The sequence below is a fragment of the Argopecten irradians genome, chromosome 15 (assembly GCF_041381155.1).
Source record: "Argopecten irradians isolate NY chromosome 15, Ai_NY, whole genome shotgun sequence".
Classification (NCBI taxonomy): Eukaryota; Metazoa; Mollusca; class Bivalvia; order Pectinida; family Pectinidae; genus Argopecten; species Argopecten irradians.
This window is the reverse complement of record NC_091148.1, coordinates 13,269,931-13,391,826: the sequence shown is the minus strand read 5'-3', so window position 1 is coordinate 13,391,826 and position 121,896 is coordinate 13,269,931. Positions and strand designations below refer to the sequence as shown.

Sequence of the window (121,896 nt, the reverse complement as noted above, 5' to 3'; positions counted from 1 at the left end):
TTTCATAGATTTCACAGGTGATACAAAAATTTCAAAATAAATCGCTGAATTTTTTTATGATACAGTTTCAACCATAACATAGAACTCCAGATGTCTGATTGTGAAACTTAATTTCACCTAAAAAAAGGTAGGAATAAAAACACAAAATTAAGTTGATTCACAATACAGATTTAAATTCTAGTTGAGAAGGTGAAAACTTTAACATTAGAAACAACAAATATATTATCTTTATAAAATCTTGTTTAACCATTGCAATGAATATGGCACAAAAAGAACAAACTACAAAATTGTTTCCATAACAACGGTTGTCAATATTTAACTTTAACATGTAACAATGAACACACACAATTTTAACCATTTAACAGAAATACCTTGGAGACTAGTCTGCCTTTCTACTCTGTTCTATACGCTTGGCTCAGCTATCTATTATCTGGATATAAGTCGCGTATTTAAGATTTTTTTATAAAATGCAATATGATGCCCCTACCTCTACATATCAATGCCTGATGTGACAAAACGGGGCGTAATGGGAAGCGAAAAAAATTAGAAACATTAGGATAGTTTGTAGATTCCAAAACGATGTGGGTTAAGTACTACAGTACTAAGATCTACCCTGCTGATGTAGATCGTAACAGCGTCGAATACCTTTGCAGATTCATGCATAAAATAACAAGCCATACCATAACGTTAATCTGTCACCATACTGATTTCTAGTAAAAACGAAATATCTTGAAACATATATCAACGAATTTCGCTAAAAATATATATTGCAAAATTGAAAAATATTCTATTTTATTTTTAGAATTTCCCAAATATTTTATTCGAATAACCGGAGGTCATGTAAAAGTCTATTCAAATACACAAAGTTGAAAAACAAAGATAAAGAAGGAAAAAATCGGGACCGCAGAATTTTATGCAAATAACCGAAATATTCAAATAACTGTTATTCGATTATGTGGAGTCCTCTGTACATGTATTAACCGTCGATTAATTCCACCTTCTAATGATTGTTACATCACAAAAATCACGTCAAAAAATGTCGCAACCATCAGGACTAATCAACAGTAAATGATACTCTCATCAAGCCGTTTTGGTGTCTCAAAACAAACCTATTGTTTCTTCCTGCTAATTAAATTTTTCTTGTCTTTATATTCCTTCAGTCCTTATACCGGTACATATGAAAATTTATAGAGATTTCATTATACTTGGTTATTAGTATGTGTTTTATGCCTTATAGATATCTATGGTATTTCATTAAAGGGTTATCAGGTTTTGGCTACGCAGGAAGTTAAGGTAAATCACCAAATTATAGCTAGAACCCACCAATAACCCTACATAGACCTTACAAACAAGGCCAGGTTAAGGTGAATCACCAAATTATAGCTAGAACCCACCAATAACCCTACATAGACCTTACAAACAAGGCCAGGTTAGTGGGAATCACAAATAACACCTAGAACCCACCAATAACCCTACATAGACCTTACAAACAAGGCCAGGTGTGGGGAGAATATCAGATACCTTAACCACACAGCCAAGATACACCTTCTGTTTGGTAAATGGCAACTTGTAGAAAGTCAGATACCTTAACCATGCAGCCAAGATGCCCCTTCTGTTTGGTAAATGGCAACTTGTAGAAAGTCAGATACCTTAACCATACAGCCATGATACCCCTTCTCTTTGGTAAAGAGCAGATTGTAGACAGTCAGACACCTTAACCACTGAGCTAAGATGCCCTTCTGTTTGGTAAAGAGCAAATTGGTAGAAAATCCGACACCTTAACCACGCAGCCAAGATGCCCCTTCTGTTTGGTAAAGAGCAAATTGGTAGAAAGTCAGACACCTTAACCACACAGCCGAGATGACCCTTCTGTTTGGTAAAGGCCAACTTGTAGAAATTCAGATACCTTAACCACTAAGCCAAGATGTCTCTTGGTAAGCTTACTCAGCAAATATAGAGATATATGTGTCATTTAGTCGTCGGTGGTGGGATTCCATGAGTTGATGATGTCGTCAGTAGTTAGTGAGAAAGGCCGGATCTACAGAGGCAAGTTTGGCCGACAGGAAAGCGTGGATACAAAACAACAGTGTTTGTAGATTGGTACATTCCACCTCCTGCAAAGGGAAATAAAATAGCATCAACTTCAAAAATAACAAGCTTACAGTAAATGTTGCAAGCAACACACATCCCCTGCCGTCAATTATATTTCTAATCTATCAAGTTATTATTGCTTAGTTATGCTATCATTGTATGATGTTTGAGCAAATTCTGTTGATGTCTTCTCAAATTACCGTCTAGGAACATAAAATTTGTGAAACAATTTAATTTTAGTAACAGTGGCCTTTGTAGTTGACTTTTCAACCCCAAATTCAATCCCAAGCTGTGTCGCCTCCTATGATACCATTGTGTGAAGTTTGGTCAAAATCTATCAATTCATTCTCAAGTTATCATCTGGAAACCAAATCCGGACAGACGGGCAGATGGACAGACAGACAGACAAACAGACAGACAGGACAAACACTAAAAGTCCCCTCCGGTTTCACTGCCAGGGGACTAATAACAGATTTGATGTAACAAACCATATATTATTATTCCATAGTATTTTTACAACGAACAAGAACTCTGCTTTGGATGCCATCATAACCTTAAAAGATAAGCTCACAAAAAAACTGCAAAATCTAAGTGATATACCTACAAGGGAACAAAAATAGATCTTTACACAACTTAAACAAGCTGATGATAATTACACTTACCCGTACTTCAACACCAGAATTCTCTGTACTAAAATGTAACTTGAGTTTGGTTTTACCATCGTCAGACGATCCCTTTAATCTAGAAAACTTGTAGACCCACTTGTAACTCTGGAACAGAAAACATTTTGTTGATGAAGACAAAGTTGCCTTGGAGATCTTTTCTGATGCAGCTAATATCTCTTCCCTTTATCTCAATAGTAAGGGACCAAGGATGTTGGGCCAAACCAAAACCCACAAAGAAATCAAATTGCAAAATGTTAAGTGAATTTTATCAGAAATAGCACACGACAGCTGGAACCATTTCTTCAAATTTGATGAAACAAGCTCCAGGATCATGAAAACAATCTTAAACTTAAGTTTGGACTTAGCCAATTAAATATGACAAAACTTTTTGTTACGTTGTTTTTGATTGGCTAAGTCTAAACTTAAGACTATTTCATGATACTAAGGCCTGACGACTGATGACAAAGGATTGGCAGGAAAGAATGCTAACAGAGAGACAGCTGGTGTGACCGGGGTTTTCCGCAATTTTCTGAAGAACCTTAACATTAAATAATCAAGATCAACCTTCAGTGTGTTGTCAAAAATTTTAATATGGAAGTTACACAGGTTAATACATGTAGTACAAAATACTCGCAAATAATATTGTCAACTTCCATCACCAACTTTTTCATAACTAACAAAAGCTATTGACCTCAGTCTCTAGACTCGGTCAATACTGTTAGCCAACTTTTATTCGCGTGTGATTTACTAGACTAAAAATCGCGAAAGTTAATCTCCACGAATTATTATTGATACATCTGTATGGCTGTACAGTTCAAAAACACTTTGTTAGCATTAAGATGATCATATTTGTTTAGAAGTAAACTATCTATGTTTTAAACTAAATAAACAATTCACAGTTCAGTTCAACGAATCCCAGAACGCTACCATCCCATGAGACTGTGTTTATATCGGCCACCATGACACGCCAGGCGGAAATCATTATCGGCGTATTCGATTCGTTTCAGTGAGAGGACAACAGGGGTCACTTCAGTTCCGGAGTTTTTCGATCTCAAGTCTCAGAGTTTTGAGTTATGGTATCCTTTTTAGCTACATGTAATAGATGTTGTTTTGTTTTGTTTTAACTACACTAATACCGACATGTTTACCCAAAGATAACTCAAGGCATACTGATCGTCGCAATACTGGCAGATTCCATTGTTTATTTGTTTGTGATCGTGAGTTCTATTTTGTTGTACTGTATGTGTCTGTATATGGATTAACACGTAGGCCTATTACGAATGGTTCATTCCAGTCTAGCCAACCGTCTAAGTGAACATAATTCTACCTTCGCCAACTTTCCTGATTTCACACCTTGGTCAGACTTGGTCATACCTGAGTGACCGTCAGGTAAATAATTAAATTCCTGCTTAAAAGTAGTCACTTACCAATATATATTGATTTATATAGTTATATAGATTTGAATCTTTGATATAAGATAGAACACCTTTCCTCTTTCATGAGATACATGTACCTTATTACCTTATACAAACGCAGGCAAATGGCTAGTCTGTTTCACAAATCAAAGTGCCAAGGCCACTCACAGATGCTGTGAATGAAGGACTCAAACAAAGGAATAAAGAAATTGGTTTTTCATTTAAATATTGAATTTAGTATATTAATTGTGCCGTGTTCAATTTTGGAGTTAAACATATATATGGTATACCGTATTTATTTCATGATATTTAAAGTTGTTTCAAGAACAATAAGTTGAATAACTCATTTTCCTAAAATAACTAAAATAGATTTTATATTTAAATTATTTCTGAAATAACGATTTCAACACCAAGAAAACTTCATGTACTGCATCGGACTTTAAAAGCAAGTCTTCGTATGCAGTTAGTGGTTGGCGACATATAAGCGTGAAGAACATATTATCGTGACTTTTGCTTTGTCGACTTTTGACTAATGATAAATCATGGCCAGATGCTTTAGCCAAATAAAAGGTACATTATTTGGTTACTTATAAAACTCAAATTTCTTTTGAATTCATAAGAACGCTAACATCAAGAAAATTTCATACAATGCATCTGACTTTAGCAAGTCTTCGTAAGGCTACCGTAGATTACATGGCAATATAAGTTAGTTTGTCACTTTAAGTTGATCTTACATATATACATGTATATAAAAGGTCAACAGTTATATAAAGTTCACATAATGACAGATATTATTTTGATTTTGGTAAGATTTTTCTGTTTAATATCCTATTACCGGCCAGGGTAATCTAAAGTAAATTACTCTAAAGCTGGAGTACCCAGAGAAACACCACAGACCACAGACCAGCAATATTGGTACCTGGCAACTGCTGCACATGGGATTCAAACTCAAGACCCAAAGGTGGAGGGCTTGTGGTATCATGTCGGGACATATTAACCACTCGGCCCCATAATATTATCTCGAATCAAACAACACTTTAATCAAGAAATTTCATTTCATAAGATTCTAACCTATGAATTTTGTAAATATAAACAGTGTAAGATTTTTAATGAATACCTTTGTTTCACTGTCATATAAAGAAAAGCCTGCTTCAAGGTCAAGGGTCAGTCCTGACAAGCGACCTCGCCATGTACACCCAAAAGTTCGATTCTGAAAATACAAAACATAAATTACCAACAAAACAAAGTTCTCTGGATCCTCAATGATTTATAAACTCAAAAGTTTGACTCTAAAAATATCAAATGACCGTATATTTAATGGGGGACCATTATAGAAGTCAATCAAATGCCTGAAAAGTCCTATCACTGCACTCAATATATGATTATCTATGGGGTGATTACTGAGAAATAAGAGTAAAATCTATCTGCAAGAAAAACTATAAAGTAAGGTATCAATTTGGGTACAATGTCAATTCAGGGTACGCTAACATTAATATACAAACTGATAGAGGACATTTAATTTTCCTAATCAATACAGTGAAAAAAGCCTGACTCAGTGACCTCTGTATGAAGACCACCTCTGTATGAAGACCACCTCTGTATAAAGATCATCTGCTTATTAAGACCACCTTCTTATGTTCCCAAATGACTATTTATACCACAATTTGACCTTTGTATAAAGACCACTTTTCCCTTGGGAGGTATTTATTCTGTATTTGCAGAGTTATTTGCCCTTGTGGGTAGGTTTGATTGTGACATCATGTGTTTGCCAGAGTAACGTCATTGCTTTTAATGAAATGAATTTCGCTCACAAAATAACGAAGTCACAAGGGATGCCTACCCAAAGGGAGGTAACTGTGCAATATGCAAAGATAGCATAAACCAGTTTGACTGTAACAAAAGATGTTGAAGCTGCTTACCTGGAGTTTAACAATACTGTAGTGGTTATACCTGTATCAAGATTACCTTGAGTTTAACTATACTGTAGTGGTTACACCTGTACTAAGCTAACCTTGAGTTTAACGATACTGTACACCTGTACCAAGCTTACCTTGAGTTTAAGGATACTGTAGTGGTTACACCTGTATCAAGCTTACCTTGAGTTTAACGATACTGTAGTGGTTACATCTATACCAAGCTTACCTTGAGTTTAACGATACTGTAGTGGTTTCACCTGTATCAAGATTACCTTGAGTTTAACAATACTGTAGTGGTTACACTTGTACCAAGCTTACCTTGAGTTTAACAATACTGTAGTGGTTACACCTGCACAAAACTTACCTTGAGTTTAACAATACTGTAGTGGTTACACTTGTACCAAGATTACCTTGAGTTTAACGATACTGTAGTGGTTACACCTGTACCAAGCTTACCTTGAGTTTAACAATACTGTAGTGGTTACACCTGTACCAAGCTTACCTTGAGTTTAACAATACTGTAGTGGTTACATTTGTACCAAGCTTGCTTTGAGTTTAACAATACTATAGTGGTTACACTTGTACCAAGATTACCTTGAGTTTAACGATACTGTAGTGGTTTCAACTGTATCAAGATTACCTTGAGTTTAATGATACTGTAGTGGTTTCACCTGTACCAAGCTTACCTTGAGTTTAACAATACTGTAGTGGTTACACTTGTACCAAACTTACCTTGAGTTTAACAATACTGTAGTGGTTACACCTGTACCAAACTTACCTTGAGTTTAATGATACTGTAGTGGTTACACCTGTACCAAACTTACCTTGAGTTTAACGATACTGTAGTGGTTACACCTGTACCATGCCTTCTCTAGGTGTAATAAGTCGCTGCGACTGTCTGTACTCAGGTAAAACTTCTCACCTGTACCTGTCTGTATGGTACAAGAGTGCTGACGGTCATCTAGCAACTCAGAGTCCTGAAACAGGTGAAAGGAGCCTTAAATAGACTTAGTGTATTCTTTATTTGCATATTACAGAGTTATCTGCCCTTGTGGGAAGGTATTGATAATGACATCATGTGTTTGTAAGCAAAATATCATACAATACAGAGATAACAACAACACTAGTCATTCTCAAAATATGGGAAAAAACTGTTATATGCAATTCCATCTTTGCATATTACAGAGTTAGCTCCCTTGCGGGTAAGTATTGATTGTTACATCATTATGTTGTGAGCGCAATTCACGTTGTTTTTTCCCGAAAAGTATGACGTTACGCTCTCAAACACATGATGTCACAATCAATACCTACCCGCAAGTGCAGATAACTCTGTGATATGCAAATTCGGAATATGCAACGAAGGATTATCATCGAAGGTATTTGTGTAGGAAATCATATGTAATGTCTTTTATTTACTATAACATATTGAAAGAATATCTGTGGTTTCGACCCATCCATTTTTCAGAAATACAAAATCACATAACATTTCTAAAACAGAGTAAAATTTTATTAAAGAAGGATATGTGATGTGTAACATTTGTTTTACAGCTTATACTTACCTTTAATACTTTAAACATACATTCGTAGAGTTTGAATACTGTGTCGCATCTCACCCAGTCTCGTGTCTGCATCTGAAAAAAGGATAATCACCGATCAAATTTTGATATTGGAAAAAATATTCGCTTGATGACAGTAAAACAGTCTTAACTTACACCATTTAATTGCATCTTTGATTTCTAAAGAAAATGTTTAACCACATTGGAACATCAACATGCCAAAGATTAATAAATACATATTCAACTTGAAAATAAATAAGACAGATGGATACAGTAATTAATTATACACCAATTCATTTTTCTGCACGATCAACATCAATATAGGTCATTTTGGTTTAAATTTATTTTACTATAAATTGCAAAATCAAATAGCTGCGAAAAAGTTTCAGACAAACATACAGCAAATCCTTATGACTCTAAATTGCAAAAGTAAATTGCTATGATGTTAATATCATATTCCTCTTAATATCATATTTTGGTCTATCAAATGGAGCATTCCACTATAGTAGGCATGAACACGTGAAATAAAGCTAACACGAAAATCAGTCTGTTTACTATATATGGCTTTGCATCAGACTTCTAGACTGGGAATTTACCGTAAACCTGCCAAATATCACCTATTTATTTCCAACACCTCCTTGAGGTCATATTTATGATACTTCTAAAAACCAAAATACTATTTTGTTTATTGTTACTTAAAACTTTTAAATTTAGAGTCCCAATTGTCAACAATGAACGTTCACTCTCTAGGATGAATTGCATACTATAAATGAAAATGTCAATTTTGACTGTTTGAACAAACTTCCTCCCCTAAAAATTTTTCGCATAGTCCATTACTATTTCAGTTGATTAATCTAATAAATCACGCCAGATTTTGTTTGATTCCAATATTTCAGCACAATTAATGCCTCAATTTCCTTTTTACTAACATTGTGGTGCTGTGTTAACATTTAAATAACAGCAACTAGAGTTATTTTTTCGTAACAGAGTTATCGCCCCTTACATTACTCATTTTATATTTGCCTTTGCACCATGAAAATTTACTCACAGGTGGCATATCAAACAGACAGACATCCGCACCCTTGAGGGCGATGAACTTTGGTTTCCACGCCTGCCAGTGTCTCGCGGGAGATACTCTCTCCTGGGTCCAGCTCATGTACAGGATCTACAACATGTAGGAATCAAAGGTCAAAAGGTAGGTCACTTGACAACTTTCTGTCACAAAACCAAAAATTACATAGGTAATTTTGTTTGTCAAAATAAAAAGTATTGATTGCTTATGTTACAAACAATATATATACTCGACAGGAAATCAAGATTCTTTGATCTATTCATTGTACATATCTGTTTATAAAAGATTGAAAAGATGTTTCATTCATCTTGTAATCAATTGTTTTTATTTCTCTTTATAAAGTCACATACTTGTTCTTCTGGTATCAGCAATCTGTTACTCATCTTAATCTGAAAAATAATTACATTGTATTACTTAAACGATATTCTAATTACTACATTGTATTACTTAAACAATATTCTAATTATTACATTGTATTACTTAAACAATATTCTAATTATTACATTGTATTACTTAACAATATTCTTATTATTATATTGTATTACTTAAACAATATTCTAATTATTACATTGTATTACTTAAACAATATTCTAATTATTACATTGTATTACTTAAACAATATTCTAATTATTACATTGTATTACTTAAACAATATTCTAATTATTACATTGTATTACTTAAACAATATTCTAATTATTACATTGTATTACTTAAAACAATATTCTAATTATTACATTGTATTACTTAAACAATATTCTAATTATTACATTGTACTACTGTAACAATATTTCATTAATTACATTGTAGTACTGGAACAATATTTCAAAAATTACATTGTACTACTGTAACATTTTTTTATAATTACATTGTATTATTGTAACAATATTTCAATAATTACATTGTATTTTTGTAACAATATTTCAATAATTACATTGTACTACTGTAACAATATTTCAATAATTACATTGTATTATTGTAACAATATTTTGATAATTACATTGTACTACTGTAACAATATTTTAAAATCTTCCAAATCAACATTGATTGGCTCCATTGATACTCATTAATTGCTGGATTTAAAACCTTTAGATTGTGCGTAATACTCCAAACTTGTCATTACATATTAAATTGATAAAAGGAAAAATAGTCAAACCATCTGCATGTTATCACAAAATTCCTTGTATTGGATGATAGGAATGTTCTTATAAGCAAAACATAGTGCAATTTAAAGTGAACAGTCGGGCAAGGATGGCTAAAGTCGGTAAAAATGGTGTGAATGTATCCAGTATAATTTCTTATGAAATGGACAAATAAAATCTCTCGTCAAAATCTGTCTGCGTACGAAGAAATTAATTTAAAGTATGGAAATTCTAAAATGTCCTCCCAGCTCACTATGTCCGTGGTTACATTTCCACGCAGCCTCGCTTTCAATGCTTTCAACTTTTCTTTACTTTAATGGTCAGAACTGGGAAACTAAGGAGAACTTGACCGTCGTATTAATATGTGAGAACTTTTGGAAGGCCAATGAACGCATTTAGACTGGTTTTCTTTGCCCGACTATTCACTTTAATGAAAGTGACATCAGGAGAAATACTCATCATTTGTGTTAAGAGAGATGAAATGTTATTGGTGATTGCCCTGATCCAATTAGCCAATGAGAGGTGAGATAGAGAAAACTTACTCTTTGTGTTAAGAGAGATGAAATATTATTGGTGATTGCCCTGATCCAATCAGCCAATGAGAGGTGAGATACTCAGATAGAGAAAACTTACTATTTGTGTTAAGAGAGATGAAATATTATTGGTGATTGCCCTGATCCAATCAGCCAATGAGAGGTGAGATACTCAGATAGAGAAAACTTACTCTTTGTGTTAAGAGGGATGAAATATTATTGGTGATTGCCCTGACCCAATCAGCCAATGAGAGGTGAGATACTCAGATAGAGAAAACTTACCATTTGTGTTAAGAGAGATGAAATATTATTGGTGATTGCCCTGATCCAATCAGCCAATGAGTGGCTATCGTCACAGTGAATTACTCCCGTTGTTGCCCCATCAACACTGACGATCTCAAATGCGTTCGCCCGGAGTTTGTCGGTACCAGGACAGTAACGAGTGAGATAGGCGAATAGGAGAGGTATAGAGACATACACAGACCACTGACGCTCGAGACGCGGAAACTGGGACGGGTCCTCCTCCTGTAACAAGTCAATTGGATCAGAACACTTGGATATTCACTATTCTGTCTTTGCATATTACAGAGTTATCTGCTCTTGCGGGTAGGTATCAATCGTGACATCATGTGTTTGCGAGCGTAACATCATACTTTTCGGAAAAAATTACGTGAATTGCGCTCACAAAATAATGATGTATCAATCGATACCTACCTGAAAGGGAGCTAACTCTGCAATATGCAAAGACGGAATACAGAGTAATATGTAATCAGTCCACTGACAATATTTTAACCAGATAATGTATCATTAACTTTGCTCATATTTAAGTTTGAATGGTAAAATGATCAAAAAATCAAAAACTAGAATGATAAGGAAATCAACAGTTATTGTAAAGTTGTAAAATTTCGCTGTTGTAAAATTTCACAATTTACTGTTTTGCAATTATTGATTTAAAATATATGTGTGTGTAATGTCTTACAATTTCAATAGTTGTAAACAAGTTGTAAATAGGAAAATGGTATTTTATAAAAATTGGTGAAAGAACAATGTTATTTTTCTTCATGACCTTTTGAAATGTCCATACTCATTAAGTTTTTTACACATTTCCATGAATTTACAGAAAAATTTAATGTTAATACTAACTTTGTAACTTACCAGGGAATTATAAATTCATGTAGAGAGTACTTATCTCACCAACAGTTTGATAATTTCAATCTGTCATATCCATTTATATCCAATAATTTAGAAATTTTTATTAAACATAAAAAGGATAAAAAGAATTCTACCGCATACTTTGCATACTGTAAATTATAGAAATTACATGTAGTGCAATATCAAAGACAAGTTACAATTGTAATATACACTGAAAACTTAAATTTGAATTTGGACATCGGAGTTGTGTGGATATGTACTTACCATTGGAGAATTGTTATTATTGCCCCCAGACTGATCTGCAAGTCAATTAATAAATTCATCATTCAGGTATGACATTAGCAACATACATGTAATGATATTAAGTTTTGATCCTTCATATTAATGAGAATCACTTTGTAATATCATAAACATGGTCAAAGAATACCCTGCTTAAGACTATTATATCTATAATACATTATTATAAATGAATTTGTCCCCCTTATTACCAATACTGTATGTATAGAGTCAAAGGAAGTGTTACTCTAATTGGTATTTAAATGAATTTGTCCCCTTATTAACATACTGTATGTATAGAGTCAAAGGAAGTGTTACTCTTTTGTATCTGGTAAAAACATTGACAAATTTTGTTGAGGGATCCCCACCTAGCATGCAAACCCTGATAGACAGAGAGAGCATCAAAAAGTTTCTTCTTTATTATTAAAGATGCTCCACCGCTGACAAATGGTATTTTTTCACTATCAAAAACAGGAGGAGACGATTTAGTATTTTTCTTCGGTTACAAAAGTAACTTACTTTACACCATTACCACCATTGAAAAGTTTAAGCTTCTAATATAATTTTACTTCAAGTTAAAAATATGAAAAATAATTAATTGCATCCCAAAAAAATTCCGTGGCACTATATCCTATATGGAATGAAGTACTGATTGCGCATGCACCGAAGGCTAAATAAATTATTTTTTATATTTTTTGTTTTAATTAGGCATATATATACACAATTAAACACCAATTATTGTCCAAATGAAGACTATCATTTATGCTCTGTCAGAGATGGAGCATCTTTAAGTCAATCATTAACTTTGCCAAATGACCAAGGTAAGTAAAAGCCAGACGAACTTTTTCTGATACGGCAGCTTCAAGATCCCAAAACGAAGTGGGTAAAGTACAATTAACTGACAATTAGTTCCATCATCCGATGATTTTGACGTCATCTTTTGATGTGAATTTTGTGACGTCACAATCACAGGAAGGTAGGACTTATATTATTGACTGTTCATTGTACTTAACCCATGTCGTTTTGGGATCTTGAAACCTTTGTATTACAAGAAATGTATAAAATTCACATAGATATTATATACCTTTGTTGAGAAATATGGCTGCAGGTTTGAAGTGTTTGACCACCAGAGTGACCTCTGACCCAGCTGATTTTAATAAACTGACCACCTCATCATGGGTAGCTCTGTCACATGGCTCTCCATTTACCTGTTTTACAAATAAAGGATTTTTTTTAAGTACAATAAATTCACCAGGAGTTTCGAGATACAGGTTAAGGATATTTCACTGTTGATAATACCACCTTCAAGTGATTGTAATGTTTAAAATTTTGCCAATCACCGGAAGGTGGGACTCATTAATGATAAATCATACTTTATCCAGGTCGTTAGGTATCTCGAAACCCTTGCATTTCTCCTTTGCGAAATTTAATTTCAGCTGGATTACCTCATTCTAGTGTAGGAAATTGGTTGTAAAATCATAATTGATAATCGGTTAAGGACAACCTACAAATTATCAATTTTATAATTGGATACTATTTCCAGATATTTATATATTTAATTAAATTTATATATTTAATTAAACTTTCAATTTCTCTGAAAAAAAATAGAAAGATAAAGCAACAGTATGAATTTAAGCAATTTTGTTTCTTTGATTCAAATATGAATCATTGTGTATCTAACATGTCTAAGGCATTATGAAATGTGGTTTTGCACATGAATTTTACATAAAAAAGGTTCAGAACAGTCTAAAATGAGCACAAGTTATCTCCCATTTTAACAATCGATTATTACCTTTCATAATCGCTAGTCTTCATAATCGATTGATCATTGATAAAAATCGAAAATCGGTCCAACACTACCTCCTTCATGCCCAAATTAGTAAAATTTCAATAATGAAAAGTTTAACATTCTCCATGAAAAAAGTCTTCATTTGCAGATTTTTTTTTTTTTCAAAATTAAAAGTAATATTGGCAGACAAAAGACATTAGTGAATGGTGGAAGTTGCACTATGGTATATACATGTATATGATTGATTATTTACTTACAATTAAATCTGCCTTAGCAACCAGAGACCACCTCTGTATAAAGATCATCTCTGTATATAGAGACCACCTCTGTATAAAGACCACCTGCTGATAAGACCACCTCTGTATAAAGACCACCTGCTTGATAAGACCACTTTCTTAAGGTTCCAAATAACCAATTTTAACACAATTCGATCTCTGTAGAAGACTACTTGACCATAAAGACTATATTTTTCATCTGTCCCTCGGGATCAATCTAGCTATGATAATTGATTTACTACCATTTATGGGTAGCTTCCCCTAAAAAAATTAATTCCCCTGAAAATTAAAAAAAATTCCCCTCTTTGAAGCTAAAAAATGCTGTTTTTGTAACACAATTCCCCTGTGACTTATGTTTGCAAATTTTTTTGTATTTATCATACAGCTACTGCATATTTTACGAGAAACTCAACATTTTAATTTCATTGAGTTCAAAATCATTCTTTACTGAATCTAAAAATGAAATTAATTGTTTTACAGTACTTTTTCATCAAAATGAATATAATTTTGGACCGAAATAAGGAAAGTTAAATTCCTCATTATTTCTTCAAACTTTTTCCCCTACTTTGAAAAAGAGTAGTTTCCTCCAAAAACCTAGATTGATCCCTGACATTAATATGTTAAGATTTTTTTTTCTGTCTAGACTCGCTACCTGTAGAATCGCATCTCCTACAAACAGTCCCCCTGTAAGGGCTGCAGCCTGACCGGGTACCAACTTGGACACCAACACAGGAAGACGATTCTCCGCTCCACCCTTCAAACTGATGCCAAGGCCGGACTTCTCATTCTTCTGGATTACAACCTCCCTCACCTAGAAATAAAATAAATTACTGTATTTGACCCGATAAGTGCTTCTGTCCCTATAAACGCCCCTTCAACCACTGCACCAGATGGCAAAACAGCGAAATTACATTAGATAGCATACATTTTTGAAATTGCAATAGTACCGCCTCTCCTGTAAGATAATGAAACCCCTGATTTATGTTTATAATTTTACCTTACTGATTAATTCATTAGCATTTTCTTCCTGATAAACTGGAACAAGCTCTTCCTTCAGCAATGTCAGAGTGTCACTAGACAGTTGTAGTTTTATTGGCTGTGGACGTGTTTTGCCATCATTCAATGTCACCATGCCACTTTTAACCTTAAAAAAAGAAATGTAAACGTTTATAAAATGAATAACACTGTCTGACGATTGGATTGCAAATGCAAGCTAGCCACAAAATACATGCATCATTGCAAAAAATAGCACTACAGCAGCGTGTTCATTAGAAGCCGGCAGCCGACAAATTTAACCGTCTACTTTGATATCGCCGCCGGCTATTTTCATTTCAGAGATATTGATAAATCATCATATCTAAACAAACTATGTTCATTGTTTACTCATGCTACAATTCGTTTTAAAAATCAATCAATAAAAATTACTTCAATATGTGCCGGCTATGGCTCTCCAATAGAGATTTTATATCTTTTTGGTTTGATTCAATTGGTTAAACTTTAATTAGACTTAAAAGGTACGCACGTGACCCTGACTGTAATGTTACTTTTAAAACCATACAGAACTGTATTAACAATTTTAACATTTTTGCATAATTTATATTTTGAAAATAAAATGTAATATTATTATTGTAGTGGGATTGGACTGGAGCGATCATCACGTTGACATGTAGCTCATGATCAATCAATGAAGCATCTGGCTAGTGATCAGAGGTCTCAGGTTGGAATCCAGATCTATATATGTAGTCGCTAAATTTTCTCCTCTCCAGTTTTTCATTTGCTAATTAACTATAATGAATAAATAATAACCTGGCCAAAATGTTTTGTTTTCATCTTAATGTTATATCAATTGATTGTACAGCGTCTTCATTCATCAAATATTTCCCAGAAGGATTTGTAGGTAGGGAATCCTAATCACTCGCCCTCTTGACTACATTTTATCTGTCTTATATAGATCTTTTATCCTATGTATAAATGTCATATTTTTTTACCCTAGTGACAATCGTTATGCGTCCTAAATACAAAATATTTAGATATTATTAAATATTTTATATTAAAATTTATATCATATATCTAACTCTAACCATGCATGTTTGTGTTTGTGTTTTGTTTTCGCTTTATATTTGTTATCCAATTTCTTGTGTTTCTTTATTCTTTTTTTGTCAAATTATTACATACAACAAAAGCTTTCAGTATTATTTGACAGTTTAAGAGTTCCTTTTTAACCCCCCTTTAGATGTTTATGATAAAACAAATTTTTGGTGAGGATCGAAACAAATGAATTCTCCTCTTCATTCGTTCTCCAATGTACTCAATAAACAAAAACACTCATATTTATCATTGTATTAATTAAGCAGGATTAATTTTAAAGCCCTAGTTTTGTACAGAATTTTTTGCCTTTGGTTCGCCAATTGACCCAGTGGTGTAGTGGTTAGGACGATAGACTTCAGAGCCAATGGTAAGTGTCAAAAAAGTAGGTTCAAATCTCGCCGAGAGTAAGGTTAATAAAAAGATTACATCCGCTTGTTCTAACCTTCATATCACCTAACTAAGCAATATGTATGAGTGTTGTATGGAGGCGACATAGGAAAGTAGGTACATATGTAACAGGAGAGGAGAAAATGTAAGGGCCAGACCGGGATTCGAACCCGGGACCCTCCGAACACCAGCCGAGTGCTCTACCGACTGAGCTACCTGGTCACCGATGATCGACCCAGTCCAATCCCGCTACACATATATACAAACAGTTTTTAAATATTTTTTCTGTATTTTTGAAATTTTTTTGTTCTCATTTTAACCTACAAAATGCCATGTCCCAATTTTTATTGGTATTCCTTAAAAACAATCCTTTTCAGCCACTTGACTAAAGCAAGAACAAATTATTTTTGGAGGGGGGTACCGGTTCAAAAATAACTCTTTCCTAAAATAAAGATTCTTGTATCACTAGGATAGTCATGCACCAACAGTTAAACAATATTCACATATATACTATATTTTATTGGTAAACGTGACATAAGATAATTATCAACAAAAAATAAAGGATTCTATTTCTATAGAATTTTAACAAAATGAACGATCTAACCACATACAGTGCCTCGTTACTATTGATGATATATATAAGATAGGTCACGTCTATTTACACACAGCCCTGCAGGTAGGGCGTTAGAATTGTACCTGCTGCCCCTATTGCATGATCGTAAAAGGCGACTAAATTTAGGATCTTATCTTTTCTCTTCTTCCTAACTGACTTTATCTTTCCTAATGCCTCCCTTGGTACCGCCTCACTTTTGGCCTTGAGTTGAGCGTTCGCCCCTGTGAGGAAGGCTCTGGGTTCTGTCCCCTGGCCGAGACACACCAAAGTCTATAAAAGTGGTAGTTTCTGCTCCTGCTTAGCGTTCAGCATACAGGGAGTGGGACGACTGGTTCGCCCGTTGTCAGTATAATGTGACCGGGTGGGGTGTGTTGCTTGGTGTCTTCGGCGGCATGCTTCAGTGATATAGCACTATAAAAAGGGCAACAGTTCCACTATACAAGAAGACACAACACTAACATACCGCAGTCTCCCAAAACACGCACCTCGCACAACATACACGCAACACACCGCATACATGGGAGGCCGTCCTTAAATGACTATAGCTGTTAATAGGACGTTAATAAATCAAACAAACTATTTACACACATTATGTAAAATATATATCATCAATAGTAACGAGGCCCTGTGATCTAACGTTACATCACTGACAGTCTGATGCAGTTTCATCAACTTGTATGGTACAACCTGCAGCTAAATATTGTCAAATTTTGTTAATAAACGTGAAATCATGGGAGACAAATGCTTGCCCATAAAAAGATATTTTTTACCTCTTCCATGTTAGCTGTCTTACTAATGGTAGTGTCGCATGGCGTTTTTAAAACTAATTAGAAAAGTTGAGGTGGTGAGATTTCGGATTTTGACGTCCATTGATTAGAACTCTTCAAATGTGGAAGTACGAAAGTACAGAAGCCGGAAGGTGGCGCATTCGATTTTTTTCTCGTGAAATCTCGCGTTAACTTTGTTTACATAGCAACGACACAGCAACAGTGTCCGGTGTGTATCTGTTGTTGGGGATAACAAGTTGGATAGAAGAAGGATATCACTTTAGGTTGTTAGGAGGACAGAATTCGCCATGGAAGGGCTACCGTTCCTCCCAGGAAACTCATTCGTAGATCCAACAGTAAGTACCACTGTTTATTTTCCTCGACATTTAATGACAGCAGACGATTTGAATGTCTATGCGGATCTTCCTGAAATAGGCCTACATTCTGCCAATGTTTTGGAGATGGCCATGTATTGGGCCTATGGCGGGTTGCTTCTGTTGACAATGTTTGAAATACATAAGTACACAATTTAATGAATAATAGGACCAATATGCATGCATGTCTTAATTCTGTTGGGAAGCTTTGAAGGTTATTATTCCACCTGCCTAATTGATAAGAAGTGTGTTTTGGTTACCATTGCTAGTGCTAAATGGTACTTTCGTACACTCTACAGCATGTTTTGAATGTATCATGTATTTTGGGAACATAACCTTTACTTCATTCTTTTCAGAATAAGGCGATATACAGGGTTGAATATGAACAGGATCACAATCTCATAGTAATGAACACTTTATAAGTCGCCATCACATTATAGTTTCCCATGATAAATTTATTCTACTTTTGGTATGTCAGAATAAGGCGATATACAGGGTATTATCAATTATAGTGAATGCATGTGCATTGAATTTCTACTTTGTACAATGCATTTTGTTATTTTGAATGAATCTTTTTGGCAAGGCTTGTTATACCGAATTTTATCGATTGCTCCATTGCAAACAAAACCATTATTTAACAACAATTTATGTTTGTGTCGATAAAAAGAAGATTGTTGCTCATCAATCTGAACCAAATTGAAATATAAATCACTTGTGTTTGTTACAGTAATGTGCTTTAAAACTTATTCATCCCTCTCCTCATTGCTGTCTTATGCTAAACCATTCCAATTTATGGTTACATAGTTCAACGTTATGGATATCTGATAATCTTGTTAGATATATACATGTTGCAGATACCCACTATTAGCATATGAATGGAACTTCAATACTAATAACCAAGATGTCATTGGGATCTTTATAATGTAGGCTTTTTATTATCAAGATACATCTAATCAAAGGACTGAATAGACTTGAATGATCAGCAAAAACATATACAGGAATGGCTATCTAGAACCTTACACATTATAATCATTTTCAATTTCATTTTCAGAAAGCAAAATACCATAGAAGTCATTCTCTCAACTACAAGAATGGCTATGCCACACAGACCCTCCCAACCACTGGCATTGGCGGTGTACCAATTGTTTACAATCAACTTTCAGAACAGGAGCTAGATGAGCTTGCAAATTACAACCCTACATTGACATATGGTCAGGCAAAACAAGCTCCACCAGAAGACTTTGTCCCTGGTCATGTCGCCTGGGATAAAAAGGTACAGATGCTGGGATAGTCAATTGATTCGAATGGGAATTCTTCACAACCTACAGAATTCAGCAGTTGAAATATCACATTTTCCCACCAAGTAAATTTTCTCTACTGCATAGAATAGACAAAAATAAACCACCAAATAGATATCACCTGCTGTAATATTGTTAATGTTATTAAGCATTTCATAAATACTATACAATAAATATATATATACATATATAGAAAAAACAAAACTAAAACAAATCTGCCAATAAACATCTCCTGAAGATCAGCGGCAGCTGGGAAAACGTTAGAAATCGATGGCAAATTTGTTTTAGTTTTGTTTTTTCTATTTAAATTCCATCACAAGGATATTCAACATTTATTTATATATATATATATATATATAAATACAATTCACATTTTGATTGATGTAATTGTATAAATGCTGTAATTCTACACATTTAAATTTTCCTCTTGATTAACAGGTGTTAAGGTTCAATGCCTACTTCAAGCAAACTGTGCATGAATCTCCTGATGAATTCTACCGAGTGCGACCTGTAGACCTATATTACTACCTGGAGGACGACAGCATCGCTGTGGTAGAACCTCATGTAGAGAACTCGGGCATGCCACAAGGTCAGTTTCCCAACATACAACTTAAAAATAGTCATGTGGTCAGATGTAGGTCATTCTAGTAAACCACTAGCAAAGGCAATATGGTGAATTACTAGTCACATTCTTTTCTTGGTCTCTGTCTTTTTGTATGTATGTATGTATATTTGTTTGTTTATGTATGTATTTTAAACAAAGTAAGGAAAATGTTAGAACATTCCGTGCAGTTAATAGCTTGTTTGACAAATTACGTTTCACAACCTCCAAAATGGCGATAGTGTCGTCCAATAGCCCTTAATCGTAATTTGTCCATTAAAAGAAAAGTTAGCTCATAGATTGTATTGAGAATTCTGACAATCTAATCTACCAGTACTATTTTCTTGGTGGCAGATCATTTCAACACCATATTTAGCAAAGTGAGAATGTCAGAATCTTTCGGACTTGAAATGATTGGCAGATCCAAGGGGAGATAATCAGAATTTAAAATAGATACATTTATAACAACTCAGAATGTTTCTTTTAATTACAGGAAAGCTCATCAAGAGACAGAGACTCCCCAAGGATGACCAGGGAAATAACTGGCACTGGAGGGATCTCAATAATGGAATGAACGTCACATTTTATGGAAAAATCTTCAGAATTGTAAACTGTGATGCATTCACAAGGGTGAGTTAAAAAAGAAAGACTCAAGCTATATAGCAATATGTTATCATATAAAGCAGCAAAATCTCCTGGATAGTATAGAAAAAATGTAATAAGGTTCTGATAAGAGATCAGGTAATTGAACAGATGGTAGAATACAGGAGTTTTTGGATACATACCTAAACAATATGTGGGTAAATTACAATTTCCCGTCCATTAATCCAATGTTCTGATGATTATGACATCACAAAAATGTGGCAAAATATGACGTCACATTTAATGGAAGGTGTGACTAATCAACGGTAAATTGTATTTTGTCCGGGACGTTTTGGTATCACGAAAACTTTGTATTAGCATTGCTTTCAAATTTTTAAGTCATAAACCTGGATTTTCAAAATGATTCAATATCCATTTATTATCCCTTTGTAATAAATAAGTGTTGTAAACCACACAGAATTTCCTGGAGAGTGAGGGTATGGTAGTGAATGACTCTGAAAGTGCACCCACCGACCCCTACATTGAGAGGAGGAAGGAAGCTGCAGCCCTTAGAACCTACAACACTCCATCATCCTTTGACAAGCTCAAACAGTTCCTGGAGCTGGATCGCAAAGTTCTACGATTCTACTGTATCTGGGACGACCAGGATAGCATGTTTGGGGAGAGTAGGCCATTTGTTATCCATGTGAGTGTCAATCTTTTATTCTGCATTTGCATATTACAGAGTTATCTGCACAAGCAGGAAGGTATTGAATGTGACATGATGTGTTAGCGATTGTAACTTCATACTTTTCTGAGAAAACGTAGTGAATTGCGCTCACAAAATAATGACATCACAATGGATACCTACCCGCAATGGAGCTAACTCTGTTATGTGCAAAGATGGAATCAGACAGACTTAAAGATAGATCGGAAAACATTTCATCATATAATAATATCTGTATGATACTACTAAATGGAAAACTTGTATCTTTATTCAATTAAGCAGGTACAATTAAGCAGGTATCATTATTATAAATTACCGCTCAAGAATAAACTTAAGTTTGATTGTTAAACATTTAACACTTTTTGGTGATCAAACCTACAATTTTGTTTTTATTGTTTGCTGTCGGTAATTGATAAAAGTCTTACACAGTGACTGTATATTGCTTTTCGCTTCTTTGATATACATGTATATTAAACAGAGTTATGTCCCCTAAACATTTACTTTTCTTTGATAAAATTTTACCTCCACAGTACCTAATTTTTCCTAAACATATTTAAAAGTACAACATGAATTTTATCAGGGTTAAATGGATGCAGTTTTAAGATTATGTATAACGTTTATGTTTAGTATTACTTGGTGGACGACACACTGGAAGTCCGTGAAGTACACACACCCAACGACGGGCGCGATCCATTCCCAGTTTTGATTGGACGACACAAAGTTCCTAAAGACAGATACAACATTGAATCCTCATTCCCTGGAGTTGTGATGGAGCTGTCAGAACACGAAATCAAAGAATATTTCACACCCAAAGACTTCAAATTAGGAGAACCAATGACCATTTATGGACGTCGGTTCCTAGTATATGACTATGATAACTTCACAAAGGCATTCTACTACCAGAACTTTGGAATAACCGACTTCAAGCCAGTCGATGTTAAGAACAAAGCAAAGGCTCTTCCAAAGATGGTAATTGTTTTGAATTTTATAATAATAGTTTCCTTATTTTTTTTTTCTCTTAGTGGAAATCATATTGGTTTTAATGCTTTAAAAATTTCAAAATATGAGTTTCATAGTACGAAAATTGCACTTGTAAATTGAATTATATTATTAATTTGATTTCACAATCTACTTTGCTAGTTTAGAAATTTGTTATTTTGGGTTGGGGGATAAGAATATATTTCTATCTGAAAAAAATTCTCTCAAAGCAGCATTTGGAATAAAAAAAATGTAAGTTTCATGGTTTATCGATATTTGTTCTCGGAGTTCTTTTTTGTTTTTTTGTTTAGTCAATTGTTACCTGTCTGTATTTATTAAAAAATGGATATATAGGATCTGACATAAGTGATCATTTCATATGAGATTTTATGAAACGAGTCTAAGAAGTTTTTATTTTTGCGAGCCTTGACGAGCAAAAATTAAAACTTCGAGACGAGTTTCATAAAATCTCAAATAAAATGAACACAAATTTAAGATACTTTTTATCACATAACTACAGATACCTACATAACAAAAAATTTATGTCAAAATATATTCCGTAAATCCAGCAGAGGCTGGCATTTTGTCCTTCCGTCCTCGTAATCCTGACTTCACATCATTTTTCCTGACATCACTTTATTGTTTCTGTCTGATGTCACAATAGATTTCCAGCCAATGAAAATCATCTAGGTCATATTACACTAGAATAGATTTTTCTGTAACAGTAATAAATTTTTGATATCTGGATGTTATTCATAATTGTAGGAAATCCCACCATACAACCAGTTTGGATCACTGGAAGATTCCCTACAGAGTTGTCTCTCCCTGATCCCACAACCTCCCAAGAAGGACTTTATCAAGATGTTAGAAAACGACCACAAAGTGCTACGCTTTGAAGCAATCATGGTAAGAGTTATAATTTTATGATAATATTAATAATAAAAAAAAAAGATTTTAAACATTGCAAATGAACCCAATATTTTATACTAGATAAAAGCTTTTAGCAGGGCCAGTTTTTCAAGTATAATTATATTCAAAGTACGATGACAGGCCACAGGATCCTGCAAGAAGTTCAAATATGATTTTCCTTATCTTTTTATGCTTAGAATTTCATCATTTATGATGACTTGTTCTTATCAGTATACTTACAAGGGTATTGAGATCTGTCATTCCCAAATTTATGTCCTAATTCTTCTGGCTTTTGGTACTTGTTCAACTGAAAAACACTCATGAATTTATGTTTGGCAAAGAACAATTTGACATGATTTAGAAATAAACTTTTATTGTTTTATAATTTTAAAAAAAATTTGGTTTGCTACATTTGTCATATAATGGCTTCAATTAATATGACTAGAATAATTTGGTAATTGAGAGTTAGGTAAAAATTAAGGTTAAAGATTAAGGTTAACCCCTAAAGACACATTTAGGTTCTTCTTAATCAAAGACTAAACCAGTCAATTATAAAATTTCAGGGGTGAATGCGTTAAAGTCATTATGTTATCATGATTGATCATCAACTATAATTTGTTTACAGGATTCTGTAAAACCAGAAGACAAGGGAAGGCGATTCATTATATCATATCGTCTGGCCGATGATATGATGACAATTTATGAGCCTCCAGTGAGGAATTCCGGAATCATTGGCGGTAAATTCCTGGAACGAACACGTGTTGCCAAGCCTAACTGCCCACCTGACCAGCCAGAGTTTTTCGGCCCCCAGGACTTCTATATCGGAGCCGTGATAGAAATCTTTAAGCATCGATTCATCATCACCAACGCTGATGCCTACGTTCTGGAGTTCATGCAGAGTCACAGACATCAGTTCCCAGGTAAGTGATCTGTCATCAGAAAAATCAGTCACATTAACTAATTCATCCCCTGAAGATACATTTAGACTCTTCAAAATCAAGGACTGGAACAGTCCATTGTAAAATTTCAGGGGTGAATGAGTTAAATACAATATCAATTCTAGTTTTAAATGTAATGTGAAACCTGTGTAATACAATGCCATGGGAGATTTCCCGTTTTGGTCGTATTAGACAGGTTGATGGAAAAGTCAGGTATTCTTGTTGACTGGTAGAAAGGTTTTCAATCTGAGTGTTGAATTTGACAGGATGTTGGAAAAGTCAGATATCAGATTAGAAAGGTTTCACTGTACCAGTATGATAACAGCATATTTATTCCTATGAAGTGAACAGGAAGAAGATGTAATGATCGAGGAAAAAATTGAATTTTGTCACGCTCTATTTCAGATTCTACAGTATCCTCATTACAACAGAAACTGGCTGAACCCCAAGCCATGTCTGAGGCCGTCAAGGGAGGCCCCATGAAGGTGAAAAGAAAGTAAGTTTATGGCCAATCCAACTAGATATTAAGTATTCCGTTTTTGCAAATTACAAAGTGATCTCCCTTGCTGGAAGATATTGATTGTGACATTATTATTATCTATTGGGCGAATCTTCCATCATTTTTTTCTGAAAAATATTACTTTAAGCTCTCAAATACATGACGTCACAACCAATACCTACACACAAGGGCAGATAACTCTTTAATGTGTACATACAGAATAGGACATTAATCTGTAAGATTCAGATTATAAAAACAAAATTTTCACATTTTCAGTTTTGTATCAGATACTGATCTACTTCATTGCGCTTGCGCTTTTATGCAAGGAATTTGTCTGCCAAGTTATAAGAGATTGAGTTTGGTGTGAAGGTCATCAGAGATGCTTGTTATCTTTCCATGACAATGAATTTACCCAGATCAAATGGTGTCTCTCTTATACCATGTTTTTTTGAAAGTCCATTTTTATTCAAAATTTAAAATTTATACTTGAAATTTGTCTCTAATTAAATTTGAAAATACTTGAAGTTTGTTGCCAAATACTTCAGAACATGCAGTCTTCACTTAGGCATATTATCCTTTCCTTTAATTAAAAAAAATAATAAAAATTGTCGCTTACAGTGTATGGGCATTTTCTTTGTTTCCACAGTGAGGGTGACCTACAAATTTTGGTACAACAGATCCGTGCTCAGCTCAAGAAGATTGCCATCACAGACAAGACTCGCGTAGATGAGATGTTCCTCCGTTACGATAAAGACAGGACAGGCTACATCGATGCCAACAACATGAAAAATCTATGCCGTAGTTTACAACTCCCAGTCGATGATGACGTCATTAATGCTGTAAGTGGTCAAAATTTTCAAGCCTCTGTATATATAAAAAACAGGTTCCCACTTTAGTGAATTTAAATATAATTCAGGGTTATAATTCCATTTCAGGGATAGTTTTTCTTTAGTTAATTTAGATGGAATTATACCAAGGTGGTGTCCAATTTTCAAAACCAATTTTATCTGAATTCTCCTGTCTAATTTTTGTAACTCTGAAAACAAACAAACTTTCTTCTTTGTTATATGACAATTTACAGTTAAAAATGCTAGAAAAGATGAACCTTTCACAATGACAGAGTTTCCTGTTTTACTTTTTACCATCTCCCTTATAACATTTAAATGCTTTAGTAAAATTAACTGCAAGTTTTGAAATTTATGTACAAATCCAAATACTAACAACAAAAAATTAATAATTCATTTTTTGATTTTTCAGCTGATCTGCCAATGCCAATACGAAGGATCCACAGGGAAGGATATCTCTAGAAGATTTCAGACGATTTGTGGAGAGTTCGTGAAAAATGGGAGATAATTAAAGTCAAACAAACATTTTAAAATACTGTGATACTTTTCAAGAAGAGAATGAATGAAAACAAAAGTGAACAAGGACGGTCGAGAACGTAAATAGTTCTAACAATACAAAAAGGTGGTTTCACTGAGTGGAAATAGATTTATTTCAATGGAAAACCATCTTTCTTGTTGATTGTGTTATATATGTATCTTTTGTACATAATGTATATATATAAATTATCAAGTACAAGTAAAATTTAAAGGAAATTTCCTGTAGGTTTTGCAATTGTCACATAGGCCTGCTGAAAACAAAGACAATAGCCTATGTGAGCTCGTCTATTGTCATACTATTATTGACAAGATTATCAAAGTGATGTTTTTATTTCTCAAAATGTCACCCTGTTTATTTTTTTTTCTTAGGTTTTATTTATCATAACTAAAGAAAATATTACTCATTGCTGAATCATGTAAAAAAAAAAGGAGAACATGGCTGCTTAACTAGTGTTATCAAAGAAGCAAAATTTCCAGTTTTCAGCAAATCACTATTAAAAGAAATTAAATAATTGAAGTATTGTGAATGTTGAACATGGAGACAATTGAATAAATTCATATCTAAAACAAATATATTATCTCTCTTTTTCATTTTGTTTATGATCTCATGTCGATATAACTTTACACTAATTTCTCTATATATGCTACATATTCCGTTTATGGAAATAAGGACTGTTTTAAGAGATGAACTAGAACTATTGTCATAGTGAAAGACTAATACCCCGCGCTGCACAAATTTAGTAATAACTCCATTAAAGATGCTCCACCGCCGACAGAGCATAAATGATATTCATCATTTGAACAATAATTGGTGTTAAATCGTGTATATATATGCCTAATTAACACAAAAAAATAACATTAACTAATTTATTTCGCCTTTGGTGCATGCGCAATCATTGCTTCATTCCATATAAGATATAGTGCCACGGATTTTTTTCGGGATGCAATTAATTATTTTTCAAATTTTTAACATCAAGTAAAATAAGAAGCTCAAACTTGTCAATGATGATAATGGTGTAAATTAAGTAACTTTTGTAACTGAAGAAAAATACTAAATTGTCTGCTCCTGTTTTTGATATTGAAAATATACCATTTGTCAGCGGTGGAGCATCTTTAATAGGGGACATTGCAGAACCTATGTAATTAATACAACTCCCCATTAAGTCAGGGTTCTGTGTACCAATTTTTATCAAAATCTGTCAAGCAGTTTACGAGGAGTTTGCCGGACAAAGTTGTGTCGACGGACAGACAGACAGACAACCCGATTCCAGTATAACCCCTTACCTTTGTCGTGGAGGGTATAACTATACATGGCATTTAAAACTAGATTTGATAGAAATGTAGATCTTGATTTCCATGGGTTACAATCAATTCTATCTTTACACCTCTGGAATATACATTGTTTTGTATCATAGGAAAATTGAAGGCTCTGTGCGCGACATCGGATGAGCAGGTAGTCAAAAGAATTAAACATTTTTCTCTATGTCCATATAAATCTTTAGAAGTCACTGCATGCCCGTGGTTGGCTTGGTCATGGTGAACTATTGCGACAGTCTTTTGTCTGTCTTTGTACTCGCGTGCGTCGTCCATTAACATTTCCTTGTGAACACGATAACTTTAGAAAACACAGTTCATGGCAAGGAGCTGATAGTCTTAAACTTTCCAAATGATCAGATCACGAGCAGATCACGAGACTACTAGGTTGCAGCATCCGCACATGCTTTTTATAACCTCCTTCGATACGTACAGTCGGGTAGTGCTATCACCAGGAGACAACCTAGCGCAGTGTTATCAGAAATCGCAGACAAAAAGTTGATCTTCTGACAAAAAGTCAAATTTCAACAAGTATTCTCCACCGTAGCATACTTTTTTACCCGTCAGTAGGAGAAACACTTAGGGATTTCGTTGGTCACATTGAAGTCGTAATCTAGCATAGGCAGGAGAAACAAGCACATTCCCGAGAAAAAGTTGTGTAACTGAAAATGGACAGATGCAATACAACAGTCTGTATCCCCATAAGACAAACATTTGTTGAAAATGAGAATCTGGAAGTCATTAAGCAATTAAGCCCGCATTGCCAGTAGAAATACAGAGGCTGAGCCTGAAAGAGATGCTGCAAGGGAGATGATTTCCTTTAAATCCTTAATCCCGCATTGCCAGAAGAAAAATGGAGGCTGAGATTAAGGGTGGTTTCGTTTAATCATTAAGACTGCATCACTGGTAGTAAGAGAGATGCTGAGAGTGAGATGATGAAGTTGAAGCCATGAAGACCGCATCGCCAGTAGGAGAATTGCTGAGAATGAGATGGTTTCGTTGAAAAAGATAAGCCCGCATCGCCAGCAGAAAAATAAATGCTGACCATGAGAGTCAGATGGTTTCGTTGACCTCCTTAAGACTGCATCACCAGCGAAACGGAGGCTGAGGGGGAGATAATTTCGTTGACCTCTTGTGGTATTACCAGGCCAAAGTTATGATTAATTCAGGTTAAGTCATGGTCATTTCAAATATGCACATACATGATATATCTTCAGGCAGTTGATTCTAGTCTTAGAAGTCCATATATAGGAAGTTATTTCATATCTAGGAGGTTGTTATTCAATCATTGCCTGATATCACATTGGAGTCGTGATCTTTACGCCATTCCTGCTTCCTGGTATCTAATATATAAGATACTAGGATATACTTTAAACTACATACACTAACTATACACACGACACAAACTTCACACACAACCACAGGACAACATTAAGACCGCATTACCAGCAGAAACAGAGGCTAAGAGGGAAATGATTTCGTTGAACCCCTTAAGATCACATCACCAGCATAAACGGAGATGCACAGAGTGAGATGATTATGTTGAATAAGATAAGCTCGCATCGCCAGCAGAAAAATAGATGCTGGGTATGAAATCATTAAGTTGAAGTAATAAAAACCGCATCGCCAGTAGAACAGATGCTGAGATTGGGATGGTTTCGTTGACCTCATTAAGCCCGCATCACCAGGAAAGAGCACATCAGGGGTTTCAATCGCATTGTTGACGAATGTTTAGTGAATCCGGTCATTTGAATAGCTATTTAAAGGAAACACATTGCTTTGAAATACATTTGAAGAATATTCATCAAAATGTGACCATTGAAATCGTTTTGGGGTTTTTTTCAGAACATTTTCCACTTTACTGACCATACGGAATGAGTGTGACTACCCAAAAGTAGCAGAGGCGGCTTACCTATACTTCTTAACCATGAACTCTGTGGATATATAAGACCGCATCCAGTTCATAGCAAGGAGCTTATGGCCTTAAACATTCCAAATGATCAGGTCACGAGGCTACTAGGTTGCAGCATCCGCACATGTCTATAACCTCCTTCGAAACTAACAGTCGGGTAATGCTACCAACAGGAGACAACCTAGCGAAATGTTATCAGAAATCGCAGACAGGAAGTTGATCGTCTGACAAAAAGTCACATTTCAACAAGTATTCTTCACCATAGCCTATTGTGTGACTCGTCAGCAGGAGAAACACATAGCGACTGATACTTAGATGGTCACATAGAAACCGTTAGCGAACATCGCCAGGAGAAACACAGGCATATTCCCGAGAAAAAAGTAATGTTGCTGAGAATGGACAGATGCCATAAAACAGTATGCATCCCCGGGATAATTACATTTGTTGATAATCATAAAATGGAACTCATCACCAGTAGAAACACAGAACAGAGGCTGAGACTGAAAGAGATGTTGTAAGAGAGATGATTTAGTTTAAATTCTTTCGACCAACCAAATAAATAGGTGGTTTTTTTTTTGTAAAATCCGACAAGCTGAAGAAAAAATATATTTAAAAAAAACATATTAAAGATACCTAAATTTAATTTTTGTATGCGTATGAGATTGAACAAATGTGTCTTAAATACAAAACTGAAGGAAATCTTTGTTTTGTAACGATGTCAGACAGACAGAATAGTATGCAAATGAAGCTACGATGGATTGTACTTTCGAAGTTTCGCGCATGCGGATTTTTACGTACTTAAATTAAACAAAATAGCTGAACGCAAGCGTGTAGGAAAAAGTATCTGAATCGGCAACAAAAAGGAGGAAATAAGAATGGAATCGGTAGCACCCTAGGATATCTGTAGGGAATGGAAGTTAGAGATGGCATGTAGCAAAAGAAGAAACAGAAGCCACATTTCAAGCGGAACTTGCCCGGATTCTGTTGGGACTCGTGTTGCACGTGGTGAGTTAAACTTCAACAAATATGCCAACGGACATGCAGTGGCATACTAAATATAACTACAAACCTATGTTTGATTTTCTAAGCTAGCGAGCATATGTCAGTAACATGAAGTATTTAACATTACATGATATGTAAAACAATCTATCGCACTTCGTTTTTTTGATTATTTATTAAACATCTGACATTTTGTTGCACGCTTCCGTTTGTTTTTGCGGCCTCGTTTTGGGAAAAAAATACGTCATTGATATATGTAAAGCTTGACTTTTTTCCTGGTCAAGCTAAGCAACTGACCACCCATATTGTTCGCTGTATGCATTGAAAATGATCTGAAGATTATATCTATATTTTGTAGTCCTTTTATTTCATTGGGCGAAACTTACCTTTAAATGTTTATGTATGATTATAATAACTGACAAGTAAAATTTGAAGATTTATTTGTAATATTTACGATACTGTTTCCTTAATTATATATATTTATGTATTTATATTCCATTGCATTTATATCTAATTTTCTGTAGGACATAGTTTTTTATGATAAATTAATTGAACTGATGATGCCGAACTGATATGATAAATAAACAACAACTTACTGATGTGTACATAACGACATGTATGCATCTTACATTATATATGTATCTGACCTTTGTAGGTCAAATATCAAACGATCCTCTGTACAATATTACATTGATATTTCCGTAAAAAAAAGTTTGATAACGCACTAACTGAGGTACAATGACAATACTGTATAGACATTCTTCAAAACATGTTTAATGTGTTAAGTTATATATTCCATTCACAAAAGTTTGCTGGATGAATTTTCTAAAAAAAAAATCATAAAGCCAAAAGAAAGTAATTTCGTCTGATGACTCTTGTTCGAGCATTCGTGTTGATTTAAATAAATATATATCATATACCTCTTGTAAAACACAAATATAGACAGTATAAATCATTTTAAGTTATTCTTGTCATTGATGTACATCATGAAGATCTACAATGTACATGTAATATAAAGGTAGAGCTATGAAGAAGACAAAAACAACACAATGTTTTACAAGGGATCTTGACAGGATCTTGACCAAAATGGCGGCCCTGACCTGTCTTAGTATTTATGAGCGCAGCCTAGCGGAGAAAATTGGTACTAAGGCAGGTTATCCAGTCTACATGATATCCTGACTTCATGTTATTATTTACTGGCGTAAAGTGCTGACGTCACAATGGATTCCCGGTCACTAAAAGTTCTTCGAACCATATTACACTAGTGACGTACGCAAACAACATGTGCTAGTCATTGGATAACAGCCGGATTATGTAAGAAATCGCTTTCTTCAATTATGTAAATATCTGTGATTAGGGATAAAATTGAAAATACTATTAGCACAGGTAATACAAAGTATCCAATTATATAACAATGGAAATAGGAAATCACGTTCCTCCGTTTTGGAACCACCTTCCGTGTTCAACACTTTTGTGTAACTCACCTAGAGTGATAAACCTGGACTTGTTAGTTTTTTTTTCCAACCAGCCTGTACCTTATCAGGACAAAGTCAGTCTAATTCGTTCTCACGTAAAGAAGTACAAATACCAACACATCTACAAAAACGAAAAGTTCGGTCAACCAGAAAAAAGTTTTATCCATGAATTTGGTGACGTCACTTTTCTTTAGCCTGTTTTTGTTAACATTTGAAACTTGATCATCGTCATTGGCATCATGTTCTTTTTCGACAGCGGTTAACCCCATAGGGTGGCCGCTTTTTCTCTTGCTGATATGACACGTGGCAATAACTACCAGACACCCTGGGTAATGGTTGACGTCATTGACGGCATGTAAATACAGCGATGCTATGGTCAGTAGTATGAGCAGGCAGCTGAAGCACATGGCCCCCAGGAGGAAGTAGGACGCACCAGCGATGGGGTCGGACACTTTCGGCATTACCTCGCCTATACTGGACATGTAAACGGTCATAGACAGGAACATGGTGACTGCAAACGAGATTCTCTCACCAGACGCGGCCGGGAGAAGAAACACGAATGGGTTGAGAAAGCACAGCAGCAGGATCGGGACACCTAAAGACAGATAAAAATACTGTGGTTTTCTTCTTATATACAAGGTAAATTCTATGACTGACACGTCTCGGGAAAATTGGACATTTCTAATGATAGACGTATTGTAGATTTCCCAAGCACCGTGAGGTGTAAAAAATTCCATTCTAAATTTGGACTCATTGAAGTGTAACCTGACTTCCTGAATCGTATCCATCCACGGAACCACTAAGATACTACAGACGTGGGAGTCTGTTGGAAAGTAGGTCATGTCGATAGTACAGCTGGATTTGATCAGCTTTCCCGGGGAGAAAAAGGCCGAACCATTATTCATTAGCCTGATATCAAAATGGTTGTCACTGAACTCAACCAAATCATCAGCTGATGATATCATAAAAATTCTCGGTTTCCAAATACGGGAAGAGTTGACAAGGATATTGGTTATGCCGCCATATTCACTGACGTTCCACGCTAGTCTGTAATCTGTCCAAGTTAACAAAAGTATTATGCTCAGATGGATTGTCCCGGAAACTTCATTAAAATCAAGCAGGGCAAGTAAAACGAGAGATGTGATAACGTCAACAGTGTCACTAAGGTTATAGACTGGTCGTAAATCTTTACTGTAGTTCCTGAACAAGTCCACGTCTAAACGTGTCTGGTCATCCAAGGTACCGGCGGCCATGACTGGCGGGATTATCACGTTCAATGTCAGGAAATATTGAAACATGGCACGTGCAATTTTCATTTTGTTGATACGATCTGAAATGAAAGAAATACGTGTTTCACAATGTGAATAGGACTGTTTAGAGATGTTAAAAGTAACTAAACATGAGCCAAAATTACAATGCTATATTGTATGTTGTATATTTAGTAGTGTCGAAATAGACATCGAGCATTGTACTACGACTTTAAAGACAATTCCTACCTGTTTACACATGTGTCTGATGAGGGTGGCAGTGTACACATCATATTAGTCATCGAAACGTCACACATGAACATTCCCTTATTCTGTAACAATGTCATTATATATGAAACTTTTTTTTCACGATAGCAAAAATCCTCGTATAAGATTATTATAACTCAGAAATATTTTTAGAAATATAATGCATTTTTTCTATGAATACCAACAGGAATGAGTTGGCCCGTTTTGTTACCGCTGGAATTGTCAAATTAGATTTGGAAGAGATATAATTGAATTGTATGGAATATCGTTTATATGAACTCATTAAAATCAAATACCATATCTCATTCGAATATCAGATAAAATTAATTTAAAACTTTATTCGGAGTGTTACCATGGACCCTTCGATATCAAGTTACAGCTAACAGTGCAAGTTGAAAGTCATTAACAGTTTAACTATTTCGGGAATCGTTTATGAGACAATCTCCTATTCAGGACCGCCATTTTCTTTCTCTACCTGTATTCATACGCGCTCATCAAACACTATATAAAGCAAGTGAATCTACCGACATGCAGTGTTAGCCTTACCAAAATGTGACATACCTAACGGCGTAACAAAACATATTGCTGTACCTTTAATTACCGTCCATAGCATAAAAATTGCGTAATTAGATATAAAATATAAACAAAATCCTTACGTTATGACAAATACTAAAAGTATGTTTAGAAAACGCTTCTGAAAATTACTTCGTTAAAAGAGTAATTCACTTTACACACACTATGTATGAAGACCTTTGACGTATTTAGTGGTAACCATTAATTCGGTTTGACCGTGTTCGTTAAAAATTGTATTCCTTTTTATTGTCTCATTTAATACCGATGTATATGAATTTTTGGTTAAATCTGCGAATTTAAAAGAAATTTATGATCTTACCTTCGTTCGCACTCGACTTCAGTTCAATAAATCCAAATAATTTTGCAGGTCTATAGATAAGACGCCTGGATAAAGTCTTTCAACTTTATGCTTAATGTATTAATTGATGCTGTCAATTCGGTTGTACTCATTTCATATAAACGTATCAGTGTAGTGGCTGGTGGTTTATCATATTATAAAGGTGTGGTGCATAAACTTCTGTTTGCTTAAACCTTTTCATTGTCGAACTGACCTTATTGAAATGACAACAGAATATCGATATTTTCCGGCTTCGGTAGATACTTTACAATTTGTATGATATCCCAGAACCACAGAGCCGATTGAAAACAATAGAGTGATTTTTTTAAGTTTTATTATTTCAAATGACGTGAAGATGTTAAGTACATGTAAATATGTTAGTAACCATAGTAATGAGAATTATTTGTTTTGTTAAATATATTGAACAATGAGACAGTAAACAGACCTTATATGAAGCATCCACTTCAGCTTTGTGTCTTTGATACCGAGGTTCTGTAAAGTGTATTGATATATGACACAGTCTATTATCTACATTTCACAAAATACCACAATGCATTACAAAAGTATATTACAGTTGTACATTACGCATTGTACATTATTAATACCTATCCTTCTGATGTGTTTTTTCAACCCGTTTGTGTTTCTTCTCCCGGCCGCGTCTGGTGAGAGAATCTTGTTTGCTGTCACCATGTTCCTGTCGATGACCGTTTTACATATCCAGTATAGGCGAGGTAATGCCCAAGGTGTCCGACCCCATCGCTGTTGCGTCCTACTTCCTCCTGGAGCCATGTGCTGACTGGCTTAACTGTAGTTAAAGTGTAGTGACTATTAGTTCACCTGTAGTTATAATGTAGGGAACTACTAGTTTAACTGTAGTTAAAGTGTAGTGAACTTCTCGTTTACCTGTAGTTAAAATTCAGTGAACTTTCAGTTTTCCTGCAGTTAAAATGTAGTGAACTGCTAGTTTACCTGTAGTTAAAATGTAGTGAACTTCTAGTTTACCTGTAGTTAAAATTCAGTGAACTTTCAGTTTACCTGTAGTTAAAATGTAGTGAACTGCTAGTTCACCTGTAGTTAAAATGTAGTGAACTTCTAGTTTACCTGTAGTTATAAAGTAGTGAACAACTAGTTTACCTGTAGTTAAAATTCAGTGAACTTTCAGTTTACCTGTAGTTAAAATGTAGTGAACTTCTCGTTTACCTGTAGTTAAAATTCAGTGAACTTTCAGTTTACCTGCAGTTAAAATGTAGTGAACTGCTACTTTACCTGTAGTTAAAATGTAGTGAACAACTAGTTTACCTGTAGTTAAAATTCAGTGAACTTTCAGTTTACCTGTAGTTAAAATGTAGTGAACTTCTAGTTTACCTGTAGTTAAAATTCAGTGAACTTTCAGTTTACCTGTAGTTAAAATTCAGTGAACTTTCAGTTTACCTGTAGTTAAAATAATTACCATGATTATAGAGACAAATGCTACGTTTGAAGCATCTTTGGAAAGGCTTAGATATATTCATGCTACTAACAAGAGATCCCAGAGGGATCTTTGCGCCCACTAAAGAATTATCTATGTCTGACAATGGAAAAATGGATTTTTTCTCTACTTTTTAAACTTTATTTAAATATATACTACACATAAAATTTGAGACAGATCGCTTCAGTACTTTCTGAGAAATAGCAGTGACAAACTTCAACTATCAAAATCCAAGATGGTTCCTTGGCGGTCATCTTGTTGATGATCGGTCCCAAATCGCCATATGTACATCTAGGGCCCTAGGGGAACCTAAATGTGAAATTTGAGAATGAACCATTCAATACTTTCTGAGAAATAGCGAAAACAAACTTTAAATATCAAAATCCAAGATGGCTGCCTGGCGGCCATCTTGTTGACTGATCGGTCCCAAAACGCAATATGGACAGCCAGGTCCCTAGGGGAACCTACATATGAAATTTGAGACAGATCCCTTCAGTACTTTCTGAGAAATAGCGATAAAAAACTTTAGATATCAAAATCCAAGATGGCTGCCTGGTGGCCATCTTGTTCTCCGATCGGTCCAAAATGCAATATGCACAACAAGGGCCCTAGGGGAACATACATATGAAATTTGAGAAAGATCCCTTCAGCATTTTCTGAGAAATAGCGATAACAAACTTTAACTATCAAAATCCAAGATGGCCGCCTGGCCCGCCATTTTGTTTACCGATCGGTCCCAAAACGCAAAAAGCATTACTCGGTCCCTAGGGGAACCTACATATGAGTTTTGAGACAGATCCCTTCAGTACTTTCTGAGAAATAGCGATAACAAACTTTAACTATCAAAATCCAAGATGGCTGCCTGGCGGCCATCTTGTTAACCAATCCGTTCCAAAATGCAATATGCACAACTAGGGCCCTAGGGAAACCTTCAAATGAATTTTGAGACAGATCCCTTCAGTCCTTTCTGAGAAATAGCGATAACAAGAATTGTTAACGGACGGAAAGACGGACGGACGGACGGACGGACGGAAGGACGGACCACGGACCACGGACAAAAAGCGATTTGAATAGCCCACCATCTGATGATGTTGGCTAAAAATAGGACAACGACATCCCAAAGGTTGATCAAGAAAGTTCTCACCGACATGACAGATGTTATTCAATAACGGATCACTGGTGCAAACTATATCAAGGAGAGAGGAAGAAGTTTCAGGGAAAAAAAGGTAGGACCGGGTATACCTGTTGCGATTTTCAGGTATTCGGAGATCGAAATTACGTTTTATTTGAAAATATACTTTGTATGAAATTGGATAATTCCAAGTGAAAACGATTGGATTATTCTAAATGGAAACGCACCCATTTCCTGATAAATTCTATTGAACTCTGGATATTCCTGATATGTATGTATTAATGAGAAAACGATTTTGAAATGTTAATTGTAATAGTCATGTCTCAAAAATGGAATTTTTACTCATGGGAGACGTGTTGGTGATCGGTACAACTTATTTACGATATCTAACAATTATTGTACAGTATGAATTTAATGATTATACGTAACCAGTGTTAATTCTAAAATAAGCAAGAAAATGATGTGGGTGCACGGGAGTACGGAAGTTTATGGTAGCTAAGCGCCTGCATGCATATCTAAAGTTTCCTGAATAGTATATGAAATATGACATATATTATAAGAGATATCCCATATGATATAAAGATATTTCTTTCATACCTACGGGTGTAATACTGGCTGGTCTAGGGCAATACACTCATGCCGCCCGGGACTGTATTGCATGGCTACTCATGCAATATACCCATGCAATAAAGCCTCGTTACGACACGGCGTCAACAAAATTTCTATTTCCTCGGTAAAATTTTTACATTTTTTTCACAAACTTGACTGGTTTTACTATAAAAGATTCAAACAACGGAATTTGTGTTGAAAATATCACGTAATTTTTCATGTATGGAAAATTGACTTTCAGTCGTGGATTTCTTCGAATTTATTTCAAAATGGCGGGATATCATAGTTGTAAAATTGCAATAAAACGTCGTGGTATGAAAGAAAAATACTCTTTCATATGTAGATATGAAGGATAGGGATATTCTACCCTCGGGATCACAAAATGTGCTTTTTCATTGAATGTTAAATAGGTTTGCCATACACCACAGATTGACATTTGGAAGAAAAAAAGAAAATATAAACCAATATTTTCATAGATAGATGGATGTATTTGGGACGTATGTAGGTTTATTTTTCACCCAATCATGGACGTGTCAGGTGTTTGGTTGAAGAAAACCAATGTACGCTGAGCCAAAACAACGACGAGGCAAAATCTGACTATTTTTGTATATGATTATATTACATCAGGGAACTTTCGCTTCGAGAAATCGGAGCCTGATATCGGTAATTGCCAACTGCAAATGATGTAAACATGGTTACTTTTGAGGAAACTATTGCCATACATTTGACATGTGTATATTTTTTTTCCATTTGTTCGTCCGGTTTCGTTATCGTTCGTGCCTGATCATTCATTTATTAATAATTGCGCATTTTAAAAATTTCGTAAATTGTCCACTTATAAAACAACGTAAGACCAAACGTCACGACGACGCGTTACGTAACGTCAGTTTGAAACATGTCAAATTACATCTAGGTCTAGCTAAAATCGGATTGCATAAAAACAATTACTTAACATTTGAAGACAGACTATTAGATTTGTAGAAAAATATGCGTTGTCATACAGGTACATGTTTCTTCTATACACAATCATTTCACTTGTAAAGAGATCTAGAATAGATACAAAATTGACACGCGCGTGATGCATACTAGAAAGTGACTGCATATCTGGTGCAGTTTGCCAGTGAATAAACACAAAATATACTCATTTAAACATTTATTCAATTTAACGTAAAAAATATTTTTGATTTTCCGAATGTAAGTGGCCTTGAAGAAGAAGATAAACCTGAGAGTCTGGAGTTGAAAACTAGAAATGTGTTAAACTCTAGAGAAAGACTGGAAACAAAAAGAGTATATTTTAGAGTCCAATGCATAACACAAGGATCTGAGATATAGTGACAGTTAATACATACATATATTTAGACACACCAGAGTATCCACACTCCCTTTTCAGATGTGTAGGAGTCTAGATAAAAAAATCAGGAAATTTAATTCTCTTCGTGGTGTATTATACGAGTACAGTCTACATGTAGAATACGAATTTTTACCGATTTTTATCTAGATCCATCAAACGTCTAAAAATAATATATGGACACTTTGTTGGGTCCAAAATGATATACACTGTACTAATTCTCAGACCCCTGTGATTCATAACTTCAGGCACGCCATTTAAAAAGCGTTATTAGAAATCTATCTGCACTAAAATTGAAAAAAAATTTATCAACATCGGTCATAGGAAAAGTGCTTTAATATTTATAGTCAAATCCGCGACGACGACGCAATGATATTACAGGTATGTCGCGATCGGTACACCTCAACCACTCGGTCATCGCGGCTGCGTAAGTTCCAGTAAGCCTCAATAAAAATAGTGAACATAGTCATGAGGAAATTGAAATTCACTCCTATATGCATAGTCTAGCCCGTAGATTTTCGTTATTTATAATAGTGTATTATTCTTTTATTAATGGTACATGTATATATTGGATAACGGTAAAACATGAATTATAATAATAACGCGTCAGAAAAACACCATCAAAACGACGTCATTTATGTGTTACGCAATATGTCACCAAACATCGCGCGTTACGTCTTTGCGGTTTCGTGGATACGCTGAAAACGCCATTTTATTTAAAGCAAAAAAGCTTAATTCACCAAAAGATATAGCTGGGGATTTTCGCGAATTAAAATTTTCGAGAATTCATTTAAAACAGGAGTATAAAATTGAAGCCGTTTTAAATTTTTGTGATCTGCCTTTCAGGGATATATTATTCAGTTATTTCTCGATATTTCGCAAATGATTTTTTCGCGATCAGAGCAATGTTCCGCGAGATCGCGAAAATATCATCTCTGCCAAAATTTTCGTTGTTGTATATGTTACATTAGCGTTAGTATATTATTTTACGAATTATGATTTCGCGATTTTATTTATGTTTCGTAAATTCGCAAATATCTCAACCTCGGATCGTCATAAAAGTGTATAAAATCTAAGTTAGGTTGATAAAATGATCACTTTATGAAGACAAATCAGGGTACCGGGTTTGGCATTGAGTTAAGCGTTCGCCCATGTGAGGAAGGCTCTGGGTTCTGTCACGGTGGGGAATCACGTGGTTTGTAGTTGGTGTGTTACACGAATTAAAATGGCGGCCGCCAGCAGTTTTGCCAGAAAAGGAGGTAAATCATTGAAAATACCCCCTTGCCGAAAACATCATGTTAAACATCTTATGTTTTGTAAAAGGATGAGTAAACACGTTCTGTTTTGGACTGATGAGTTGACACGAACTGCTACATATTTCCGACAATTTGACTAATCTGGCAAACATTGATAGTGTGTGTTCAAGTATGTAGATTAACTTATACCAGTTAGAATTAAATTTTGTATACATAATTGATTAAACTTTAAAACATAACATTGGAAGGTGAGAGGATATACCCGTTTGAAGTTCCACAAGTGACCGGAAGTGGACGTCGTTTGCAGCTTCAGTCAGAATGGCAAATATGTACGTTGCTTTTTTTACGACAATTATGCCATACAAAACAACATGAATCGGTAAAATATGCCGTACAGTCATTATTGGCTTACATCATATTGATCTCCAGTGACTGCAGTCCAAGGGAATTTAAGGATGTATTCTTCTGAGGTTTCAGTCCCGTTGAAGTCTCGTTTCGACAAAAAGCAAAGAAGTTATGAGATTTTCAAATATAATTTATCAATATCTATAGGAAGTTGCCAGTTGCAAATTTTGTCAAAAAAATTACATTTCTATTCTTAGTAGATTTTTTTATACGGGGATTTTAAGAAATGGCCAATTTGGCGGCCATTTTGAAATTGTGTCTTTTTTCGCTTTAAGTAGAGCCACAGTTTTACCATTTTTTAATGAAATTGTTTTCACTTAAATCATCACTGCGCTAGCATTTTTAGCTGTATCGAGCTAATTTTTGCTGTAAATCTTTACTAGGTTCGTGGTAATTAAAATAATGAGCATTAATACGTGAAATGATACACTTTTGTCATTTTTATCTTTACATTTATTGGTATTTTGAGCATTTTTATTTTTTACTCTAAAATATTGAAATATAACAAATATTCAAATGGGACAAAAAAGTAAGCACTCGGACCCCCCATTTTTATGCCTGATTTAGAAAGAACAACCCATTCCCTATTGATATGCAAAATAGTAACAAAAGTTTAATACCAGAACCTTTTCTATAAACGGTTAAATTTTGTAAAAATGGCTGAAAATGGTGCATTTTGTAGCTCAAAATTAAGGGAAAGGGGTAGCATATGTTGTTATTCTGTATAAAAATATGAGTCTTATTAATCAAAACTGGTATATTTTTTAAAGAAGACCACTGTGAAATAAATTCTACAAAGATCCATACATATCAAACATCTCATGAGAGAATTATGGCTTTAATCTCTTGTGTATGTGGTCAAAACGACAAAATTCCCATAAAATCCAGTATTTTGTCTACTAGGTATCTTTGAGTTACAATAGCTCAAAAACGATCACACGGACATATGTTTTTCTTCCATTTTCTTTTATGGTATGAACTCCTTTTTCCAAAAATCCGTATGAGAAAAAAAGTTTAATACAAGAAAATTTCGACTTCTCAGAGGAGTACAGCCTTAAGCACTGTCGTTGGTTAATAGATTGATGAATTATTTTTACTTTTTAGAGTGTTGAATATAACAAATTAGTGATTAATTTCTTATTTGTCTTTGAAACAAAAGGGATTCCTAGTGTTATTCCATATGCATGTATATGTGTTTGACTATAAAACTTCGGAATTTTTAGTGAGAATTTTTTAAGTCTGAAGGAAACAGTCATGACATTGGGTCTTTCCTTAATTCACAATCTTCATTTCTTTATGCAAAATGACGAGACTAGTTCCCTTTGTTATAACCGTAATTCTAATAAAAAAAACTAGACACGGTGCTCACAAGCGTTCCCATGTTCCAAAGAAAGACGTTCCCTACAAGTTTCGCGAATTTGAAATACACTGTGTGTGGTGTAGCCCATATTCCCTTTTAAAAGCCATTTTACAAATTTTGTATATTATCTGGAGCATATCAACATAACGATATGATACAAAGAATCACTACGGAACCGACTCTAATTAATGTTTGGAAGATCTTATGATTGATAACTAGTATAATTTACGTATATTGTACTTGTTTGTTTTTACATTTGTATTTTTAATGTTAAGACTACTGTTTTTAAAATACTCAATAAATACATATTGAAGCATGTTTTTTTTTCATTAGTTTTATTTATACTCTTCTGTACAGTCCTATTTTAATCCGGTAGCATTCTTGATTCATTGCATGGAGACTTGACCCATCTGACACACAGGAATCTTTTTGTATGGCAACACATTAAACGCTCCTTCTTCCCCTCATTCTGACCGGCGTTTTCTTCCGGTCTCTGAAAAATGCCAAATGTGTGTTATTGATGTTGTACAAATTACTTGCTTGTTGTTTATAAACTTGTTTTTGATTTTCCCTTTAGATGAATAGTTAAGGTAAGTATTATGTCAGCCTAAATTGGTTACGAGAAACCATCAATGTCTTTCTTTGACTAAGTTGTTGGTTCATTCTATAACATATTCATCTATAAAACTGATTAACAAACAAATCTCAACATTACCAACACTTAAAAACATTAAACGTGTGTGTTAGATACCGTATATATCTATATTGATCGTCTAGAAATGGACGGACACAGACAAAAAGTGTTGTGACATTCCCCAATCTTCCCGTTTGTTTCCTTAACCAGATGATATGCAGTCATGGCTTTGATGCAGTAGGTTGTGAATTTCCTGGATATTATAACAGTTGTCATAGATATTGAACGATATTCCATTAAACGATAGCTTGTTAACATATTCCGTTAAATTTTAACCGCCCACATACTACATCATGCGGTTTATTCTAACTGGTATAAGTTAATCATATAAGCATACTTGAACATAACTATTACAATATCATTGTTTGACAGCTTAGTTAAAGAAACGGACATATGTAGCAGTTCGTGTCAACTCATCAATCCAAAACGGTACGTGTTTACTCATCCTTTCGTAAAACCAAAGAATTAACAATGAACATGATGTTTTCTGCCAAAAGGTTAGATGTGCATTTGAATGTAGACTATAATATTTAGACAATATCACATTTACAGCGAATGGCCCCGTCTAAACACAGAAAACGTACGAAAAGTGTATGTTCGTGTATACTACCAATTCTACTACGAGCAAAATCGCTCCGATTCAAAACTTTGGTCAGAATGTTACAGAAAAGTACAGAGCGTTGCAACACAACTAAGGTATCGGTTTGTCTAGAATTATGTATAGCATATGCTCGTCACTATAAAATGCCGATACAAGGGGTATTTTCAGTGACTTACCTCCTTTTCTGGCAAAACTGCTGGCGGCCGCCATTTTGATTCGTGTAACACACCAACTACAGACCACGTGATTTCCCACCGTGTCTGTCCCCTGGCCTGGACACACCATTTGAAGTCTATTAAAGTGGTAGTTTCTGCTCCTGCTCAGTGCTCAGTGCTCAGCATAAAGGGAATGGGACGACTGGTTCGCCCGTTGTCAGTATAATGTGACCGGGTGAGGTGTGTTGCTTGGTGTAGCACTATAAAAAGGACAACAGTTCCACTATACAAGAAGACACAACACGAACATACCGCAGTCTCCCAGAACACGCACTTCGCACTTCATTCACGCTGCAATATATGGGAGGCCGTCCTTACATGACCCTGGCTGTTAATAGGACGTTAAAATAATCAAACAAACAAACAAATACTCAAATAGTTACTGTGTTGTTTCTTCATTCCGTTATCGACCGTCGTAGTGCAATGTTCTAAACACACTTAAGATATATTTTCTTTAACATTACACTTCAACAGTGATATAAAATAAGAACATTAAAACGTACTGTTTATTTGTTACATTACTGTATGGTAAATATCCAAAGTGGATCCGAAATATACCTTATGACGGTGTATCAATATCAATACTCAACTCGCCAACATGAACTCAATACGCAGACAAGTTATTTAACCTTACAGGTTATCTGAAAATCATTTTTTTCCACGGGGAACATTTATGACCCACTGAAAACCTTTCCTGTGTACATAAACCCAATATGTTAATATCATATACGATAGTATCGTAAGCTTGGTAATATTCAAGCAAGGTAAAGTTGGACAGTTATTCGTTAATCGTTATTCGTTATTCGAATAACGAATAACTGTCCAACTTTACTTTTGGCCGGGTAAAGTAAAGTTAGACAGTTATTCGTTATTCAAGCGTCACCTGTTTTGACGGATGCAGCGAAATTATATATAGTCATTTTTTTGTTTAATTCTTTGGAATAACTGTAATCTTTCGGAGTTTTCACGCAAATATCTAAAGCACAGATCTTTATAAGCCATCTGATAGTTTTACTCTCGATAATAATTTATTTTACTGATACCATATCTTAAGTTGCGCTCATATTTATTTACCTTTTATCTAATATTCTGGACTACATTCGTGTATATTGAGTTCACATAATTGTCGGGACACTGCAGGTAAAAACGATCCAGGAAACCGAAAAATAAATTTCAAATTGACGTACTTCATTGGCCACGTACAATATATGCATATAAACGATCCGGTGTGATTTGGCATAACATACTTAAACAAAACTAATACAAATAAGTATATATGTTTGTGTTTTGAATCTGACTGCAGATAAATATCAAACTCTGTATGGAACTAGCCACCAGATAAGGTATGTATAACAAACGTGAACAGTTGTTAAAATTACACTAATATCATGATTAGTGAAAATTTCATTTCTTATTTACTGCGAACTTGTGATTATATCTAACGTCATCGTACCTAAACTGATACCAATATACACATATCTATCTAATACCATATTCCATAATCGTCAGTTGGTTGATTCAAATAGTGACGAAACATTCAGAATGTAATTATCGAAGATAAGTCCAATAAAAACATAATTAATAAAGCATATTAATTACTTTTATTATTATTATTATTGTGGCGTAAATGGTCACGGCTCTAATTTATGAAGATTAAAATCGGGCTGCCGACAAATAATATGGCAAGCCCTAAAGGGAAGCACACAGGTTCAAAGACACAAAGTCAAAAGGGGTCAAAGTTCATAGGTTTCAAGTTCACAAGTTCAAAAGTTCAAACTTCACAAGTTCAAAGTTCACAGGTTCAAGGACACAAGTTCAAGATCACAAGTTCAAGAGGGCACAAGATGATCTGACCCTGGATACTCAAGAGAGTGTCAGCGGTCAAAGTTCAGTAGTTAATATCCTAAAATATTTGTCCCTGGGAATAGCGGACAAATAATCTAGACAAGTTGTAGTTGTGCGATGCGCTAACGCCAAATGGTAAAGATATGCGAAATGCATATTAGTCATATCTTTACCACCGCCACACCCTAGTGGGGGGAGCCGCACAAATACAACTTAAGCCGTGACCCTAACCCTATCCTATTTTATTTTACTCCTTGAAAGACTGCCCCTATTGCATGATCGTAAAAGGCGACTAAATTTAGGATCTTATCTTTTCTCTTCTTCCTAATTGACTTTATCTTTCCTAATGCCTCCCTTGGCACCGCCTCACTTTTGGCCTTGAGTTGGGCGTTCGCCCCTGTGAGGAAGGCTCTGGGTTCTGTCCCCTGGCCGAGACACACCAAAGCCTATAAAAGTGGTAGTTTCTGCTCCTGCTTAGCGTTCAGCATACAGGGAGTGGGACGACTGGTTCGCCCGTTGTCAGTATAATGTGACCGGGTGGGGTGTGTTGCTTGGTGTCTTCGGCGGCATGCTTCAGTGATATAGCACTATAAAAAGGGCAACAGTTCCACTATACAAGAAGACACAACACGAACATACCGCAGTCTCCCAGTACACTCACCTCGCACAACATACACGCAACACATCGCATACATGGGAGGCCGTCCTTACATGACCATAGCTGTTAATAGGACGTTAATAAATCAAACAAACAAACAAACAAAAGACTGCCCCCCTCCCAACACTACCTAATATGGTATTTAAAAAATTGTTTCCTAACTTTGACATGAGCATATTGCCTTGGCTCATTGTAATCCTTTTATACACTACTCGGGAAATACTGGACCCCCTCCCCCCCGGGCAAATTATTCCACACCCCCTTGCAATGTATTTAAGAATATGTTGTTTCCTAACTCTGACAAGTGCACCTTATCCTAACTGAAAAAGGCCTCTGTAGCTTTAATATCTGGGTATTTCAGATAGCAACCCCCTAACCCAAGAACATCCTTTGCAACCGCACTATTTAATCTACACCTACAAGCTTCCGTTGCAGTTACATTATTAGAATATCTATACGACAAACGGGGTAGAATCTGTGAAAATATTAGTTTTACACCTGGAAACTGGGAATACAAAAACCTAATCACCCTCCGGAATACTGATCGAAGCTTTGCAATTTTTTTGAATTTTCTCTAAATCATTCCCTCCACAATGAAGCAGTAAGATGTTTGGATTTTCCGCTACCGATTGCAGGAGACTGATCTTACTTTCTACCTGTTGGATACCAAGGCCACCATAGCCCTGCCAGAAAATGTTGGCTCCCATTCTCAACCCAGAAGACCCCAGAAACCAAACTTCCAATCCTGAAATATCTTCAATACTGTGTTAGAAAACATAGCAATATTTTGACACGCTCGATTACAGATCTGAAAATGTGATTATGGGGATACGGATATAATGACTATAACAATTAGATTTCCAACGACCAGCCTCTTTAATAGCGTCAGCTGTATGACCAGCTTTAAATGCTGCAGAAGCGGTCCCAATCCGAAATTAATGCGTTTTAAAAGAAGCCGTATCCATATCTAGATACCTAAGAGCCTTTTGAAGAACTGATGAAAACTGGTATCTGGTAACAGGTTCCCCACTAAAGTGACACAATAACGGACCCCCCACCCCTGGTCTAACTTTCAGAAAAGCTTCCATGGCTTTCAAAGGACATATTTCATTATCAGACACCCGAAGTTGAATTATAGTTCCCTTTCCTGATTGGTCAGTTTTGGAATATCTTAAGTATACTTGTACATATTGGCCCTGTACCAAGGTTACATCTCCCCTTCCTACAACATGACTTGGATTACCTCCCTTAGACAAGCACAACTCCCCCACCCTAAAAAATTCCAAAGAAGGCCATTGTAAATGCTGCCTGAAAAAGTAACGCCTCATATTTATTTAAACAAACTAATGGCAGAACCTTAACAATCTGAGCTAGGATGGGTCCTGTAATAGGTAACCTTGTATTAGTTTTAGTTTTAGTTTTTTTCGATAAGTTAGTTTATTATGTTTTAGCCTTTTCATCCCCTCAAGAACTTTGCCTACTAAAAAATTCTGTGTCGTATCACACTTCCCCAATACTTTGCATTGGAACCCAATACTAGAAATATAGGAGCGAGCCGTTGTGTCAGTTAACCCCCTAAGTGATAATGTGGCAACAAAACTAACTAAGTGTTCAACCATCGGGGGCCAGACCTTTGGCAGCCTATTAGACGCCCTGAATGTATCAAATGCTGACAACCCTGTACTGTATGACCTATGAGTATTCCTAGAAATAGAGGCCCTCAATAACCTATCTACTTCATCCTTGATAACAGCAGACGGAATTTCTCTGGAATTTGAGCTGGATGAGCTTGAGCTTGAGGCGCCACCGACCGGAACCGCCTCCACTGCATACGAGAAATAGAGTCTGCAATTACATTTTCTAGACCAGGAACATGTTTTGCATTGAAAATAATGTTATATTTCAAAAGTTCTAATACAAATGGGCGCATAAGTTCCATTACCAACTTATCCTTGGAAGACTGAGCATTCAGGACACTGACTAACGCACTATTATCAATGTTAAATATTACCTTCTTATTCCCTAAATGATGTCCCCATATCAAGATTGCAAGGACTATTGGAATAAACTCTAAAAATGTAATATCCCGCATTCTGTCAGATTGTGCCCATGTTTTAGGCCAAGGAAAGTAGACCCAATCCCCATGAAAGTAAGCGCCACAACCCAATGATGAATTACCTGCACTATCTGTAAATAGTTGCAATACATCACTTTCTGACCAGGACGATTCTGGGAAAATTAATGTTCCATTGAAATTCTGAATGAATTGTAGCCACACCATAAGGTCCTCCCTCATTGCCCAACTAACCCTGACAAAATGATATGATTTGCTAGCGCCCTTCATCGCATCATACAAACGCCTCAAAAAGGGCCTCCCTGACTTAAAAGCCCTACAGAAAAAATTAAGTACTCCTACTAGAGACTCTAGCTCCAATAAGGTGACTTTTTTCTGACTGAGAAACCTATATAGCATATCAGTAAGCTCAACTGCCTTTTGAGAAGGGATTCTGATAACCATTTCTTTTGTATCTATCTCCAGTCCTAAAAAAATAAGGACCATAGTAGGACCAACTGTTTTGTCGACAGCGATGGGAACTCCCAATTCACTACAGGTATCTTTGAATGAATACATAAGAATCTGACAGTCCTGAGTGTCCTCTTACCAGCAAATATGAAGTCATGAAGATAATGAGAGAGAGTGTTCACCCCAGATTAATATTTGACAAGCCATTCAATGAAAATTGAAAATTTTTCAAATATATTACAAGAAATGGCACATCCCATGGGCAAGCATTTGTCTATGTTATAACCTCCCTCAAATTGAAAACCTAATGGGTCAAAATCGCCAGGATATATTGGTAACTAACGAAAAGCTGATTTAATATCAGCTTTGCCCAAAACTGCCCATTGACCTAGTTTACTTATCATTTCAATTACAGAATCAAATGAAGCATAATTAACTGAGCACAATTCCGGATTAATGAAATCATTAATGCTTTCTGAAGGGGAAAATGATAAATGTGTAATCATTCGCCAACCCCCATCTGACTTGGGAACGACCCCTATAGGCGAGATATGAAAGTTTGCCATAGGAGGACTTGAAAAAGGGCCCATAATTCTACCCAATTCTATCTCGGAATCTAATTTCTTTTTTACCTCCCGTGGATGCTGATTTGCTGATGTTAAATTTGTTTACTGAAGTCGAAAACCATATGTAAAACCGTCCTTTAATTCCTTTGCTACTGTTTCTATTGGGTACTTCTCTAAATATTCTGTGAGGGGGCCCACTTTAATTGGGGAATGGCCTAGGGCCCATATATCTTGGCAGGCGGACATTTTGGGTTGGGTTGCTGAACCTGGGACGGATTCCTGTCTGGGAAGTCCCCGTCTGGGCAAGTCCCCTAGGATTTGGGGGGCGAAATGAATTATTCATTCCCATGGCCCCTGGAGATCTGCAGTTTATTTTAGGGTGACCCCCTCCACTTCTCGTACAGATGTGGGCATAATTGCAAGTGGGACGGGCACACAAACCTTTAAAGTTATAGTCAAAGCATTTTTAATTACTTACAGGAGACTGTTTTCGCTCTGTGTTAAGCGTTGTGCTAATGCTTGGAGATAGATAAATGAGCCAAAGCTCAGTATCTACAGTAGCCCATGAGCTACATGGGTCTTGACTCCGCCGTAAACGAAATTGCTCGTCGTAGGACCTCCATCCCATGCCATTACATCTTCCCGCCCCAGCCTAATTGTTTGTATATATTTTAACAATTCATGAACCCGTTCAGGTGGGCAGCTGAGTAAATACTGGTATAGATAATGAAAGCATCAGTCCAATCAGCTATATTGTTGATTCTCTTTGCGTTCTTATCCTTAGCTACCAATTGCCCATTAACGTCCAAGTATAGTGATTTTGGGGCAGTGTCCTGCCTAGCAGACAACGAGTTATCTTACAAGATACCTAAATCAATGAATTCTCCATTTATAATTTTGCTCTTATTTTTTGACGACACATTCTCACTCAGAATACTATGAATACTAGGTATGGAAGTAGGTGTACCTTGGTTTGGTCCCTCACTGACCGAACAACCTGCATTTGCAAGAGCTTGACCTGGGTGTCCAATTAGACTTGCCATTGTACCTGATGATGTAAAGTCTAGGTGAGGAGTTGATTGAGGATCTGGTTGAGGGGTAGGCATACTGGTTTGTTGAGGGGCTGGTTCATTTCTTGCGTAAGGGCTTGTAGACGGCCTCCTTGTCCTCCCCATGTCTGATTAGCCACAGCTCTAAAAAGAAATTCAATGTCGCATAACGAGTTAACACATTTTTTTTAAATCATTAAAATAATTGTTTCTAAATAAATTATATCCAGTTGTTAAAGTCCACTGACATTCAATTAATAAATGACCAAAACCTTCATACTACGTGCCGTAGCCGGCATGACTTAAAGGCCCAACATGGCAGAAAATCTCTAGCCATTATGAAACGGTAAAATATCGTGCTAATAGAGCATTACATTCGCTCAAATCAAATCATTACTATAATTCGTTCTAAATAAATTAAAACAGTTTGCAAATTAAATGACATTCAAGTTAACCAATGACAAAAACTTTCATACCACGTGCCGTATCCGGCATGGCCAAAAGGCCCAACATGGCAGAAAATATCTAGCCATTCTACATCGGTAAACATCGTACTTAATAAAGCTTTAAATTCTTTCAACAATGTTTAAATGTAATAATGATAACCTAAATAAGATAATGTAATCAATTTTTTTGTACAAACACCTTTTTCTACCAAATATTAAACAAACCAATTTCGTATGATTTCAATTGATTCCTTCAGCCGCGCTGTTTTTCGAAAAGGAAGTTCAAGGAAGAACATGCGCTGTACTTACTTCCTGTACAGTAAGGGAGATTACTCTAATGTCCCTTTTCCACTAATAGCATTAATGAAATATATTTAAGGTGAAAGGGGAACTACTCTAGCTGCCTTCCTTCAATAACGGCATCTATTTGCTATTCGAAAATAGATGGTAATATATACATTTGATATAGATAGATACGTGTCTATATATTTACATTCTGAGTGTTTCATCACTACATGTATATGAATCAACCAACTGACGAAAACAAACATTTGCCTATGAAAACACTATGAATACATCGTACATCGATCAGTTGGTTTCAAACATCACGCCAGTTTCATATCAATAAAAATAGTCCCTCACAACATTTTTAATGTATTATCTTAAATATGCTGTTTCTTGATATATGATTAACTAAGGTTTACTGTAATAAGTCAATCAAATCTTATTTAACTGTATTTCTTGACCGGAATGCGGAAGCTTGAAAACTTCCATTAATCTCGTTTCTCGTCGTATATGGGTGTCCTGATTTTAAAATTTTAAATATAATATAAAAACCTTTCAATTATTTGTATTTTCATAAACTATTTTAACGTAAATATATGGATTGATAACGCGCTCCGCGTGATATGTAGATAGCTTCTGCGATTAATAGCCGCTATGAAAATTAGAAACCCCATATGACTATTGTGAACACTACGCAGGTAAATTAACCATCAAATCGCGTTAACATACTGTCGACGGCACATCCTTGATACTCTAGGGGTTACTTTCACTGTCGTTGTATCCACCCTTGGACAGCCCATAGTAAAATTAAAGGCAGGATATTACACGGAGAGCGACACAGTCAACAACAATGTACCGTTATTCGATCCTCCTTTGTACATCAAAGAAAATATCGCAGGTTTGTAATTCGTCAGTTTTTCTTTCTGACCTGCCTTAAGAGTAACGATGAGATAGTCCAGGGATAGATATAACGAAAGTGATATTAACCCCTGGAGTATCGAGGATGGTCAACCAGATAGAAATAACAACGATTAAGGTACTCAAAGAAATAAGTGAAAACATGTATAAGGGTACAATATGCAAATGAAAACGCTAAATTTAAAAAAACGGCAAAATTTAACTACCTCAATTTGGTTAAAAAAACACACAAATGACCCTACGCCAAAGTATCCCAATGTACAGTATGTGACTTCCATTGGTGTTCTTACTGTTGTATTGATATATCCTTGTAACTTTCTATATTTGTTTTCCTCTCTGTCATGTGACCTGCTGGTCCATTGAACCATATGGTGGTGACCGAATATTGAATCTGTTACGAATTCACACTTATAAATAAAAGGGGATACATCATACTGCGTCAAACGTAACACCAAAGATTTGTAATTGATGCTGATATTTTTCAGGTTCTGTGTTCTCAAGCTGCGACATGGCAACAACGAACGACGAAAAAGACAGTTTTTTTCTTTATTCAAAACTACGTGGTAGCTATAGACTCTTGAAAACGGGTCTGAAAGTCATGCTGAACACGGTCGTACCGGCTATAAAACTATTTCTATTGGTAAGCGACACCATCGACTTTCCAAACGACATTAAAATACTTGGAAGCACGGGCGAAGGTTTTATCTTGTCTAACCTTGGCAGTAGCAGCTATGATATTGACATTATGATTATCAGTAACCGTGGTATGGTGTATGAAGACCGCATCAATGATGTTCCGGAGACAACTTGGGTTTTCCAAATGAACCCTTGTCCAAAAAACTCTGGGTACGTGCGACTCAAACAAATAGTGAAGGGGGATCCAGATTTCCTGGAACCCTTTAAAAACAGGAATGAATTATTCAGATACGATAGAGCTTCGGGTTGTTGGTTCACAAATGCATTTAAATGGCAAGGCGATTCCGATTTCATAATATCATTACACAATACTTTGATTGGCTTGAGTGAAATCCGTCGTGAGGAATTTTTCAATTCAGGCCCGTGCAAAACTACCAATAGGACTTTCACTTCACTTTCAGGCGAAGTGAAATATGCAAGCATTGACCTGCTTGTAGGGATCTGGTGTCGTGAGTGGCCGTCAGTTGCTACAGAATGGGTAAAACGGAACAGAAAATTCGGATGGCCGTCCCAGGAATTCATTGACAAACACGTCAAAAAGGGCTGTTATGTAGTTCCAGTCGGATGTAAAGAGTGTAAACAAACCGATCTTGACTGGAGACTTTCTTTTGCGCATGTCGAAGTAGATTTGGTTCATGAAATGAATGAAAATCACGTGAATTGTTTTGTTTCACTTCGATGGTTAAAGAAATGCTATTTTGAAGAAGAAATGCCAAACGTAATTACTTCTTATATCATCAAAACGACCCTGTTTTGGACTATAGAGGAAACGTGTCAGGATATTTGGCAGTCACAACAACTTCTGACCACAGTCAATCTTTGTCTTGACAGGTTGGTCTCGTTCGTTCAGAAAGATTTTTGCCCAAATTACTTCATTAGAGATTGTAATTTGCTGACCGGGAGATATATCCCCGCGGACAAAGGAAAAGTATTAGCAATGTGTAAGGAAGCCAGACGAAGTTTAATAGAGATTTTGTCCCCAAAACAGCTTCCCTATAAGGTACTGTTACAAGAAACTTTGAATGGAAACATCGTTTTTAAGGAAAAGATTCTGACGAGATTATTTTTAAATTACATGGCAAGTACACTCATGAAAAGTCTGTTTTCTGATATACACATCAAAACAAAGTTTCGCGTATTGGAAAAAAGTCTTCAAGAAATTATCAGTATCGCGTTCAACGGATGTGAAGGCCTTAATGAAGAAATCGAGATGATAAGAAATCTCGCAACCAACTATCAAGAACGGTTTCTCATGATAAACAAACCGGACTCTGTATGGGATGACCATGTAGATGTCAAAGACGTGAATAGCATCGCCAATATTTGTCACGTGAAAATGATCAATGGTAACCTGGACACGTGCATCTCTATTTTGAAACGTTTTCTCTCTGATCAGAAACGAAGAAAATATAGAAGATTGCCACAAGTCGATATCGGTTTATCACTAAAATCACCATCCGTGGAAGCGCTTAGTGCAATGAATATTTTCATATGTGACGGAAGAAAGCCGATTTCGAATTTTGTTCTCCTAGATCAAGAAAAGAATACTCTCCCTGATCCACTTAAGATGGAATTTTATTCACGTGGGATACATATCACTCAATTGAATACGACTCCTGTTTGCTTTAGATACATTGTCGAAGTCGACCCACTCGTGTATGTGTGTTTCCTGCGGTTTTGGTGCAGCATGAAGCTGGATGAGAATATTGAGAAGCTGAGAGCCCGAACAGATATGGTGTGGTGCTGTGGTCTGGACAACATACAAGAGAAAGCAGTGGCCTTCAGCCTCCTGGCATATTGTCACACCCAGCTCGAGGAGTACGACAAAGCTTTCACGGCGTTGTGTCGGGCTATGAGGAAGAAATCAGCCAGACCTTCAACTCTAGTTAACATTGCTATTCTAATTAACAAATTGATTTCCTTAAATAAGGAAAAAGGATTATGTGGGATAACTATGTAGTATAAATACAAACGTGTAAAAGATAACCCACATCTTAAATTCTCTTGTACTTATCTTCAATCAGGAATTCCTGGCCGATCGAAACAAAGTTAGTTAATGTTTTACTACATAACCAGAATGTTTAAAAGTCTGCCAGGAACATCTGTTAGATGTGACGGAGTACGTCTACTGCCTCAACAAGGTCAGTCAATGACGATAGAATTGGCTGATGAGAGGCACTGGTGAACAAATGTTTTTGTAAGTAACTAATGTCCTTGTTCTTAGCAGTGGTATAGATTGAAAGGTATTGAGAATTCAAGCCACAAATTCATTAAGTTCATAGCTATTAAGACATTTCTGTATTCAATTGCGTTCACACCAACGTGAACACAATAACATAATGATGTTGAAACCGTATTTGTTTTGTGGATTAAGGACATTTAAGTGTTTACAAACTAATAGAATTGTTTTCTTTTAAAAATGTGAAACTTTAAATAAATTGAATAAATATTTGTTTCATGCTTCGGAAATGAGGAACAATCTCTCTGTGTAACGTTGTAAAGAAAGTTAATTTAAAAATATAGACCTTATCATTTCATGACGTCACATATGTGGTGACGTCACAAATATATTCATTTTTGTATTGTTCTTCCTTTAATAAGATGTTTGTAACGAACCTACACGTCAATGGATTCTTTATATATTTATGTGTATGGGATTATCCTCCGCCATCTTGTATATTATATGTGAATTTTGATTATATTTAATCATGTATAATGCTGCCTATATGCTGTATCTCATTTGGTTATAATTCAAAAATTGAAACTTGATTATTAATGAAATACGTTTATATTTATCTTTATGCTATCATTTCAATTTGAAAGTGTGGCTTTACTTTAAAAAAAGACTGTCGGTATTTAATCGCATTCATACCAACATAAACGCCATAACACAACAATGTGATAGTGTGGCGTTACTTAAAAAGGACAACACATATCTCTTTAGTATTATTGATAATTTAATCATATTTGAATTGAGTCTAACAGAGATCACTTACTATTTAATATATTATCTCTGTTTTAATGTTATCCGATCAAATCTTAATAACTTTATAAATTGTTAAAATAATGGATCGAAATAGTAACATAATTAACTTTATATTAAAATCCATTTTATACATGTATACTCAATGGCATTTGATCAAACACAATAACTTCCATGAATTGATATCCCCACAACATACTTCTGTCGTATTTGATGTGATATATATATACATATGTAAGTAAAAAAGAACCATAATTCAAACCCCTAAAGACCGGCATGAGCCGAGAAAGCGCTAGGGCGAAAAAAAACTGTTTTACAGTAACTGTTGTGTTTTCTTTTTATGTATACATATGTATATATATTGGTCCGTCAAGGCATTTCATATAATCATAATTTAAAGACAATGAACAAATCTGTTTCTCATAGGTACATATGTAATACACACACTCAGAGTCTTACACTTTTTACATTTTGCTATATTAGATAACAAATCCTTGTTAGTCAATGTTTCCAGCATTGCGATTATTAATTAGTAACTATTGACAGAGATTTTGATCTCCGCTATTGGCCTTATGTAAAAAAACATTTTTATCTAGGTTTTTAGTTTGATATGTGTTTAGGTGGTGATATTTCTTATTTTCACGGGATCTTTTCCATTATGATACTCATTTACATTTAACCACTCATCGATACTGCATGACCATTAATTGTGATACAGGGGATAATCATGATGCATAATTCATTATTTACTATTATAATTGATGGTAATACTTATGAATGTCATCCTTAATATTACAGGGGTTGTTATCATCGACGTTATGTTTGCCCTGGAGATATCCCATAGCAAAACTGAAGGCAATAAAAGACGCATGTACTTTGGTCCATATATATATATAATAGCGGTGAATTGTGTAGCTATCAAGGTTGGCGTCGTTCTCTCTGTTAACTTCAAAGAAAGTGTCTGCAGGCATGTACATTGGCGAGACAGTAACCCCTGGAGTGTCGAAGAGGAGATTAGGTGTACCCAACAGTAAAACCACCTCCTAAAAAGTATTAGTTTACAATACAGCGTGGTTTGTGCGAACCACTAGATTAGTATGGCTCATTATTTGGAACTTGTGCAGTCATTCATAAGTAAAACATAATATTTTGTAGATATATTTTGGTGACAGTCATTTAAGCGCAGATATTTTCTTGAGTTAATATGACCGCAAAAATTTGATCCATGAAATATTGAGGAATACTGGAATCATTTGTGCCTTCAAAACCAGATCGCAAACATTTGCCCCCTCCCTGCGCTTAAATGATTGGCTTTACGGTATTTTTTGCAAAACAAAGACAAAAGATGTTCAATATCAAATATTTGTCATAGCTTCTCCTTAATATATATATTTCGACTACATTGGCTACGCTATTGAACAAAGTGAAGTGTTGACAATGAGACAGAAGAAACGTTCAGAAAAAAAGTTGTAACTATTTCATGTAATTTCGCAATTTCTTGTAATAAAAGTTTCTTTTAAAGTTGTTAAAGTTTGCGGACGACAGACAGACAGGGTTATTCCAGTATACCCCCAACTTTGTTGCGGGAGTATAATTCATAACTTCACAGAAAATAAAGGCACGCCACTCTCCTTAAGAACAAAGACTATTATTACTGCAAAATTGAGATTATAAAATAATGAAATGGCAACAAATCTGATTAGAGATCAAGTCTAGGATATAGATGGACAATTTAAATGCGCCCTTTCAAATAATGAATAATCACATGCAAACCGAATGCCCGACTTTTAAACATGCTTTGCTATCAATGGCGAAAATAGATTAAACAAAAATGAGGACTATCTACAGTAGAACTGTCCAGTTGTGTTCAGTAGAACTGTCCAGCTGTATTCAGTAGAACTGCTATAACGTATAGTACAGTATTACGTCGTTGTTACTTTGAAGTGTCACTGTCACAGATTTTGTCTGACTTACTGTAAATAAACTTATATATTCGCGATATGACTTCATTTCGCGTTTTCAAGATTAACAGACAAAACGCCCGCTTTTACTTATAACAGAGTTTTTCGTGATGATAAATTTCCATGAATTTTAAAATCTACAAAATACGTGAAAATAAAGCCAACACAAAATACGCTGGTTTACAATAGAGTCGGTATTTATGCTGAGATGCCGTTAGACGTTTCAGACGCCGTTAGACGTTGTAGACGCTGTTAGACTTTGCAAATGCCGTTAGACATTGTAGACGCCGTTAGACGTTGCAGACCTGGGGTTCTTCTGGTTGAGGTAACCCTCAGCTTTAGACATGGCCGTAGGAATGTTGTCCGAGGTTTTCGATGACATGGTTGGTTGAACAAGAGGTGACATCATTTCCCCGGTAGATATACTAGTACACAGCTTCATTAAGTCATAGTTTATGGTTTCTGACACCACAGAATCAAATTTGTAGTCCGGATGTCCACGGACAAACTCACGAATCCATTTAGAAGTTGTCTTCAATTCCCCTAGAAACCAAAAATAATTCAATCAATCAATTTATTCACCCCTAAAATTTTACAATAGACTGGTCTAGTCTTTGATTTAGACGAGTCTCTTATTCACCCCTTAAATTTTACAATAGACTGGTCTAGTCTTTGATTTAGACGAGTCTCTTTTCACCCGTTAAATTTTACAATAGACTGGTCTAGTCTTTGATTTAGACGAGTCTCATTGTTGTCTTCAGGATTGGATGAGTTAAGATAACCAGAACAGATAGCTAGAAATTATTTTAATACTGATATTAGTAGATAAATAATTGAAATATATATATTAAAAGATTTATCTGACATGTATTCAGAAATTTATGAGACAGATTACTTAGAAATGAATTAAATTCCAACATAAGGAATAAGGTGAGATCAGCTTCCTTAGTTACAAATAATTCATATCAATATTTTTGAAAGTTGTGAGACATATTGGACATTTGTTGGGTCATTAATTCCATATTTATGGTGGGTTTTTTTATATAAGATTGTGCAGCTATAACATGGACATTTACCTGATGCCTTTTTGGAGATGAACTTGAGATAGTTTGATAATGTACAGCAAGTATCGACATCTGTGTCCACATTAGTTATATATTTCTCTATCAGAGGGATAAGGCCAGGAAAGTCTCCCTAAAAATAAAATCAGGCCTTCACCTCATAGTAGTAAGACACATGGAGATTCGACCTTGATATAGAATCACACCTAAAATAGATTTAAATCTAAGAACGCACCCTAAAAGAGAATCAGATCTGGGAGTGCATCCTAAAATAGAACCAGACCTAAGAATGAATCCTAAAATAGAATCAGAACTTGGAATGTACTTTAAAATAAAACTACACATGGGGATGCATCCTTAACTAGAATCAGAACTGGAAATGTACCATAAAATAGAATAAGCCTTAGGACTGCACCCTAAAATAGAATTACACATGGGAATGTACCCTTAATTTAGATTCAGACCTGTGAATACATCCTAAAATAGAATCAAACCTTAATTTTTTCTCTTAAAATAGGATTATCCTTTAGCATTTTACCTAGATAGATATAGGCAGTAAAATTACAGCAGTTAACTGATAAATTAATTTAATTCTTACTTTATCTTAAAATTAGTAATCCTTTTTCATTCAGTAATAACCTTAAAATTGTCAAAATAACCTAACATTGCTATTTAGTGGAAAGTTTGAAATGGATAAATCTACATGACATTGTATTTTAAACCAACTGAATTTTTGCAGCCGATTGATTTTTTTTGTTTTCTTGCAAAAAGACTTGCATTAATTTAATTTTGCAATTTATAATTATCTATGATTCTAGTTTTACCTGCAAACTACAAAATACACAAATTTCTATTGCATGCAATGATAAGTTGGTTTCCAGTAACAGTGAAGATTGAGTGTATACTCACATTGCCATTGATGATATCGTTGATGGACATCTGTTGGTATTCATCATCCATACAGTCACACTTCTGACGAGGACAGCCGCTAGCCATGCACTGAGCAATCTCTTCCGGGGAACACTCTGAAGGTACAATAATGATCATATCGAATACATGGGTATATGTAATAATGCAAACACATTTTGTTCCCAACAATTTTATTTTCATGTCTTTTCCAAGTCACCATATGTATTTACTCATTAGTAAAGTAAATTAAACATCCTATATATTTTACATTAATTTGATGACTTTTTCCCTTCTACACACTCCCAGAAACATTTTCGATTCTACAGACTTCCATAAAAATGTTCCATTCTACAGATTCCCAGAAACATTTTCCATTCTACAGACTCCCAGACTCATTTTCCATTCTACAGATTCCCAGAAACATTTTCCATTCTACAAACTCCCAGAAACATTTTCCATTCTACAGACTCCCAGAAACATTTTCCATTCTACAAACTTCCAGAAACATTTTCCATTCTACAGACTCCCAGAAACATTTTCCATTCTACAAACTTCCAGAAACATTTTCCATTCTACAAACTTCCAGAAACATTTTTCATTCTACAGACTTCCAGAAACATTTTCCATTCTACAGACTTCCAGAAACATTTTCCATTCTACAGACTCTCAGAAACATTTTCCATTCTACAAACTTCCAGAAACATTTTCCATTCTACAGACTCTCCAACATTTTCCATTCTACAGACTCCCAGAAACATTTTCCATTCTACAGACAAACATTTTCCATTCTACAAACTTCCAGAAATATTTTCAATTCTACAGACTCCCAGAAACATTTTCCATTTAACAGACTCCCAGAAACATTTTCCATTCTACAGACTCCCAGAAACATTTTCCATTCTACAGACTCCAAGACTCCAAGAAACATTTTCCATTCTACAGACTCCAAGAAACATTTTCCATTCTACACACTCCAAGAAACATTTTCCATTCTACAGACTTCCAACACAGACTCCCAGAAACATTTTCCATTCTACAGACTCCCAGACACATTTTCCATTCTACAGATTCCCAGAAACATTTTCCATTCTACAAACTCCCAGAAACATTTTCCATTCTACAGACTCCCAGAAACATTTTCCATTCTACAGACTTCCATAAAAATGTTCCATTCTACAGACTCCCAGAAACATTTTCCATTCTACAGACTCCCAGACACATTTTCCATTCTACAGATTCCCAGAAACATTTTCTATTCTACAAACTCCCATAAAAATGTTCCATTCTACAGACTCCCAGAAACATTTTCCATTCTACAGACTCCCAGACACATTTTCCGTTCTACAGATTCCCAGAAACATTTTCCATTCTACAAACTCCCAGAAACATTTTCAATTCTACAGACTCCCAGAAACATTTTCCATTCTACAAACTTCCAGAAAGATTGTCCATTCTACAGACTATCAGAAACATTGTCCATTCTACTGACTCCCAGAAACATTTTCCATTCTACAAACTCCCAGAAACATTTTCCATTCTACAGACTCCCAGATACATTTTCCATTCTACAAACTTCCAGAAACATTTTCCATTCTACAGACTCCCAGAAACATTTTCCATTCTACAAACTTCCAGAAACATTTTCCATTCTACAGGCTTCTAGAAACATTTTCCATTCTACAGACTCCAAGAAACATTTTCCATTCTACAGACTCCCAGAAACATTTTCCATTCTACAAACTTCCAGAAATATTTTCAATTCTACAGACTCCCAGAAACATTTTCCATTTAACAGACTCCCAGAAACATTTTCCATTCTACAGACTCCCAGAAACATTTTCCATTCTACAGACTTCCAGAAACCTTTTCCATTCTATGGGGTCCAAAAAACATTTTCCATTCAACAGACTCCCAGACACATTTTCTATTCTACAGATTCCCAGAAACATTTTCCATTCTACCGACTCCCAGAAACATTTTCCATTCTACACACTCCCAGAAACATTTCCATTCTCAGACTCCCAGAAATATTTTCCATTCTACAGACTCCCAGACACATTTTCCATTCTACAGATTCCCAGAAACATTTTCTATTCTACAAACTCCCATAAAAATGTTCCATTCTACAGACTCCCAGAAACATTTTCCATTCTACAGACTCCCAGACACATTTTCCATTCTACAGATTCCCAGAAACATTTTCCATTCTACAAACTCCCAGAAACATTTTCCATTCTACAGACTCCCAGAAACATTTTCCATTCTACAAACTTCCAGAAACATTGTCCATTCTACAGACTATCAGAAACATTGTCCATTCTACAGACTCCCAGAAACATTTTCCATTCTACAAACTCCCAGAAACATTTTCCATTCTACAGACTCCCAGATACATTTTCCATTCTACAAACTTCCAGAAACATTTTCCATCCTACAGACTCCCAGAAACATTTTCCATTCTACAAACTTGCAGAAACATTTTCCATTCTACAGGCTTCTAGAAACATTTTCCATTCTACAGACTCCAAGAAACATTTTCCATTCTACAGACTCCCAGAAACATTTTCCATTCTACAAACTTCCAGAAATATTTTCAATTCTACAGACTCCCAGAAACATTTTCCATTTAACAGACTCCCAGAAACATTTTCCATTCTACAGACTCCCAGAAACATTTTCCATTCTACAGACTTCCAGAAACCTTTTCCATTCTATGGGCTCCAAAAAACATTTTCCATTCAACAGACTCCCAGACACATTTTCTATTCTACAGACTCCCAGAAACATTTTCCATTCTACCGACTCCCAGAAACATTTTCCATTCTACAGACTCCAAGAAACATTTTTCATTCTACAGACTCCAAGAAACATTTTCCATTCTACAGACCTTCAGAAACATTTTCCATTCTACACACTCCAGGAAACATTTTCCATTTTACAGACTCCCAGGAACATTTTCCATTCTACAGACTCCAAGAAACATTTTCCATTCTACAGGCTCCCAGAAACATTTTCCATTCTAAACACTCCCAGAAACATTTTCCATTCTACACACTCCCAGGAACATTTTCCATTCTACACACTCCAAGAAACATTTTCCATTCTACACACTCCAAGAAACATTTTCCATTCTACAGACTTCCAGAAACATTTTCCATTCTACACACTCCAGAAACATTTTCCATTCTACACACTCCCAGAAACATTTTCCATTCTACAGACTTCCAGAAACATTTTCCATTCTACAGACTCCAAGACTCCAAGAAACATTTTCCATTCTACAGACTTCCAGAAACATTTTCCATTCTACAGACTCCAAGACTCCAAGAAACATTTTCCATTCTACAGACTCCAAGAAACATTTTCCATTCTACACACTCCAAGAAACATTTTCCATTCTACAGACTTCCAGAAACATTTTCCATTCTACACACTCCAGGAAACATTTTCCATTCTACAGACTTCCAGAAACATTTTCCATTCTACACACTCCCAGAAACATTTTCCATTCTACACACTCCCAGAAACATTTTCCATTCTACAGACTCCTAGAAACATTTTCCATTCTACAGACTCCAAGAAACATTTTCCATTTTACAGACTCCAAGAAACACAGATATTGATGACCATTAGAGTGTCTGTTAAATCTAAATTTAACACTGTATATGTTCTACTTTAATTTAATTCCTGGTTTTCTCTCCACCATTATTTAAAGATGCTCCACCGCCGACAAATGGGATTTTATCACTATCAAAAACAAGAGCAGACGATTTGGTATTTTTCTTCAGTTACAAAAGTTACTTACTTTACACCATTACCACCATTGGAAAATTTGAGCTTGTATTTTTTTTTTCTCCAAGTATAAAATATGAAAAATAATTAATTGCATCCCAAAAAAATTCTGTGGCACTATATCCTATATGGAATGAAATACTGATTGCGCATGCACCAAAGGCAAAACGAATTATTTTATACTATTTTCTGTGTTAATTAGACATATATATAAACGATTAAAGACCAATTATTGTTCAAATAATGAATATCATTTATGCTCCTAAATATTATACATTAATTTGATGAATTGTTCCCTTCTACACACTCCCAGAAACATTTTCGATTCTACAGACTTCCATAAACATTTTCCATTCTACAGATTCCCAGAAACATTTTCCATTCTACAGACTCCAAGAAACACAGATATTGATGACCATTAGAGTGTCTGTTAAATCTAAATTTAACACTGTATATGTTCTACTTTACTTTGATTACTGATTTTCTCTCCACTGTTGTTTAATTGATCAAGAAAACATTACTACAATGATAAGGTCTACTGTGGAAACACAAAAAATGTTTTATATTTTTTATGTGTGTTTCACAATTTAAAAAAATGTCTTATTTATATTTTTTATGTGTGTTTCACAATTTAAAAAAATGTCTTACTTGTAAAAAGTTCTTTTCTAAAGTGGAATTTTCCATCCAGTACTGCATCTCTCTGGTGCGCCGTCTTCATATTCTCATCTACCTGTTAAAACGAAAATATTAATCAACTAAATTTTCACTTTTGTGTTAAATGTGGAATTAGTAAACATTGATAAGGATAAATAATGCCTAACTGTGTTGTCAGTGCAGTATAACTTGTATAACCAGGCCCTTGTATAATTCGGATCCTTGTGTATTCAAGTATAACTGTATGAAATTTTCATTCTATAGTATAAAATAAAAAAAACCTGTATAATTCGGAAACCTGATAATACCGGCCAAATATACTTGTTCCAATAACATCCACTTTTGACAAGTTACACTTTATGTACAGTGAATATGCACGTGAGATAATCTAAAATAGAATACACCAAAGTAAATAAAAATTTGACTTCATAACTTATGATATTATTCATAATTAACTAAACTAAGCCCTGCCCCTCCTCCTGACTCACCTTTGAAATAGGTATCACTAAGTTGAGATTATAGGTCAGGATGACCCTGGTCAGCAGTACTATAAATACAACATAGGCAGCATTCTCAAAGTCAGACAGTTGTACCTGTAACACCAATAAATAGATTTATGTAGTTATCTCCCTTTAATGAACATCACTTATCGTCTTTTATACACAAGATATTTGTTTTACATGTAACATCAGTAAATAGTTGTTGTTATCTCCCTTTAACGATCATCACTTATTTCTATTTATACACAAGATATTTGTTTTACATGTAACATCAGTAAATAGTTGTAGTTATCTCCCTTTAATGAATATCACTTATCTTCTTTTATACACAAGATATTGAATATCACTTATCTTCTTTTATACACAAGATATTTGTTTTACATGAAACGTCAGTAAATAGTCGTAGTTATCTCCCTTTAATGAACATCCCTTATCTTTGTTTATACTCAAGATATTTGTTTTACATGTAACGTCAGTAAATATTTGTAGTTATCTCCCTTTAATGAACATCACTTATCTTCTTTTATACTCAAGATATAGTTGTAGTTATCTCCCTTTAATGAACATCACTTATCTCTTTTTACACAGCATATAGTATCTCCCTTTAATGAACATCACTTATCTCTCTTTACACAGCATAGACTATCTCCCTTTAATGAACATCACTTAATTATCTCTCATTACACAGCATAGAGTATCTCCCTTTAATAAACATCACTTATGTCTCTTTACACAGCATAGAGTATCTCCCTTTAATACATAATCACTTAATTATCTCTCATTACACAGCATAGAGTATCTCCCTTTAATGAACATCACTTGATTATCTCTCATTACACAGCATAGAGTATCTCCCTTTAATGAACATCACTTAATTATCTCTCATTACACAACATAGAGAATCTCCCTTTAATGAACATCACTTAATTATCTCTCTTTACACAGCATAGACTATCTCCCTTTAATGAACATCACTTAATTATCTCTCTTTAGACAGCTTAGACTATCACCCTTTAATGAACATCACTTAATTATCTCTCTTTACACAGCATAGACTATCTCCCTTTAATGAACATCACTTATCTCTCTTTACACAGCATAGACTATCTCCCTTTAATGAACATCACTTAATTATCTCTCTTTACACAGCATAGATTATCTCCCTTTAATGAACATCACTTATCTCTCTTTACACAGCATAGACTATCTCCCTTTAATGAACATCACTTATCTCTCTTTACACAGCATAGACTATCTCCCTTTAATGAACATCACTTATCTCTCTTTACACAGCTTAGACTATCTCCCTTTAATGAACATCACTTATCTCTCATTACACAACATAGACTATCTCCCTTTAATGAACATCCCTTATCTCTCATTACACAACATAGACTATCTCCCTTTAATGAACATCACTTAATTATCTCTCTTTGCACAGCTTAGACTATATCTTTTGTTACAGATTTCATATTTGTTTCAACAAGTTATCTCTATCTTCTCTATAAAGCAGCAATTACCTCCATATAAATGGTTTTTAGAGACATTTTGGTCTTAACATCATTTAATTATTACCTGCAATTGCTATATAATTGTCTCCCTTGTTTTGACTCTCTGGTTAATGAAGTAGTTTAGCTTACCTCCATTGGTCTGAACTCCACCCTCCATCCGATATCACTGTTAGGTGGTGGGGGCTTAAACCGCATCGTCTGCCAATTTGTTGATTGTATATTCTGTGAATTTAAATAGTAAACAGGTATATAATCATTAAATGTTTAAAAATTTTGTTTCATTTTTCAAATAAAATTTTCTTCTGTCAAACAATCCAATTTTATCATCCATTTATCCAATGCGTCTAAAGAAGTTTTAAAAACAACAAATAACCAAATGTGAACCCTACCGATGATTTCACTTTAATTTTTGGATTAATTTAATTATTTTAAACACATTGCATCTAAATGACTAAAGCAAGTATAAGATCATTAAGGCAAACCAAATAATGAGATGTAACCTAAATTAAAAGAGCGAACCCGAATAAAGGGTACAAACCCAATAAAAGGGAGCTAACCTCAAAGTGATCTGTGTCTGTACTGTCGTCCTGGTGAATCTTCTCACTGAACAAGGATATAGGATCTCGTATAAACAGGTGGGCTATGTGTCGTGCCAGTGGTCGGTCGATACCTGTAATTAACAAGTTAAAAGGTGAGCTATGTGTCGTGCCAGTGATCGGTCAATACCTGTAATTAACAATAAACAGGTGAACTATGTGTCGTGCCAGTGGTCGGTCGACACCTGTAATTAACAATAAACAGGTAAGCTATGTGTCATGCCAGTGGTCGGTCGACACTTGTAATAAACAAGTAAATATGTGAGCTATGTGTCGTGCCAGTGGTCACTCAACACCTGTAATAAACAAGTAAATATGTGAGATATGTGTCGTGCCAGTGGTCAGTCGATACCTGTAATTTAAAAGTTAACAGGTGAGATATGTGTTGTGCCAGTGGTCGGTCAATACCTGTAATTAACAAGTTAACAGGTGAGCTATGTGTCATGTCAGTGGTCAGTCAATACCTATAATTAACAAGTAAACAGGTGAGATATGTGTCGTGCCAGTGGTCGGTCGATACCTGTAATTAACAAGTAAACAGGTGAGATATGTGTCATGCCAGTGGTCGGTCAATACCTGTAATTAACAATAAACAGGTGAGATATGTGTCGTGCCAGTGGTCGGTCGATACCTGTAATTAACAAGTAAACAGGTGAGATATGTGTCATGCCAGTGGTCGGTCAATACCTGTAATTAACAATAAACAGGTGAGATATGTGTCATGCCAGTGGTCGGTCAATACCTGTAATTAACAATAAACAGGTGAGATATGTGTCGTGTCAGTGGTCATTCAATACCTGTAATTAACAAGTAAACAGGTGAGATATGTGTCATGCCAGTGGTCAGTAAATACCTGTAATTAACAATAAACAGGTGAGATATGTGTCGTGCCAGTGGTCGGTCGATACCTGTAATTAACAAGTAAACAGGTGAGATATGTGTCGTGCCGGTGGTCAGTCAATACCTGTAATTAACAATAAACAGGTGAGATATGTGTCATGCCAGTGGTCGGTCAATACCTGTAATTAACAATAAACAGGTGAGATATGTGTCATGCCAGTGGTCAGTCGATACCTGTAATTAACAAGTAAACAGGTGAGATATGTGTCATGCCAGTGGTCGGTCAATACTAGTAATTAACAATAAACAGGTGAGATATGTGTCGTGCCAGTGGTCGGTCGATACCTGTAATTAACAAGTAAACAGGTGAGATATGTGTCGTGTCAGTGGTTGGTCAATACCTGTAATTAACAAGTAAACAGGTGAGGTATGTGTCATGTCACTGGTCGGTCAATACCTATAATTAACGAGTAAACAGGTGAGATATGTGTCGTGCCAGTGGTCGGTCAATACCTATAATTAACGAGTAAACAGGTGAGCTATGTGTCGTGTCAGTGGTCGGTCAATACCTGTAATTAACAAGTAAACAGGTGAGATATGTGTCGTGTCAGTGGTCGGTCAATACCTATAATTAACAAGTAAATAGGTGAGATATGTGTCGTGCCAGTGGTCAGTCAATACCTGTAATTAACAAGTAAACAGGTGAGCTATGTGTTGTGTCAGTGGTCGGTCGACACCTATAATTAACAAGTAAACAGGTGAGCTATGTGTCGTGTCAGTGGTCGGTCGATACCTGTAATTAACAAGTAAACAGGTGAGCTATGTGTCGTGCCAGTGGTCAGTCGATACCTATAATTAACTAGTAAACACGTGAGATATGTGTCGTGCCAGTGGTCAGTCAATACCTATAATTAACAAGTAAACAGGTGAGCTATGTGTCGTGTCAGTGGTAGGTCAATACCTATAAATAACAAGTAAATAGGTGAGCTATGTGTCGTGTCAGTGGTCGGTTAATACCTATAATTAACAAGTAAACAGGTGAGCTATGTGTCGTGTCAGTGGTCGGTCAATACCTATAAATAACAAGTTAACAGGTGAGCTATGTGTCGTGCCAGTGGTCAGTCAATACCTGTAATTAACAAGTAAACAGGTGAGATATGTGTCGTGCCAGTGGTCAGTCAATACCTATAATTAACAAGTAAATAGGTGAGATATGTGTCGTGTCAGTGGTCAGTCAATACCTGTAATTAACAAGTAAACAGGTGAGATATGTGTCGTGCCAGTGGTCAGTCAATACCTGTAATTAACAAGTAAACAGGTGAGCTATGGGTCGTGTCAGTGGTCAGTCGATACCTATAATTAACAAGTAAACAGGTGAGCTATGTGTCGTGCCAGTGGTCGGTCGATACCTGTAATTAACAAGTAAACATGTGAGCTATGTGTCGTGCCAGTGGTCAGTCAATACCTATAATTAACAAGTAAACAGGTGAGCTATGTGTCGTGCCAGTGGTCGGTCAATACCTGTAATTAACAAGTAAACAGGTGAGCTATGTGTCGTGCCAGTGGTCAGTCAATACCTGTAATTAACAGGTAAACAGGTGAGCTATGTGTCGTGTCAGTGGTCAGTTGACACCTGTAATAAACAAGTAAACAGGTGAGCTATGTGTCATACCAGTGGTCAGTCAATACCTGTAATTAACAACAAAACAGGTGAGCTATATGTCGTGCCAGTGGTCAGTCAATACCTGTAATTAACAACAAAACAGGTGAGCTATGTGTCGTGCCAGTGGTCAGTCGATACCTGTAATTAACAAGTAAACAGGTGAGCTATATGTCGTGCCAGTGGTCGGTCGATACCTGTAATTAACAAGTAAATAGGTGAGCTATGTGTCGTGTCAGTGGTCAGTCAATACCTGTAATTAACAAGTAAACAGGTGAGCTATGTGTCGTGCCAGTGGTCAGTCGATAAATGTAATTAACAAGTAAATAGGTGAGCTATGTGTCGTGTCAGTGGTCGGTCAATACCTGTAATTAACAAGTAAATAGGTGAGCTATATGTCGTGCCAGAGGTCAGTTGATACCTGTAATTAACAAGTAAACAGGTGAGCTATGTGTCGTGTCAATGGTCGGTCAATACCTGTAATTAACAAGTAAACAGGTGAGCTATGTGTCGTGCCAGTGGTCGGTCAATACCTGTAATTAACAAGTAAATAGGTGAGCTATGTGTCGTGTCAGTGGTCGGTCAATACCTGTAATTAACAAGTAAACAGGTGAGCTATGTGTCGTGCCAGTGGTCAGTCGATACCTGTAACTAACAACAAAACAGGTGAGCTATATGTCGTGCCAGTGGTCAGTCAATACCTGTAATTAACAAGAAAACAGGTGAGCTATGTGTCGTGCCAGTGGTCAGTCAACACCTGTAATTAACAAGTAAACAGGTGAGCTATGTGTCATGCCAGTGGTCGGTCAATACTTGTAATTAACAAGTAAACAAGTGAGCTATGTGTCGTGTCAGTGGTTGGTCGATACCTGTAATGAACAAGTAAACAGGTGAGATATGTGTCGTGCCAGTGGTCGGTCAATACCTGTAATTAACAAGTAAACAGGTGAGCTATGTGTCGTGCCGGTGGTCAGTCGATACCTGTAATTAACAAGTAAATAGGTGAGATATGTGTCATGCCAGTGGTCAGTCAATACCTGTAATTAACAAGTAAACAGGTGAGATATGTGTCGTGCCAGTGGTCGGTCAATACCTGTAATTAACAAGTAAACAGGTGAGATATGTGTCGTGCCAGTGGTCGGTCAATACCTGTAATTAACAAGTAAACAGGTGAGATATGTGTCGTGCCAGTGGTCGGTCAATACCTATAATTAACAAGTAAACAGGTGAGATATGTGTCGTGTCAGTGGTCAGTCAATACCTGTAATTAACAAGTAAACAGGTGAGATATGTGTCGTGCCAGTGGTCAGTCAATACCTGTAATTAACAAGTAAACAGGTGAGATATGTGTCGTGCCAGTGGTCAGTCAATACCTGTAATTAACAAGTAAACAGGTGAGATATGTGTCGTGCCAGTGGTCGGTCAATACCTGTAATTAACAAGTAAACAGGTGAGATATGTGTCGTGCCAGTGGTCGGTCAATACCTGTAATTAACAAGTAAATAGGTGAGATATGTGTCGTGCCAGTGGTCGGTCAATACCTGTAATTAACAAGTAAACAGGTGAGCTATGTGTCGTGCCAGTGGTCGGTCAATACCTGTAATTAACAAGTAAATAGGTGAGCTATGTGTCGTGTCAGTGGTCGGTCAATACCTGTAATTAACAAGTAAACAGGTGAGCTATGTGTCGTGCCAGTGGTCAGTCGATACCTGTAACTAACAACAAAACAGGTGAGCTATATGTCGTGCCAGTGGTCAGTCAATACCTGTAATTAACAAGAAAACAGGTGAGCTATGTGTCGTGCCAGTGGTCAGTCAACACCTGTAATTAACAAGTAAACAGGTGAGCTATGTGTCATGCCAGTGGTCGGTCAATACTTGTAATTAACAAGTAAACAAGTGAGCTATGTGTCGTGTCAGTGGTTGGTCGATACCTGTAATGAACAAGTAAACAGGTGAGATATGTGTCGTGCCAGTGGTCGGTCAATACCTGTAATTAACAAGTAAACAGGTGAGCTATGTGTCGTGCCGGTGGTCAGTCGATACCTGTAATTAACAAGTAAACAGGTGAGATATGTGTCATGCCAGTGGTCAGTCAATACCTGTAATTAACAAGTAAACAGGTGAGATATGTGTCGTGCCAGTGGTCGGTCAATACCTGTAATTAACAAGTAAACAGGTGAGATATGTGTCGTGCCAGTGGTCGGTCAATACCTATAATTAACAAGTAAACAGGTGAGATATGTGTCGTGCCAGTGGTCGGTCAATACCTATAATTAACAAGTAAACAGGTGAGATATGTGTCGTGTCAGTGGTCAGTCAATACCTGTAATTAACAAGTAAACAGGTGAGCTATGTGTCGTGCCAGTGGTCAGTCAATACCTGTAATTAACAAGTAAACAGGTGAGATATGTGTCGTGCCAGTGGTCAGTCAATACCTGTAATTAACAAGTAAACAGGTGAGATATGTGTCATGCCAGTGGTCGGTCAATACCTGTAATTAACAAGTAAACAGGTGAGATATGTGTCGTGCCAGTGGTCGGTCAATACCTATAATTAACAAGTAAATAGGTGAGATATGTGTCGTGCCAGTGGTCGGTCAATACCTATAATTAACAAGTAAACAGGTGAGATATGTGTCGTGCCAGTGGTCAGTCAATACCTATAATTAACAAGAGGCCCAGAGGGCCTGTATCGCTCACCTGGTTTGTAATGCCAAGTAATATTCTGGATACAGGTTCATTGTTTATTTTCTGAAGAAATTTGAATATTTACCTCTAATTCCCCTATTGGGCCCCATCATTCCTGCCCCCTGGGGGTCAGAGCCAAAATTTATACAAGCTCTGTTCCGCTTCCCCCAAGGATGTTTGTGGCCAAATTTGGTTATAATCCATGCAGAACTCTATGACAAGTAGCGATTTATAGGATTTACCTTTATTTCCCCTATTGGGCCCCGCCCCTCCTGCCCCCGGGGGGTCAGAGCCAAAATTTATACAAGTTCTGTTCCCCTTCTCCCAAGGATGTTTGTGGCCAAATTTGGTCACAATCCATGCAGAACTCTAGGACAAGTAGCGATTTATAGGATTTACCTTTATTTCCCCTATTGGGCCCCGCCCCTCCTGCCCCTGGGGGGTCAGAGCCAAAATTTATACAGGTTCTGTTCCCCTTCCCCAAAGAATGTTTGTGGCTAAATTTGTTTACAATCCATGAAGAACTCTATGACTAGTAGCGATTTATAGGATTTACCTTTATTTCCCCTATTTGGCCCCGCCCCTCCTGCCCCTGGGGGGTCAGAGCCAAAATTTATACAAGTTCTGTTCCCCTTCTCCCAAGGATGTTTGTGGCCAAATTTGGTCACAATCCATGCAGAACTCTAGGACAAGTAGCGATTTATAGGATTTACCTTTATTTCCCCTATTGGGCCCCGCCCCTCCTGCCCCCGGGGGCTCAGAGTCAAAATTTATGCAGGTTTTGTTCCCCTTCCCCAAAGAATGTTTGTGGTCAAATTTGGTTACAATCCATGCAGAACTCTATGACTAGTAGCGATTTATAGGATTTACCTTTATTTCCCCTATTGGGCTCCGCCCCTCCTGCCCCTGGGGGGTCAGAGCCAAAATTTATACAAGTTCTGTTCCCCTTCTCCTAACGATGTTTGTGGCCAAATTTGGTCACAATCCATGAAGAACTCTAGGACAAGTAGCGATTTATAGGATTTACCTTTATTTCCCCTATTAGGCCCCGCCCCTCCTGCCCCCGGGGGCTCAGAGCCAAAATTTATACAAGTTCTGTTTACCCTTCCCCCAAGGATGTTTGTGGCCAAATTTGGTTACAATCCATGCAGAACTCTATGACTAGTAGCGATTCATAGGATTTACCTTTATTTCCTCTATTGGGCCCCGCCCCTCCTGCCCCCAGGGGGTCAGAGCCAAAATTTATAATAGTTCTGTTCCCCTTCTCCTAAGGATGTTTAAGGCCAAATTTGGTCACAATCCATGCAGAACTCTAGGACAAGTAGCGATTTATAGGATTTACCTTTATTTCCCCTATTGGACCCCGCCCCTCCTGCCCCCGGGGGCTCAGAGCCAAAATTTATACAAGTTCTGTTCCCCTTCCCCCAAGGATGCTTGTGGGCAAATTTGGTTACAATCCATGCAGAACTCTATGACTAGTAGCGATTTATAGGATTTACCTTTATTTCCCCTATTGGGCCCCGCTCCTCCTGCCCCCAGGGGCTCAGAGCCAAAATTTATACAAGTTCTGTTCCCCTTCCCCCAAGGATGCTTGTGGCCAAATTTGGTCACAATCCATGCAGAACTCTATGACTAGTAGCGATTTAAAGGAAATGTTGACGGACAGACGGACGGACGGACGGACGGACGACGGACGACGGACGACGGACGACGGACGCCGTGCCATGGCATAAGCTCACCGGCCCTTTGGGCCAGGTGAGCTAACAAGTAAACAGGTGAGCTATGTGTCGTGCCGGTCGTCAGTCAATACCTGTAATTAACAAGTAAACAGGTAAGCTTTGTGTCGTGCCAGTGGTCGGTCAATACCTGTAATTAACAAGTAAACAGGTGAGCTATGTGTCGTGCCGGTGGTCGGTCGATACCTGTAATTAACAAGTAAACAGGTGAGCTATGTGTCGTGCCGGTGGTCAGTCAATACCTGTAATTAACAAGAAAACATCTGAGCTACCTATCGCATCAATATTTGGTCGATACTGTACCTTTAATTTTCAAATCAACAAAGACTTTCAATATTTTTCAGGCTTTGTTTGACCTTCAAGTCAAAATATCATCTTAATTTTGCCTTATCAGTAAAAATTATGTACTGCTAAATAATCTAATGTATGTGTAGTGTTACTTCTCTCAACCATATGTCACAATGTCACACATTTGGCCAGTATATCCCGCTGTCCAGATTATGCAGGTTTTAAGTACAGTCAAACCTGCCTATAACGACCACCAAAGAGACCAAGATATGGTATTCAAACTTTTTATAGTATGTGATCTTTATACACAGGTTATATTGTCGGAGTTGAAAATGGAATATCTTCGCAAACCTTGAATTTCCTTTTGTGAGGAAAATATATATTGAATTACATGAACAATGTACTTATTTTTTGTTAGTAAAAAAGGCTCGAATCAGCCAATAGGCTGAAGATTTTCATCTGTGTATTGTGTCAAAATTTCATCTGTGTATTGTGTCAAAATTGAGACCCTCATGAAGTTGTCTTATGAAGCATATGGTCTTTCTACAGAGGCAGTCACTAAGGTTTGACTTAAGCATAAAGATGTTACTATTTTATAAGTTCATCGGGGTATGAAAGAAATTTAGTTTGCAAACTGTGTGAATCCACGTAGCTGATTGTCACAAAAGTTTGCAAACAAAATTTATTTCATAACCCGATGAAGTTACAAATAGTTACATCAATGCTTATAATTAATTTTTCAGATTACTTGATAGCATAAAGTTCGTTTAAACGTACGATTCTTTTGATTTTCCAATGGATTATTTTTAAAATCAATACGCAACGTCGACATCTCTATTGTGACATCATGACGAGGTCGAATTTTCTCGCCATTCTCGGATTTTTTCTTCATAGTGTATGAAGGAAAAGAATCTGCCAATCGGAGAGTTTACTATGAAAACAAATAAAAATAAATTATACAATGTAGTACTATAAATTGAGAATAGAAATGCCAAAGAATTATGCCAGTATACACAGGGACCAGATAAGGCAATGGTTGGTTTTGACAAGTTATACAACTTTGTATATATAATTTTCTCATTTCATCTAGTTATAATGTCATGGATAGAATAGATTTCTATGTACATTACCTGCCTCCAGCAGTTCATTGCAGAGTTCCTCATCTATACACAACTCAACATCATTGTACGGCTCATTAATTTCATCTAAATAGCTGTCTATACTATCGTACCGCGACTTGGGGATGCGGAATTTGTTATTTTTCAACTCCTATAAAAAAATAAATAAATAAATCCATTATGTACATTTGTAAGACAAATCACTTCTCAAACAACAAACAACTTATGTTTCCTGTAAATATAATGTGTGACTTTAAATCTTAAGACAGTTGGTGGCTATTTCCTAATATCAAAATAAATAGTTGGAGAAACACTTTATTCATGTAGATCAGAAAGAAATTTTATTTGACAACCATAAAGAACAGTGGTATGCATTTAGAAATGAAAGGTGACTTTGAAGAAGTCAGAAAAAGCACTTTATTTGTGTAGAACTTTAATTTTTTATAGACAGAGCTTTTTTCACTCCTTTGGGAATGGGGCCCGTGGCTTTGAATTTGGGAAAATGTGCGAAAAAACCAAGATTTGGGAAAAATTACTAAATATGAAACGAAGCATTACAAATAAGACTTTTTTATTTCCAGTGTAGTTTATGTACCTTTCTGAAGCCAATGCACAAATATTTAAAGCCTTAGCCAACTAAGTTTATGCAATATTTTTGGATAGTCTTCAATAACCTTTGATTTTGGGAAATTTCAGGCTTGAATTGGGAAAAATTAAGAGGATTTGCCATGGGGAATGGGGCCGAAATTCTGCCCCAAATCAGGCTGAGAAAAAGCCCTGTTAGACACAACAATGAAATACAGAAACCAAGCAGAACTGTTTCTGCATGTATATTTAATCATCTGTAATAAGATTTTGTACCTTTTCCCCCCTCTCCTCCTTCGTGCGATCGTCTACAGACTGTGATATGACCGTCCACCGGGCATCTATATCAGCCAGATGACCTCTATATACAGGTGAGGCTGCACTCAGGGCCAGCTGGGTAAAAGATAAACAAGATCAATCGAGTTACTTCCCCTATCAAATAAGATTAAAACAAAACAAAATTCTAATGAGGTAATGCAAAAGTTATCTCCCCTTACTAAGTAAACTATATATCTGTATGTAAATAGATCTAATGTTGGGAATCGGTTGAAATTTTATGATCGATCATCAGTTATGTGTAACCAATCAATGATCGATTAAAACAATTATATTTGACCGGATACGTTTTATGATGATATCATGATATCAGGCAATTCTGACAAAACTCGATTACATATTTCTTAATCAATTAATTGGTCAAACACCCCAAACCAATGATGCTCAATGAACTCGATTAATCGGAAAACCACTAAATAGATCCCTATCTCCTTTAAAAAAAAAAAAACAAGTACAGAGAACTCCAAGCCAACTGTGAAAAGATAAAAGAGTTACTTCCCCTTATCATGTACAATCTAATTTAACATTAAGTTAGTTGTGTCAAAAAACAAAATCAGAAATTCTTTATAAAGTTGCTTTAGAGTACCACTGGAAGGTTCAGTTGTAAAACTCTATAAATTACTTGAATGAATTGTCTCCCTTATACAACATTTAAAGCCCTCCATAATAAATCAAAAGCAGATTCAAACAGGACCGGTAACAGGTGTGAGGAATATTTCTACTTTGATGATCCCCTTAATGCTAATTATATTTTTGCTTTAACATCATTATGAAACACCAGCATGATTAAGTATATTGCATGGCTATTTTTACACACTCAGGTACCTTTTTCTAGTGTCCAGTATTAAGAACCCTGAAATTTGGTAAATATATGAAAGAACTGCCACAGTCAACGCAATTTTTTCAACCTTTAGGGTAATATTGGAAAAACCAAGTTGGTAAATACGAAATATAAATATGGCAAAATTCCTCGGAGTGGTGAGTGTGCTTACCAGAATGGGACAGAGTGGCGTGAGTTGGTCGTACAGGTGTCGCGCCTCAGTGATGTTACAGGCTTGGAAGGTCACTTGTAGACAGGAATTACCCATCCCGAACCCCATACAGTCCATGTAAATATGGTCTGGCTTGGCTGCTGCAGCGCCCTCTCCATCATCATTCAGGGGGTGATAATCCTCTACAAATGGTGATTTGGTATTGGTGTCCTTGAACACTAAAACATAATTTGTTGAAGGTCAACATTACTCATTTTTTTTTAACTGGTCTTAATAAGACTAATAGAATCTTTAAGCCTCAGGTTGACAGCTAAAATCTTTCACTCAGGTTGAGATATCCCTGTCCACTTGACAGACCCATGCTTGATTCTTTTTTCTCCCATACTTAATAGAGAAAATCTGAAATTCTTGTTGCTTTCCAGGCTTTAGACTAGAACAACTCGTATGATTTAACTTACCTGGAATATTGATGCACACCTTTTCTTCTCGCCTCTCACGGATATTTCTCGTCAATGTTCTTTAAAACAAATTTAAAAATGATAAAACATCTTACTTTTCCCTACATCAAATCATGATCAGATAAGTGATTTTTTTTGCCAATCAAAATGTTAAGTAGCTGTGTTGGATTTTTAAGCTACATAATTGTCCTTTTCATTAGGCCACGTACAGTGCCCTCTTGCTGAAATACTTACAGGAAACGTGGATGTCCAAGGTAGACAACTTCGTCGGGATAGAAGAGTGAGCGGGAGGCACCATTGATAGGATCAGGTTTCGTTGGGGGATCGGAGAACACACCACATCCAGTCCTACAAAGTAATACACAGGCACATTACAAAATAGATCAAAGCATGCAATACCCATAATAATATAAAACATACTTATGTATAATACTCAGTAGTAAACAGCTTCAATGTGACTAGCCTGAGATACTCTGGCTCTGACACCAGACTTAGACATTATGACAGATAAATGTCAGGTGTAAGGCCAGAGCACGCTACTACATGACAAGGTGCAACTCACTCACACCGTTTGGTATCGGGCCAGGTCATCTCCTAAATGTATTTAGGCTGCTTAGAAAACATTACCTCTGAGAAGCAACATTTACCTTGGTATTTTAAACAAACGATACTTTATCTATTGTTAACATTCATTGCAAATATGAAACTGTAATTTTTATCACAGTTACCTGGGGTAAGATGTCAAACTGAGAGGGACTTCGTTTGTTCCGAGACATTTCTGGATTTCTTCTCTCCTGTAACAAGGATTATAAATGTACTCATTAATTTAAGCCCTCATTAAAAATTTGAATTTGTATAGTTTCTAGTTCAAAGTAAAAGATGGAACAATTTATCACAAAACTATGGGATTAGCAAGTTTGATCTAGAATAATGCCAGAGTGATCCCATCATTTCAATTAGGGCTTTGCTACAACATCTTTAATAACATCTTACAAGATTTTTCTTTTTGTTATTGTCTGATCCATCAAAGTTTCTCCTTTTGTTTCACTCCGTAAGAATATTCTGATTTATCAAAATTACCTCCCTTTGTTTCATTTTGTCAGTACCTTCCACACACTCTACTCAGGAGTCAAATGAAGGGAAGTAACTCTCATAGATCAATCAAGGGGAATAACTATTAAAATTAGATTACTCCAATACTTGAACATGATATATAACCTCTAAACACTGACCTGTGCACTTTAACCTTTACACTCTGTACATGTCAATCTTTACACTAGTCTTTACCCTTTATTCTAACTACACAGTGAACTTTCTGTACTCTGGTGTGAACCAGTATGTTTACCCTTTGACTAATCTCTACCTTTACACCTTGACCTATGACAGCTTACCTTAGTTTCATGTTAGCTTCGACCACATTGAAGTGAGCAAACAGTCCACCATAGGGTTTACCAGGTGTGCCTTCCACCATGTACGAGGCGTATTCTGGTCGCCATGTCGTCGGATGATCACTGATGACAAAATAATTATAGACATAAAATAAAATGCATGAATGATCAGGATCACTGTAGGTGTGCAAATGGAACACAACATATGGAAGTTTGTTTATTTTAAGTTTAACAGCTCATCGACAGCCAAGGAGAATCTGTGATTAAATCCACCAATCAAATCTACATTCACATACACTATCATTTTCATATAATATTACTGTAATGTCTACATGTCTTTTTATACCATATTACTGTAATGTCTACATGTCTTTTTATATCATATTACTGTAATGTCTACATGTCTTTTTATATCATATTACTGTAATGTCTACATGTCTTTTTATATCATATTACTGTAATGTCTACATGTCTTTTTATATCATATTACTGTAATGTCTACATGTCTTTTTATATCATGTTACTGTAATGTCTGCATTTCTTTTTTAATCATGTTACTGTAATGTCTACATGTCTTTTCATATCATACTACTGTAATGCTTACATGTCTTTTTATATCATATTACTGTAATGTCTACATGTCTTTTTATATCATATTACTGTAATGTCTACATGTCTTTTTATATCATATTACTGTAATGTCTACATGTCTTTTTATATCATATTACTGTAATGTCTACATGTCTTTTTATATCATATTACTGTAATGTCTACATGTCTTTTTTATATCATATTACTGTAATGTCTACATGTCTTTTTATATCATATTACTGTAATGTCTACATGTCTTTTTATATCATATACTGTAATGTCTACATGTCTTTTTATATCATATTACTGTAATGTCTACATGTCTTTTTATATCATATTACTGTAATGTCTACATGTCTTTTTATATCATATTACTGTAATGTCTACATGTCTTTTTATATCATATTACTGTAATGTCTACATGTCTTTTTATATCATATTACTGTAATGTCTACATGTCTTTTTATATCATATTACTGTAATGTCTACATGTCTTTTTATATCATATTACTGTAATGTCTACATGTCTTTTTATATCATATTACTGTAATGTCTACATGTCTTTTTATATCATACTGTACTGTAATGTCTACATGTCTTTTTATATCATATTACTGTAATGTCTACATGTCTTTTTATATCATATTACTGTAATGTCTACATGTCTTTTAATATCATGTTACTGTAATGTCTACATGTCTTTTTATATCATATTACTGTAATGTCTACATGTCTTTTTATATCATGTTACTGTAATGTCTACATGTCTTTTTATATATCATATTCTGTAATGTCTAGTCTATGTTAATGTCTACATGTCTTTTTATATCATGTTACTGTAATGTCTACATGTCTTTTTATATCATATTACTGTAATGTCTACATGTCTTTTTATATCATGTTACTGTAATGTCTACATGTCTTTTTATATCATATTACTGTAATGTCTACATGTCTTTTTATATCATATTACTGTAATGTCTACATGTCTTTTTATATCATTTACTGTAATGTCTACATGTCTTTTTATATCATATTACTGTAATGTCTACATGTCTTTTTATATCATACTACTGTAATGTCTACATGTCTTTTTATATCATATTACTGTAATGTCTACATGTCTTTTTATATCATACTACTGTAATGTCTACATGTCTTTTTATATCATATTACTGTAATGTCTACATGTCTTTTTATATCATATTACTGTAATGTCTACATGTCTTTTTATATCATATTACTGTAATGTCTACATGTCTTTTTATATCATTTACTGCTGTAATGTCTACATGTCTTTTTTATATCATACTTACTGTAATGTCTACATGTCTTTTTATATCATATTACTGTAATGTCTACATGTCTTTTAATATCATATTACTGTAATGTCTACATGTCTTTTATATATCATATTACTGTAATGTCTACATGTCTTTTTATATCATACTGCTGTAATGTCTACATGTCTTTTTATATCATGTTACTGTAATGTCTACATGTCTTTTTATATCATATTACTGCTGTAATGTCTACATGTCTTTTTATATCATGTTACTGTAATGTCTACATGTCTTTTTATATCATACTGCTGTAATGTCTACATGTCTTTTTATATCATATTACTGTAATGTCTACATGTCTTTTTATATCATATTACTGTAATGTCTACATGTCTTTTTATATCATATTACTGTAATGTCTACATGTCTTTTATATCATACTGCTGTATTGTCTACATGTCTTTTTATATCATGTTACTGTAATGTCTACATGTCTTTTTATATCATATTACTGTAATGTCTACATGTCTTTTTATATCATGTTACTGTAATGTCTACATGTCTTTTTATATCATGTTACTGTAATGTCTACATGTCTTTTTATATCATATTACTGTAATGTCTACATGTCTTTTTATATCATGTTACTGTAATGTCTACATGTCTTTTTATATCATATTACTGTAATGTCTACATGTCTTTTTATATCATATTGCTGTAATGTCTACATGTCTTTTTATATCATATTACTGTAATGTCTACATGTCTTTTTATATCATATTACTGTAATGTCTACATGTCTTTTTATATCATATTACTGTAATGTCTACATGTCTTTTTATATCATATTACTGTAATGTCTACATGTCTTTTTATATCATGTTACTGTAATGTCTACATGTCTTTTTATATCATGTTACTGTAATGTCTACATGTCTTTTTATATCATATTACTGTAATGTCTACATGTCTTTTTATATCATATTACTGTAATGTCTACATGTCTTTTTATATCATATTACTGTAATGTCTACATGTCTTTTTATATCATATTACTGTAATGTCTACATGTCTTTTTATATCATATTACTGTAATGTCTACATGTCTTTTTATATCATGTTACTGTAATGTCTACATGTCTTTTTATATCATATTACTGTAATGTCTACATGTCTTTTTATATCATATTACTGTAATGTCTACATGTCTTTTTATATCATACTGCTGTAATGTCTACATGTCTTTTTATATCATATTACTGTAATGTCTACATGTCTTTTTATATCATATTACTGTAATGTCTACATGTCTTTTTATATCATATTACTGTAATGTCTACATGTCTTTTTATATCATACTGCTGTAATGTCTACATGTCTTTTTATATCATAACACTGTAATGTCTACATGTCTTTTTATATCATATTACTGTAATGTCTACATGTCTTTTTATATCATATTACTGTAATGTCTACATGTCTTTTTATATCATGTTACTGTAATGTCTACATGTCTTTTTATATCATATTACTGTAATGTCTACATGTCTTTTTATATCATATTACTGTAATGTCTACATGTCTTTTTATATCATAAATTACTGTAATGTCTACATGTCTTTTTTATATCATATTACTGTAATGTCTACATGTCTTTTTATATCATGTTACTGTAATGTCTACATGTCTTTTTATATCATATTACTGTAATGTCTACATGTCTTTTTATATCATATTACTGTAATGTCTACATGTCTTTTTATATCATATTACTGTAATGTCTACATGTCTTTTTATATCATATTACTGTAATGTCTACATGTCTTTTATATATAATGTTACTGTAATGTCTACATGTCTTTTTTATATCATATTACTGTAATGTCTACATGTCTTTTTATATCATATTACTGTAATGTCTACATGTCTTTTTATATCATATTACTGTAATGTCTACATGTCTTTTTATATCATACTGCTGTAATGTCTACATGTCTTTTTATATCATACTACTGTAATGTCTACATGTCTTTTTTATCATTACTGTAATGTTACATGTCTTTTATATCATATGTGTAATGTTCTACATGTCTTTTTATATCATATTACTGTAATGTCTACATGTCTTTTTATATCATACTGCTGTAATGTCTACATGTCTTTTTATATCATGTTACTGTAATGTCTACATGTCTTTTTATATCATACTGCTGTAATGTCTACATGTCTTTTTATATCATGTTACTGTAATGTCTACATGTCTTTTTATATCATATTACTGTAATGTCTACATGTCTTTTTATATCATATTACTGTAATGTCTACATGTCTTTTTATATCATATTGTGTAATGTCTACATGTCTTTTTATATCATATTACTGTAATGTCTACATGTCTTTTTATATCATATTACTGTAATGTCTACATGTCTTTTTATATCATATTACTGTAATGTCTACATGTCTTTTTATATCATATTACTGTAATGTCTACATGTCTTTTTTATATCATATTACTGTAATGTCTACATGTCTTTTTATATCATATTACTGTAATGTCTACATGTCTTTTTATATCACATTACTGTAATGTCTACATGTCTTTTTATATTATACTGCTGTAATGTCTACATGTCTTTTATATCATATTACTGTAATGTCTACATGTCTTTTTATATCATATTACTGTAATGTCTACATGTCTTTTTATATCATATTACTGTAATGTCTACATGTCTTTTTATATCATATTACTGTAATGTCTACATGTCTTTTTATATCATATTACTGTAATGTCTACATGTCTTTTTATATCATATTACTGTAATGTCTACATGTCTTTTTATATCATATTACTGTAATGTCTACATGTCTTTTTATATCATATTACTGTAATGTCTACATGTCTTTTTATATCATCATATACTGTAATGTCTACATGTCTTTTTTATATCATAATTACTGTAATGTCTACATGTCTTTTTATATCATCGTTACTGTAATGTCTACATGTCTTTTTATATCATACGTAATGTACATTTTTTAATATATTACTGTAATGTCTACATGTCTTTTTATATCATATTACTGTAATGTCTACATGTCTTTTTATATCATACGTTACTGTAATGTCTACATGTCTTTTTATATCATACTACTGTAATGTCTACATGTCTTTTTATATCATATTACTGTAATGTCTACATGTCTTTTATATCATACTACTGTATGTCTACAGTCTTTTATATCATATTACTGTAATGTCTACATGTCTTTTTATATCATATTACTGTAATGTCTAATGTTACATGTCTTTTTATATCATACTGCTGTAATGTCTACATTTCTTTTTATATCATATTACTGTAATGTCTACATGTCTTTTTATATCATATTACTGTAATGTCTACATGTCTTTTATATCATACTGCTGTATTGTTTACATGTCTTTTTATATCATGTTACTGTAATGTCTACATGTCTTTTTATATCATATTACTGTAATGTCTACATGTCTTTTTATATCATATTACTGTAATGTCTACATGTCTTTTAATATCATGTAACTGTAATGTCTACATGTCTTTTTATATCATATTACTGTAATGTCTACATGTCTTTTTATATCATATTACTGTAATGTCTACATGTCTTTTTAATATCATGTTACTGTAATGTCTACATGTCTTTTTATATCATATTACTGTAATGTCTACATGTCTTTTTATATCATATTACTGTAATGTCTACATGTCTTTTTATATCATATTACTGTAATGTCTACATGTCTTTTTATATCATATTACTGTAATGTCTACATGTCTTTTTATATCATATTACTGTAATGTCTACATGTCTTTTTATATCATATTACTGTAATGTCTACATGTCTTTTTATATCATACTGCTGTAATGTCTACATGTCTTTTTATATCATATTACTGTAATGTCTACATGTCTTTTTATATCATATTACTGTAATGTCTACATGTCTTTTTATATCATACTCGTAATGTATACATGTCTTTTTATATCATGTAATGTCTACATGTCTTTTTTTATCATATACTGTAATGTCTACATGTCTTTTATATCATATTACTGTAATGTTACATGTCTTTTTATATCATGTACTGCTGTAATGTCTACATGTCTTTTTATATCATTTACTGTAATGTCTACATGTCTTTTTATATCATATTACTGTAATGTCTACATGTCTTTTTTATCATATCATAATGTAATGTACATGTCTTTTCATATCATATGCTGTAATGTACATGTCTTTTTATATCATGTAACTGTAATGTCTACATGTCTTTTTATATCATATTACTGTAATGTCTACATGTCTTTTTATATCATACTGCTGTAATGTCTACATGTCTTTTTATATCATGTTACTGTAATGTCTACATGTCTTTTTATATCATGTTACTGTAATGTCTACATGTCTTTTTATATCATGTTACTGTAATGTCTACATGTCTTTTTATATCATATTACTGTAATGTCTTACATGTCTTTTTATATCATACTGCTGTAATGTCTACATGTCTTTTTATATCATACTGCTGTAATGTCTACATGTCTTTTTATATCATATTACTGTAATGTTTACATGTCTTTTTATATCATTTGTATGTAATGTCTACATGTCTTTTTATATCATGTTACTGTAATGTCTACATGTCTTTTTATATCATGTATACTGTAATGTCTACATGTCTTTTTTCATATCATGTTACTGTAATGTCTACATGTCTTTTTATATCATATCACTGTAATGTCTACATGTCTTTTTATATCATATTACTGTAATGTTTACATGTCTTTTTATATCATATTACTGTAATGTCTACATGTCTTTTTATATCATACTGCTGTAATGTCTACATGTCTTTTTTATATCATATTACTGTAATGTCTTACATGTCTTTTTATATCATATTACTGTAATGTTTACATGTCTTTTTATATCATATTACTGTAATGTCTACATGTCTTTTTATATCATATTACTGTAATGTTTACATGTCTTTTTATATCATACTGCTGTAATGTCTACATGTCTTTTTATATCATATTACTGTAATGTTTACATGTCTTTTTATATCATACTGCTGTAATGTTTACATGTCTTTTTATATCATACTGCTGTAATGTCTACATGTCTTTTTATATCATATTACTGTAATGTCTACATGTCTTTTTTATATCATATTACTGTAATGTCTACATGTCTTTTTATATCATATTACTGTAATGTCTACATGTCTTTTATTTATATCATACTACATGTCTTTTTAATGTTACATGTCTTTTTTTATATCATATTACTGTAATGTCTACATGTCTTTTTATATCATATTACTGTAATGTCTACATGTCTTTTTTATATCATATTACTGTAATGTCTACATGTCTTTTTTATATCATATTACTGTAATGTCTACATGTCTTTTTATATCATATTACTGTAATGTCTACATGTCTTTTTATATCATATTACTGTAATGTCTACATGTCTTTTTATATCATATACTGTAATGTCTACATGTCTTTTTATATCATATTACTGTAATGTCTACATGTCTTTTTATATCATACTACTGTAATGTCTACATGTCTTTTTATATCATATTACTGTAATGTCTACATGTCTTTTTATATCATATTACTGCTGTAATGTCTACATGTCTTTTAATATCATATTACTGTAATGTCTACATGTCTTTTTATATATCTGATGTCTACATGTCTTTTATATCATACTGCTGTTATGTCTACAGGTGTCTTTTCATATCATATTACTGTACATGTCTTACATGTCTTTTTTTATATCATATTACTGTAATGTCTACATGTCTTTTTATATCATATTACTGTAATGTCTACATGTCTTTTTATATCATATTACTGTAATGTCTACATGTCTTTTATATTATGTTAGCTCATATTATATATATTTACTGTAATGTCTACATGTCTTTTTATATCATATTACTGTAATGTCTACATGTCTTTTGATATCATATCTGCTGTTATGTCTACAGGTCTTTTCATATCATATTACTGTAATGTCTACATGTCTTTTTATATCATATTACTGTAATGTCTACATGTCTTTTTTATATCATATTACTGTAATGTCTACAGGTCTTTTAATATCATGTTACTGTAATGTCTACATGTCTTTTTATATCATATTACTGTAATGTCTACATGTCTTTTTATATCATATTACTGTAATGTCTACAGGTCTTTTAATATCATGTACTGTAATGTCTACATGTCTTTTTATATCATATTACTGTAATGTCTACATGTCTTTTTATATCATATTACTGTAATGTCTACATGTCTTTTTATATCATATTACTGTAATGTCTACATGTCTTTTTAATATCATGTACTGTAATGTCTACATGTCTTTTTATATCATATTACTGTAATGTACTGTAATGTCTACAGTCTTTTTATATCATATTACTGTAATTTACAGTCTTTTTATATCATGTCTGTTTTAATTATATCAACTGTACTGTAATGTCTACATGTCTTTTTATATCATATTACTGTAATGTCTACATGTCTTTTTATATCATTACTGCTGTAATGTTACATGTCTTTTTATATCATACTGCTGTAATGTCTACATGTCTTTTATATATCATGTAACTGTAATGTCTACATGTCTTTTTATATCATATTACTGTAATGTCTACATGTCTTTTATATCATTACTGCTGTAATGTCTACATGTCTTTTTAATATCATGTTACTGTAATGTCTACATGTCTTTTTATATCATGTTACTGTAATGTCTACATGTCTTTTTATATATCATCACATGCACATGTAATGTCTACATGTCTTTTTATATCATGTTACTGTAATGTCTACATGTCTTTTTATATCATATTACTGTAATGTCTACATGTCTTTTATATCATACTGCTGTAATGTTTACATGTCTTTTTATATCATGTTGCTGTAATGTTTACATGTCTTTTTATATCATATTACTGTAATGTCTACATGTCTTTTTATATCATATTACTGTAATGTCTACATGTCTTTTTATATCATATTACTGTAATGTCTACATGTCTTTTTATATCATATTACTGTATTGTTTACATGTCTTTTTATATCATACTGCTGTAATGTTTACATGTCTTTTTATATCATGTTACTGTAATGTTTATATGTCTTTTTATATCATATTACTGTAATGTTTACATGTCTTTTTATATCATATTACTGTAATGTCTACATGTCTTTTTATATCATATTACTGTAATGTTACATGTCTTTTTATATCATATTACTGTAATGTCTACATGTCTTTTTTATATCATAACTGCTGTAATGTCTACATGTCTTTTTATATCATATTACTGTAATGTCTACATGTCTTTTTATATCATATTACTGTAATGTCTACATGTCTTTTTATATCATGTTACTGTAATGTCTACATGTCTTTTTATATCATATTACTGTAATGTCTACATGTCTTTTTATATCATACTACTGTAATGTCTACATGTCTTTTTATATCATATTACTGTAATGTCTACATGTCTTTTTATATCATATTACTGTAATGTCTACATGTCTTTTTATATCATGTTACTGTAATGTCTACATGTCTTTTTATATCATACTGCTGTAATGTCTACATGTCTTTTTATATCATATTACTGTAATGTCTACATGTCTTTTTTATATCATATTACTGTAATGTCTTACATGTCTTTTTATATCATATTACTGTAATGTCTACATGTCTTTTTATATCATATTACTGTAATGTCTACATGTCTTTTTATATCATATTACTGTAATGTCTAATGTCTTTTTATATCATATTACTGTAATGTCTACATGTCTTTTTATATCATATTACTGTAATGTCTACATGTCTTTTTATATCATATTACTGTAATGTCTACATGTCTTTTTATATCATATTACTGTAATGTCTACATGTCTTTTTATATCATGTTACTGTAATGTCTACATGTCTTTTTATATCATATTACTGTAATGTCTACATGTCTTTTTATATATCATATTACTGTAATGTCTACATGTCTTTTTATATCATATTACTGTAATGTCTACATGTCTTTTTATATCATATTACTGTAATGTCTACATGTCTTTTTATATCATTTACTGTAGTCATATATCATTCTGTAATGTCTACATGTCTTTTTATATCATATTACTGTAATGTCTACATGTCTTTTTAATCATATTACTGTAATGTCTACATGTCTTTTTATATCATATTACTGTAATGTCTACATGTCTTTTTATATCATATTACTGTAATGTCTACATGTCTTTTTATATCATATTACTGTAATGTTTACATGTCTTTTTAATATCATACTGCTGTAATGTCTTAATGTCTTTTTTATATCATATTACTGTAATGTCTTAATGTCTTTTTATATCATATTACTGTAATGTCTACATGTCTTTTTATATCATGTTACTGTAATGTCTACATGTCTTTTTATATCATATTACTGTAATGTCTTAATGTCTTTTGGTATCATATAACTGTAATGTCTACATGTCTTTTTATATCATGTTACTGTAATGTCTACATGTCTTTTTATATCATATTACTGTAATGTCTAAATGTCTTTTTATATCATATTACTGTAATGTCTACATGTCTTTTTATATCATGTTACTGTAATGTCTACATGTCTTTTCATATCATGCTACTGTAATGTTTACATGTCTTTTTATATCATATTGCTGTAATGTCTAAATGTCTTTTTATATCATATTACTGTAATGTCTACATGTCTTTTTATATCATATTACTGTAATGTCTACATGTCTTTTTATATCATATTGCTGTAATGTCTACATGTCTTTTTATATCATATTGCTGTAATGTTTACATGTCTTTTTATATCATATTACTGTAATGTCTTCATGTCTTTTTATATCATATTACTCTAATGTTCACATGATGTGGTCAATTTCAAGAGTCATTGTCAATGTCATATCATGTCATACGAAAAAAACTATTGTCAACAAGTCATGAGATTAAAATAATGACTTTGCGACTGATGTAAACAAGGCGTACTACCTATGACAACAAATTTGATTTCTGTTGCTAATGTCAACAATTATGTTACCAATTTCAACAAACCATGTGACCAATGCTAAAGGATCATGTCACCAATGTCAACAAGTCATGTGACCATGCAATATTAGCTAAATGATAAATGCCAAGTCATCCTTCCAGTTTACAAAAAAAAGTAAAAATTTACAGCAGTGCACAGGTAGATAGCATTTACTTGTAGGATGAATCAGCAAAACTGAGAAATCCACACTCAGTGTGTTCCAGTTTATAGAGGAATGTGCTGAATCACCAACACAACTCCTGTATAACTCCTCTGGTCTGAGGACCTTCACACCTTTCTGAACTCGCTTTCTGATTTTATTTTCTAATAATCAATCTACCATAATGACTATCTATGTGCACTTCAAATTTAATTTACAGTAAACCATTGACTTTTTGTTCATAGTGACTTAATGTAGTGTGTTTTATGCTGAAAGACTTTTTTTACTCAATTTAATTTGATGATTCAGACACAGATATTTCTTATATATCTGTGATGCATTTGCGCGGCAATTAAGTTTTAAGGATTGCTAATCGCTCCTACAAAATATGATCTCACACAAAAGTGATAAGTTAGTCTAAAGTAAGATATACCTGTTACCATGGAGACACAAATTTAACCTAGTGATTATAAACGTATATCAATACTTAATCAGCTGCATGTAACTTTTATCAATTAACCTACAATTAAATTTGCTACTAACATATTTTCCTAGAACATGTCCCATTGGTCAGCTGAAGAGTCTCAAAAGCTGTCACTTGGTATGAATGAATGAATGATCTATAAATACCAGTGTACTACTATAAACACAATACTATTCTATGGCAGGCCTTAGACTTTCACTTATCAGTGAGAGAGAATTGTAATTATAAAATCACCATATACTAATTCATTTTTATATTTCCTGACATAGGCGACAGACCTTTTATACTTTATGACTTGATATACATTGTACACATTTATACAGCAAATTATTTATTCACCTGGATATTTATTGATACCATACAGAAGTCAATGTGTTCAGTCCAGCATGTCATATTCATATCCATCGTATGTTTAAACTTATAGCCCCAGCAGTGGACTACAAATATCATTCATCCACAACAAATACTCCAAATTCCAGCCTTTTAAACTCATTCACCCCTAAAGACACATTTAGGCTCTTCTAAATCAAACACATAAACCTGTCCATTATGAAATTTCAGGGGTGTGCAGGTTAAAGGACAATAACATTTTGTTTGTGTATTAGATGACCTGTGAGTATGTTAAGTCAGTGAACTTTTCATTTGATTATTTTTTGTGAATCAGATAATACCAAACCTTCTATTATAGCTTTTATTTATCTATCATGATACATATGTATGAAGTTAAAATTATAATATACCGTAAAACCTGTATTAGTGACCACCTCTGTATAAACTACAGCAAGCGAGAATATATATATGTACAGTAAAACCTGTCTTAGTGACCACCTCTTTATAAAGACCATTTGCTTAATAAGACCACTTTTATAGAGTCCCAAATTCAAATCACAAATTTCCTGTGTATAAAGACCATCTGGCTGTAAAGGCTATTTTTAGAACGTCCTTTGGGTGGTCGTTATAGACAGGTTTCAGTGTACAGTACACATATATCTCCTCTTTAAAATCTGAGTTAATTGGGATATGATGGAAGTAGGTTGATTCGGGTTAAAGTCCCATTAACAGCCCATTAAGGACAGTCGCCATGTGTGTGTTTATTATGCATTCTAGACTCTCTAAATTTTGATAAAATCATTAAAATGTTTGTAAAATTTGCATATGGGTTCAAATATTCCTATGATTTAACAGTGACTTCAAGTACTCTGTAAACAGAAGATAAAATCTATTTTCCATATGAGTAGTACCATACTATGCATTACAAGTTATATGGCTACTAACACCTAATATTCATATTTCCAGTTTTTCATAAAACAAGAGAGAATCTTCACCTCTAATTGACCGTATGGTACATCTCTCCAGAAAATACACCCAATACCGTATTCGACCCAGTAAGCGCCCAAACCTCTTTTTAACGCCTCATTTTCACTGATCTTGAATTAAATGCAGAATAAAAATATTGCTACAAAGATGAAAAGAAATTGTTTCTGTATTTGATTTCTTTTACAAAATGATTTATTTGGCTTATATTATGAAATAATGCTATGAAAGGCTAATCCAAAATTGATTCAATTAAACGCCTCATCATTTTTACAACTTTTCTAATCGTACTAAGCACTTATTGGGCCGATACTGGTATTTAAAATTCCTTTTCTTTATAAAAAGAGAGAATTTTCACCGCTAATGTGAGGTATCTCCCTCAACATCTGAGGACACCTGAACACATGTAGGCCTATAGTGTATAGCTGTATCTACAGGCTACATCACTGACGGGATATATGCTAGTGAACAGAAATACACATATGTATTACAGGTATATGCAAAGTTGCTCAAGATGATGCAGCAACTTTGCCGAGAAATTTCCAGTCATTTCATTTTCACAACAAACAGAAAATTTGGATTGTACATTTTTTGACTGGAAAATAAAGGGCTTCACCTTGACACATAAATTTTATACTGATGATCATGTAATACACTTACTGGGGGGTGTCTTTTTCCCTCTGTTGTAGAATGGCGAGGACGCGGTCTGCATCCAGACGTAATCGTGCTGTCTTCTTCTCATCGTCAAATTTAACTAGCATATACTCAACCTAAACAGATATTGGGCCATTATTAGCTAAATATTTGATTAATCATTTAAAATAAGATTGTGATTCAAGAATATTTGTGCATAACATCAAGAGTATTAAAGTAAAATAAAAGTGAAAATCAAAATATATAACCTCCCTAAAAATACATGTGTACACAGACAACAATCTAACTACACATGTCTACACAGACAACAATCTGACTACACATGTCTACACAGACAACAATCTAACTACACATGTCTACACAGACAACAATCTAACTACACATGTCTACACAGACAACAATCTGACTACACATGTCTACACAGACAACAATCTAACTACACATGTCTACACAGACAACAATCTAACTACACATGTCTACACAGACAACAGTCTAACTATACATGTCTACAATGCTACACACTCTACTTACATGTCTACACAGACAACAATCTAACTACACATGTCTACACAGACAACAATCTACTACACATGTTACACAGACAACAATCTATACACATGTCTACACAGACAACAATCTGACTACACATCACATGTCTACACAGACACACAATCTAACTACACATGTCTACACAGACAACAATCTAACTACACATGTCTACACAGACAACAATCTGACTACATCATGTCTACACAGACAACAATCTGACTACACATGTCTACACAGACAACAATCTACTACACATGTCTACACAGACAACAATCTAACTACTACACATGTCTACACAGACAACAATCTAACTACACATGTCTACACAGACAACAATCTATCTACACATGTCTACACAGACAACAATCTAACTACACATGTCTACACAGACAACAATCTAACTACACATGTCTACACAGACAACAATCTAACTACACATGTCTACACAGACAACAATCTGAACTACACATGTCTACACAGACAACAATCTAACTACACATGTCTACACAGACAACAATCTAACTACACATGTCTACACAGACAACAATCTAACTACACATGTCTACACAGACAAACAATCTAACTACTACAACAATGTCTACACAGACAACAATCTGACTACACATGTCTACACAGACAACAATCTAACTACACATGTCTACACAGACAACAATCTGACTACACATGTCTACACAGACAACAATCTGACTACACATGTCTACACAGACAACAATCTAACTACACATGTCTACACAGACAACAATCTAACTACACATGTCTACACAGACAACAATCTAACTACACATGTCTACACAGACAACAATCTAACTACACATGTCTACACAGACAACAATCTAACTACACATGTCTACACAGACAACAATCTAACTACACATGTCTACACAGACAACAATCTAACTACACATGTCTACACAGACAACAATCTAACTACACATGTCTACACAGACAACAATCTAACTACACATGTCTACACAGACAACAATCTGACTACACATGTCTACACAGACAACAATCTAACTACACATGTCTACACAGACAACAATCTAACTACACATGTCTACACAGACAACAATCTGACTACACATGTCTACACAGACAACAATCTAACTACACATGTCTACACAGACAACAATCTGACTACACATGTCTACACAGACAACAATCTGACTACACATGTCTACACAGACAACAATCTAACTACACATGTCTACACAGACAACAATCTAACTACACATATCTACAGACAACAATCTAACTACACATGTCTACACAGACAACACTCTAACTACACATGTCTACACAGACAACAATCTACCTACACATGTGATGTCTACACAGACAACAATCTAACTACACAGACAACAATCTAACTACACAGACAACACTCTAACTACACATGTCTACACAGACAACAATCTAACTACACATATCTACAGACAACAATCTAACTACACATGTCTACACAGACAACAATCTAACTACACATGTCTACACAGACAACAATCTAACTACACATGTCTACACAGACAACAATCTAACTACACATGTCTACACAGACAACAATCTAACTACACATGTCTACACAGACAACAATCTAACTACACATGTCTACACAGAAAACAGTCTAACTACATAACATATGTCTACATACACCACTCTTACTTCACATGTCTACACAGACAACAATCTAACTACACATGTCTACACAGACAACAATCTAACTACACATGTCTACACAGACAACAATCTGAACTACACATGTCTACACAGACAACAATCTAACTACTACACATGTCTACACAGACAACAATCTAACTACACATGTCTACACAGACAACAATCTAACTACACATGTCTACACAGACAACAATCTGACTACATATGTCTACACAGACAACAATCTAACTACACATGTCTACACAGACAACAATCTAACTACACATGTCTACACAGACAACAATCTAACTACACATGTCTACACAGACAACAATCTGACTACACATGTCTACACAGACAACAATCTGACTACACATGTCTACACAGACAACAATCTAACTACACATGTCTACACAGACAACAATCTAACTACACATGTCTACACAGACAACAATCTGACTACACATGTCTACACAGACAACAATCTAACTACACATGTCTACACAGACAACAATCTAACTACACATGTCTACACAGACAACAATCTACAATCTAACACACACATGTGATGTCTACACAGACAACAATCTAACATACTACACAGACAACAATCTAACTACACACAGAACAACACTCTAACTACACACATGTCTACACAGACAACAATCTAACTACACATATCTACACAGACAACAATCTAACTACACATGTCTACACAGACAACACTCTGACTACACATGTCTACACAGACAACAATCTACCTACACATTGATGTCTACACAGACAACAATCTAAACACATACACAGACAACAATCTAACAACATACACAGACAACAATCTAACTACACATGTCTACACAGACAACAATCTAACTACACATGTCTACACAGACAACAATCTAACTACACATGTCTACACAGACAACAATCTAACTACACATGTCTACACAGACAACAATCTAACTACACATATCTACAGACAACAATCTAACTACACATGTCTACACAGACAACAATCTAACTACACATGTTCTACACAGACAACAATCTAACTACACATGTCTACACAGACAACAATCTGACTACACATGTCTACACAGACAACAATCTAACTACACATGTCTACACAGACAACAATCTAACTACTACACACGGCGTCTCCAGACTCTATATGTTCAAGAGCCTCGTGTAGTGGTCTTTGGCCTCTCGTTATTAAATTAGACTGTAAACTCGAGCTTTGTATTATAACAGTGACGTTTATGAATAAGTTGTGGAATTGATGATATTTTTGGCACAACGATAAGCATGTATAACGATGATAGAAAGCTATGTATATTTAGCTGATAAGAAAAAAATTTAAGGTGAACTTTTAAAATGACAATCAGCTATGTACCTATTTGTACACGACACACGTGCACGTGTGTGTGTGTGTTGCCTGTTGGAGGTGGGTCTTGCATAAACCCATACCATCTTCCCACTGCTTTACCGGATTAAAGCACCCTACAGGCCTATCCATTAATACCACAAACTCTCACTTTCCTTTATAGACGAGAATGTCAATCAGCAGAGATATGTAGACTTTTTACATTGATTACACATGTGTACACGTACCTCATCGCCCCAGTACAACACATCCTTCTTGATATCCTTCAGCTTTCTGTACTGATTTATAAACTGTCGAATGCCATGCTTCCGTACATGGTCTGCATTTTTCTTTGTGTCCTCCCAGCTAAGCGGGGATCCCTCCGACAGCAACCCCATATTTTATTAACGTTATAATGTTGGGCCTATTGCAGAGTGTCAGAAAGCGTAACGGTGCTTGCTTAAATGTTTATATAGTTATACGAACGTTAACGGTTGTCGCTGCTCACACCGAGCACCTGTATGTCGGTTAGCAGATCACGCAGACAACGACCGTATTATCCAGGCTACTCTTTCTGCGTAATATCTAAACCGGATAACACTGTCGTCCCGGATTATCTATTTCTTTTTTTTTTATTACGGATCTGGCAGGTGTGGACAATATGATATTTAGATATATTTCTAGAAAATTAAGGAACGTTGGGACATTTCGTCATATCACGTGGCCAATAAAATGTTGGCACTGTTCCAATTCTGACCATTCCAGTTTTTCACTCTGAATCAATTCATGCATTTTGTAATTGTGTTTGACGCTACAAAGAGCAGAAAATACAAATGCAGACCTACCTTTTAACTCATTCGTGACTTTTTTTTCGAAGGACCTTACTAAATGTCGAATTATATACGTAGACAAGCTAGTTATATCTAAACGTACATTTCTCTGTCACTCTATAATATGTTAATGTAAAGAAATTTTGCCCAGTCATCGATCAGGTTCAGCAAATTTCATCAGAAAAATATATCAGAAACATACAATATATATATATATATATATATATAAGTGTATATGATAAATTTAAAGAAAAATCCTTACGGACGAAATCTATAAGAAATAAAAACAATAACGACTGACTAGTGAGCGCTTTCGCCCCATTCAAGTAAGTTCTTAAAGCGCTCACTAGTCAGTCGTTATTGTTTTTATTTCTTATAAGTATATATATATATATATGTATTTATACACGAAGATGAAGCTTACAATTAAATCATGTTAAAGATGCTCCACCGCCGACAGAGCATAAATGATACTGATAATTTGAACAGTAATTGGTGTTCAATCGTGCACATATTCATGTCTAATTAAAGGCCCACTACCTTTCCGAAACGACTTTTAATTTTTTAAATGGGAATCTGTGGCGTAGGAAGATGAAACGTGAAACCCCCGCCGTCGCCACACCTTCAAGAGGAGATTAATTCAACTCCCAACCATATATGCTTTATGTACATTTTTCATATATCATTAAATTTAATCATTGTACACATTTAGGTTTCATTGATTTATGTGATATTATATATTAATGAGTTAATGATATACAATTAAAACATTTTCATGAACGTAGATCTATCCGGTATTTTGTGGGAAGTAGAGTTGAAGAGATTAAACGCTGGCAGATGAGAAATGTTCACACATTCGCAGTAATTAGGGCTATTGTGTATACTCGTAGTGTTAGAGTTGCTTAGGGGTAATTAAGAATATGAAATAAACCTGCCAGACGTATTAATTGTTTAGACATGTCAATAACTTGTCCAGCTCTAGGGGTAAACGGTACAGGGTTAACCACTCCCACTTGATTGGTTGTTTGACCAATGGAAATAGTTTTATGCTGTATGTTGTCAATTGTGTTAATTTTGTATAAATACGAATGTTTTAGAAAATTATGTTAGATTTCGGATCACAGTAGTGACCGTCTCACGTAAAATACTGTAGTTAATTTGGACAACGTATCGGTACCATATTGGATGATTAATTTTACCTATACTGTACTTGAGGACTTTTGTGTGTAATGTATATTCTTGGACTTATGTATTGTGGATAATTCCTTGATAATAGACCAGGAAAGACAGTGCTAAATTATCGTAAATAAAAGATTCAGTAACAGAATTTCGGTGTCGTCTCCTCATTGTCATTCACCCTGTGACAATTTGGTGTGAGAACCGGTTTCTGCACTTTTTAGCTGCAGACCGATCTTCGTACTCTCCGAAAAGCAAAGCGATTGAAGAGGATATTCCCCAGGTTTCTACAACAATGGATCAAGCTCACAGGAGACATGGAGTTGTGCAATACAGTGGTGTTAAAACTTTTGTGAATGGATCTTGTACAAAGTGTGGAGGGATTTTTACACAAGGACACTTGAGTGTGTGTCCTGCCAAACAGTCCCACTGCTACACTTGTGGACGCATAGGACACTATGCAAGACTATGTTTCCATACGAAACCCAGTGGCTTCCAAAAACGAGTCATTCACAACATCACCAGCATCAACCAGGACGGAAACCAACAACTACATGTACGCACCAAGTCCAGCTCCAAACGACGCCGCGATAAGAAAAGGATTCAGACCTACAGACAACGCCAGCGTCTTCAAGGTATTCTTCCTTTCGCCTCTTTGTCAGACGAAGACTTCCCGTGTGCATCAGTTGATCGTAATAAGGACGTTCATCAATCTATGATATCCAAAATTTTGATTGTATCAAAACGGTGTGCATTTCTCGAAAAAGAAAATAAAGACCTTAATGACAAACTACGTAATTGTTTAACCAAATACACCGAACTCCAAAGCATCCACGACCTTGATAAAAGAACTCTTGATGTGGTGAAAACCGAAAGTCAAAAACTCGAAGACTCGTTTCATTTTCAAACAAATATCGTCACTGCACAGGCTCATCACATTAAGGAAAAAGATGAATGTATTCAAAGGCTGCAAGATCGAATTAACTTTTATGAGGAAAAAGAAACCCGACAACATTCGGGTACATCATATGGTGCAGCAGCAGCAGTATCCGCAAACCGTCTTCAGGACCGGTCATGTGAGGTCCCCAAAAGGGACAATCCCCGCGGACGTGGTCGACAACAGCGACGGGGCGGTCAGTCACGCGGACGGTACCGGTAACAACTTTAATAAAGAACTAATGTGAATAACTCTTTCGACTTTGGACCTTCCATGGACATTCAGTAATATTACTATATTTTCATTCTATTTTTTCATAATATGTCAAAACGTTGGACTCGGATTCAGAAAAGTTTGCAGGAGCAAACAAGATTTTACACGGTGGGCAAGTGTGACAAGGGTCACATTTAGGTTTCATTGATTTATGTGATATTATATATTAATGAGTTAATGATATACAATTAAAACATTTTCATGAACGTAGATCTATCCGGTATTTTGTGGGAAGTAGAGTTGAAGAGATTAAACGCTGGCAGATGAGAAATGTTCACACATTCGCAGTAATTAGGGCTATTGTGTATACTCGTAGTGTTAGAGTTGCTTAGGGGTAATTAAGAATATGAAATAAACCTGCCAGACGTATTAATTGTTTAGACATGTCAATAACTTGTCCAGCTCTAGGGGTAAACGGTACAGGGTTAACCACTCCCACTTGATTGGTTGTTTGACCAATGGAAATAGTTTTATGCTGTATGTTGTCAATTGTGTTAATTTTGTATAAATACGAATGTTTTAGAAAATTATGTTAGATTTCGGATCACAGTAGTGACCGTCTCACGTAAAATACTGTAGTTAATTTGGACAACGTATCGGTACCATATTGGATGATTAATTTTACCTATACTGTACTTGAGGACTTTTGTGTGTAATGTATATTCTTGGACTTATGTATTGTGGATAATTCCTTGATAATAGACCAGGAAAGACAGTGCTAAATTATCGTAAATAAAAGATTCAGTAACAGAATTTCGGTGTCGTCTCCTCATTGTCATTCACCCTGTGACATATCATTAGATTTAAAGGGCCACTACCTTTCCGAAACGGCTTTTAATTTTTGAAATAGGAATGTAAAACGAGATCAATAATTTTGTAGAGTCGGAGGATTTATTAACTATACGTTTACTAGCACACTTATCATCACCTTCAGAACTGTTTAATTAGAATAAATAAAATGTTAATTTTCATAACGCGGGTCGTTTTATGTTTCCCGCCGTCGTCCTAAATGCCGCGCGGTAGTTGATTATCACTGCGCTAGACGGCAAAACAGCAAAATGAATCTCCACTGTTATCGTACATTAGACAGGAAATCTTGCATATGTTTCGTGTTGTAACCTCATCTTAAGCCATCGATATATATTTTTCTTTTGTTATTAATGTTTTTAAGAAACCTTTAAATTTTGCTCCGGAAAGGTAGTGGGCCTTTAATCATTGTACACATATATAGACAGTGTGGTCGCTAAAAGGAAATTAACGAATACGCAAATTGGCCAAATTAGCGTGTGAGCGTCGAAGGCGCGAGATTTTGGTGTTTTAGGGGTCTGAGGGTGACCCCCGGGAAAAAATATTGTAATTTAGAATGGCTGAGATGAGTTTTACAATGCATTTTGATGAATTTGCGAGCGCCCAAAGGCGCGAGAATTTGGTGTTAGGGGGGTCCGGGGGGTCTCCCCTGGAAAAATATACGATTTAGAATGGCTGAGATGAGTTTTACGATGCATTTTAATGATTATAAAGCGTTCTAACATGGTAATTTTTCGATATAAAGCTACCTGCATTTAGAAATGATAATTGTGTCGTCAAAAAATTTTGCAACTCTACTCGATCTGAATATACCGGCTTCACACCATCGGCACATTGTTGTGTAACATAAAAAATGAATTAATTGTCTCGCTAAGACATAAACAAATTGATCTTTTAAGAGACATTTTTTAAATAGTACATAGAATCCCTTGATGGACATTTTTAGCCTAGTTCGTTTGTATTGAATTTTTACTATTTAAGGAAATGCGCCGCGCAGCGGAAAATTTTCTAGATTAATGAAGTATGAAAAATGTGCAGGAGGACCCTTATTTCTTTCAAATAAGCATTTTTAGAAAATTTCAGTCGGCGAAAATGGGGGGGGGGGCAAAAAGACATGTTCGCTTCCTACGCCCCTGGGAATGTAAAACAAGATCGATAACTTTGTAGAGTCCTAAAAATTATTAACATACCGTTAATACTACATCTATCATCACCTTCTGAACGATTTGATTAAAATAAATAAAATGTTTATTTTCATAACGCGGGTCGTATTATGTTTCCCGCCGTCGTCCTAAATACCGCGCGGTAGTTGACTATCACTGTGCCAGACGGCATAACAGCGAATTGAATCTCCACTGTTTTCATATATTACGCAGGCAATCTTGCATAAGTTTGGTGTCGTAACCTTATTTTAGATCATCGGTATGCATTTTCTGGTGTTATTAATGTTTTTTTAAGAAACCTTTATATTTTGCTCCGGAAAGGTAATGGGCCTTTAATCAGTACTTCATATATATAGGATATAGTGCCACGGATTTTTTTCGGGATGCAATTAATTATTTTTAATATTTCTAACTTGAAGTAAAATTAGAAGCTTATACTGTTCAATGGTGGTAATGTGTAAAGTAAGTAACTTTTGTAACTGAAGAAAAATACTAAATCGTCTGCTCCTATTTTTGATAGTGAAAAAATACTATTTGTCAGCGGTGGAGCATCTTTAAATATTTGCATCGTTATATATGTATTTTATTCGTAACACATTTGAGTGTACCTTTACATGTCTACGCGTTTTCATGTATAATAACTGTACTGAACTAACACTCCGCAACACACTGGCCTAACACTATGATTAGAAAAGGTGGAAATTACCTCTAGCGCAAAGCAACATTTACGTACATGTGCATGTAGTTCTAGGTGACCGTGAACCTGCTACACTACTCACCCCTTTCAAATGCCTTGAACACAAACCAACACGAGCCTAGACAAAGCCCTCACAGGCCTGTATCAAAAACTGCAGGTCCGTCAGGATTTACACTTGAAATAATGACTTTAACCAACGGTCGAACCGGTTGTTCCGAATAAACGGAAACGGCCCTGGGTTCCATGATTTCCAACGAAGCCTCAATATCCTATAGTTTACACTTAGAATGATCTACGGCACCAAATGAAATATGTCGAGAGTGTTGTGGGGCTCTAACCAATGACCTCGGATTTACTGCGCTGCTTTACCGATTGAGCTACATGGAGAGGGAAATTCACTCAAGCGTGAAGCTAGAAGGCGACAGTACTACCACTGTGATCTGAGAACGAGTTAAAGTTTATAAAAAAAATCGACAAATCAGTCATTCACATTTTTTGACGATTTAGGGGTATCGATTAAAAACCCCAACTGTTGCAGTAAAAATTCGTATTCTATGATGGGTCCAAATGATATTTATTAACTGTAACTAATTATCAGATCCCTGTGGTCAGTATTCTTTACGTCTAAAAATATAAACTTTATTTATTTTACATCGATTACGAAACAAGTTATACAACTTATGCAAATCACTCTCGATGGCCGGATGTAAGCGCGAGGGATCTTATATTAGTGTGGGAGGCAATCTAAATTAAAATTAGACTTGTAATTCCGCTCCCACTACGATACTCTACGTTACGCTCCATTGAAGCGTAACGTAGAGTATCGTAGTGGGAGCGGAATTACAAGTCTAATTTTAATTAGATTGGTGTGGGAGGAAAACCGGAGTGCCCGGAGAAAACCCACGTGATCTGGCAGGTGACCCCTAACCTTTTCACGTCCGTGCCGAGGATCGAACCTCGGCCAGCTAGCTAGGTGAAATGCGAGTGGCTTAACCACTACACAACTTACTTATTTTCTTGCGATACTTTGTAACGTTTATTAACCTAGTCCATTTTCGATTGTTTTGTATGACTGGTCGGACATAGTTGTACGTTTTATAAATTTAAGACGGATCTGGTGATTTCAGATTTTTAGACGAGCCTTGCAGGTTCGTCAAGATTTATGCTTGAAATATATATCATAATGACTTAACTAACAGTCGACCCACAGGCGCTTGCTAATCATCTGGGCCTAACCCACAGGCGCTTGCTAATCATCTGGGCCTATATAATAATACAACGTTGTTGTAAAACCATATATTGAGTTAAACTTTTTACAGCAGTTTTATATCATATATTGGCCTATATGATCTGCAAGCCCCTGTGGGTCGAACCGGTTGTTCACAATAACGACCTATATTTGTTATCATAAACGGAAGAACAATTGCTGTGGGATCAAAGCATACGGTAGCCCGAGATACTCTGGCCTTGACACCAGACTTAGACATTATGACAGATAGATATCTGTTTTATATGGCAAGCCAAGTTACTTTTTATTCTTTTATTCCGATATCGAATTGAATTTCCGATATCGGAATAAGAATTCTCGATATCAGAAATTCAATTCCGATATCGGTAATTCTAATTCCGATATCAGATATCGGAAATTCTAATTCTGATATCGGAATTAGAACAAAAATTCTTGATATCAGAAATTCTAATTCCGATATCGGAAATTCTAATTCCGATATCGGGAATTAGAACATTCATTTTCCGATATCGGAAATTCAATTTCCGATATCGGAAATTCTCTCTACTCATTATTTGCATTGCAGATTATACTTCATTTCCGATATCGGAAATTGAATTCTCGATATCGGAAATTGAAATACCGATATCGGAAATAGAATTTATCAGAATTTGTTTTCTTATTTCCGATATGGGAATTAAATTTTCCGATATCGAAATTAGAATTTCTGATATCGGAATTAGAATTTCCGATATCAAAAATTAATAATGAATTCCCGATGGAAATAATCGGAAATTAGAATTTCTGATATCGGACCCGTTATGGAAATTGGAATAAAAAGTAACGGGCCATAGTTTTAAGGCCAGGTGCTATATCAAAACGTGGAATAAGCCGACACCGTTTGGTATTCAGATTCAGAATGACCACCGAGAAGCACCACTAACCTTAGTCTATTCAACAAATGAATATTATATCTACCCAAATATAGCAATCCGTCGAGAATAAAGGTGATTTGCATACTACGAGAAAATGGCGACGACGACGAGGGAAATTTAAAGTTGCGGAAAAGAAACTACTGTGTTGACACAATAGAACGTGCATGCGTGATGAAATGGATGGCTATGAGTAGATAAATTATTCCTTGTTGAAAAGACCAAGGTAAATGGCGATTCTCGGTGGTAATATTTTTGTATGTAGTCTAAATCAGAGATGAACTAGCCCGATACCAAACATTGTCGGCTTATTCCACGTTTTGATATAGCACTGCGCTCTGGCCCTAAACCAGACATCTATCTGTCATAATGTCTTAGTCTCGTGTCAGGACCAGAGTATCTCGGGCTAGGCATACGGCTACGCTCTACATCTAAAACTTTATTTTATATTTGTGTCCAGACTAAAATGATTTCGTACGACTTTTAACAACTTTAAATCATAAGCTTAAAGCACCAAACTGTTAACCATACAATATTTTAATCTGATGGGGCCTTGAACTTGAATACACCCGTGCATTTGTTTGGCCTAGCAATGAGCGTTCGAAATTAACACCTGTCCGTCTACCCGTGACCGGCAATTTTTTTCCCACTTAGCTGGTCCTTTGACCGGCAACTTTTTGGTCCATAGACGATACACAAAACTAAAAAATAGCAGTAGATTTTTTTTAGCGATTCGACGATTTTATTTTACACCCAGACACATTATAATGTGTAACATGAGGGATAAAACAAATCCAAATGTATAGGCGTGACAGGATGGACAAGTATATGTACATAACATTAAGACATTATTATATAACAATTACTCTCAACATTTATACATTTCACATGTATGAAACACAAAGTATAACTATTTCATTCATGGTTTAATAAGAAAAAAAACTAAATGATAAATGTAGAATATTTTGATTTTATAGTAGCATCATTATTACGATAATAGTAGAGGATTAAGTTTTTTAATAAAAAGGGAAAGTCCATTTAGGACACTCTTATTACAAACTGATATCAAACCTTTCATCTTTTCATTGTAGAATGGTTAAAAATCAAACTGTACAAAACAAATTTTCGTAATATTATGGTTTGCAGTCAACTTTGTTGAGAGTGCGCGATACCAATCCGAATATGCGGATGTATTTTAAATGTTAATAAAACTATTACTTTGCTAGTTATTATAAAACCTACAAGGATGAATTGTAACTTTGTTAGGACAAATAGCTTTCAGACAGGGCCAGTAAATTTCAGGGTCAGTCGGTGTGTCATTTTCATTTGTGACCCGTTTTCAAGTGTGACCTGTAGCACTATGTAATACTTGGACTAGACTAAGACTTTTATCGATCTGTACCGCAATACTATCTAACATTTAATGGATATATGACAGAATTACATTTCAGATGTATAGTTTTTGGGGAAGAAATCGTGATTTAGTATCTCTAAATCGAGAAGCTACATTAGTGTGATAAAGAGCAAAAATAAACCAATTGGAGAAGGACAAAATCCTACAGGGAGAACATTTCTTACAATGTATGTAGACGATCATGTCTGAGCAATTGACTGACAACTCTGATTACGTGTTTTAATTAACGCAGTTTTACGGTATTTTACCTATATGACAATAATGTATTGTGGTGGTCATGCTTCATTTGTTTCCTTCGTATTTGTGCTAATTCGTTGTTGTTTTTATTTTCTCATGTGCATCGTATATAATGTAACTCTACAGTTGACTCTACAATACACTATATCAAAACTATTGTATACTACATGTATATTGCATTATAGTATATATGTATACATGTACCTGCAATATATAGTATATATGTATACATGTACCTGCAATATTTTTATATTATTGCATTCTTTTGAGGGCACTATGGTCTCATAGTGTTGTCGAGGGATGGCATAGTGCCCGAGTCGGAGCCGAGCCGGAGCCAAGCCGGAGTACAGGATGCTATGACATCGAAAGACAACACTATGAGACCATAGTGCCCACAAAAGACAATGTTTTTACTACATAACGAATTAAAAAAAATGGCAGGACACACAAGTATGTACGATCACCAATAACAATTTATTTAAACGAGTGCGGCCACGTCAAACGCTTAAGAAATATCATGGTCGGAGGCGTCTAAATACATCTTTCCAGACAGAAATCTTTGAAAATACTCACTGCATATTTCGTTGCATGCTCAGTTCAATTTGTTATTTTGCTCTTTTGTAAATTCGTCAGCATTCAAGTTTCGAAACCGTGACATTTATGTTTTGCAAAACGTCGTCCGCACACAGCTTGTTTGCCAGTGAACAGCGACCGGTCGTTATTTTCGTTTATTACATAATTTGTTTACACCAATCTATATATGAAGAAATATAATATTTTCAACTATTACACCGACCGTTCAATAAAACCTTGTTATATTGCACGGTTCGAAGTTATATTGCACGCTCCCATGGAAACGTTATATTGCACGGCTTTAGGAACACCTCGCTGTTGTTGTCTAGTTTTGTAGAAAACCTCCGAGGAATCGCGCGTAACAGTGAGTTACGTTATTATGACGTCACAAAGGTTCACGTTCAATTTCGCGCTAGCTTTATAGATCTCGAAACAAGCACGTCATGTAGACGTTTATCGAGTAGAGGACGGACACGGCGAATGTTTTAGATCAAAAGGCTGCATGCAGGTCTAATATTGTTAAAGAAGACAATAAGACATCCCAACCGGAGTTACAACGTGACGTACGTGGTTTATACGTCAATCTTCAATAGGATTTGAAGCTTTTCCGTACAGTACGGTGCTGATGATTTTGTTAAGTGATTGTCGTATTCATTTTATAATAATATTCAACTGAAAAACTTGTGATTATGTAATAAAACAAATATTTCATGGGTTACTGTGCTCTAGTTCGTAATATTTATCCCTCGGTGATGGTAATCAACAAATATTATATTGCACTCGGCCTTCGGCCTCGTGCAATATAACATTTGTTGATTACCACCACCTCGGGTTAAATATTATGAACTAGAGCACAGTAGGCCATGAAATATTTGTATACAATATGACGTTCGTAACAAAAAGCGCGCCAAACCATGTAAAATATACAAGTATGTGTCAAAATAAAATGGTTGATAGACGTTCTGTTACATAGTGCGGTCTAAATTCTTTATGTGCTTTTCATTTTCCTAACATAATCCATGCATTTTTACAATTTTATCGAAATAACATGGAACACAACTGTTTTCAAAGTAAATTATCCTGTTAAATTAAAATTGCTTTGTGAATTTGCAAGCCGAATTTTGGCCCTGTTTTTTGCTGCAAATTTCCTGTACAATTTGCAGTAAGAATAGGCCAAAATGCCAGTCGCAAAGTCATACAGCAATTTTATTTTAATAGGATAATTTACTTTGCACAAATAATGTGTAATGGTTTTCTTTATGGACCGATTTTAACCAGTTAACGTATAATAAATTATTGTCTAATATTTTAGCACATAATTTTGTTATAAGTATCAGTTGTAAAAAATGTGTCTTGTTAGGAAGCAAAGGTTTCTTGTCAACATTTTGATTAAAACAAAGAAACGGTGTCACAAAGCGTACTTAAATGGTCCAAAAAATTATAATACTGTAAGAAAATGATAAGGAAATATAGGAAGACTGTAAATAAAGATATGTTTCATGTAGACTAAAGATATGTGTCAATAGGACTAAAGATATGTATCATGTGTAGACTAAAGATATGTATCATGTGTAGACTAAAGATATGTATCATGTGTAGACTAAAGATATGTATCATGTGTAGACTAAAGATATGTATCATGTGTAGACTAAAGATATGTATCATGTGTAGACTAAAGATATGTATCATGTGTAGACTAAAGATATGTATCATGTGTAGACTAAAGATATGATGTATCATGTGTAGACTAAAGATATGTATCATGTTTAGACTAAATATATGTATCATATGTAGACTACAGATATGTATCATGTGTAGAATAAAGATATATATCATGTGTAAACTAAAGATATGTATCATGTGTAGACTAAATATATGTATCATGTATATGTGTAGACTAAAGATATGTATCATGTTTAGACTAAAGATATATGTATCATATGTAGACTAAAATATGATATGTATCATGTGTATACTAAAGATATGTATCATGTGTAGACTAAAGATATGTATCATGTGTAGACTAAAGATATGTATCATGTGTAGACTAAAGATATGTATCATGTGTAGACTAAAGATATGTATCTATCGTCAAGACTAAAGATATGTATCATGTATCTAAAGATATGTATCATGTGTAGACTAAAGATATGTATCATGTGTAGACTAAAGATATGTATCATGTGTAGACTAAAGATATGTATATGTGTAGGGGTATTCTACCCGAGGTCACAAAATGTAGTAAAACCCGAGGCTTGCCGAGGGTTTTGCAACATTTTGTGATCCCGAGGGTAGAATATCCCTATCCTTCATATCCACTTATGAAAGAGTATTTTTCTTTCATACCTCGACCTTATTGCAATTTTACAGCTAGAATATCCCGCCATTTTGAAATAAATTCGAATAAATCCACGTCTGAAAGTCAATTTTTATACATGAAAAAATACGTGATATTTTCAACACAAATTCCGTTTGTTTGCATCTTTTATTGTAAAACCAGTTAAGTTTGTGAAAAAATGTTAAAATTTTACCGTGGAAATAGAAATTTTGTTGATGCCGTGACGTCACGAGGCTTTATTGCATGGGTAGCCATGCAATACAGCCTCAGACGGCATGAGTGTATTGCCCTAGACCAGCCAGTATTACACCCCGTAGGTATGAAAGAAAAAAGATATATATCATGTGTAGACTAAAGATATGTATCATGTGTAGATTAAAGATATATATCATGTGTAGACTAAAGATGTGTATCATGTGTAGACTAAAGATATGTATCATATGTAGACTAAAGATATGTATCATGTGTAGATTAAAGATATATATCATGTGTAGACTAAAGATGTGTATCATGTGGTAGACTAAAGATATATATCATGTGTAGACAAAAGATATCTATCATGTGTAGACTAAAGATGATGTATCATGGTTTAGACTAAAGATATGTAATCATTCAATAGACTAAAGATATTTATCACGGTGTAGACTGAAATTTATGTATCATTGTAGACTAAAGATATATATCATATTCAACTGAAAACTGGTGATCATGTGTAATACAAATATATGTCATGGGTTACTAAAGATATAGTATCATATAGACCCCTCGGTGATGGTAATCAACAAATATTATATTACACTCGGCCTTCGGCCTCGTGCAATATAACATTTGTTGATTACCATCACCCGGGTTAAATATTATGAACTAGAGCACAGTAACCCATGAAATATTTGTATAATGTATCATGTGTAGACTAAAGATATGTATCATGTGTAGACTAAAGATATGTATCATTTGTAGACTAAAGATATCTATCATGTGTAGACTAAATATATGTATCATGTGTAGACTAAAGATATGTATCATGTGTAGACTAAAGATATGTATCATGTGTAGACTAAAGATATGTATCATGTGTAGACTAAAGATATGTATCATGTGTAGACTAAAGATATGTATCATGTGTAGACTAAAGATATGTATCATGTGTAGACTAAAGATATGTATCATGTGTAGACTAAATATATGTATCATGTGTAGACTAAAGATATGTATCATGTGTAGACTAAAGATATGTATCATGTGTAGACTAAATATATGTTTCATGGCTTTGGTGTAGTCAATTTAATACATACAATGTATATGCAAAATTGGTAAAAATTCATCTAAAGATAAGATCTGAAAATTCCAAAGAAAATCATTTTTATACATTAAATATACAGACAAAGCCATACAAGGTACAGAGGACAGTGGTCAAGTTGTATTAAAAATTGGTCATTTGGGACACTAGAAAAGTAGTCTTATTAAGCAGGTGTTTTTTTACAGAGGTGGTCGCTAAGACAAGTTTCACTGTTAAATGAATATTCCTTGCGCTGAAAGAGTTGTGTACATATATACACAACTGTTTAGCAGTTAAAAATTATATATTAATCAATTCTACCATCCACATATTGGACATAATCATCCGATATAAGTGCTACACATGCATTAAATACATGCAACGCCTGCAAAGTAAAATGCTGACGAGAGAAACACATGTTACACGCTTAGTCTGCAGAAAAATATCGAGATAAATAGCTTGCTACTAACAAATGTATTTCGTTATCTCGACTGACAAATCGAGTAATATAAGTCATAAAAGTTCAAGCAATCGAAATAGATAGGTTGTTGTCAGCCAAAAATAAAGAGACATACAGCTTGCTACTTACCTTGTACAAGTGCATATCTGGACTAAAAAGATCGAGTAATAAATGTGATAATCTAGGTAATCGATCGCGAGATAAAGGTTGTTGATTGTCAGAAAATATCAAGATACATATATACAGATTGATACTTACAAGTGAATATCTTTATCTCTACTTACAATCAATCAATCGAGTAATAAAAGTCATAATAGTTCTGTAATCGAGATAAGTAGTTTGTTGTTTGCCAGAAATATTTACTGAATGAAATGATTATTGTTCTTCGACATATTGACAAGCATATCGAGCAATAATAAAACTCATAATAATTCAAATAATCGAGATAACAGAAAGGTTGTTTTTACTCAGAAGTGTTAACTGTTTATTGTTCTTACATTTTATTCCTTTTACTGCAAATCGACATACAAGGTATTGATGTTCCATCTATCTTTATACGCTGGCTAATCCTGGATAAAAATTCTTGAAGTCCTTTGGTGATTTTTCGTTAAGAATTCAGGACTGAATCTTGACGAAGAAAACAATTCAATATGTTTTGTAACTCGAATGCACTTTCGGTTTAGTAAACTAGATTCGTGAACCTCAAACCGGAAAACTCGTAATCCGGACAGTTTAGGCTGGGAACGAAGGTGTCCGGATTATCGAGGGTCCACTGTACAATCAAACGGTACAATTTGATTATAATTCATATCTTTACACTCACTACGTTTCTGAGAGGATCTGACGACATCTCATTAGGTGGTCACGTTTGTGGTGACCTTCCAAATTAACCAATCAAATGACTACCACAAAGACTAAATCATTTACAGAAATATCGGAATTACATGTATGTTAGTGTATACACAACATAGACTTACACATTTACTTGTATATGCATGATACTGACGAAATGATTGTCATTAGTTGATGAAGCCGATCGGAACAAATGATTGAAGCTGAAATACAGGTTGGTTGGTTGGTTGGTTAGGCTCGGCATCTTATAAACAGCTACTGGGGTTATTTGAGGACAGGCTCCCTTGTACTCGGTGTATTGTTTGTTAGCTGCTATATTGACTCAATAAGACTTTTAGACAGAAAATATGTCGTCTTTAGAAAAGTATTGTAGGCCGGGTACGTATATTCGTTCTTATTGTTTTAGTGAGTGCATGTATGTTTTGGGAGGCTGCGGTTTATTCGCGTCGCATCTCGTTGTGACAGCGGAACTCTTGCCATGAACTTATCTCTCGAAGAGAAGGGGAAGGGGCTATGGAATATCTTTGGCGTCAGCGATTTTTGTGCAAGTGTTGTAATACTGTTATGTGTCACAACTGACATTGACTTCCACTATAATAATTGTGGATTACGATTATTGTGCTGGGTACAGACAATCACTGAGAAGGGAGGAATGCTGGGCTTTGAAAATTTTCAAGAGACCTAATGGATGAAAAGTTAAGTTATGTGATGGCATTGTTGTATTCTCTAACACTGATTTATTACATAGGAACATATACCTTGAATCAACAAAACCCCAGAGACGAGCTTTGTGATTCTCAAACAGCTCTTGTTTGTCTTGTCTCTTGTATTTCACTGAAGGATGCCACGAAAGACAACAAACATTACAAACCACATCTGTGTAAAGGTCACCAGAACGTGACACCTAATTGGATGTTGTCAGATTATCCATGCAACGAAGTGAGAAAGCCAGAGTAAAATCCAGACATATAAAATTACAGAATGTATGCTGCTTTATCTAATAGCCATCAATTTGACATCTTCAACCTACAGTTTGTTTTGAAGTGTGTTCACCCTTTCGTACTAAAATTATGATTTTGAATGCAGATTCCAAACTTGATCAGTTCATTAAACAGTACGGGTAGAGTATTTTGTATATGTGTATTTATTTTTAGTTATCGTTCTAGACTCTCACACTTGAGTCATAATCTTTTACCCAAAGATAGATATAATAATAATTGGGGGAGAAGAGTAGCATTTTAAAAATATTTCCTTATGCATTCAAATTTATGTATTCCGCAGGGGTTAGTCTTCTCTAGGATTTTATTTTTTTGACAAGAATAAAAGGATTGGACCTCTCGCAGTTAAGGTCATTGTATGAGTGAAAGACTTGGGGTCAACAAGTGGCGCGTGACAAAGCACGGCAGTGAACGTTTGGGGATTTTATGGAAATTCATATATGCAATGGAATAGAACTCAAATCCATTTTCATTGTGGAGTCATACAATTTAAATAAATATAAAAGGGACGAAAATACAGAAGAATTCTGTTTTCATTCTGTCGTCTGCTAAACGGTCAATGCAATGGGAGAAATTGGTCTTTGACCTTTATCACGGGGTAATTGTGGTACATGTACGGGTTTTTAATTCCGTCAGAGTGGTACAACGGTATTTCAATTCCGTCAGAGCAAAATGTTAGCTACGAGTTCAATTACTTGATGTCTCACCCACAGGAGATCGCTAGTCGATATAAATACATAACCTTATACATGATATTGTGAAGTGAGTGGGGGTGTGTATTTAGGTTAAAGATTATTACTCATGTTGTTTACTGTTAAGAAAACCAGAAACAGATAAAAGACAATCGGATTGTGTTGATGATAAGGCTTAATTCAACGTCACAATATACAATTCATACCAGCTAATTGTACATGTATGTACTTGTGTATTGTTTTGTGTTATATATATATCAAGGATTAATAAGTGTGACTTACTTATAAATCCTTGCTATATTTATAGCTTTACGAAATACGAATCCCGGCGAAAAAATGTCGGCAAGTGTGTAACGGTAAAACACAAATATATACCTTTATACGTGAAACCTGTTCACGTAATCATGTACAATATTATAGAACCTTTAGAAATAATCGGGAGATTGAATATTTAAAATGGATTGTTTATTTCTCTTTAATAGTCAATCTGTTTTAAATCATCTGTCCACGACAAGGATTTACAAATACGTCCTTGGTCCACGGCTATATCTTAAATTATACTTTGCCTAAATTGCCTTATACTTAGTACATGGTGTAGATGAAGCCATGAAGAGATGATTTTAATCAGTTTGATTAGTTACATGTATTACACGTATATATCTTTTACATATATCACATGTATATATCTACGATCTGGTGAAATGTGATTATTTTTATTTCAATTTAATTCACTCCTGTTCCACTGTGATTCATATCATTCTTGATGAAATCCAAGTTTCTGCTATAATAACTTATTCATTGGTTATATTTTTTTTGCACAAATAAAAACGATACCTTAAAGCTCAAATTTAGGACCTGAACATTACAAAATATCCATGTAAATGCCGTATTGATTGGCACAATGCAGTGGCGTTTTTTAGATTTAGAGTTACTTTCTTTCGAATCACCCGTCAGTACTGACGGAGCGAAACTAAGGGAAGTAACTCTTACGTATCAGAATGACACAATGGGAGATGGTCCCGAGTTAATGGAAGCATGTTTTGTCTTAAGTTACATAACTTAAGAGGTGACTGAAGTATAGGCTCAAAAAGTCGGCATTTGTTTCGAGAAATCGGGGTCTGGTTGTTTATGTCGAGGTGAAATAGTTTGTGGTTAGAATGTTATCTGTCCGTTATAACGAAATAAAACAAGAAAATATGATTAAAAGAATAAGATAGATAATGATATCATTACACGAGGACGAAATAATCAAATCACTCATCCTTTTTTGTTTTGTTTTTTCGTTTGGTTTGTTTATTTTTTACGTCCTATTAACAGCCAGGGTCATGTAAGGACGTGCCAGGTTTGTTGGTGGAGGAAAGCCGGAGTACCCGGAGAAAAACCACCGGCCAACGGTCAGTACCTGGCAACTGCCCCACATGGGATTCGAACCCGCTTCCCAGAGGTGGAGGGCTTGTGGTAATATGTCGAGACATCTTAACCACTCGGCCACCGTGGCCCCCATCCTTTTTAATGGTGTCACTTATGGTCGCTAATGTGTCATTCATTCCTATGACATCCTATACATTATCGTATCACCAAGTCATCTTAATGGTATTATAATGGTATTGGTATTATAATGGTATTATAATGGTATTGGTATTATAATGGTATTGTATCATAATGGTATTATAATGGTATTATAATGGTATTGGTATTATAATGTTATTGATATTATAATGGTATTATAATGTATTGGTTTAAATGTATTGATATTATAATGGTATTATAATAGTATTATATGGTATGTTATAATGGTATTGGTATTATAATGGTATTATAATGGTATTGGTATTATAATGGTATTGGTATTATAATGGTATTATAATGGTATTGGTATTATAATGGTATTGGTATTATAATGGTATTATAATGGTATTGGTATTATAATGGTATTATAATTATAATGGTATTATAATGGTATTGGTGTTATAATGGTATTATAATGGTATTGGTATTATAATGGTATTGGTATAATTATGGTATTGGTATAATTATGGTATTGGTATTATAGTGGTATTGGTATTTTAATGATATTAAAATGGTATTGATATAATAATGGTATTTATATAATGGTATTGGTATTATAATGGTATTGATATTATAATGGTATTATAATAGTATTGTTATCATAATGGTATTGGTATTATAATGGTATTAAAATAGTATTATAATAGTATTGGTGTTATAATGGTATTATAATGGTATTGGTATTATAATGGTATTATAATGGTATTGGTATTATATTGGTATTATAATGGTTTTGGTATTATAATGGTATTGGTATCATCCATTTATTTTAATTATATCACTCATCAATGGAATCGTCGATTATACAGAGATATTGTTCCCGGATGGTGTGGGAGGGCCCTGTGACTACGCATGTCATTAAAGCATTCTGTGATTACACAGTGAACCCTTAGTAATCCGGACGTCGATACAATGTATTACATTCCGGACGGAAATATCGGAGAACAGATAAGATTAATCGGACAGTTCGACAAACTCAAAATGCGGACTGTTTGAACTTAGTATAGTTGGTAACATTCGCAGGGGTTTTAATTTTGTAAATTCGTGAATTAGCCAAAATTTGCGAAATTCAATACTTCCCGAGCATGGTTTTATATTTTTACATTTCAAACTTTTTCTCTAGTTTGAAGACTACAGAGATAATTCGCGAAAATAATTCCTCGCGAATCATTTACAAACTGTAAATTTTTATATCCACGAAATAAAAACCCCACAAAAACTATACAGTAGTTACTAGTATTACGTCATGAGAAAATAACTTTGTATTGATTTGTTATTCACCCTTCCTGGTGTCAGACGCCTGCCAGTCTCGTTTGGCATCCGATTTGATGCACAGGCGTTTGACTCTAAAGACATTTTTTCTCTCTATAGCATATGTAATACTTATGTCAAGGACACAGTGTTACATATATAATATATAGAGATAAGAATGTCTTCAGAGCCAAACACCTGTGGTGTATGTACAGCACATACGTGTATATCGTAAGTATCAAATCTAAGTCAGTAGGTGTGGCAAGTGGTAAAGAATCGGACACCGTAAAAAAGAATGCATCGTATTTCAAAAGGAAAAGAAATCACTTTATTTAAATTCACAATGCATTGGATTTTTATTTTTTTTTGTCTTTTTCAAATTTATTTTGTACATCGTTTATGTCGAAAATAAAGAGAGGCCAGATAGCAACCAGAGAGCAAACTAAGACGATGATAATTAATTATACCGGACATGTGTGTATTTATCTACGATATGTGTAACGGATCTTTATCAGTAGTGGAATGGACAATTTGTATTCATATGTGTAATTAATGATTATCTCATAATGTGTAATTAATGATTATCTCATAATGTGTAATTAATGATTATCTCATAATGTGTAATTAATGATTATCTCATAATGTGTAATTAATGATTATCTCATAATGTGTAATTAATGATTATCTCATAATGTGTAATTAATGATTATCTCATAATGTGTAATTAATGATTATCTCATAATGTGTAATTAATGATTATCTCATAATGTGTAATAAAAGACTATCTCATAATGTGTAATTGATAATTATCTCATAATGTGTAATAAATGATTATCTCATAATGTGTTATTAATGATTATCTCATAATGTATAATTAATGATTATCTCATAATGTATAATTAATGATTATCTCATGATGTGTAATTAATGATTATCTCATAATGTATAATTAAAGATTATCTCATAATGTATAATTAATGATTATCTCATAATGTATAATTAATGATTATCTCATAATGTATAATTAAAGATTATCTCATAATGTATAATTAATGATTATCTCATAATGTATAATTAATGATTATCTCATAATGTGTAATTAATGATTATCTCATAATGTGTAATTAATGATTATCTCATAATGTGTAATTAATGATTATCTCATAATGTGTAATTAATGATTATCTTTTAATGTGTAATAAATGATTATCTTATGATGTGTAATTAAAGATGATCTCATAATGTGTAATGAATGATTATCTCAAATGTGAAATGAATGATTCACTCATATTTGTAATGAATAATTAACTCCTATGAGTAATGAATAATTAACTCCTATGTGTTATTGATAATTAACTCCTATGTGTAATTAATGATTAACTCATGTGTAATGAATGACTAACTCATATGTGTAATGAATGATTATCTCATATATGTAATTAATGATTATCTCATAATGTGCATTTAATGATTATCTCACATGTGTAATGAATGATAATCTCATATGTGTAATGAATGATGAATGATTATCTCATATGTGTAATGAAATATTAACCCATATGTGTTATGAATGATTAACTCATATGTGTAATGAAATATTAACTCATATGTGAAATGAATGATTAAGTCATATTTGTAATGAATAATTAACTCCTATGTGTAATTAATAATTAAATATTAAATGTGTAATTAATAATTAAATATCAACTCATATGTGTAAGTAATGATTACTTCATATGTGTAATGAATGATAGTCTCATATGTGTAATGAATGAATAACTCATATGTATAATGAATTATTAATTCATATGTGAAATGAATGATGTGAAATGAATGATTAACTCATATTTGTAATGAACAATTAACTCCTATGAGTAATTAATAATTAACTCCTATGTGTTATTGATAATTAACTCATATTTATAATGAATGATTATAAACCCATATTTATAATGAATGATTAATTCACATCTGTAATGAATGATTATCTCATGTAATATATGTAATGCGTACTCAGAAAATTCACTTTGGGATACACAGGCAAACTAACTTTTGTTTCGAACACAGGGATCTTTTCCTGAATTTTACCTGAATTTCGTGTTCATTTGATCATCAGGTCGATATCAGGTCAATTTCTTTAGCCTTATTAAATTATTTTTTAGTTTAAATATATATGAATTTGACCTAAATTGTCCTGAAAACGTTTTGCTTGAGCACAGTTTTTTTCGTACAAGTGATTGAAGGCAAATCAGTATAAAGAATAATAAAACACTATTTAAACTAAATTTTCTTTCTATGTAATTTACGACTTTGAGGAGAGTTACCCCGTCAAAATGAGATTACTCGCGAACGTTTATTGTCTACCTTACTTCTTTTGAACAGCATCTGAATTCAAATATCCTAAATACTCCAGGGGTTCCGATCACTTACGATCTCTACACCCCTGAACTATCTCATAGTGAAACAATAAAGAAAAAAACCACTAGAAGGCAGCTCAGAGAAAATATCTGAACCAATCACAGGCCAGCAAAGATTTCCTTTGAAGACTACATAGAGTGAGCAACGCCCAACTTCAAAGCCACACAGTCAACCACAGTGTATCGTTATACGGCTCTTTGATGTACATCACAGGACCAAATTATCTGTTCTGTTCTGTTGCCTCCAGTTTTACCGTGAGATATGTTCAGGGGTGTAGAGATCGTAAGTGATCGGAAGCACTGGAGTATCGAGGATGAAACAGCTTCCCACACATGTTCATTACCTTTGCAAACCCTTCTTTATTTGAATTTGTGAAACTAAGAAGCACAGGAAAAATAGGGGATTTCCATTAACAAGAGATAAAATTATTAAATATTGTATTGCATTTAACTACTCGACTGCAAGTAATGTAAGAACTATATACGACAGACGAAACAAATTTTGATACATACACTGACACGTCACGTGTACTTTCGTTTCTCATGAACAAATTCACAGCACATAATGATGTAACAGGTGATGTTTAATGTATCGTTATGTTATCATGAACGTAGTTTTCAGTGATAATTACCTCGATAAACACATGTTTTAATTACATCTATAGATATTTTATGAGCATTCATAGTGATGATGTAGGATCACACCTGTTTCTGTCCTACATCTGTGTTGGTAATACAATACTCGTCATCGCGTCCTACTTTCAAAGTTTATGAAGTTCACTGAGAACGGAAAACATCTGTAGAAAATATTTCTAAGAATTTTCCCGATCAAAAGATCAATACCGCATCTTATACCATTATACCTTACCTCTCTGTCAACTGATGTAAGACGAAACTAAAAATTCTTATGTAACGTCATGACATGACGTGGAGACGTCATGATATGACGTGGTGTTGGACATTCCCAGCAAATGTAGGCGTTTAGATTATTTGAGATATTAGTTGTTATAGTTGTGTGATAAACAGTATCTTAGATTTGTGATAATTTCATCGTCCTAAAGTTTAAATTTTGCACTCGAAGACTTGCAAAAATTAGCACTTGTTAGACAAGTTTCATAAAATCTGAAACGTAAAAATATCAAATGTAATTTCATGTAAGATCCTATCTTTATATATGAACCATCGAAAACTTATGAAACTAATTGTATATTTATCTAGTATGAAGTTAATTCCGTGAATGTAAATCCTCCTCTGTAGGAGCCATAATGTAAAAAGATGTGGGTGGCAGTATTGACTTAATTACATGTATTAACTTTGACTTTCACATCTGCGTATCTATTCAAACGGTTCTCGACTAATAAAATATAGAAAGGGAGAAAGGCAACATTTTAAGCATATCTTTTACCTTATTTTACTTATGTCAATTCCATAGCATATTTATTCCAAAGCAAACACCCAGAAGTTAAAAAATAAATTTAGAGCAACTAAATTCGTTTATCAAGACTTTATTTCAACCTGGGAAGATCATTTAGCTAAGAGTCACCAATAAAACACTTCATAGAATCAAAAATTTTGAAAATGGAACTTATAAAATACACAACGCTCATCGCCATGTTATTTAAAAAACTGAATTCATGAGTACGCTAGTGATTTTTACTATATATTCTTACTAATTTTGCATTTTTAAAAATAGCTCTGCAGAATGGACGATCTACCTTAAAGCTGACAATGCAAGTTAAAAACATGCAGTTGAAATTAAAAAAAAAATATTAACGAAATATTTTTTTTTCAAAAATTGTTTCTGAGACATCCCCTAGTTATGACAGTGTGGTATCTAAGGAAGTGGCAGCCATTTTTCTTTTGCTCTGCTTAGTAACCTTCACTGGCCAACCCCCTATATAAAGCACGGAACACTTGACACACGTGTATCATTCTAAGCATATCTTGTCTCGGATACACATGCCCCGATATTGCAAATAACAATGTCAAATTGAAAATAAACACTGCACTCACCTGACAATATTTCATTGAAGTAATAGATGAATGTGTTGTCAGCTATATCCCAACATATGTCCAATACGAACTAATAAAACACTTCAATATACACTAAGTTTTACACGTACATGTAGTTGAAGTAAGTAACTTTTGTAAATGAAGAAAATTACTAATTTTTCTGCTGTGTTTTTTTATAGAGTAAATCTTTAAATAATGTATAAAGGATAAAGATAGTTCTAAGTCTGTACTTGCATAACATCTTGTTACAATTGCAAGCAAAATAACTTTAGAAATAACAATTGAAACTAATGAAAATTACTTAAGATGTATAGAAAAAATTTCACTTGCGTACTGTGTTCTTGGTAGTGACTGTTGTTGGAACTCACTCACAGAATCATTTCCTTCAATGATCTTAGACCTGTGATCAGACAGTGGAATGGAGATGCGTGCAGATGTTTACAAACTGTAGCTTGTAACTTTGTTCTTATCATACAATCCGTCTGATATCCATTGTTTGTTACTATTGTAATAATTGGCCCGAAGCGATTTTCATTGGCTGGAAATTCATTGTGACGTCAAGATAGAAACAATAAAATGACGTCAGGATTTCGAAGACGACGGGACAAAATGGCGGCCTCGCTGGATATTTGTAATTTTTTATATTTTGACGCGAGATTCCTAGATTGTTGTAGATATGTGATATGCTCAGTCGGCTATTACTTATACTGTTTATTTACTACTTATCTCCCTTTACCATGCACTTCATGTCATATCTAAAATAGTAATTATGAAAGCTTGAAATTGGCATATAATGTAATTACGGGGTTTTAGTTATTTTTCCAATACTTTAATTTATTGCTTAAACAATCTGATTAAAATACAGATCCTTATAACCACTCCGTTCAATAGAGGATCTGACAACATCCCATAAAGGGTCATGTTCGGATGACCTTTTTACCACGTGTACTTTAGATCAAATACATTTTTTACACATTGCTACGTCAATTTATAACGTCATTTTGTCCAACTATACATAAACATTTAGCTTTTTTGTGCTTTTTGGGCGAGATGACTACGTACACGAAAATAATTCGGCCATACTTTTCAAACTATTTCGTCCTCAGTCAAGATTCTGGCAGCAGCGATTTGATTGGACAATTTTCAAAGGTCACCAGAACGTGACCTCTAATGGGATGTGGTCAAATCTTCTTATCAAACGTAGTGATAATAAAGCATCTATATTTTAATAAAATTGTCGCTAATAACGAGTAAACGTTGGTTACTAGTTCTATACTACGGTAATAAAAGAAACATAACTCGTATTCTTATATTTATTTTTCGTTTCTAAGTTTTAAAGATGTTCCACCGCCGATAGAGCATAAATGATACCCATCATTTGAACAATCATGTTTATTTACTTATAATTATGTACATTTATGTCTAATTAACACAAAAAATACTTCATGCCATATAGGAAATAGTGATCATTTTGGTCAATGGATTTGTTTGGGACACACTTAATTATTTTCAATATTTTATCTTGAAGTAAAATCAAACTTTTTAATGGTGATATTTTTTTTAAGTATAGGAACTTTTGTAACTGAAGAAAAATACTAATTCGTATGCTCCCGTTCCGGTAGAGAAAAATACCATTCGTCAGCGATGTAGCATTTTTAACATTGCTTTGTCTGACCTTTTCCATTATACCTATCAGTATACGTTATCAGTGAACACGAATAAACACGAGACTCCAAGTGAATAAACACGGTCTTATTTGCTGTTTGTATTTTAATAATGCTCATAGAACACAAATTTAAATCACACAGAAAAAATATGTTTCCCTGCTAAAACAAGTCGATAGTCGAAGGTCAAGTGTCGTCATAAACCGCGTCATTCATCAAGCTGTAAAAGGGAAAATCAATGTGAATTTTAGATACAAAATTATGTTTCAACAAGACAAAGCCAAACAAAGAACCATGCATCCGGATAGGCTTATTATATTATGTAATGCTCGCAAATTCAGTTTGTCGTTAGTCATTTTTTTAAATAAAAATAACTTTGGAAAACCTGGTAGATTGATGTTACTTACTGCATCTCCCAGCGTTTAGAAAAATGAAATCAATCGCTATATCTCCGTTGTTCCCATTACCACGTCGGCCTTCGATCAAAATCTACAAAAAAAATGATTATAGAAATTTAAAAAAAAAAACAAAAAAACCCGGAAATGTGTGGAGCATCGTTATCGCACCAAACTAAACCTTGTA

At 34.4% G+C, this 121,896-nt stretch overlaps 6 protein-coding genes and 1 non-coding gene across 7 annotated transcripts in view; 2 read left to right on the top strand and 5 right to left on the bottom strand.

Moving 5' to 3' along the window:
- Window positions 1-803: 803 nt before the first annotated feature.
- Window positions 804-17,893, bottom strand: LOC138309473 (gamma-1-syntrophin-like). The gene is made up of 13 exons (XM_069250672.1): window positions 17,738-17,893; window positions 14,877-15,023; window positions 14,532-14,690; window positions 12,900-13,023; window positions 11,804-11,838; window positions 10,670-10,912; window positions 9,066-9,104; window positions 8,692-8,808; window positions 7,647-7,718; window positions 6,912-7,064; window positions 5,289-5,381; window positions 2,754-2,861; window positions 804-2,114 (listed from the first exon to the last, which is right to left on the bottom strand). Exons 1-13 carry the CDS (start codon window positions 17,744-17,746, stop codon window positions 2,013-2,015), a joined length of 1,401 nt encoding a protein of 466 aa, XP_069106773.1. The 5' UTR covers window positions 17,747-17,893; the 3' UTR covers window positions 804-2,012.
- On the bottom strand, window positions 16,499-16,576 carry Trnat-ggu (transfer RNA threonine (anticodon GGU)). Its single transcript has one exon. It is a non-coding gene; the product is annotated as a tRNA-Thr (tRNA).
- A 38-nt stretch (window positions 17,894-17,931) lies between the features above and the next one.
- LOC138309472 (EF-hand domain-containing protein 1-like) lies at window positions 17,932-26,593 on the top strand. The gene is given in 12 exon segments (XM_069250670.1): window positions 17,932-18,090; window positions 19,160-19,381; window positions 19,845-19,995; window positions 20,501-20,637; window positions 21,068-21,295; window positions 21,944-22,285; window positions 23,060-23,200; window positions 23,829-24,123; window positions 24,547-24,637; window positions 25,287-25,479; window positions 25,898-25,915; window positions 25,917-26,593. Coding segments are annotated over 12 exon segments (1,929 nt in total). The 5' UTR covers window positions 17,932-18,042; the 3' UTR covers window positions 25,980-26,593.
- A 5,209-nt stretch (window positions 26,594-31,802) lies between these two features.
- On the bottom strand, window positions 31,803-50,002 carry LOC138308595 (neuronal acetylcholine receptor subunit beta-3-like). Its single transcript, XM_069249640.1, has 4 exons — window positions 49,795-50,002; window positions 47,466-47,562; window positions 46,387-46,499; window positions 31,803-33,052 (listed from the first exon to the last, which is right to left on the bottom strand). The coding sequence occupies exons 1-4, from the start codon at window positions 50,000-50,002 to the stop codon at window positions 31,803-31,805; spliced, it is 1,668 nt and encodes a 555-aa protein (XP_069105741.1).
- LOC138309703 (uncharacterized) lies at window positions 44,527-56,137 on the top strand. Its single transcript, XM_069250921.1, has 3 exons — window positions 44,527-44,577; window positions 52,011-54,418; window positions 56,003-56,137. Exon 2 carries the CDS (start codon window positions 52,034-52,036, stop codon window positions 54,179-54,181), a length of 2,148 nt encoding a protein of 715 aa, XP_069107022.1. The 5' UTR covers window positions 44,527-44,577; window positions 52,011-52,033; the 3' UTR covers window positions 54,182-54,418; window positions 56,003-56,137.
- LOC138309702 (glutamate--cysteine ligase catalytic subunit-like) lies at window positions 55,161-95,996 on the bottom strand. Its single transcript, XM_069250920.1, has 16 exons — window positions 95,763-95,996; window positions 91,932-92,041; window positions 78,282-78,401; window positions 77,619-77,684; window positions 77,125-77,238; window positions 76,891-76,949; window positions 76,433-76,650; window positions 75,381-75,497; window positions 74,532-74,670; window positions 66,150-66,262; window positions 65,722-65,814; window positions 64,070-64,174; window positions 63,576-63,657; window positions 59,136-59,251; window positions 58,242-58,359; window positions 55,161-57,708 (listed from the first exon to the last, which is right to left on the bottom strand). Exons 1-16 carry the CDS (start codon window positions 95,910-95,912, stop codon window positions 57,437-57,439), a joined length of 1,992 nt encoding a protein of 663 aa, XP_069107021.1. The 5' UTR covers window positions 95,913-95,996; the 3' UTR covers window positions 55,161-57,436.
- Window positions 95,997-121,395: 25,399 nt separating this feature from the next.
- Window positions 121,396-121,896, bottom strand: part of LOC138309073 (MAM and LDL-receptor class A domain-containing protein 1-like) — a 48,862-nt gene continuing 48,361 nt past the window's right edge. Inside the window, exons 40-41 of the mRNA XM_069250205.1 lie at window positions 121,722-121,803; window positions 121,396-121,534 (exon numbers count right to left, since the gene is read on the bottom strand). Of these exons, the coding sequence (XP_069106306.1) occupies window positions 121,530-121,534; window positions 121,722-121,803 (87 nt within the window). The 3' untranslated portion in view covers window positions 121,396-121,529. The remainder of the gene's footprint in view (window positions 121,535-121,721; window positions 121,804-121,896) is intronic.

Coding starts and splice junctions, on each gene's coding strand:
- LOC138309473 (XM_069250672.1), bottom strand. Junction 9,105..10,669: donor CATCTCTCTTAACACAAATG/GTAAGTTTTCTC, acceptor ATTATTTTTCAG/ATTAAGATGAGTAACAGATT. Junction 2,862..5,288: donor TATATGACAGTGAAACAAAG/GTATTCATTAAA, acceptor TTTCTGTTCCAG/AGTTACAAGTGGGTCTACAA.
- LOC138308595 (XM_069249640.1), bottom strand. CDS start 50,002: ATGGGGAGGACAAGGAGGCCGTCTACAAGCCCTTACGCAAGAAATGAA. Junction 47,563..49,794: donor CAGTGAGGGACCAAACCAAG/GTACACCTACTT, acceptor TCTCGTATGCAG/TGGAGGCGGTTCCGGTCGGT. Junction 33,053..46,386: donor TGGTATCCAACAGGTAGAAA/GTAAGATCAGTC, acceptor CTTTCATTTCAG/ATCGTATCAACAAAATGAAA.
- LOC138309703 (XM_069250921.1), top strand. CDS start 52,034: ATGGCAACAACGAACGACGAAAAAGACAGTTTTTTTCTTTATTCAAAA.
- LOC138309702 (XM_069250920.1), bottom strand. CDS start 95,912: ATGGGGTTGCTGTCGGAGGGATCCCCGCTTAGCTGGGAGGACACAAAG. Junction 75,498..76,432: donor CGCCACTCTGTCCCATTCTG/GTAAGCACACTC, acceptor TCTTTTACCCAG/CTGGCCCTGAGTGCAGCCTC. Junction 63,658..64,069: donor TAGTGATACCTATTTCAAAG/GTGAGTCAGGAG, acceptor TCGTTTTAACAG/GTAGATGAGAATATGAAGAC.